The 144,179-nt window shown below is 41.7% G+C and overlaps 4 protein-coding genes across 4 annotated transcripts; 3 read left to right on the forward strand and 1 right to left on the reverse strand.

Moving 5' to 3' along the window:
* The first annotated feature begins 7,538 nt into the window (after nt 1-7,538).
* LOC139467003 (metal cation symporter ZIP14-like) lies at nt 7,539-32,357 on the forward strand. Its single transcript, XM_071248710.1, has 7 exons — nt 7,539-7,814; nt 19,959-20,136; nt 21,939-22,108; nt 22,765-22,887; nt 28,963-29,287; nt 31,504-31,691; nt 32,211-32,357. Exons 1-7 carry the CDS (start codon nt 7,539-7,541, stop codon nt 32,355-32,357), a joined length of 1,407 nt encoding a protein of 468 aa, XP_071104811.1.
* A 6,508-nt stretch (nt 32,358-38,865) lies between these two features.
* On the reverse strand, nt 38,866-64,420 carry LOC139467004 (actin-like protein 6A). Its single transcript, XM_071248711.1, has 14 exons — nt 64,319-64,420; nt 61,599-61,675; nt 59,844-60,015; nt 59,152-59,252; nt 58,576-58,673; nt 54,752-54,846; nt 52,562-52,668; nt 51,602-51,688; nt 49,210-49,271; nt 46,624-46,738; nt 41,643-41,723; nt 41,133-41,228; nt 40,188-40,274; nt 38,866-39,054 (listed from the first exon to the last, which is right to left on the reverse strand). The coding sequence occupies exons 1-14, from the start codon at nt 64,341-64,343 to the stop codon at nt 38,974-38,976; spliced, it is 1,284 nt and encodes a 427-aa protein (XP_071104812.1). The 5' UTR covers nt 64,344-64,420; the 3' UTR covers nt 38,866-38,973.
* A 36-nt stretch (nt 64,421-64,456) lies between these two features.
* Nucleotides 64,457-94,124, forward strand: LOC139467005 (glutamine amidotransferase-like class 1 domain-containing protein 1). The gene is made up of 7 exons (XM_071248712.1): nt 64,457-64,542; nt 74,799-74,875; nt 85,315-85,420; nt 89,411-89,518; nt 90,186-90,283; nt 92,308-92,401; nt 93,898-94,124. Exons 1-7 carry the CDS (start codon nt 64,488-64,490, stop codon nt 94,011-94,013), a joined length of 654 nt encoding a protein of 217 aa, XP_071104813.1. The 5' UTR covers nt 64,457-64,487; the 3' UTR covers nt 94,014-94,124.
* A 25,986-nt stretch (nt 94,125-120,110) lies between these two features.
* On the forward strand, nt 120,111-126,272 carry LOC139467110 (metal cation symporter ZIP14-like). The gene is made up of 7 exons (XM_071248828.1): nt 120,111-120,395; nt 123,729-123,915; nt 124,026-124,195; nt 124,349-124,477; nt 124,662-125,061; nt 125,760-125,947; nt 126,126-126,272. The coding sequence occupies exons 1-7, from the start codon at nt 120,111-120,113 to the stop codon at nt 126,270-126,272; spliced, it is 1,506 nt and encodes a 501-aa protein (XP_071104929.1).
* Nucleotides 126,273-144,179: the final 17,907 nt, after the last annotated feature.

Below are 144,179 nucleotides of genomic sequence, written 5' to 3' on the forward strand. Positions count from 1 at the left end.
ATATGGGTGTATGTCTTGTTGACGTGACATGATTCATGGACGACCGGCCCGTGGCAAGTCATGAGTGTTGCCCTGCTATAGATAACGTCTCTAAAGAGATGATATTGCGTTTCGATGAACATTAATATGTCTGGCGTTTTTGTGCCATTCCTGTTTGCACCATATTTACGTCTCGTAGACGTTGATTTTCAGCAAGCATTGCGTGTTTAGGGTTAAATATAACTCTTTAATGAGCACTTGGTAGCTAAACAATCAATCTGTGCTGTTCACATTAAACTAAACACGTGTAAGTATCATGCTCCCAACAAACACGCAAACATACAAATTGTGCGCTGTGCATGAACATGAATATGCAAGTTGTGAATCAGGACCTTAAAGTCGAGATGTCTTCAGGAATACATACACCTCGTCAAAAGTATCCCACCGCCAAATCTGAAGCGTAATTGTGAGTTCATTTTCAATGTAGAGATTTTCAAATGGCACACTGTTTGTTTCCTCGTCATCTGCCTGTAGATGGCAACCACCTTAACTGCCCAACCTTGTGGGTGCGTTTATGCGAACCGTAGGCACACTGCAGGGGTCTCTATAGATAAATTCATGTTTGATAAAAATATGTTCATGCGTCTTTACTGCTACTAATTTTGAATGAAGGTTCTGAAGTCTGTCTTGGGAACGATTGTAACTGAAATGCCTAAGTGTATTATCCCATAAAATCAAAGATGGCAAATCATTGGCATGCAACAAACTGGCATGACTGGTTGGACTATTGCCACCTCGTTGAACAATAATCATACTGTAATCAGTCGACTCATCAGAAAGAAGACATTGACTGGACATGTGAGGGACTAGCCGAGATCAGGACGTCCAGGTAAGACCAGGGCCAGAAAAGACAGGGACGCCAAGCTGCCTCGTCCTAATGGCCTACCCACAACAGAGTGTCCCTTAGCACCCTCAGGCGTCGACTGAATGCAGCAGGATTAGGGGCCAGAAGACCAATAAGACGTCCCCTCCTCTCACCCTAACACATGCGGAATACTTTAGCCTGGTGTCAGGTTCGAGCACAATGGAACTTAGGTCATGGAGGAGGATTCATTGATCTGACGAGAGTCGGTGTTGACTGCACGACACAGATGGTAGGACTCCTTGTCTGGAGGCATCCTATCATCTGTGCATGTGATGATGGTATGGGGATGTTGCTCCTTTCATTGTAAACTTGATTTGGTCACAGCTCAGAGGACATTAAATGGACAAGGTACCCAGATACCATAATTAGCGGTTTTGTTGTGCCTCATTTTGATAACCATGCATTTACCACACGTCCTATCTTCATGGATGACAATGCCCGACCCCGACGAGCACGAACTGTGACTGACAACGCCGTTGAGACTCTGCATTGGCCTTCTCGAAGCCCAGACCTTAATCCAATCGAGCATCTATGGAATAAGTTGGGACGTAGGGTTAGAGCCAGGGACCCTTCAGTACAGAATCTCCAAAACGTGACCCAGACTTTGCTTCAGGAATGGCAACACATCCCTCAGTTTAGGATCAGACGTCTGATTTTGAGCAAGAGGGAACGTGTGGCGGACCTGATCCGTTTACGGAGTGGCTACACCAGATATTGACTTACCATTCTTTTACAATGATTCCATCCATTACGAGATTTGATCAATTTAATGGTATCGTATTGCGAGAGATGAGATACTATCAGTTTTCTCAGGGCTCAACTTCACTTGCCAAGTTTTTGCCCAGTAGAGATTTCGATCAGATCACTGTTTAACGCTGAAGCTGCGATGGCTGAGTTTTTAACATAATTTTCAAGGACATATCGTCAGCAACAAGTCTAATATTGCTATTTATATTATCAACTACATCGTTGATGTAAATAAAGAACAGCAACCTGGCAAGTACAGACCCTTGTGGTACTCCAGCCAGTAGAATGTTTAATTTGGATTTGTTTTATATCCATCAAATAACTTTCAAACCCTGCGACCCGTGTCCGGGTGGCTACACCAGATAGTGACACTGTTGAATATTTAACTGTCACAAGCGTACAACTTTACTGAGAGGGGTACTTGTTGAAATTTCCATCCTATTCTTAACAGTTACCATACTTATGCTCCATTCATCCCCAGTTACAGTCCTTGTTGTCGCTTGGGAATAAAGTTTATTCTGTGCTAAAGTTCATTGTTCTTTTTATTCATCACATCTTATCTGACATTATGTTACACTTTTGATTGCCTTTGTGTTGCTTTCCTGCTTCTCCTTGCCCATCTCTTTTCTGATTATTAAAACAATCTTGGTTTAGCGATACTGTTATACATATTGAAAGAAGCATTATTTTATCCCAGACTAATGTTTCGTTTTTTAACTGTATATTGAGTGTAGTTACTGTTTCCGCTGGTATGTGGTTAAATCCATAAATTGGCAACTTCCATATTGTCGCTGGACAGTAAAAATTGTGATATTCACCCGAGCACATTAAGCATGATTTAGCTAAGATTTTATCAAATTTAATTAATATCGTGAACTAAACCTAACTTGCATCGTGCACTGAATGGGATTTATTAGGATTTGTATCAATGTGTAACCTTTGTCTGATGTATATTTTCTAAGATATTTAACAAAATACAAACTTACGAGTTGATGGTAGTTGGTTTAGTATTGACAAGATTGTTGCTTTTCTATGTGAGCTGACTGCCTGGGAAGATGTAGCTTGACAAAATCTTTTGGCTTACCATGGTCATACCAGCATGCATCATAGTATCAATCTCAAATGCTGCATTGTTGCGGAACCAAATATGCCAGTAAGAACGATTTGTCTAGCCACGCCGAGACGTGTAACAGAAAGTATAAGTATGCCTGGTTCAAGTGGTTAAGTCCGACATGAAGGTACAAACTGACAGCGCCCGCAACATGATGGTGTACCGATGTCCTCAGTGTATCCCAGGCTACAGGTGGCGGTCCTCCTTCAGATGACACTTTGAACATGGACATCTAAACTTATGCCCCTTACGTTGTCCTCTAAGGGCAGACAATCTTTTGTTATACTGCAGTTTTACCTTCCATGACATTATATATATTTTTGCCAAAAACAATGTTTTTTCGATATGTTTGTGTTACGTGCCAAACGTTGAACTGCAATGTTGAACTGTTTGCTTGGAGGTGATCACATCACTTTATGTCGTGTTTATTTTAGCACATGGATACAATTTGTGTTGGTTGTTACACAATTTGTACATATTTGTAGATTATGCATCAAACAAAGCATGTTATAATCGTAAAGTTCACTAGAATGTATCTAGAAGGGCATACATAGCATGCTACTATTTCTGTTATCTGCTTCTAACCTAATGCACTCTATCATGTACTCTTCAATTATTGGAGGAAATAAAGCATGTCTGCTGTCTGTCTGTCTGTAAGTTAGCCTAGTCTTAATTTGTGCAACACACGTATTGCTATTGAGTTATGAAAAGACATATACGACCTACCAGAAGAAAAGGGACTTTATAGGTGCAAGGATACAATTGCAATGTTAACGTTAACTTACTTCAGTGAAGATCGCCATGTGTGCAGGCTGTAAGCAAATATCTTATTTTTCTCTCGTTAGTTCATAATGTAATAAAAACATTATTTCAAAACTTTTCAGCATACATGTCTACTTTTAATTTATCAGACTTTAGGTCTGCAATTATTACATAAACAGCTATGAGCCCAAATGTTTGATGTCATGTATCGTTGTAATAATTAAATTTTCGTTGTTTTCATCGTAATTCCTGCATTCTGATTAGGTAAATTGGTCACATGTTAAAGGGGCACTGATCTAACGCCATTCCCCGGACTGGTTGTTGGCTTTGTTATTGTTTTTTCCCCCGTGAGTACCCGGATGATACGCAACGCAACTGAGCGTGACCAGAGACTGGGCTACCGTCTGCAAGGACAGCTAAATAAACTTGGAGGCTGGAGGCAATATTTGTTGTACACATTTTTGAATAAACACTTATTGGTTAAATGTGATCGGTAAAGATTCGACAAAGGGCGCATGTTAATTAATTTCTTCAGCCTAAACAAACAGACAAAAAGAACGGCGGAGCTCATCGGAAGTCGTCATTTGGAAATACCCCAGATGGTTATAGTTTAATACTAAAAAAAAGTATCTATGCAGTGAAAGCATTTTCGGATTTCGGATTGCGTCGATAATACGTTTACTACTCCCTTGTTGTCATCCACGTTTTCTCGTATAACCCTACGCTTGTGTATTTGTCGTCATTCACTTGATGCTCAGTTAATGAATTTATTACAGGTACAATTAGTGGTAGCACCACTTAGATTACCTGACAAAGGTTCTCATTTGGTATTTATTGTGTCTGGGGTAATTATTCAATCTAAATCCAGGTTTGAAGTGAGGTGAAATGTGTGTTATGTAATATGCACGTGGCAGCCCAGCAAGAGATGAATGATCAGTTGATTTACTTTTTTAGGTAAATCAACGGATCGTTCCTAGTCATCAAAGGATTAACAGAAAATACGTTGATTGATTAATCACTGTCATCTTGCACAGTGGATATGTCAAAAGTGAGTGTTTACATGTCTAGGTTTACTAAAACAAAGGGAATACACTCATATCATGGCGTGAAGTGCCGATGTAAAATCAACATACTTTGTTCAAAGGGTTAACTGATAATACGTTGATTGGTTGCTCATTGTTATCAAACTCAGTGGACTTTTTAGGAACCGTGGACGTAATGAAAATAGTTGTCACGTGGCCTTTCTCAGCCAACCCTTGAGACTTGACACCTATGTGAAACACCTGAAACAATCCAAGTGATCAGTTGAGAAACGAACACTGGTTATAATATCCCGAAACGATATATATCTTTTAGAATATTTGATAGTTACAGAGACACGTGACATCGAATAAGTTATTTTGTATAGCTGCAGATGAGTGGGACATTATTCCTTTGTGTGGATATTCACGGATACATTCCTCGAACAAGGAAGCTGCCTATTTATACACATAAATTTGGTAAGTTGTAATTATGTTATTTGCATTTTTTTTCCTTCATTTGAACCGATTCGTTCTTGTTTCTCTACGTCTTGGTTGGGAAATTCTTCAATGCGCGATAGACGTTGTTTTCACAGGTCATTTCCTTTGTAAGCGTGTATAGATTACCGTCAATTTGTAAAATGTGATTCTCTCAGGCAATTTATAAAATGTGTAAATATTTCAGTCATTTTGACTAAAAAATCTGTCCAGATTGATTAAGACGATCAAAAGGGCCTACAAACATCACAACAGATTAATATGTAGGATTAGAATCCAAACAACATAGAAATGTACTTTTCAACGTAACATTTTCAGTCTCTTGGTGATGACATTAAACATCAAAATGTTTGAAATTCGCGATCGTTATCATAATAATACAAATGGAAATGTTTTTCAGTCACTTTGTAAAATAACTGAATATTTATACGTTTAATAGATATGTTACACATTTTGACAGTAAAAAAATATACACACTATAAAAAGGCAATGCTCAGATGAAATATTTACTTTGTGTTGCAAGTCAAAATAGTGTAAACGAAAATCGCAAAATTACCATGCAAGTGACTTATCAAAACTTCGTCACCATTACCGATGCTACCCACAAAGATGCCTACATTTCCTTATTAACTCGAAAACTGTATTTCATTTTGTTGATCAATGTGACCACACGCTCTTATTACTACTGGTATCCATAAAAGTGACTAATGCGCTTACGAATGGCGCAACAGAGGTCGCGAGCTAGTCTAGATTTCTGCTCTACATCTGGGTACTCACTGGGAAAAAACAATAACAAAGGCAACAACCAGTCCCGGGGAATTGCGTTAGATCAGTGCCCCTTTAAGCCACGCCCACCGAAGCGGACTACTTTTATTAATACGGAATGTCGGGAAATCCCAATATTACAGCCGAGGTAATTCCCTTTTTGCTCATGTGTATCGTTATGCACAGGACATTTAGCGAAATTCATGCATATTCATTATCCAAACTACCCTTTGAGGCCGGAGGCCGAGAATGAATGAAACTGCAAACGTGCTGTTGTCGTTGTCGAATTTAATAATAAGGTGTTTTGAGATGGTAAATATCCTGTATAAGGACACAAAAAAGGTATTCGGCGAACCCTGGCGAGCTGAATACAAAGTGTTTTTTCCTAAAACAGGATTTACCATCCAAAAATCTCAAGCGCAATAACCATGGGCGGCCATTCGGGTAAAAATACATCAGTTGAAATAAAGGTACCTTTACCAGTACCGGTAGTACATAATAATAGTTAAATGTTTACGAATTAATAACTGGTATTTAATGTTACGAGATAGAGCGAGGAACATATAGTGAACATGCAGATATTTACATTTTCTATATAAATATGCATTTGTTGAGACAGTTAAACTAGTTGTGGACATTTTTTTTGCAAATTTAGCAATCCTACATAATAAAGGGACGTATTCAGACATTAGTAACTTCAAAAACTTTTCAAGGCTTGGATATGTGATGAAATAATTTGGAATGTACAAGACACGATCTTCGTTTAGAATAGGACAAACACACAAAACTTATACTAGTAACACACAGCTTTTAAATTACATAAATGACAGAGTCTATATACTATAGGAATAGTTTGCCAGCGACCAGTTTCTTTTGGGAATCTATGATTTGTAGTTCTTTTTTTTGTCAACTACTTTCGTAGATTAAAGGCTAAATGCAACAGATAGGGTTCAGTTTTCACATTTTCTTTATCCTGATAATATGTCTTTTTGAAAAAAATGAACTGAGTTAAGCCAGGGATGTCTAAATTGATCAATTAATTTTTACATTATTTTAAGCCAGTTTGCATTTTGAAAAATTGTGATTTGACCAGACGTAGGAAAAGCCAGTTTCATTTAAAATATTTGTTACATTTTAACATTCGTATCAGACGACAATATATACAAAGTGAAAAATAAAATATAAGACAACGTATCTACATCGGTAGGTAATATATTCGAGAAGTGTATAGCTCTCTCTCTCTCTCTCTCTCTCTCTCTCTCTCTCTCTCTCTCTCTCTCTCTCTCTCTCTCTCTCTCTCTCTCTCTCTCTCTCTCTCTCTCTCTCACACACACCTAGAAATCTGCATCGGTAGGTAATATACTCGAGAATTGAACATCTCTCTCTCTCTCTCTCTCTCTCTCTCTCTCTCTCTCTCTCTCTCTCTCTCTCACACACACACACACACACACACGCGCACACACCTAGAAATCTACATCGGTAGGTAATATACTCGAGAAGTGTACATCTCTCTCTCTCTCTCTCTCTCTCTCTCTCTCTGGGTTTACGATGACGTACACTGTACAATCTGAGGTTCTTTCACGTGCGTGACTTTTAATACATGCGTCAAGTAGTGTGACGATATGTTTGACACTTGCAAAAAGCCAGGACATGATTGGAATAAATGACTTCATTAAGAAGGCAGTGGGGAATTTGGAACCAGCAGAGTTGGACTTGCCACCTACAGGGCAACATGTGGAGGGAACACCTAGCTGTCTGCACCCTGTATCTACTGTGTGCAGCCTGCACAGCTGAAGACCGTCACAGGAGCGATGGGGAAATGAGCTCTCTCATGTACTTGGAGAACCTTATCTCTAAGTACACCTCCGACACTGCTCTCTCCAGGGGTGGGTTCTTGGCCATGTATGCTAGTCTCCAAGTGAAGGACCTGGCGCCAGATCATGTCGAACGCCACGATGAAGCGCAATGGTGCCAACAGATGTTTCTTAACTCCTCATGCACTGACAAGGTAGGAACACATACAAATGTGAACTATCTGCGCTCAGAAAAACTCGTTTTGTCTTATTGTGCTCTTTGGCTAAGATGCTTAACTTAAAGGGGCACTGATCTAACGCAATTCCCCGGGACTGGTTGTTGCCTTTGTTATTGTTTTTTCCCAGTGAGTACCCGGATGTAGAGCAGAAATCTAGACTAGCTCGCGACCACTGTTGCGCCATTCGTAAGCGCATTAGTCACTTTTATGGATACCGGTAGTAATAAGAGCGTATGGTCACATTGATCAACAAAATGAAATACAGTTTTCGAGATAATAAGGAAATGTAGGTATTTTTGTGGGTAGCATCGGTAATGGTGACGAAGTTTTGATAAGTCACTTGCTTGGTAATTTTGCGATTTTCGTTTACACTATTTTGACTTGCAACACAAAGTAAATATTTCATCTGAGCATTGCTTTTTTTATAGTGTGTATATTTTTTTACTGTCAAAATGTGTAACATATTTATTAAACGTATAAATATTCAGTTATTTTACAAAGTGACTGAAAAACATTTCCATCTGTATTATTATGATAACGAATTCCAAACATTTTGATGTTTAATGTCATCACCAAGAGACTGAAAATGTTACGTTGAAAAGTACATTTCTATGTTGTTTGGCTTCTAATCCTACATAATAATCTGTTGTGATGTTTGTAGGCCCTTTTGATCGTCTTAATCAATCTGGACAGATTTTTTAGTCAAAGTGACTGAAATATTTACACATTTTATAAATTGTCTGAGAGAATCACTGTTTACAAATTGACGGTAATCTATACACGCTTACAAAGGAAATGACCTGTGAAAACAACGTCTATCGCGCATTGAAGAATTTCCCAACCAAGACGTAGAGAAACAAGAACGAATCGGTTCAAATGAAGGAAAACAAAATGCAAATACCATAATTACAACTAACCAAATTTATGTGTATAAATAAGCAGCTTCCTTGTTCGAGGAATGTATCCGTGAATATCCACACAAAGGAATAATGTCCTACTCATCTGCAGCTATACAAAATAACTTATTCGATGTCACGTGTCTCTGTAACTATCAAATATTCTAAAAGATATATATTGTTTCGGGATATTATCACCAGTGTTCGTTTCTCAACTGATCACTTGGATTGTTTCAGGTGTTTCACATAGGTGTCAAGTCTCAAGGGTTGGCTGAGAAAGGCCACGTGACAACTATTTTCATTACGTCCACGGTTCCTAAAAAGTCCACTGAGTTTGATAACAATGAGCAACCAATCAACGTATTATCAGTTAACCCTTTGAACAAAGTATGTTGTTTTTACATCGGCACTTCACGCCATGATATGAGTGTATTCCCTTTGTTTTAGTAAACCTAGACATGTAAACACTCACTTTTGACATATCCACTGGTGCAAGATAACAGTGATTAATCAATCAACGTATTTTCTGTTAATCCTTTGATGACTAGGAACGATCCGTTGATTTACCTAAAAAAGTAAATCAACTGATCATTCATCTCTTGCTGGGCTGCCACGTGAATATTACATAACGCACATTTCACCTCACTTCAAACCTGGATTTAGATTGAATAATTACCCCAGACACAATAAATGCCAAATGAGAACCTTTGTCAGGTGATCTAAGTGGTGCTACCACTAATTGTACCTGTAATAAATTCATTAACTGAGCATCAAGTGAATGACGACAAATACACAAGTGTAGGTTTATACGAGAAAACGTGGATGACAACAAGGGAGTAGTAATCGTATTATCGACGCAATCCGAAATCCGAAAATGCTTTCACTGCATGGATACTTTTTTTTAGTATTACACTATAACCATCTGGGGTATTTCCAAATGACGACTTCCGATGAGCTCCGCCGTTCTTTTTGTCTGTTTGTTTAGGCTGAAGAAATTAATTAACATGCGCCCTTTGTCGAATCTTTATAGATCACATTTAACCAATCAGTGTTTATTCAAAAATGCGTAAAACAAATATTGCCTCCAGCCTCCAAGTTTATTTAGCTGTCCTTGCAGACGGTAGCCCAGTCTCTGGTCACGCTCAGTTGCGTTGCGTATCATCCGGGTACTCACGGGGGAAAAAACAATAACAAAGGCAACAACCAGTCCGGGAAATGGCGTTAGATCAGTGCCCCTTTAAGCTTAAGGTGTATTGATGATCTGATATCGTTCAATAACGGTAAAACCGCCAATTCCCTTTCACCGATGTACCCTGCCAGATTTATAAGAGACCTCATTTGTTTCATATTTAGGTATGTGCGTAAATATACGATGACAGTAAAACTTCCTCAAGACTGTACGATGGAGATGACTTCAACTTTCCAATAGCCAGCTCTCAATTTAGGGGCGGACCATTTGATTTCTAGGGGGGTGTTTGAAAAACAACAACAATAGCCCATAATACTGTGCAAATAAAACACTCCATCTGCTAAATAAAAATCGCTTCCTCAATAAAAAGTCTCTACCACAATATGGCCATCCTCATCAATACAAAATATGTCGTGAGAAATACCATAATCTTCGACATCGAGACAAGACGGACAGTATGCATGTAACATATATCTATTAATCATTATTAATCATAACAGCAATGTCAAGGATGTTACATATATTGTCAACAGACATGTAATATCAACATCGTTACAAGGAGTGCAGTGAATGAGAACAAAAACTATGATAGTGGAGGATGGCGTCAGCTGTTCAGTAATTGATCAACCATTAAGACTAAAATCAGCATATGAAACCCCATTTCACACTTCTGAATGTGACAACTGTCAGTCAGTACGATGTTTGCCCACCACGGGCATCAGTGCACGCCCCAATTTGGCGACGGGAAGAAGATGTTAGACGTTAGATGACAGGGATATGGATACCGCTTGACAGGGTTACAGATACCGCCTTGACAGGGATACAGATACCGCTTGACAGGGTTACAGATACCGCTTGACAGGGTTACAGATACCGCCTTGACAGGGATACAGATACCGCTTGAAAGGGTTACAGATACCGCCTTGACAAGGATACAGATACCGCCTTGACAGGGATATAGACACCGCTTGACAGGGTTACAGATACCGCCTTGACAGGGATACAGATACCGCTTGACAGGGATACAGATACCGCTTGACAGGGATACAGATACCGCTTGACAGGGATACAGATACCGCCTTGACAGGGATATAGATACCGCTTGACAGGGATATAGATACCGCTTGACAGGGTTACAGATACCGCCTTGACAGGGATACAGATACCGCTTGACAGGGTTACAGATACCGCTTGACAGGGTTACAGATACCGCCTTGACAGGGATACAGATACCGCTTGAAAGGGTTACAGATACCGCCTTGACAAGGATACAGATACCGCCTTGACAGGGATATAGATACCGCTTGACAGGGTTACAGATACCGCCTTGACAGGGATACAGATACCGCTTGACAGGGATACAGATACCGCTTGACAGGGATACAGATACCGCTTGACAGGGATACAGATACCGCCTTGACAGGGATATAGATACCGCTTGACAGGGATATAGATACCGCTTGACAGGGTTACAGATACCGCCTTGACAGGGATACAGATACCGCCTTGACAGGGATATAGATACCGCCTTGACAGGGATACAGATACCCCCTTTATAGGGATACAGATACCGCCTTGACAGGGATACAGATACTGCTTGACAGGGATACAGATACCGCTTGACAGGGATACAGATACCGCTTGACAGGGATACAGATACCGCTTGACAGGGATACAGATACCGCCTTGACAGGTCTAATGATACTGCCTTGACGGAGCTACAGATACCTCCTTGACAGAGCTACAGATACCGCCTTGACGGGTCTAAGATACCGCCTTGACAGGGCTACAGATACTACCTTGACAGGGCTAAAGATACCGCCTTGACAGGGCTACATATGCTACCTTGACAGGGCTACAGATACCGCCTTGACAGGTCTAAATATACCGCCTTGACAGGGCTACAGATGCTACCTTGACAGGTCTAAAGATACCGCCTTGACAGAGCTACAGATGCTATCTTGACAGGGCTATAGATACCGCATTGACTTAGTTACAGATACCGGTTCGACATCTTGAACGCAACAACGTCACGTGACACAAATTCTCCCATCTGCTTGGAAAAGCTGGAAATCTGCCCTCTCTTGTGAACGTTACTCTTTGCTAGTTCTCCCCACCGATGTTGGTGTTCCGGTGTCAGCGTTACGTCTCGTAGTGGTCTGCAAGCCCTGTCCAGCGACTGACTGAGGCCGTCACCGTGGTGGTGCGATTACTCAGATGGAGGATACCCATCTATTTTTTTCCAGGATATCGAATGAACTATCGTGTTCCTTTTATACGCATATCTTTGTGGGTTGTCATGTTGTAAGTGCAGTCAAAGTTTCACTTCAAAGCTCAAGTTCCACTGAGCTTCTGTAGCAGGTGTATTATTCAGCTCAACGTTTTGGTTGTGTTTGGTGATTGATTCTCAGTTAGCCATTTTGTAACACTACTCTGGGTTTGGATCCAACGTGTCCAAATTTCAGTTTCTTCGTCAGTTTACATCAAAGGTTATGCTATTTATATCCATCATCCACAATCTTAGTAATTGCAAAGTACATTCCTCGAGCAGTTGGGAGTACAAACACGTTAAGTTGACCAGTTTTCTGTCAATCTAAAGAAAACTGCACACTTTGCTCTTCGTACACATGGTGTTGTGAAATATGGTCTTTCATATTTTATCAATAGATATAATTTGAAATGTTACGTAAAACAATCTCAGCTCTCTTTTATGAAGCAAAAAAACATATCAGCCCCTAAAAATGAGAAAACAAACCATGACGCTTCCCAAACCACGCCCCCACCCTTAAATAGCAAATGGCCCGCCCCTTATGTCGAGCAATATTTGAGCAGCTCCAGCCTTTGGTGCCACCATTTCACAAACTTTTGGGGAACAATCGAACATGTTCTTTCTTCGAAGATTTCAAAGGACATCATACGACTCTTGATCAAAAGTTGTTAATCATGGACACAATATTCATGGCCTCAGTAAAACTTTCAAAAACTTTTATGTTATGCATGTGGATGACATTTTCAAATTTGACACAAAAGTGAATATTGAAACATCAACTCAGGGGTTTAATCAGTCTCCATTATCTGCCCAAGCAGATTCCATTGGGCGTAAAAGGCAAAATAGTTGTACAAATTATATGAATGGATCTCTAAAAAACAGCCATGACACAGGGTGTTCCCGAAAAGGGTAAGCATGTCCTGTTTTGACGCTAGCACACGCCACTTACAAAAACAAAACAAAAAACAATAATTCACTATTTTGTTATTTGGCTTTTTCAAGTGAACAATTGACTTGCCTTTTCATGTGTTTATGACAGTTACAAACGGTGAGACAGGGTACGACCACCTTTCGCGATCACCTTGTATCTTCTCCATTTCAACATGATTCAAAAACACATATTCGTCCCGGTACAATGAACTTGGATTTCTCATGATTATGAAAAGGCTTTGTCGCTATGATTGGTTTCTAGTTCCTACAACTTGCCTATCACTTACAAGTTTCAATGTTTGGTCTTCGCTACACACGTGGTCAAAGAATTCCAGAAGATTACGGAATCGTGGGTGTCCCCTACACAGTGTCGGCATTGATCACAGTTGAGAAGCGTTTGACTTTTTCACAGCAAGCACAATATCACATGGTATTTTATAGAAAGTATAGAAGACCTTATTTACAAAGTGAAACTCTGCTACATTTTTTAATTGTTAAAATTTCAAAGTTGTAACATAATGTTTGGTTCTACAAACCTTTTAATACATATTCTGGCACAGATCAATTACATACGATTATGTGTTTCTGAGTTAATTTCCCTGAGAGAAGAAATGCCAAGATGTGCAAATGTGGTGCACACAATGACGTTTTAAATTTCTCGATAAGAAATTGTCGATGGGAAAGTAGGTTAAGGAGGTACACAGACGAATAGTAGCTTGAGGAAGCATGCTTAAAGATACATGCTGGCTAAATGCCAAATGACGTTAGGCTATCATCTAATCTTTAGTTTGGACACAGTTGGGCGGTGGTCAAGGCTCTTGTAGACATTCGAGTACCACTTGACACTTGACATGACAGGGTTTTCAGGGGAGTGAGTCACATGTTTCACATTGACACGCCTCTTCAATAGTTATGCATTGACACAACACCAACAGAGCCATAGAAAGACTAAATCTGTCAGTGTGAAAAATGTACACGTACGTATCAGACTCCGTGGATAAAGAACATCAGACTACTATAGAGTTCCCCTAAGCAGACGCTGCCCATGAGATGCCCCAGGCTTGGAAGTAACAAAGCGTTCAGTCAGCACAACTTGATGACGTCATATACTGGACCAGCGCAACTGACCAACTGATCCGGTCAGAATTAATGTACCGACCACCCTAAGTCATGTGGTCACTTATCATGAGTCAGGTACCACATAAACAAGCCTACTTTTAAATTACCGGGCGTGACTTGATTTCTATTTGTAATGTTGATTTTGACGGTATCGGGTTGCAATAGATGTTGTCAAACGTCACACGGCTGCCTTAGACTGGTCAAAGAAGTCCTGTGTGTTGGGTCTGCATGCACACTGTCTGATCAGTTAAACCTGTCCTGTGTTCACCAATAGTGATTTTGAGAAATGAATGGGAAACAATCCAGATGATATCTGAGACTCATGGCGCGGCTGTCATTACTCCGGCAGTTCTGCAAAGCCGCTTTCTCGGATCCGTGAGATGGAAATGATACTTGTATCCATAAAGTTTCGGAACAGTTTAGACAGGAAATAACAGTACTTAAATAAAGACATGACCAGAGCCTTTATTTTGGCAACTTCAGGACACAAATATAAGTAAGGTATATTTAAACTTTGTTTTTGCATGATGCAACTAAATATATGCCAGAAAAAAATGATTTTTTTGCATATTAACAGTGTAATCTACATCAGTTCGTTACATACGTTGTTCGTTATATTCGGAAACGTCCGCCATCTTGGATAAAAGTAAAACACAATAAATCATAGCATTCAATGAATGGCATTTCATAATAATTAAATTTTCGTTATGTTCATGGAAATTCCTGCATTCTGATTAGCTGAATTGGTCATGTGTTATTGCATTCATTTCCCAATGAATGTAAAAAATTAAGCCACGACCACCACGGCGCACTACTTTTATTACTGCCGAATGTCGGGGAATCCCAATATTACAGTCGAGGGAATTCCCCCTCTGCTCACGTGTATCGTCATGCACAGGACATGTAATGAAATTCATGCATATTCATTATCCAAACTACCCTTTGAAACCGAAGGCCGAGAATGAATGAAACAGCAAACATGAAGGCTCGCTCGCCTGTTTTTTTCCCGCTCGCCTTGGTTTAACTTTCATGTCTTCGGGTTTCATTTATAACTAGCATTTCTGAACTGTGTTTTACAGTAATCAGGGAAGTATTGTTTGAATCACGCAGTAAATGACCATGTTATTTGAAACAGCCGCCTTCTCTCGGACATATTTCTTCCGGTTCGTTACAGTCTGACTGTTCCAGTTCTTTTCGCCTCTTGCCTTAATTGACAGGTCCAATGAACATAGTTTTAATCCCACTCTCCGTTGACTGGCTACTGACTGTGTAGGCGTGTCAAGTTATGTGCATAAATTAAACGATCACCTGATTCATGTCACGTCACTTTATGAACTCCTACACCTGAAATGTTTATCAATGTCGTCATTTTTGTCTGTTTTGATATATGCAACTGTTTTGGGTAGATAAAACATGTTTTACGTTGTCGAATTTAATTATAAGCATTGACTGTGTATTTTTTCGGTTCATTGAGGTATGAATCGAAAAACTGATATGCAACCGAAAATTTAATTATTTAAGGATTGACTGTGTATTTTTTTCGGTTGATTGAGGTATGCAAACTGTATGAATCTGCGTAGCGGATTCTTACAAAAGTTTGCACATCGGTTTTTCGATTCATACCTCAATGAACCGAAAAAATACACAGTCAATGCTTATAATTAAAATCGACAACTTGTGGAATACATAAAGTGGCGTGACATGAATCAGGTGATCGTTTAATTTATGCACATAACTTGACACGCCTACACAGTCAGTAGCCAGTCAACGGAGAGTGGGATTAAAACTATGTTCATTGGACCTGTCAATTAAAGGGGCACTGATCTAACGCAATTCCCCGGACTGGTTGTTGCCTTTGTTATTGTTTTTTCCCCCATGAGTACCCGGATGATACGCAACGCAACTGAGCGTGACCAGAGACTGGGCTACCGTCTGCAAGGACAGCTAAATAAACTTGGAGGCTGGAGGCAATATTTGTTTTACGCATTTTTGCATAAACACTGATTGGTTAACTGTGATCCATACAGATTTCGACAAAGGGCGCATGTTCATTAATTTCTTCAGCCTAAACAAACAGACAAAAAGAACGGCGGAGCTCATCAGATGTCGTCATTTGGAAATACCCCAGATGGTTATAGTGTAATACTAAAAAAAAGTATCTATGCAGTGAAAGCATTTTCGGATTTCGGATTGCGTCGATAATACGATTACTACTCCCTTGTTGTCATCCACGTTTTCTCGTATAACCCTACACTTGTGTATGTGTCGTCATTCACTTGATGCTCAGTTAATGAATTTATTACAGGTACAATTAGTGGTAGCACCACTTAGATTACCTGACAAAGGTTCCCATTTGGCATTTATTGTGTCTGGGGTAATTATTCAATCTAAATCCAGGTGTGAAGTGAGGTAAAATGTGTGTTATGTAATATGCACGTGGCAGACCAGCAAGAGGTGAATGATCAGTTGATTTACTTTTTTTGTAAATCAACGGATCGTTCCTAGTCATCAAAGGATTAACAGAAAATACGTTGATTGATTAATCACTGTTATCTTGCACAGTGGATATGTCAAAAGTGAGTGTTTACATGTCTAGGTTTACTAAAACAAAGGGAATACACTCATATCATGGCGTGAAGTGCCGATGTAAAAACAACATACTTTGTTCAAAGGGTTAACTGATAATACGTTGATTGATTGATCATTGTTATCTATCACTCAAAGGATTTTTTAGGAACCGTGGACGTTATGGAAATAGTTGCCACGTGGGCTTTCTCAGCCGACCCTTGAGAATTGACACCTATGTGAAACACCTGAAACAATCCAAGTGATCAGTTGAGAAACGAACGCAGGTTATGATATCCCGAAACGATATATATCTTTCAAAATATTTGATTGTTACAGAGACACGTGACATCGAATAAGTTTCTTTGTACAGCTGCAGACGAGTGGGATATATGTCCTTTGTGTGGATATTCACGGATACATTCCTCGAACAAACAAGGAAGCTGCCTAAAATTTATACACATAAATTTGGTAGGTTGCAATTATGGTTTTGCATTTTGTTTTCCTTCATTTGAACCGATTCGTTCTTGTTTCTCTACGTCTTGGTTGGGAAATTCTTCAATGCGCGATAGACGTTGTTTTCACGGGTCTTTTCCTTTGTAAGCGTGTATATATTGCCGTCAATTTGTAAAATGTGATTCTCTCAGGCAATTTATAAAATGTGTAAATATTTCAGTCATTTTGACAAAAAAAATCTGTCCAGATTGATAAACATGATAAAAAGGGCCTACAAACATCACAACAGATTATTATGTAGGATTAGAAGCCAAACAACATAGAAATGTACTTTTCAACGTAACATTTTCAGTCTCTTGGTGATGACATTAAACATCAAAATGTTTGGAATTCGTTATCATAATAATACATATGGAAATATTTTTCAGTCACTTTGTAAAATAACTGAATATTTATACGTTTAATAAATTTGAAAATGTTACACATTTTGACAGTAAAAAAATATACACACTATAAAGAAAGCAATGCTCAGGTGAAATATTTACTTTGTGTTGCAAGTCAAAATAGTGTAAACGAAAATCGCAAAATTACAAAGCAAGTGACTTGCTATCAAAACTTCGTCACCATTACCGATGCTACCCACAAAGATACCCACATTATCTTATTATCTCGAAAACTGTATTTCATTTTGTTGATCAATGTGACCATACGCCCTTATTACTACCAGAGACCATATAGATATATGGTCCCTGTTACTACCCATAAAAGTGACTGATGCGCTTACGAATTGCGCAGCAGAGGTCGCGAACTAGTCTAGATTACTGCTATACATCCGGGTACTCACTGGGGAAAAACAATAACAAAGGCAACAACCAGTCCCGGGGAATTGCGTTAGATCAGTGCCCCTTTAAGGCAAGAGGCGAAAAGAACTGCAACAGTCAGACTGTAACGAACCGGAAGAAATATGTCCGAGAGAAGGCGGCTGTTTCAAATAACATGCTTATAATTAAATTCGATCTAAATTTTATCTACAATAGTTTAACCAAAAACAGTTGCATATAGCAAAACAGACAAAAATGACGACATTGATAAACATTCCAGGTGTAGGAATACATACAGTGGCTTGACATGAATCAGGTGATCGTTTAATTTATGCACATAACTTGACACGCCTACACAATCAGCAGCCAATCAACGGAGAGTGGGATTAAAACAATGTTCACTGGACCTGTCAATTAAGGCAAGAGGCGAAAAGAACTGGAACAGTCAGACTGTAACAAACCGGAAGAAATATATCCGAGAGAAGGCGGCTGTTTCAAATAACATGGTCATTTACTGCGTGATTCAAACATTACTTCCCTGATTACGGTAAAACACAGTTCAGAAATGCTAGTTACAAATGAATAATCTTGGGATTCCCCGACATTCGGCAGTAATAAAAGTAGTGCGCCGTGGTGGGCGTGGCTTAATTTTTTACATTCATTGGGAAATGAATGCAATAACACATGACCAATTCAGCTAATCAGAATGCAGGAATTTCCATAAACACAACGAAAATGTATGAACGACACAATTTGACGTTCATACGTTTTTCACGAGACCGTGTTCTTGAAATGAGTAAACACTGACGGACTACTTCCACATTCCTGGGGAAACCCCTGGGATTTCCCTAGCACGAAAACATACATAAGCATTATATCTGATCATTTAGAACCTTTTATCTTGGTCTCAGCCTTTCAGTATACATTGAGAAACGTAAGAGAGCTTGACTGCATGATTGTTCACGAATTTCATCAATCTACGAATTTACCTTGGTGTCTGTTTGACGCATCTTTAATCACATTTCAATAATCGTTCAGTTAATTAATGATGACTAAGACATGTGACCCCCACAGGTTCATTAACAACTTCGGAAATCCTCCAGTCACGTTTATCGTGTCGGCCATTTTGATGTCTTGTATTTGATGTAAATGTATTACGACGCGCTGTCTTTGTGACTGACTTACTGAGGTAGTTCTGTACAGACCTTTCTCATCTAATGTGTTATTATTTGAACACATGCGCTGCGTAAGATGTTTCTGAAGAGCAAGTTGTGCATCCATACGCCCATGTCACCTCTCTTTTTGAGGAACTATTTTACTCCGCCATATATCTGGTTGTTGCATGGCTGTCAGTGTAAACATGAAGTCACATGTACTAAATAAAATTGTGTTTAGATCTTGGCCTACATCCTTTGAGGTAAGAAATTGTGATAAAAAAATTATAAGAATTGACTTTCACTTTGTGTGAGTTCATTGGAGTAAGAACCTTCATAGAGTGAGGGCCAAACATTGTTCATATAGTTTGAAGGTCAATTCTTAAATATTATTTTAATAACATTAAATTCATCACATTTTTGGAACATTATTCATGAAATATGTATGTAGCATTTTACGATCTACATACGGGAAGATATGTAGTCGGTGATTTTGCTCTGGCCTCGTTTTGCTGACTGCACTCGTGAAACTGCCACAACGAGATCATCCAAAGTATCGAATGATGTGTGTTTCTTTATTTCACTTTGCGGGTAGGTAGGGTAGCATAGTTGGTACAGCGTTGGCTCGTCACGCCAAAGACCTGGGTTCGAGTCTCCATGAGGGTACACTATGTGACCCCTGAAAAGAGTACAACTGATACGTGTTTATTGTCTCCTTCAGTGTGGCACTGGCGAAGATGTATTCACAACGTACGCAGTGGATTCTCACCTGAACGCGTCGATGCTGCTTGACGCACTTCCAGCAGTGGTCATGTCCCTGGAGGCGGACCACTGCAGACACATGGGCGTCCATGGTTTTGGGGAAGCCAAACATCGTAAGAAGCCATCGCGAAAGGAAGGTGAGAGCCGTCTGAATGATAAGTGTTTTTCCGTAGTTGTATGCTTCATCTATACACATTGTTTAGATTACGAGATGAGAACAGATAGACGGGCGCGCGGCAGGCCGGACGGACAGACTGACAGCTTGCTTTATCATTTATAACATTGATAAGGATATCTCCATGCCTCCGTTTTCAATAGTTTTAACAAATATTTCAATAAGTTGACCGAAAACAAACAATGGATATCGACCCGTTTCACCCAGAACAGCCTCATTTGAAACATATATTTACCTTCATCCATAGAACAAATGTACCTTTTCATGACGTCATAATCCTTCATTCCCCAAATTTCAGAACATACAATAAAATAAGTGCACTTTTACAGTTCACAAAAGTGAACAGGCTCTTGAAAACGTAATTTACATATTTTGCTAATATTTGCTGTTCACTTTTGTGACTGTAAACTTGTACTTTATGTTCTGAAATTTGGTGAATGAAGTATTTTGACGTCATGGAAAGGTATGTTTATAAAGAAATACACACACCCAGTACAAACCAACATCCAGCCCCTACTCTCCAACCCCCATTGCACACCAACGACCGGCCCCTACTCTCCAACCCCCAGTGCACACAAACATCCAGCCACTACTCTCCAACCTCCAGTGTACACCAACATCCAACCACTACTCTCCAATCCCCAGTACACACCACCATCCAGCCAATACTCTCCAACCCCCAGTGCACACCAACACCCGGCCAATACTCTCCAACCCCCAGTACACACCAACACCCGGCCAATACTCTCCAACCCCTAAGACACACCAACATCCAGCTACTACTCTCCAACCCCTAGTGCACACCAAAATGTAGCCACTTCTCCCCAACCCTTAGTGCACACTAACATCAATACATTACTCTCCAAACCCCCAGTACACACAAACATCCAGCCACTGCTCTCCAACCCCCAGTGCACACCGACATCCAGCCAATACTCTCCAACCCCAAGCACACATCAACACCAAGCCAATACTCTCTAACCTCCAGTGCACACCAATATCCAGCCACTACTACTCTCCAACCCCTAGTGCACACCAACATCCAGTCACTACCCTCCAACCCTTAGTGCACACCAACAATGAGACACTACTCTCCAACCCCTAGTTCACACAAACATCCAGCCACTACCCTCCAACACCAAGTGCACACCAACATCCAGTCACTTCTCTCCAACACCAAGTGCACACCAACATCCAGTCACTACTCTCCAACACCAAGTGCAAACCAACATCCAGTCACTACTCTCCAACCCCAATTGCGCACCAATCTCGAGCCACTATTTTCCAACCTCAAATACGCACCAACAAACAGCCACTACTCTCGAACACCTCAATTAAACTAAACGGTAGTATTTAAATCAAACCACAATCATTATAACTAAGAACGAACTACAACAACCAAGCAAACCTTTGGCAACCTCAATCCACCAAACACTTCACCCCAAAACACTACGATAACACCCTGTGTAACAATTTACTTACTATCTTAATACCATCTCATCAACACTTAAATGATTTTGTAGGGTGCTATGTTGCAATTTATCTTATTCTCGACTGTCAATATATTTTTACATTGGGCAGTCCTTGTACTAAAGCAATCGTGAACACTTAATACTTAAGGGAACTTTGAAATAGCAAATATTGTTCAGAATTGTACTCGAACCTTTGATTAATAATATCACAATTATACATATTGTGAAAGCAAACATATGAATTAGTATCACGAAACACATTCAGTTCACATAAAAACACATTTGTTTTTAGTTTGGGCATATGGTGTTGGCTTTGTGGTCCTCATCTGCTTTGTTTCCAACCTGGGTGCCTGCCTAGCTCCACTGATGAACTCCTCCTTCTTCAAAAAGTTGCTCATGTTCCTGGTGTCTACAGCAGTCGGCACGTTAGCCGCAACAGGGCTACTAGTCCTCATCCCAGAGGTTGGTATGTTAGCCGCAACAGGGCTACTAGTCCTCATCCCAGAGGTTGGTATGTTAGCCGCAACAGGGCTACTAGTCCTCATCCCAGAGGTTGGTATGTTAGCCGCAACAGGGCTACTAGTCCTCATCCCAGAGGTTGGTATGTTAGCCGCAACAGGGCTACTAGTCCTCATTCCAGAGGTTGGTATGTTAGCCGCAACAGGGCTACTAGTCCTCATCCCAGAGGTTGGTATGTTAGCCGCAACAGGGCTACTAGTCCTCATCCCAGAGGTTGGTATGTTAGCCGCAACAGGGCTACTAGTCCTCATTCCAGAGGTTGGTATGTTAGCCGCAACAGGGCTACTAGTCCTCATCCCAGAGGTTGGTATGTTAGCCGCAACAGGGCTACTAGTCCTCATCCCAGAGGTTGGCATGTTAGCCGCAACAGGGCTACTAGTCCTCATCCCAGAGGTTGGTATGTTAGCCGCAACAGGGCTACTAGTCCTCATCCCAGAGGTTGGTATGTTAGCCGCAACAGGGCTACTAGTCCTCATCCCAGGGGTAGGTCTGTTACCCGCAAGAAGTTTACTAATCATCATCCCAGATGTAGGTCTGTAAGAAGCATTGCCCTGCGCATCCTGTGCCCTGTGCTCATCTCAAGTGTTCTGTGTTCACAGGCTCTTGATCTGATGTCTATAGAAGAGACGGCCGATGACTACATCTGGAAAACATCTACAGTGTTAGGCGGACTTTTCTTCTTTTACATGTCTGAGCGGTTATTAAAAGTTGCATTTAAAAGAGTAAGTCCTTGCTCCATATAACATCAATATGTTGTATTATAGAGGTGATCTTGTAATGATGCCAGAATACGACTGCGCTAAGTACATTTGTATGTTTCTTTGTTGCTCGCCGTGAGTGACTGCGTGTCTGTGAGGGTCTCTGTGAGTGACTGCGTCTCCGTGTGCTTCTGTGAGTGTTTACGGGTCTGCATGGGTCTCTGTGAGTGACTGTGTGTCTCTGTGCGCATCTGTGAGTAACTGCGCGTCTGTGAGGGTCTCTGTGAGTGACTGTGGGTCCCTGTGTGCGTCTGTGAGTAATTGCGGGTCTGTGACTGTCTCTGTGAGTGACCGTGGGCCTGTGTAGATCTCTGTGAGTGACTGCGGGTCTGTGAGGGTCTCTGTGATGGTCTCTGTGAGTGACTGTGTGTCTCTGTGTGCCCCTGTGATTATTTTCGAGTCTGCGTGGGTCTCTGTGATTGACTGCTGGTCTGTGTGGGTCTCTGTTGGTGACTACTGGTCTGTGTGGGTCTATGTGAGTGCATGTGGGTCTGTGTGGGTCTCTGTGATTGACTGCTGGTCTGTGAGGGTCTCTGCGAGCGACTGCTGGTCTGTGTGGGTCTCTGTGTGCGTGACTGCTGGTCTGTGTGGGTCTATGTGAGTGACTGCTGGTCTGTTTAGTTATAGTGACTGTCTGTGGGTCTGTATAGGCCTCTGTGAGTGACTTCGGGTCTGTGTAGGTCTGTGTGAGTGACTGCAGGTCTGTGTAGGTTTCTGTGAATGACTTCGGATCTCTGTAGGTCTCTGTGAGTGACTGCTGGTCTTGGTGGGTCTATGTGAGTGCATGTGGGTCTGTGTGGGTCTCTGTGAGTGACTACTGTTATATTCGGGTCTCTGTGTGCGTGACTGCTTGTCTGCGTGGCTCTCTGTGAGTGACTGCTGGTCTGTTTAGCTATAGTGACTGTCTGTGGGTCTGTATAGGCCTTCCTGAGTGACTGCTGGTCTGTGTAGATCTGTGTGAGTGACTGCAGGTTTCTGAGTGTCTGCTGGTCTGGACGGGGCTCTGTGAGTGACTGCTGGTCTGTTTAGCTATAGTGAGTGTATGTGGTTCCGTGTTGGTCTCTGTGAGTGACTGCTGGTCTGTGTAGCTATAGTGAGTGACTCCTGGTCTGGGTGGGTCTCTGTGAGTGACTGCTAGTCTATGAAGCTATAGTGAGTGACTGCTGGTCTGTGTAGATCTGTGTGAGTGACTGCAGGTTTCTGAGTGTCTGCTGGTCTGGACGGGGCTCTGTGAGTGACTGCTGGTCTGTTTAGCTATAGTGAGTGCATGTGGTTCCGTGTTGGTCTATGTAAGTGACTGCTAGGCTGTATTGGTCTCTGTGAGTGACTGCTGGTCTGTTTAGCTATAGTGAGTGCATGTGGTTCCGTGTTGGTCTATGTAAGTGACTGCTGGTCTGTATTGGTCTCTGTGAGTGACTGCTGGCCTGTTTAGCTATAGTGAGTGTATGTGGTTCCGTGTTGGTCTCTGTAAGTGACTGCTGATCTGTGTTGGTCTCTGTGAGTGACTCCTGGTCTGGGTGGGTCTCTGTGGGTGACTGCAAGTCTATGAAGCTATAGTGAGTGACTACTGGTCTGGGTAGGTCTCTGTGAGTGACTGCTGGTCTGGACGGGTCTCTGTGAGTAACTGCTGGTCTGTTTAGCTATAGTGAGTGTATGTGGTTCCGTGTTGGTCTCTGTGAGTGACTGCTGGTCTGTGTTGGTCTCAGTGAGTGACTGCTGGTCTGTGTAGCTAAAGTGAGTGACTCCTGGTCTGTGTTGGTCTCTGTGAGTGACTGCTGGTCTGTGTAGTTATAGTGAGTGACTCCTGGTCTGGGTAGGTCTCTGTGAGTGACTGCTGGTCTGGATGGGTCTCTGTGAGTGACTGCTGGTCTGTGTAGCTATAGTGAGTGACTCCTGGTCTGTGTTGGTCTCTATTTAGTGAATACTAATCTATGAAGCTATAGTGAGTGACTGCTGGTCTGTGTTGGTCTCTGTGAGTGTCTGCTGGTCTGTGTAACTGAAGTGAGTGTCTGCTGGTCTGGACGGGTCTCTGTGAGTGACTGCTGGTCTGTGTAGCTAAGGTGAGTGACTCCTGGTCTGGGTAGGTCTCTGTCAGTGACTGCTAGTCTATGAAGCTATAGTGAGTGACTGCTGGTCTGGGTAGGTCTCTGTGAGTGACTGCTGGTCTGTTTAGCTATAGTGAGTGCATGTGGTTCCGTGTTGGTCTCTGTGAGTGACTGCTGGTCTGTGTTGGTCTCTGTGAGTGACTGCTGGTCTGTGTAGCTATAGTGAGTGACTCCTGGTCTGGGTGGGTCTCTGTGAGTGACTGCTAGTCTATGAAGCTATAGTGAGTGACTGCTGGTCTGGGTAGGTCTCTGTGAGTGACTGCTGGTCTGTTTAGCTATAGTGAGTGCATGTGGTTCCGTGTTGGTCTCTGTGAGTGACTGCTGGTCTGTGTTGGTCTCTGTGAGTGACTGCTGGTCTGTGTAGCTATAGTGAGTGACTCCTGGTCTGGGTGGGTCTCTGTGAGTGACTGCTAGTCTATGAAGCTATAGTGAGTGACTGCTGGTCTGGGTAGGTCTCTGTGAGTGACTGCTGGTCTGTGTAGGTCTCTGTGAGTGACTGCTGGTCTGTTTAGCTATAGTGAGTGTATGTGGTTCCGTGTTGGTCTCTGTGAGTGACTGCTGGTCTGTGTTGGTCTCTGCAAGTGACTGCTGGTCTGTGTAACTGTAGTGAGTGGCTGCTGGTCTGTTTTGGTCTCTGTGAGTGACTGCTGGTCTGTGTTGCTCTCTGCGAGTGACTGCTGGTCTGTGTAACTGTAGTGAGTGATTGCTGATCTGGGTAGGTCTCTGTGAGTGACTCCTGGTCTGTTTTGGTCTCTGTGATTGACTGCTGGTCTGTTTTGGTCTCTGTGAGTTACTGTTGATCTGGTTGGGTCTCTGTGAGTGACTGCTGGTCTGGGTGAGTCTCTGTGAGTGACTGCTGGTCTGGGTGGGTCTCTGTGAGTGACTGCTAGTCTATGAAGCTATAGTGAGTGACTGCTGGTCCGGGTGGGTCTATGTCAGTGACTGCTGGTCTGTGTAGCTATAGTGAGTGACTCCTGGTCTGAGTGGGTCTCTGTGAGTGACTGCTAGTCTATGAAGATATAGTGAGTGACTGCTGGTCTGTGTAGGTCTCTGTGAGTTACTGCTGATCTGGATGGGTCTCTGTGAGTGACTGCTGGTCTATGAAGCTATAGTGAGTGACTGCTGGTCTGTGTTGGTCTCTGCGAGTGACTGCTGGTCTGTGTAACTGTAGTGAGTGACTGCTGGTCTGGGTAGGTCTCTGTGAGTGACTGCTGGTCTGGGTAGGTCTCTGTGAGTTACTGCTGGTCTGTTTAGCTATAGTGAGTGTATGTGGTTCCGTGTTGGTCTCTGTGAGTGACTGCTGGTCTCTGTTGGTCTATGTGAGTGACTGCTGGTCTGTGTAGCTATAGTGAGTGACTCCTGGTCTGGGTGGGTCTCTATTTAGTGAATGCTAATCTATGAAGCTATAGTGAGTGACTGCTGGTCTGTGTTGGTCTCTGCGAGTGACTACTGGTCTTGGTGGGTCTCTGTGAGTGACTGCTGGTCTTGGTGGGTCTCTGTGAGTGACTGCTAGTCTGGGTGGGTCTCTGTGAGTGACTGCTGGTCTGTGTAACTGTACTGAGTGACTGCTGGTCAGGGTGGGTCTATCTGAGTGACTGCTGGTCTGTGTAGCTTTAGTGAGTGACTCCTCGTCTGGGTGGGTCTCTGTGAGTGACTGCTAGTCTATGAAGCTATAGTGAGTGACTGCTGTTCTGTGTTGGTCTCTGCCAGTGACTGCTGGTCTGTGTAACTGTAGTGATTGACTGCTGGTCTGGGTAGGTCTGTGTGAGTTACTGCTGATCTGGATAGGTCTCTGTGAGTGACTGCTGGTCTATGAAGCTATAGTGAGTGACTGCTGGTCTGTGTTGGTCTCTGCGAGTGACTGCTGGTCTGTGTAACTGTAGTGAGTGACTGCTGGTCGGGGTAGGTCTCTGTGAGTGACTGCTGGTCTGTTTTGGTCTCTGCGAGTGACTGCTGGTCTGTGTAGCTTTAGTGAGTGACTCCTCGTCTGGGTGGGTCTCTGTGAGTGACTGCTAGTCTTTGAAGCTATAGTGAGTGACTGCTGGTCTGTGTTGGTCTCTGCGAGTGACTGCTGGTCTGTGTAACTGTAGTGATTGACTGCTGGTCTGGATGGGTCTCTGTGAGTGACTGCTGGTCTATGAAGCTATAGTGAGTGACTGCTGGTCTGGGTAGGTCTCTGTGAGTGACTGCTGGTCTGGATGGGTCTCTGTGAGTGACTGCTGGTCTATGAAGCTGTAGTGAGTGACTGCTGGTCTGGGTAGGTCTCTGTCAGTGACTGCTGGTCTGTGTTGGTCTTTGCGAGTGACTGCTGGTCTGTGTAACTGTAGTGAGTGACTGCTGCTCTGTTTTGGTCTTTGCGAGTGACTGCTGGTCTGTGTAACTGTAGTGATTGACTGCTGGTCTGGGTAGGTCTCTGTGAGTTACTGCTGATCTGGATGGGTCTCTGTGAGTGACTGCTGGTCTATGAAGCTATAGTGAGTGACTGCTGGTCTGTGTTGGTCTCTGCGAGTGACTGCTGGTCTGTGTAACTGTAGTGAGTGACTGCTGGTCGGGGTAGGTCTCTGTGAGTGACTGCTGGTCTGTTTTGGTCTCTGTGAGTGACTGCTGGTCTGTGTAGCTTTAGTGAGAGACTCCTCGTCTGGGTGGGTCTCTGTGAGTGACTGCTGGTCTATGAAGCTGTAGTGAGTGACTGCTGGTCTGTTTTGGTCTCTGTGAGTGACTGCTGGTCTGTTTTGGTCTCTGTGAGTTACTGTTGATCTGGTTGGGTCTCTGTGAGTGACTGCTGGTCTGGGTGAGTCTCTGTGAGTGACTGCTGGTCTGTGTTGGTCTCTGTGAGTGACTGCTAGTCTATGAAGCTATAGTGAGTGACTGCTGGTCCGGGTGGGTCTATGTTAGTGACTGCTGGTCTGTGTAGCTATAGTGGGTGACTCCTGGTGTGGTGGGTCTCTGTGAGTGACTGCTAGTCTATGAAGATATAGTGAGTGACTGCTGGTCTGGGTGAGTCTCTGTGAGTGACTGCTGGTCTGTGTTGGTCTCTGCGAGTGACTGCTGGTCTGTGTAACTGTAGTGAGTGACTGCTGCTCTGTTTTGGTCTTTGCGAGTGACTGCTGGTCTGTGTAACTGTAGTGATTGACTGCTGGTCTGTGTAGGTCTCTGTGAGTGACTGCTGATCTGGATGGGTCTCTGTGAGTGACTGCTGGTCTATGAAGCTATAGTGAGTGACTGCTGGTCTGTGTTGGTCTCTGCGAGTGACTGCTGGTCTGTGTAACTGTAGTGAGTGACTGCTGGTCTGGGTAGGTCTCTGTGAGTGACTGCTGGTCTGTTTTGGTCTCTGTGAGTGACTGCTGGTCTGTTTTGGTCTCTGTGAGTTACTGTTGATCTGGTTGGGTCTCTGTGAGTGACTGCTGGTCTGGGTGAGTCTCTGTGAGTGACTGCTGGTCTGTGTTGGTCTCTGTGAGTGACTGCTAGTCTATGAAGCTATAGTGAGTGACTGCTGGTCCGGGTGGGTCTATGTCAGTGACTGCTGGTCTGTGTAGCTATAGTGGGTGACTCCTGGTGTGGTGGGTCTCTGTGAGTGACTGCTAGTCTATGAAGATATAGTGAGTGACTGCTGGTCTGTGTAGGTCTCTGTGAGTGACTGCTGGTCTGTGTAACTACAGTTAGTGCCTGTGGATCAAGGTCACATAGTAGCAGCACAAATACATTGGCACATGACCGATCTTTACTTTGTCATTTTGGGTTGGAATGAATATATTTTGAATGGAGAATAGCATGTATACGTTTTAGTTGTATTTTGAAATAATTCAAGGACTGATGCTGCTAACAGACAGTGTTCTATGAATGTCCAATGTTAACACTCACAACTCAATCCCATTACGATCAGATCAAAACCGATTCTATACCTCTCTCTGTTCAGTAAGATTAACTGTTTCAGTCTGGAAAAAAAGAGAATGTTGCTGCTAGTGAAGTGGTGGTGGAGGAGGGTGACCTAGGGACTGAGCTGACCACACTGCAACCTGCTGCTAATGGGACAAACGACATTGAAGACAAGCAATTACCACCACTCCCAAGTAATGAACCAGGTCCGATCAAGAAAGATAAGAAGCAAGTTCAGACAGTAGCATGGATAATGTTACTTGGAGATGGAATTCACAAGGCTGTAGATGGACTGGCCGTTGGTGCTGCCTACTCTAAAAGCATTAGAACCGGACTTAGTCTTTCCATTGCGATACTCTGTGAGGAGCTACCCCACGAACTGGGTAAGGCATTGGGCATGTGAATACATGTATACATGTCTGCATACAGTGTATGCCGTTGAAAATATTGTATTAGTAATTACGAACTCTTAAAGTTATTGAAGTGCTAACAAATGCTCTGCTTTCGAAAATCTGTCATTCTTCGTTGATGTGAAAGGCATAGGGACCCAGAGGCTGTGGTTGTTAGATTGCTAGACTAATACCTGCCTGCAGTGGGTGGCTGTAGCTTTACAACCTGTAGGTTAAGCAGGTCGCCTTCTTGTTGTGAAGAACCTGTGCCGGTGTAACGCCGACAGTGCACGTAACAGATCCCTTGATATACTCGAGTTGTACAAGAAGAACAACTGAGAATAAACAATGAACTGATGATGAGTGCATGCGGTAACTCCAGACTCTAAGTGGATGGTAGTGCCTCTAACTGGTTACTAGTGCCTCTAACTGGTTGCTTGTGCTTATAGCGGGTTGCTAGTGCCTCTAACTGGTTGCTAGTGCTTATAGCGGGTTGCTAGTGCCTCTATCTGGTTGCTACTGCCTCTATCTGGTTGCTACTGCCTCTAACTGGTTGCTTGTGCTTCTAACTGGTTGCTAGTGCCTCTAACTGGTTGCTAGTGCTTATAGCGGGTTGCTAGTGCCTCTATCTCGTTGCTACTGCCTCTAACTGGTTGCTTGTTCTTCTAACTGGTTGCTAGTGTCTCTAACTGGTTGCAAGAGTCTCTCATTGGTTGCTTGTGTCTCTAACTGGTTGCAAGTGTCTCTAACTGGTTGCTAGTATCTCTAACTGGTTGCTAGTGTCTCTAACTGTATCGTCGTGCCATCTGTACTATTGCCGCTGCAGTGCGTCAGAATGGACGGTCTCTAACGGAATGGTAGTTCCCCTAATTGGATGGTAGTGCCTCTAACTGGACGTTCGATTCCTGTAAATGTCATTCGAAACCAAATGCGATAGCGTTCTAAATTCAAACCTATAATAGAAACCACATAGGTTTTATCGCCTAATTCTACCATGCAATTGGGAAATACTCGATTGTGATTGGTCAGTCTGACGTTTTACAAGATATAGTCCCGTGGCACTGAGGGGGTTGCACATACTCTTGACAGGAAATGTGGATGGAATACACATGTATTTTGTGTAATTCTACAACGAATTTGAAAATTACTCGCGGTGATGAGGCCGTAAAATCTGAGATGTTTATTGTGAATCGATACGTCTGGCTGAAACACACTGTGTACCCTGTGTACGATCTGTGTGACACTATGTGTACACTGTGTATGATCTGCGTGACACTATTTGTACACTGTGTACGATCTGCGTGACACTGTGTGTACACTGTGTACGATCTGCGTGACACTGTGTGTACACTGTGTACGATCTGCGTGACACTGTGTGTACACTTTGTTCGATCTGCGTGACACTTTGTGTACACTGTGGACGATCTGTGTGACACTTTGTGTACACTGTGTACGATCTGTGTGACACTGTGTGTACACTGTAGGATCTGTGTGACACTTTGTGTACACTGTGTACGATCTGTGTGACACTGTGTGTACACTTTGTACGATCTGCGTGACACTGTGTGTACACTGTGTACGATCTGTGTGACACTGTGTGTACACTGTGGACGATCTGTGTGACACTGTGTGTACACTGTGTATGATCTGCGTGACACTTTGTGTACACTTTGGACGATCTGTGTGACACTGTGTGTACACTGTGTACGATCTGTGTGACACTGTGTGTACACTGTGGACGATCTGTGTGACACTGTGTGTACACTGTGTACGATCTGCGTGACACTTTGTGTACACTTTGGACGATCTGTGTGACACTTTGTGTACACTGTGTACGATCTGTGTGACACTGTGTGTACACTTTGTACGATCTGTGTGACACTGTGTGTACACTGTGGACGATCTGTGTGACACTGTATGTACACTTTGTTCGATCTGTGTGACACTAAAAAGAAACTGGTATTAGTACGATATTCCATACTGAGAGTTGGGTGAAGGAGGTATCCATATCGCTTTCTGTCTTCTCCTTGGGGGTTAGCTGGAACATTCCAATCAACCTCCACTCACTCGGAGCAATCCCGAAACCGTTCTGTATGTTGTCTGCGACAATGACCAAGGTTCTGTCTGTCTCACACGAGTAGGACAGACATACAGCAAATGTGGCCCAATATATTGTGACATGCGTCAAAAGCATAATTATATGTTTACAGGCGACATCGCCATCCTCTTGCACTCGGGAATGTCGATGAAGAAAGCCCTGTTTTACAACACGCTGTCAGCTGCTTGTGGAATTATTGGTCTTGTTGGTGGCATTTCCCTTGGAGAAAACCCGGCAGCAAACCAATGGATATTTGCTGTTGCAGGTGGAATATTTCTCTATGTACCACTTGTGGACATGGTAAGTTTGAAGTCAATGATTAATCCAATTACACATGGATTTGTGTCTTGGATAAAAGCCAGACCACGCTAGTGGGAAACACTGTAGATAATGAATAAATATTCTATTTCACATTGATACATGCATAACTAAAAATCCGAAATTCTGATTGTGGTCCAAACACATCAATCTGTATTTTTTAGGAAACGATCAGAAACAAAATAATCTCTTTATCATATACAAATACATCCACGGCATTCCACGAATCATACAAATGGTTGAGGGTGATAATTCTCAAGCACAAAGTGATGCTGACCTTAAACGTTTATCACTTTGTTAAACCCCACGGGCAAGGATATGGTGCTGAAAAACCTAAACGGGGATTCGAACGAACGACCATTTGTTTCTGGCGAGTTGAAAGCCCTCCACTGCAAACTGTGAGGACTTTAGATGACTGGGCCACTGGTGCCTCAATGTGTGAAGTGAGAGACCTCCTGTTAACACACTAATGTGATGTTGTTAACGTGTGCTATGTTACAGCTTCCCGAGATGAGTGAGGCGGCAGACAAGGCAATCAAGAATGGAGCGAGCGCGTTCGGTATCACACTGATTCAACTTCTTGGTTTGTGCACGGGATTTGGCATTATTCTAATAGTTGCCCTATATGCTGGTGACATACAGGTGTAGATGGACCAGACACACATACGATGGAATATTCAAAAACACATATATTTAGGACAATTACTTACATAGAATTTAACATTGGTTAGTGTGTATTTGTTCAGTGATGGTCCACTCAGTTATATGTTTATAGGTTACTTGTGAAATGAAGAGCTTAGAGCTAAAAGGGGCCAAAATGCTTATTATTGCATAAATAACATCTATGAGTTCTTGTCTACCTGTAGAAAGAAATAGAGTATGTTTTCATTGATGCGGTTTTTTTAAATATAGCTACTTAAAATTCTATAAAAGGGCCAAAGTCATGTTCCAAAAGGGCCAAAGTCACTTTGCTAGATTTTGGCCCTTTTTGTTCGCATTTCCGTGTGTGGTTGAAACTGGTTGTCTGAGAGAGATTTTGAAAGTTTAGACAACTTATGATTATATTTCAATTATTACAACAAGGTTGGCATTAGTTTAAATCATTCAAAAGTACTTCAATAGTATGTGTTTGTACGTTCAGTGGTAGTTTATCAATCTCACATGTTAAATCCCATGCAAATACCTGAGGGTCAAAAGGGTCAAAATACAGACATTGGCCCTTTCCACCCTTATACAAATTAAAAACGTAAGTTTATTTCCTTTTTAATGTTTTTTATAACAACATTTCTATCTCTGCTGTCGGAATGCTTTATTGTCTAGGAATTTATCATGAAAAAAAGAGAGTTCATTAACATGCATAATATTATGTTTTTCATCACTTTCCTCAAAACAAACTCCACATGACATTGGCCCTTATGGCTCCAAGCTCTTCATATGTTCATGCTTGTGTTGTTACTCGAGTTTATTGTGGGCCCACCTTTTAATATTCTGGGGAGGTGGCCTGGGGTTTTCTGGAAAATAGATCATCTGTTCCGGAAAATCCTTGGGACAATGATTAAAGCCATTCACAGAACATGCTGAAGGGAAATAATGTATTGATAGTGAAAAAATATGCCTGTCCCCTTTCAGAGAAAATACTTTGCAAGTCTGGAAATCCTGACAGACTTAAAAACTCCCCAGATATTAATTGGTCCGTACATACATTTACATTCATCAAATGTCACATCTTACAACCAGTTTGTCAGTCATGTTGTATCAAGTCTCATGTTATGATGATTCAGAGCAAGCAGTTCCCCAAACTGAATGTATAGTATCAATGTGACCAGAACATCAGATGCCATCAGTTTCCTTAGTCACGCTGGTCCTGAACTGCAGTTTAACTTGGAGGCGAGTGAATCGGAGAGTGTCAACAACCAAGTTTATCAAGTCGATTTATCAGTGAAAGAAGTTAAGTTCATAAAAACAGTTTCTTATTTGTGATGCCTCTAAAGACACCAACAATCTATCATGATCAATATGTGTGAAGATACTGAAGTACTTCTGGACTTAGCTAAGTCGTTACACCATACATATACTACGTGTAAGCTACTTCTATCTACAACAGAATATGTACAAGAAGCAATAAACAGAACTGCTTCATTTACTGGCTTTGTTCCTGAACTACAGTTATGCTTTCTCACCCACAGTTGTTCACCTCCAGTCATTTGCTCACAAGGTGTGGTAATGTCATTGGAAAATCCTGGACAAATGTTTACACAAAACCTGTAACCATGGTTGTCATGAGTCGTGTGATCTTGACATGGGTACAAGTTTATGTTCCACTCCCATTACAATGTCAGGTCAAAGGCATTCAGTATGGAGACAGTTATCGATAGTGCTGGGTAAAATATTGGGTAAAACAGTAAGACTGTCTTAGTGTGGCTTTCAAGCGTGCCAGTTAAAAGTCACAGCAATGTCGGTCTCAGATGTTTACCATTTTGGTGTACCCACAAGCACCGACATGGTGCTGACAAAGAATCATGATCAGGTCGAAACTGGAATTTGAACCAGTATAGTCATTGGATGCTGGCATGTCTTGGGGACATAACTCTGCACAACTAATTTCAGGCCACAAGTGACCCTTTGTGACTCGATTATTGTACAAAACACCAGAGGATAATGCATGAAGTGGTTAGCTACATCCAAATCAGAACTAAAACACCTTAAATCACACATACAGTACTAATATTCACACACCTTCCTGAAGATCAAACAGGACATTAAGCTAGGATATCACAAAGTGGTTATATCTTCCCCAGTGTGCTATATAGATATCCCCAGACAAACTACCATTAGAGGCATCTGCCCGCACAGAAGAGTGAACAAGGGCATCAATCTACAACTGACTGTTTCTAGTCACGAAAAACAAAATCATGGTCATTACATCCATATTTCTGCGATGCCAAAACAAAAGTCTCTTCAACCATGATGTGGCTTAGGGGATGCCGGACATTGGCTCTGTTTGCAATCATAGGACCATATTGATAAGCATGAGCAACAACCACACAGTTTGTGCCAAAATGTGCCAGGTCAAACATAGTAACGACCTGATCCTCCTCACAATGTCATGTCTGAGACAACCACACATAGCCCTGTTGGCTACACCATCCTTGGATCCCCACACAAACAAGCACATGGCCCTGTGAGCTACACCATCCTTGGATCCCCACACAAACAAGCACATGGCCCTGTGAGCTACACCATCCTTGGATCCCCACACAAACAAGCACATGGCCCTGTGAGCTACACCATCCTTGAATCCCCACACAAACAAGCACATGGCCCTGTGAGCTACACCATCCTTGGATCCCCACACAAACAAGCACATGGCCCTGTGAGCTACACCATCCTTGGATCCCCACACAAACAAGCACATGGCCCTGTGAGCTACACCATCCTTGGATCCCCACACAAACAAGCACAAGGCCCTGTGAGCTACACCATCCTTGGATCCCCACACAAACAAGCACATGGCCCTGTGAGCTACACCATCCTTGGATCCCCACACAAACAAGCACATGGCCCTGTGAGCTACACCATCCTTGGATCCCCACACAAACAAGCACATGGCCCTGTGAGCTACACCATCCTTGGATCCCCACACAAACAAGCACATGGACCTGTGGGCTACCCCATTCATGGATCCCCACACAGACAAGCACGTGGATCTGTGGGCTACCCCATTCATGGATCCCCACACAGACAAGCACATGGCCCTGTGGGCTACCCCATTCATGGATCCCCACACAGACTAGACTAACATCTAGTCTCTGAAATAAACATATCGTACCTAAAAAAACAGTTGTTCAGTTATCTTAATAAAAATATAATAAAAAGGATCCAAGTGACTCTTCATTTCCTGATACTGCAGTGATCTAGACTTGCCAAACATTATAGACTTGCATGGGCTGTATTTGATATATATTTGTATCAGGGTCTGTAAGACAGACTACACACAGACAAGCACATGGACCTGTGGGCTACCCCAATCATGGATCCCCACACAGACAAGCACATGGCCCTGTGGGCTACCCCGTCCTTGGCTCCCCACACAAACAAGCACATGGCCCTGTGGGCTACACCAGCATTCGATCCCAAAACAGAAAAGCACATGGCCCTGTGGGCTACACAAGCCTTTGATCCCCACACAGACAACCTCGTGGCCCTGTGGGCTACACCAGCCTTCGATCCCCACACAGACAAGCACATGGATCTGTGGGCTACACCAGCCTTTGATCACCACACAGACAAGCTCGTGGCTCTGTGGGCTACACCAGCAATTGATCCCCACACAAACAAGCACATGGCCCTGTGGGCTACACCAGCCTTTGATCACCACACAGACAAGCACGTGGCTCTGTGGGCTACACCGGCCTTTGATCCCCACACAGACAAGCTCGTGGATCTGTGGGCTACACCAGCCTTTGATCCCCACACAGACAACCTCGTGGATCTGTGGGCTACACCAGCAATTGATCCCCACACAAACAAGCACATGGCCCTGTGGGCTACACCAGCCTTTGATCCCCACACAGACAAGCTTGTGGCTCTGTGGGCTACACCAGCCTTTGATCCCCACACAGACAAGCACATGGCCCTGTGGGCTACACCAGCCTTTGATCCCCACACGGACAAGCACATGGATCTGTGGGCTACACCAGCCTTTGATCCCCACACAGACAACCTCGTGGCCCTGTGGGCTACACCAGCCTTCGATCCCCACACAGACAAGCACATGGCCCCGTGGGCTACACCAGCCTTTGATCCCCACACAGACAAGCACATGGATCTGTGGGCTACACCAGCCTTTGATCCCCACACAGACAAGCACATGGATCTGTGGGCTACACCAGCCTTTGATCCCCACACAGACAACCTCGTGGCCCTGTGGGCTACACCAGCCTTCGATCCCCACACAGACAAGCACATGGCCCCGTGGGCTACACCAGCCTTTGATCCCCACACAGACAAGCACATGGATCTGTGGGCTACACCAGCCTTTGATCCCCACACAGACAAGCACATGGATCTGTGGGCTACACCAGCCTTTGATCCCCACACAGACAACCTCGTGGCCCTGTGGGCTACACCAGCCTTTGATCCCCACACAGACAAGCTTGTGGCTCTGTGGGCTACACCAGCCTTTGATCCCCACACAGACAAGCACATGGATCTGTGGGCTACACCAGCCTTTGATCCCCACACAGACAACCTCGTGGCCCTGTGGGCTACACCAGCCTTTGATCCCCACACAGACAACCTCGTGGCCCTGTGGGCTACACCAGCCTTTGATCACCACACAGACAAGCACATGGATCTGTGGGCTACACCAGCCTTCGATCCCCACACAGACAAGCACATGGCCCTGTGGGCTACACCAGCCTTTGATCCCCACACAGACAAGCACATGGATCTGTGGGCTACACCAGCCTTTGATCCCCACACAGACAACCTCGTGGCCCTGTGGGCTACACCAGCCTTTGATCCCCACACAGACAACCTCGTGGCCCTGTGGGCTACACCAGCCTTTGATCCCTACACAGACAAGCACGTGGATCTGTGGGCTACCCCATTTACGGATCCCCACACAGACAAGCACATGGCCTGTGGGCTACATCGTCCTCGTATGAGGTATATGAATCTGTACTTTTGAATGTTTTGTTATGTCTGGCCACGAACCCTTTACACTTAGCCAAGACAAGCACAACAGGGTTGAGCTCACAGTGTCTGAACGTAAGACAATTTGACCGTGTTGCGCCAGCACATATGTCTTGTACTTTATTGGTTTCTTATTCAGCAGAATTTTCTCCATGAGTTGAACTTTCGTTTCAGCTGGTCTATGGTCGACAATGTCATATATTCCTGTATGGTCGCCTTCATACTACTTATGGTTTGGGCGACAGTATCTGATTCCTGGACGTTGTTTAAAATGGGCAATAGCTGATGTTCTAACCAGTCTGTGAACTCATCACCTGCTGTAACTTCCTTATGAAAATCACCAGGTTTTTTTTTCGCCTCGAAAACTAGCACACATCCACAAATAAGCCCCATACCATGGTTGGCGGCGTGCAATACAATGACACGATTACCTTTACCCGATGGTACCATTGGTGCTTTTTGTCCGTCTGCCGATAGCCACTGTAGTCAGTGGAATGATTCAACAAGGTAAAATATCTGGACGCCCTGACAGTAATAGTTATGAATGGTCCAGTGATAATGTGACCTCATAGACAAGATGGAATATTTTACCCTGAAAACTGCTGTATCAAAATCCTATCTCATGGACAGCAGTAGTTAGTGCAGTCAGGGAAACATTAATTGTATCTTTAATTTCCTCCCTAATTCTACTACAAGTCAGGGTTACCTTGTGCTTACAAAGCTTGTACACTATACGCCTAATCACCCTGTATCAAAGCTGTCTAATATCCTTTTACACCAGGTTTTTTTTATTTTAATACCACCCATATTCTTGTTTTGATGAGACTTGATGGTATGAATTGAAAACCCCATAGCTTGGGCAGTTCGGTAATTCACCCTATCTAAATTAATAAATAGTTTCCCTCTATCTCTCTAAAGTGTGAAGAACTTGTATACATTTCCCGACACAGACTCCATGTCGTGTACAATGGCTATGGCTATGCAAGAGAAATGAAACATGCATCATGGGAGCAGTGTTGACAAAACAAACACATTGTCATTTTGTCATTTTAGGTGATGCACGTGTAGAATTTTCTCCAAATGATTTTTGTGTGTGGAGTAGATGTTTTATGAACACTACATTATTATCATTATAACGGAGACACATGCACATATTTCTATGGTCCGTTTCAGACTGCGATCATTGGACATGGAATAAATGTTAACTTCCTGTTTTTTCGAATTTGTCTCATGTAAACTTGTTGATAGGACTCCTTGTGACTGAAATACTTCAAACCACAGGTAGTTCGATCGGTAGTTACTCGATAATTCAATAACAACAGTCTGTGAAAAATGCTATCCATTTTTAACAGGCAAAAAGCATTTTGCTAGCATTTCCGACAGTATTTTAGACACTCACTACAAAACTTCAATATTCCTTTCCAATTCTGCTGTCAGCAGGCAATTGAAAGACAACAACTTTGATGAGCTATTGTGTTTATTCAATGAGTAATGATACAATACTTGATGACAGTGGCTTATAACATGATGTGTTATGGTTTAGTTTCTTCAGTTCTTGTGGTTATAGCTAGGGACATTTCCGCTCCACACAACCTTTGCCCCCTTCATCATACTCTTGCTTGGAGATCCACATCTGCTGGAAGGAGCCCTGCAATGACACATGCTTAGATAATCATCAAAATACTGGACGTGAGGAATTAATTTGTGGATACACACTTTATTTCTTTGGAAAGTGGTTAACTTTCTTCCTAAATATACTTCCAGCAGAAAAAGTTTGATTGTGTTAAACCTTGGGCAAGGTTAACGCCCACATGCTGCATGCAGGCAACTGAAGTCATGACATGTAAGATTGAACACCCTTTGATCACCTGCCCCTGCTCAGTGGGAAAACAGTAGGTTACAATACCAAACATGCTATGTGAGGTTGCGGGTCATGAAATTTTCATGTGAAAAAAACTTGTTACTTTTTAACAACATTAGATGCATATCAAAATGCTACTTATACAATATTGTAAAAAAATGTTTTACTATTCAAATGTAAAACCTCTCAGCAGGTCTCACCTATGAGATAGCAAGATACCTACAATACTACATGCAAAAGTGGCAGTTTATAAGCACGTAACATGTCTATTACACAATGGCCAACGACAGCCACATGATTAGCCTGTCCCCCTCTGCTACATCTGGGCTTCAAGGTTGGACTATTGCAAGATGAGATAAATCACTGTTCTTAGAAGCAAGTCAAGTAGTTTCAATATTGTTTTGCCTGCAATCACATTAAAATCAGATCTAAGTTCTCAATACTGCAAAACAAAGACCTGAGGTCACGTCAGACAGGTTTTTGGGAACATTGACCATCCAATGAAATGATCAAAAAGGTGTCGACATTAGCCAGTAAGACAGCAGCTTTCTCAAGTCTTATGGCACTAGTTTCAAACTGGCAACTTCCATTCCAGACTACGCTTGAGAAATGTGTTGACAAAGTTCTCGATTAAAAATGTGGAAACTGAACAAAAGGACTTTCGCGAATGTTCGATAGAATCAGGGGTACAGACTGTAACTGTCATTTGGAATACCCTGTGTTCACCTTTTCGAGATTGTATGATTCGAAAACATATTCTGACTGTCACTTTCCTGATCTGGTAAGCGACGCTCTGATTGGTCGGATGAAAGGTAGTTCTGACATGACCTGTAATGGGATGTCCTCAGGTCATAGTTTAGCATAAGTGAGAACTAAGATCTGATTGTTTTGCCTGTGACTACAAAAAAAACTTGCCGTACCAGAGATGCTAATATTGATCCTCCAATCCAACTGCTAAACCTCCTCTCTGATGAACTGGATGCAGCAATGATCTTCAGACGCATGCTCTGTAAGGAAATATTTTCAATAAACAAAAGATATTGGTCTAAATGATTCACACACGTCTTTCATGGTCATAAACTTTATCTTAATGAAGTTGCTGAATTCTTATCGTGCACATATATCAAACTCAACCTAGCATTGTCTTTCCTTGTGTAAAATATGCACCATCCTTTTTCTGGGGAAACATTCTATCTTATTAAAGTGCACTCAAAATCCAGAAATACAGAGAACCCTTTTGATTACAAAATAGTGTGAAAACTGGACTTCAATAAGGATTTAATGACATGCTATATCCGGCGTTACATGCTATCAATGATGTTTTGGCTTTGGGAATAAAAGAAAAATCTCATGGTCAGCATGTATTATCTTAGCACCCCCTCTCCACAGTTGAAACTGTCTCTAAAGCTTGCATTTTAAACAAGAAAATACAGTACTCGTATGACAAGAGAGATTATATGTGTAAAACAAGACCCACAGGTCAGCATCCATCCATCTTATATCAGGCTACCCCACCTGGAACTGCTTGCAAGTCAAGTGACATACTGTAAATCTTGATATTAATGTGAGCGAGATACAAATGCATAAAATGCAAGCGGTCTTTGCTTGCATTAATTAAAATTTTGCAATTATATCTCCAAAATGAATCAACAATAAAAAACACATCACTGCACACTTTGTATAGCGGAAATACCGTTGCATGAAGGGTTGCATGAATATTTTGTCACATTTTTGGCTGGGGGTCAATAGTCGTGTTAATTTGGAGACACATTCATTTCAAGATGTACAGTGTATCTATTCATGCAACTTGAGGAACCCTTCAATGACAGTAAGGAAGGTGGAACTGTTGACTACTACTCTCTTACTGGTGGTGTCTTGGAGCTGAGGTCCCTGTTGAGCCTGTCTGTGAAACCTCCGACCAGGGTGTTACCTCCCACAACTATCACACTGCTGTACAGACTCTGCCAACACAAACACATGGTTCATCACAGGGCACATAGTTTTCAATGATGGATTCAATCATATAGAATTTAATTGTACAGTGGTGAACATAGTTGTGAAAATGGAAGCTTAGCTATAGGATTCTTATGGATCGTAAATGATATCTGACATGACCAGTACCAAAATAATTCCAAAGGACATGTTCTGATGGCAATAGTCTCCAGAGAGAACCTGCTGCATTCAAATTCTGACAAAACTCAAGATGAGTGACTTTCACAGGGTTTTTTAAACCTTTACAAGCTGAATCTATCACTTGTATTTATGACTGCAGATATGGCAATGTTTCACTTCATCAGTGTTAACACAATGATCCCTGGTGATATGATCTGTGATGGAGATAAAGTTTAGTTTTGGGACGACGGAGCAGCACGTACCGGCCTGATGTCGATGTCACACATGCCAACGCTAGTGGTGACCACGTGACCAACACCCAGCATAGTATTCCCCGGGACATCCTGCAACAACAGCAACAATATAACCTGTTCTTGTCAGATGGAGTGAAAACAAAACAAATCAAAACAGGTTTGTGTACTTAAATAACACTATTACTTGATTAATAATTACTAATTTCACTGAGATAGAAATAGATTAACAAAGGAATAAAATCTACATAATTTCCCCTTTGTCTGGGAATGTAATGATTGATGTGAAGTTTTGACAGACAATGAAAAATATACATATATAATCACCTGCAATAGTTAATATTATATGTCCCACTAGGTAGTGATCACTTCCCCATAAACATAACCATAGGAGATACAAACGTACCAATACAAACAGAAAATCAAGAACCAAAATTCCGTTATAACCAAGCTAACTGGGACCAATTTCAAGTGATCTGCAATCAGGCTAATTTAAACGAATTAGAAAATAATGATCAAGAAATATACTGTAAAAGCCTAACAGATAATATAATAAAAGCAGCCAAAACCTCCATCCCTTTTAAAACAACTAAAACAGGCAAAACCGTCAGTACCATGGTGGAACGAGGAAATAGAACAAACTAGACGTAAACGTATATCAGCCTTCAATAAAGCCAAACGCGACTATAAATATCTAAAAATGGCTCACGAACTAAACCACTAAGCTCAAAGTCTAGTCAAAATATCTAAAACCAGAAACTGGAAAAAATTCTGTGAAGAAATAAATAACCGTACAGACGCCAGAACTGTCTGGTGCAAAATCCACGTCATTAGAGGCTTAAAATGTCATAAAAAAACACCTAACATTAATAATTCAACAAACCCTGCCGAAAAGGCAAATAACCTCGCCAACCACTTTTTGGCTGTAAGCAGTAACAACAACTTTAGCCAAAAATTTCAAGATAAACTTAAAACAGAAAACAAATCCACCAAAGAACCAAATAATGACAACCTAGAAATAAACCACCCTTACACAATGGAGGAGCTACTCTACGTCATCCAAGAGGAAAAAGGGCACAGTCCCAGGATTGGACCTAACTTCCTACCAAATACTTAAAAACCTCCCTCCTAAACTACTCCAGGCACTACTTAAACTATACAATCTCATCTATCAAAACGGACAAGTACCTACTCCCTGGAAACAGGCCTTAGTCATACCAATCCCTAAACCTAATAAACCAGCTAATCAGGCTAACTCCTATAGACCAATTTCCTTAACTTCAAACTTATGTAAAGTAATGGAGTCTATGGCTAAAAACAGACTACAACATTACCTAACTCAAAATAACATCATAAACCCAGATCAAAGTGGTTTCACTCCAGGCCGCTCAACCTTAGATAACCTCGCCCGTTTAGAGCAGGACATTAAAACAGGACAACTCAGCAAACAATATACTACAGGCATCTTCTTAGACTTCTCCAAAGCTTTCGACATCGTGTGGTACGACGGGCTAATACAAAAACAACAAAAAATAGGACTCAAAGGTCAAATACAAACTACATCCAGGACTTCCTAAACAATCTTAAAATAACCGTGGGTATAGACCAAAGGCTATCGGACCAATGTCCTCTAGAAAATGGCACTCCCCAGGGCAGTATCCTTAGCCCCACACTCTTCAATATAATGATAAATGATCTATTCGAGGGCCTATCCCTTAAAATAAACACATCTAAATTCGCGGATGATGGAGCCCTCTGGATCCGCACAAAAAGCTTTAAAATGGCCCAAAACCTACTTCAAAAATCTCTAAACAAAATACAGCCATGGGCTGATAAATGGGGCTTCTCCCTTAACTCGGAGAAAACTACAGGAATAGTATTTAAACAAAAAAACATGAAACCCGCCTCCCCAAAACTCCAGCTAAAAAACAAACCAATCCAATTCCTAAAACAAACCAAATTCTTAGGACTAATTTTCGATAAACATCTCTCCTGGGACGCTCACATAAATGATCTACTAACTAAATGTAGCAAAGATCTAAATACGCTAAGATGCCTAACTGGCTCAAACTGGGGGGCCTCAAAAGACACCCTCCTCTCACTCTATATATCACTAATTAGATCTAAAATAGACTACCGATGAGCCATATACGACACCCTAAACCAATCCCTAAGCAAAAAACTAGACTCAATCCAATATCAGGCTCTAAACCTAATAACACGCACTCAACACTTCACTCCAGGCCTTAACAGGAGAAATGCAAATCTACAACAATTAACCCTAAATTTCTGGGCCACGTCTCAATCCAACCCCCTAATCCAAAACCTAATAAACAAAAATATCAGCCCCAAAAACCAAGCCCTGGCTTGAAAACACCCTCTACTTACTCCAATATCCCAAAGAATAACCAATTACTTAATGAAAACCAAATAAACAATCTTAAACAAAACTGTAAAAAATCAAATATCTTCACCCCAAAACTTAAAACACCCAAAATAGACATAACACTAGCTAGCACAATAAATAAACAAACCGACCCAAACAGCAAAAACCACCACACTAGCATACATACATGAAAATTGGCCAAATTGGTGTCACATTTACACAGACGGATCCTCATATCCGATCTCCAAACACACAAGTTTCGGAGTCCACATCACACAACCAACTAAAGCCACACAATCCCCTTCATAATCAACGATCCAAAAAACAACAAAAAATCCTAATACTTACCGACTGACTCGCTCAGTGGACTACAAGCCCTCCAACTAATAAATCAAATACTAAAAAGCTCAAACGATATAACTAAGGCAGGCAAACAAATAGTATTCATTTGGATCCCCGCCCATGTAGGAATATACGGCAATGAAAACGCCGATAAAGCAGCTAAACTATCCCTTAAAATCCCAGAAATAAGCTTAACCCTACCCATCTCCAAATCAGAAATTAAAAGTGTCAACAAACAAAAAATCACCAAAAAATGGCATAACCTATATCAAAACTCAAATAGCCAAATCAAAAAGGTTCTCAAAAAAAACCTAACCAAACCAAAAATTCTACATCCGTCCAAAAAAATTGAGTAATTACTAAACTCCAAACAGGGCATACCAACCTAAATAACCACCTCAAAATAATAAGAAAACACGCAACAGGAACCTGCCCACATTGCAAACAACAAGAAACCCCAGAACACACACTAATACACTGCACCCACTACCTAACACACCGAACTACACTACAAACCACCCTAAATCTAAATAAGGCTCTTACTCTAGCAGCAATCCTAAACCCACAAAATAAAATAGAAAAGCTATTGGCGTATACTTAATCAAAACAGGACTAATAAATCGCATTTGAAACCCCAATAAACTACCAAAACCAAACCATATAATCAAACTAATAAACTTCCATACTCAGGTCCCTTAGTTCGCCCCCCCAAACCTCTTGGCATTTTTTCCAAATCTCAAAATTTCCAAAATTCTATATAAGCAACCACTAAAACACCCCTACTGGATTGCCAAACAACTTTTTCCCCTTTTCGGAAACACATTAAATGGCTTGGCCGGGCCCGTGGGCGAAATACGCTGCAGTCGGAAAGCGCACGTAAAATCTCCAATATAAGTAAGTTAGTAAGTTAATATTTTCCATTCAGTTCCAGAAAGAACATACACATAAGTCAGATTAAAAGTAGAGGTACCTGTCACTCTCCAAGTTTGCCAAGTAATCTCCAAGGGAGATGATAATGCAACTATTACATTTCCATCCTCCACACCTCTCTACCAAGCACCCTGTGTCAGTGGCAAATGACTCAAACGCTCCTAAAGATCACATGCTGTAGTGACCAGATTGTAACAGGAAGTGTGATTTGCAGTTCCCCCGCCCCCCTTGTTTGTTGACCAACACAGTACTGCCAAATCGTTCCAGAAGTAATGCGATGTGACAGTTCGGAGAAGGCTGGCTGTATCTGTATACAAACAATCCCAGAGTGATTTTACAACTTGAGTTGCATTGTCTCTACTGTTCAGCTGGAATGCACTATTCCAGATTCAAGAATTGACCACATGCCTCTTTCAAGACTTTTGACAGTACCCTTACATTGGCCTGTTACTTGTTGCTGCTGCCACATATTGGACAAATTGTATTGCCTAATATAAGATTGCTACACGATAAATCGCAAAGAACATCTTCCCCATAGATGTAGCTGGGCAACGTAGATAAATGCAATGGCCAAATGATTGCATCCAAAGGTGGAATACATATGACAATCAGTATTGGGAAAAAGGTACAGATAATCAATGGGAAAATTGTGAAAATACACAGGAAATACCAAACGTAACCCTCCTGTTCATAAAATGGCTTGTCCAATATTGTTGGAGAGGCTGTACATAATGCTGAAATCTCATGTAAGAAATAAACGACTCTTTGTCGTTTTTTATAGTACTATAAAAGCCTACAGGGAGATAGAAAAATGCTCCTCATGGTTTATTCTCCCTGCAGGGTTTGATTGTACAATAAACAACAACCACGAGTGGTTAACTGATCACAAACCTAAAACTGCGTCTTTCAAAATAATTAATTAATTACTCATTGGTCTTGTGTGGTTTCACTGATTTCACAATCTAGTTCTGTACAAACTGATTTCTGGGGTAACCCTTCAAGTTCAGTTTGGAAATCACCTCATAACAATGTTTCACATATATTTTAATAAAATCACTTTGGAAGTAATATCTGATAATCAATTTATTGTAGCCTAAACTAGGCATTCACCTTCAACAAATATAATTAATAACTGATAGGCAGGTAACTTAAACTCAAATGGTCAGAAGCCAAAAGTCCATCATGACAATCTGGGATTCAAACCCACATCCATCGGATTCCAGCACAGCCAAAGGCAGCACCTTCCGCATCTGGGCTACGTGTGTCTGAAATGTGTTAAAGAGTGATTGATCCTATTTTATTTTGTTCAGTGCATACAATGCTTCTTTCTGCTACCTTTATAACTGAAGGGTCGAACAGTCCTTCACACACTCGGAATCTCTCTGCTCCAAAATCCTGGTTGTAGCCATTAGGAAACTCGTAGTGCATTGTTGGCATGCTCTCTGCAGTACTGGAAGAACATAGCAGTAGAATGGTAAAACACTGGATGAGAGTCTGGGTCATGGACATTTATTATTAATGTGTGTCTATATTTCCATATTATTAATATTTGCCTCCTGTTTCCTGGCATGTGAGCTAGTGAGTGAGCTGGTGCGTAAGAACTTAGTGAGTTGGGTGTAACGTTTTGATCAGTGTTCCAGTTATATTACAGCAGAGTAAGAACGTAAAATAAAATATGAGAGAGAACATATGCTATGCCCAAGCCCTAGTAGTCGTAGTGATATAAACTGGAAAAAAAATGAGCAAACTTGAGAAACACCCTTGTAGGATCATCCATATAGAAGGTTGTCCACACCATAAAGTCCAGGAATGGAGGGACAGCCAGCTGGATGCTGGTAAGAGGCAAGGAGAGCTTGACATGGGTGCACATACCTGTGGTGATGGGGTGTATCAGACGCCTGTACGTGTATAACAGACTCAACTTAATACCTGTGGTGATGGGGTGTATCAGACGCCTGTACGTGTATAACAGACTCAACTTAATACCTGTGGTGATGGGGTGTATCAGACGCCTGTACGTGTATAACAGACTGAACTTAAAGGGCAAGTTCACACGGAAATGAACCTTTTTTTCTTGTACTTTTTCCACATTAAAAGTGTTAACATAGACGTGTCATAGACAAAAATATAAAAACATCATATTTAATTAACATATTTTTTGCACTAAAACGATTTATATTTTTCACATTTACCAAGTGTTCTATTTCCATAACAAAAACACCATGGCTTATGTCCCTTGCAATATGACGTCATTGGTGCCAATTGATAAACATTATGACGTCATTATGCTTTGTTAGAGCCGCTTCACGTGGTGTAGGTATAGTTTTGTGATTCTAGCATCTCAGATGCCAGCCAGAATTGTGTTATGCTGAGTCACCACTGCGCCGGAGTGTGTCGTAGACCATGTTATTTTACCGCAAACTGGTCCTTGATATCTTTTGCGTTGAGAATAGACAGGGACCCAGTTGAATTGGCACCAATTACGTCATAATCTAAGGGGGATAACTCAGGCCTATTTCCCTAGTAAAACGGAGGCCTCATAACGGCATATCAATTTCACACTATTGTGAGCTTCCTACTTTCACTGTGAAAAAAAATGAGTGTATATTTTCAAACACAGATACTAACTAATTCTAAAATTGCGTTTTGTTTAGAAAAAGAAAGAAAGTGATTTTTGCGTGTACACTTCCCCTTTAATACCTGTGGTGATGGGGTGTATCAGACGCCTGTACGTGTATAACAGACTCAACTTAATACCTGTGGTGATGGGGTGTATCAGACGCCTGTACGTGTATAACAGACTCAACTTAATACCTGTGGTGATGGGGTGTATCAGACGCCTGTACGTGTATAACAGACTCAACTTAATACCTGTGGTGATGGGGTGTATCAGACGCCTGTACGTGTATAACAGACTCAACTTAATACCTGTGGTGATGGGGTGTATCAGACGCCTGTACGTGTATAACAGACTCAACTTAATACCTGTGGTGATGGGGTGTATCAGACGCCTGTACGTGTATAACAGACTCAACTTAATACCTGTGGTGATGGGGTGTATCAGACGCCTGTACGTGTATAACAGACTCAACTTAATACCTGTGGTGATGGGGTGTATCAGACGCCTGTACGTGTATAACAGACTCAACTTAATACCTGTGGTGATGGGATGTATGAGACACTTGTATAACAGACTGAACTTAATTCCTGTGGTGATTGGGTGTATGAGACACTTGTATAACAGACTGAACTTAATACCTGTGGTGATGGGGTGTATCAGATGCTTGTATAACAGACTGAACTTATTACCTGTGGTGATGGGGTGTATCAGATGCTTGTATAACAGACTGAACTTAATACCTGTGGTGATGGGGTGTATCAGATGCTTGTATAACAGACTGAACTTATTACCTGTGGTGATGGGGTGTATCAGATGCTTGTATAACAGATTGAACTTATTACCTGTGGTGATGGGGTGTATCAGATGCTTGTATAACAGATTGAACTTATTACCTGTGGTGATGGGGTGTATCAGATGCTTGTATAACAGACTGAACTTATTACCTGTGGTGATGGGGTGTATCAGATGCTTGTATAACAGACTGAACTTATTACCTGTGGTGATGGGGTGTATCAGATGCTTGTATAATAGACTGAACTTATTACCTGTGGTGATGGGGAGTATCAGATGCTTGTATAACAGACTGAACTTATTACCTGAGGTGATGCGGTGTATCAGATGCTTGTATAACAGACTGAACTTATTACCTGTGGTGATGGGGTGTATCAGATGCTTGTATAACAGACTGAACTTATTACCTGTGGTGATGGGGTGTATCAGATGCTTGTATAACAGACTGAACTTATTACCTGTGGTGATCGGGTGTATCAGATGCTTGTATAACAGACTGAACTTATTACCTGGTGTCATATGGTGTATCAGACACTTGTATAACTGATGCAGCAAAGTCCTGGAACACATCCTGGAATGAAAAACGCTAAGTCTTTTACGCAAACTAAAATGGGATTGGTGAATCTGTGTCAATGCCTTACCTAAGGCCTGGTGGTGTTACCAAAGGTGTTACATGTCTGTCCTGGTGGTGATAGATGTGTGGCCTGGTAGTGATAGATGTGTGTCCTTGTGGTGTTAGATGTACATCCTGGTGGTGATAGATGTGTGGCCTGGTAGTGACAGATGTGTGGCCTGGTGGTGTTACATGTGTGGCCTGGTGGTGATAGGTGTGCGTCCTGGTGGTGATAGATGTGTGGCCTGGTGGTGATAGATGTGTGTCCTGGTGGTGATAGATGTGTGTCCTGGTAGTGATAGATGTGTCACCTGGTAGTGATAGATGTATTTTCTGGTGGTGATAGATGTGTGGCCTGGTGGTGTAACCCCTTTGGCCTGGTAGTGTTATCCCTGTGGCCTGGTGGTGTTACACCTGTGGCTTGGTGGTGTTACCACTGTGGCTTGGTGGTGTTACCCCTGTGGCCTGGTGGTGTTACCCCTGTGGCTTGGTGTTACCCCTGTGGCCTGGTGGTGTTACCCCTGTGGCTTGGTGGTGTTACCCCTTTGGCTTGGTGGTGTTACCCCTGTGGCCTGGTGGTGTTACCCCTGTGGCTTGGTGTTACCCCTGTGGCCTGGTGGTGTTATCCCTGTGGCCTGGTGGTGTTACCCCTGTGGCTTGGTGGTGTTACTCCTGTGGCTTGGTGGTGTTACCCCTGTGGCCTGGTGGTGCTACAAGTGTGGCCTGTTGGTGTTATCCCTGTGGTCTGGTGGTGTTACCCCTTTGGCCTGGTGGTGTTACCCCTGTGGCCTGGTGGTGTTACCCCTGTGGCCTGGTGGTGTTATCCCTGTGGCTTGGTGGTGTTACCCCTGTGGCTTGGTGGTGTTACCACAGTGGCTTGGCGGTGTTACCCCTTCGGCTTGGTGGTGTTACCCCTGTGGCCTGGTGGTGTTACCCCTGTGGCCTGGTGTTACCCCTGTGGCCTGGTGGTGTTATCCCTGTGGCCTGGTGGTGTTACCCCTGTGGCTTGGTGGTGTTACTCCTGTGGCTTGGTGGTGTTACCCCTGTGGCCTGGTGGTGCTACAAGTGTGGCCTGGTGGTGTTACCCCTGTGGTCTGGTGGTGTTACCCCTGTGGCCTGGTGGTGTTACCCTGTGGCCTGGTGGTGTTATCCCTGTTGCCTGGTGGTGCTACCCCTTTGGCCTGGATGTGTTACACATGTGGCCTGGTGGTGTTATCCCTGTGGTCTGGGGGTGTTACCCCTGTGGTCTGGTGGTGTTACCCCTGTGTCCTGGTGGTGTTACACATGTGGCCTTGTGGTGTTATCCCTGTGGCCTGGTGGTGTTACATGTGTGGCTTGGTAGTGTTACACATGTGGCCTGGTGGTTTTACAACTGTGGTTTGGTGGTGTTACCCCTTTGGCCTGGGGCTGTTATCCCTGTTGCCTAGTGGTGTTACCACTTAGGCCTGGTGGTGTTACCCCTGTTGCCTAGTGGTGTTACCACTTAGGCCTGGTGGTGTTACCCCTGTGGCCTGGTGGTGTTATCCCTAAGGCCTGGTGGTGTTACACATGTGGCCTGGTGGTGCTACACGTGTGGCCTGGTGGTGCTACACATGTGGCCTGGTGGTGTTATCCCTGTTGCCTGGTGGTCTTACACATGTGGCCTGGTGGTGCTACACATGTGGCCTGGTGGTGTTATCCCTGTTGCCTGGTGGTCTTACACATGTGGCCTGGCGGTGCTACACATGTGGCCTGGTGGTGTTATCCCTGTTGCCGGGTGGTGTTACATGTGTGGCTTGGCGGTGCTGCACATGTGGCTTGGTGGTGTTACCCCTGTGGCCTGGTGGTGCTACAAGTGTGGCCTGTTGGTGTTATCCCTGTGGTCTGGTGGTGTTACCCCTTTGGCCTGGTGGTGTTACCCCTGTGGCCTGGTGGTGTTACCCCTGTGGCCTGGTGGTGTTACTCATGTAGCCTGGTGCTGTTATCCCTGTTGCCGGGTGGTGTTACCACTTAGGCCTGGTATTGTTACACATGTGGCCTGGTGGTGTTACCTTGAGCAGATGTTCATGCATACAGGAATAGACATGGCCACAAGTCTGAGACTGGTAATAATCTAGAGGGACTAGTTGTTTTACCCCAGTATCTAGTTACACTGCATTAACCTCTGGTCCGAAATGAGCTGCAGGCTGGCCAGGCACACATACAGTTTGGTCAAATTCAGAAACCAAATGCACTTGCGTGACATCAAGATGGAAATGAATGCCTTAATGGGCTGTTTGTTCCCATATTCCCCAGCCGACTTCACTCACCTTAACCATGTAGTTGTGAAAAGACTTGGTGACACTTGGCACTTCCCTTTTCTGCCAGTTAGCCTTACTCATCTCTTTCACTTCTTCCTGAAATGTCCACACCCGAACAGGTTTAGTAGGCAGAGATAATTTTGTACCACTGATGCCACATAAGGCCAAAAATATTGTAACTCATTGCCTGTTTCCAAACTGGGTTGAATGGATAGCTTGAAAAACAGGATTTCAAGAGTAAGTCTGAAACTGTTCTTGACTGAGGCCAACCTGAATTTCTGGATTAGGCAGCGATTTAAATCAAGTTAATTAAATGTAGATTAAGATTGAGAACATCTCTACATGTGTAAACCTCAACAATACAAGAGGGAGTAATGTGGACATGGCAAACAAGTGCTATTACCAACAGAAGAAGCCTAATGGCATAAAATAAAAAGTTTGAGTGAGTGAGTGAGTGATTGAGTATGCTTTTACGCCGCTTTTAGCAATATTCCAGCAATATCATGGCATGGGACACCAGAAATAGGTGTCACACATTCTACCCATATAGGGAATCAAACCGGGTCTTTGGCGTGACAAGTGAACGATTTAACCACTGGACTACCCACCAAAACTATGAACAGAAAATGTACCAGTTTTGCTACTCATACAAATAACATTTCCCTACATACAAATGCACAGTGTCATCCTCTCTATCGCCGCGTATCACATTTCGCAAACCTCCACTAATCCATGGATCCAGTCCCGTGGTTCTCACCATCTCAAATAACCCACAATTGATTTTCTTTAGAATTCTGGATTCTTTTTTTAAAATTTCTTTTCAAATCAGCATCCCGTTCATATTAATCCCAGTATTTTAGACTTTCATTTCAAAACATGCAAAGTTTAGAGTAGGCACATCTGTGAGAAACCAAGGAAAATCCCTTTCCTCGTTGAATAAAGCATACTAAAAAGTACGAGTCTTCTCACCTTTGACTTGATCATATAAGGGGGCACAACTTCAATGTCTAGTTCTTCCATTAGTTTCTTGCATTCTATTGTGATGAAGTCTCCTGCTAAGGGGGACTTTACTATACCTGAAAGAAATTAAAGCTAAGCATAAACTGATAACGTCAAGCCTTATTAATCAAAAACATTTGTTTTCCTTCACATGAAGAATGTAAGGCATAAATAATTATGATCCTAACTATGGGTCCCTTAAAATACTTTGCTTTTTAACAAATAAACGACTTGTGGTTGTTTATTGTATAATAAATCATTGCAGGGAGAATAACCACGAGGGGCACACTGTTCAATAAAACACTGCAGGGAGAATAAACCACAAGGGCACATTACGCAATATAACACTGCAGGGAGAATAAACCACGAGGGGCACACTGTTCAATAAAACACTGCAGGGAGAATAAACCACATGGGCACATTACGCAATAAAACACAGCAGGGAGATTAAACCACAAGGGCACATCACGCAATAAACACTGCATGGAGAATAAACCACAAGGGGCATACTGTGCAATAAAACACTGCAGGGAGATTAAACCACGAGGGCCATACTGTGCAATAAAACACTGCAGGGAGAATAAACCATGAGGGGCACACTGTGCAATAAAACACTGCAGGGAGATTAAACCACGAGGGCCATACTGTGCAATAAAACACTGCATGGAGATTAAACCATGAGGGGCACACTGTGCAATAAAACACTGCAGCGAGATTAAACCACGAGGGCCATACTGTGCAATAAAACACTGCAGGGAGATTAAACCATGAGGGGCACACTGTGCAATAAAACACTGCAGGGAGATTAAACCACGAGGGCCATACTGTGCAATAAAACACAGCAGGGAGATTAAACCACGGGGGCCATACTGTGCAATAAAACACTGCAGGGAGATTAAACGACGAGGGCCATACTGTGCAATAAAACACAGCAGGGAGATTAAACCACGAGGGGCATACTGTGCAATTAAACACTGCAGAGAGATTAAACCACGAGGGGCACACTGTGCAATAAAACACTGCAGGGAGATTAAACCACGAGGGGCACACTGTGCAATAAAACACTGCAGGGAGAATAAACCACAAGGGCACATCACGCAATAAAACACTGAAGGGAGATTAAACCACTGTAGGTTTAATCTCCCTGCAGTGTTTTATTTATGATAAACAACTGTCGTTTATTTCTTTTATGAAATATCAACACTATTTACTGCCTCTTTAAGGTTGGTAAAAAAAAGTACAAGTTTCAAATATATTTGCTGATATTTACTTAATGACTCCTCCCTGAAAACAATCCGTTCCCAGCAATTCATTTCATGAACAGGGGGGTTAGGTTTGGTATTTCATGAGTCAAGACATTTAACAGTAAAAAGAGAAAATGTGCCAAGTGGATAATTGACAGCCATTATATGTACCTTTTCTCCCATTATAGATAGCCATATCTCCCCCACTTTTGGATGCAATTGTTTGGTATAGTGTTTATCTGCGTTGCCCAGCTACATCTAAGGGGAACAACTCACTACCCTCTCAAAATAGCATCGTCCAGTTCACAAAATCAAGTTGTGAGCGTATGTATGAAGCTTAACAAATGATAGACAAGATGATAGAACAATGTTTAAAGTGAAATAACCCAAGTCTTGTTCTTCATTGTTCTTCGCAATTTAACAAGTATCTATCTGGTATATATATACATAGTAATAATAGTGCATAATAATCTTGGGACCCCCTTAATCATGGCTTTTTATATAAGGGTCATATTACAAAACCCTTTGACTCAGATACTTAATTTCAAACAATATCTAATAATGACACATTTAGAGGAGACCATGCAGAAATGGTAGATGGCTCAAACATGGCCTATATTTACATGTAACAAACATCTCTTCAACTTGAAAAGGCCATTATCGTTATGATGTAATTGAGTGATGTGACGTAGGTCTAACACATAAAACACTTAATCTGCCGATACAGATTAGAAAGGTTGTAGTGGCTATATATGACAATCAGAGCATATCAGGGATTCATTCCCACAATTACAGAACCCCTGCAACCCTAAGGGATGCAACTCTCCATCAAGGAATGCAGCATCTGAAACAACTGGGCACCCTGGCCCCTTCATGGATGCCCGATGGATGCTGTTATATCATAATCCCCACTCACCATGCTGCAGAACATATCCATCGTACACTGGAACTGCCGATGTGTGTGTGGCACCACTGTCCAGGATTAATGCAGTTGAACGACCATTGGCAAAACTGACACCAGATAAGGATTACAAAACTGACAGACAATTTAATAAAAGGTAAATAACTAAAACATATATTATTATTTTATCACATGGATGATCCTGAGCAACCCATGCTTGTTGTAAGAGGTGACATCGGGATCGGGTGGTCAGGCTTGGTGACATGGTTGATGCATGTCATCGTATCCCAATTGTGTAGATTGATGCTCATGATGTCAAACACTGGACTGTCTGTTCCAGATCTCTGTCATACAGCTGGCTGACGTATTAAACAACAAACAAACAAAACATTGATGAGGCTACCTTTGGCTGGACAAAACTTAGATATCCAGAATGCAATATGAACAGAATTTCACCACAACAATATTTGATATCGGTGAAGATGGAAGTGGATCTTGGGGGACAATGAAATTAAGCTCATATTGATGATATCAAGGCAAATTGACAAATTAAAGATTAGAGCATCATGATAGCAATCAGACATTCATCCTGTTGAATTAAAGATACTTCAATATCTGTTGCAACTATTGTTGAGAAAATACCCTGAAACAAAACTAAATTTAGTCTGAAATTGATAACAGTGACCTATCGGGCTGAAGGTGGAACCACTTGACATGGCTGACATTGATAATAGTGATCTATCGGGCTGAAGGTAGAACTACTTGACATGGCTGACATTGATAATAGTGATCTATTGAGGTGAAGGTGGAACTACTTGACATGGCTGACATTGATAATAGTGACCTATCGGGCTGAAGGTGGAACCACTTCACATGGTTGACATTGATAATAGTGACCTATCGGGCTGAAGGTGGAACCACTTGACATGGCTGACATTGATAATAGTGACCTATCAAAGTGAAGGTAGAACTACTTGACATGGCTGACATTGATAATAGTGACCTATTGGGCTGAAGGTAGAACTACTTGACATGGCTGACATTGATAATAGTGACCTATCAAAGTGAAGGTAGAACTACTTGACATGGCTGACATTGATAATAGTGACCTATTGGGCTGAAGGTAGAACTACTTGACATGGCTGACATTGATAATAGTGACCTATCAGGCTGAAGGTGGAACCACTTGACATGGCTGACATTGATAATAGTGACCTATCGAGCTGAAGGTGGAACTACTTGACATGGCTGACATTGATAATAGTGACCTAACAAAGTGAAGGTAGAACTACTTGACATGGCTGACATTGATAATAGTGATCTATCGGGCTGAAGGTGGAACTATTTGACATGGTTGACATTGATAATAGTGACCTATCAAAGTGAAGGTGGAACTACTTGACATGGCTGACATTGATAATAGTGATCTATCGGGCTGAAGGTGGAACTATTTGACATGGTTGACATTGATATTAGTGACCTATCAAAGTGAAGGTAGAACTACTTGACATGGCTGACATTGATAATAGTGACCTATCGGGCTGAAGGTAGAACTACTTGACATGGCTGACATTGATAATAGTGACCTATCAGGCTGAAGGTGGAACCACTTGACATGGCTGACATTGATAATAGTGATCTATCGGGCTGAAGGTGGAACTACTTGACATGGCTGACATTGATGATAGTGACCTATCAAAGTGAAGGTAGAACTACTTGACATGGCTGACATTGATAATAGTGACCTATCGGGCTGAAGGTGGAACTATTTGACATGGTTGACATTGATAATAGTGACCTATCAAAGTGAAGGTGGAACTACTTGACATGGCTGACATTGATAATAGTGATCTATCGGGCTGAAGGTGGAACTATTTGACATGGTTGACATTGATAATAGTGACCTATCAAGGTGAAGGTGGAACTACTTGACATGGCTGACATTGATAATAGTGTCCTATCAAAGTGAAGGTAGAACTACTTGACATGGCTGACATTGATAATAGTGACCTATCGGGCTGAAGGTGGAACTACTTGACATGGCTGACATTGATAATAGTGACCTATTGAGGTGAAGGTGGAACTACTTGACATGGCTGACATTGATAATAGTGACCTATCGGGCTGAAGGTGGAACCACTTCACATGGCTGACATTGATAATAGTGACCTATCAAAGTGAAGGTAGAACTACTTGACATGGCTGACATTGATAATAGTGACCTATCGGGCTGAAGGTGGAACTACTTGACATGGCTGACATTGATAATAGTGATCTATCGAGGTGAAGGTGGAACCACTTGACATGGCTGACATTGATAATAGTGACCTATCGGGCTGAAGGTAGAACTACTTGACATGGCTGATACTGATAATAGTGACCTATCAGGCTAAAGGTAGAACTACTTGACATAGCTGACATTGATAATAGTGACCTATCAAAGTGAAGGTAGAACTACTTGACATGGCTGACAAATTCAGTTTTGTGCAGTTAAATCTACAGGCTACTTACTTCTACATTGGAAACACGTGCAGTATGTTTATCTCCATTCTACCATAACAAAATTAAATGCAAACTTTATGGCGATGCCAAGATATTGAGTGAAGTGGCATGGGTTGATTTCAATGTTTTGCATGGGTTTTCATTCTGAATAAGGGAACACTGATACATATCTATCAACAAGGTATGGAGCTGTATTTGTTCAAAGTTTATTCATGTATATTTCAGGCAGTGAAATGTGTAGCATAGCTATTTCGTAAGCTAACATAAAGTTGGTGCTCCTTGAGAAAACGAATCAAGCCTTGCAGGGTTTAGTTCTACACTGAATGTCATTAAGATGTCACATCGCTCACTGAGTCGCAAAGGATATTATGTGACAGCTGGTTGTAGAAAGGTGCCACAATATTATTCATGTTAGCCTATCACTTTGAAACAAATGTTAAATCCATGCATCTTTAGGCCTTCATCCAAACACCAACAGCACTTGTATAGTTTACCTTTAAACCTGCTTTTCATGTTGGTTACGTCTATGTTTTAAATGTAAATTTGTATTTGTTTAATCCCTTCTATGCATTATGCTTTGTGTAACATTTGTGATGCTCTGATGTAAAAAGAATTCTCTCACAGGCTCACAAAGTATTATCTTATATCAATTTCAAGCTCATTGATGTCCTGAAATCTTGAAATACACACTCTCTCTGTTTACTGCCCAACATCTATCTCTGAACATGGTACAACTCTGCATTTTGTAACCATTACTGTACATTTAATAACCTTAAAATGCCCTACCGACAATCACTGACAAAGAAGTACATCTAAAAATATATTAGCTTCCACTATGATGCTGCCATCAAATAGGCTTTGGTTATAGCGATTTGATACATCTGATGTGACCAATCAGAATCAAGCAATTTCCAAACTCATGGTAGAATTGGGTTTGTACTTGATTTGTTCAAAAGTCATTAATAGTTTTCATAATTATCATCTGGAAAAGTTTAAGATATTTTGAATAGTCACTGTCATGTGTCCACTGCTGGATCTAATAAACAGCAATCTCAACCTGTATGTTATAATCCAAAATCAGTCCCAAACCAATAGAAATTACTGTCATCTCAACCTCAGCCTGCTAATACTGACCAAAGCTGCTTAAATGATAGGCTGTCTAATTTCACAGTTGGTCCAAATCCATCCTGACAAACCAGATCATATAAAGTTATTCTCCTGTAACCAAGATAACATAGTGAGACAGACAACAGATACTGCATCAGTGTACACGATATACTTGACTTTAACCAAAGTGGCTGAAAGTCTATAACATGAGGGTGGCACAGAAAGGATACGCTGATAAGACTGAATTTTTACACAGGAAAAACGCAGGGAGGTTGTACTTCTCAAACATCAATTCTGTCAATTTTTCTCGCTTTGCCTTGCTGTTCCACTGAAATGAAATACTACAACCAGTCATAAACCCAAACATGCAAAATGACACAAAGCATTGTAAACCAGGTTCTAGAATCTTAAATGAGTTTTACCACTTGTCTTCATGCCTTGTGAATAGAGTTACAGTACTGCCTTCATTACCTTGTCAAAATACCACAACATGTTTTCATAGCTTGTCATCTTTGGAGGAATCAGTCTGAATAACTGAGACCTGAAGATCACAAAGGATAGAAACTTGAGTCTGTACTTGTATCACAAGGAAAACTTTATGAATAATGACCAAACAGAGAAAACCAATGATAACTGGTCAACAAAAGAGTCAATGCAATGACTTAAGTTTCAGTGAACATACATGATCACTTGTCTGAAAATACGATGCAGATATTAACTTCTTCACACCTGTGCAGTTACAGGTGTAATGCCTGACACCAGCTTCTGGCACTGATGGGACTATGGTTATTATGTCAACTGCTTACCGCTGGCTCAGACATCATCACTGGATGGTAGTGGGACTCGGTCTTTATGTGTTTTGTATAGGCGTAGTCAACAACTTTTTCAAAAACGTCCCAATTATCAACTGAAAACAAATATGAAAACATCACATCACAAGGCTCTGGAAAACAAAGAATTATCATGACAATAGTTCAATATTTTGAAAAAAAAAAAGACTAAAAAAAGATCATGCCAACATTAGACACCATTTGAAGGATCATCCATGCCAAAATTTCAGTTCCATGTCAATGAGTTCTAGTAAAGTGGTTTCCAAGATGTATACAAACACTGACCATGGTGACCATGTGAGTTATGAAGGCCAGGTCACTACGATAGTTCCCCACTGTGACTACAACAGGCCACCCATCTTTCCCCAGCTAGGGAATGAAGATAAACCCCTGGCATAACATAGGCAAATGCAGAGGGGGTTGGTACCTGGAGCTCAGCACTAAGGGGCTAAAACAAGGACTGGTCAGCTCGGAGTTAGTATACTGTGTATGCTAAACTGTGGCATGGTATCTCAGTGAGCTAGCACTATAAAACTTGACATTAGTCCGAACTAGTACACGCAGCCACACACACATGCATGCACCTCGCTAATGAAGCACAAATTTAGAACATAGATTTTCTCTCACTGACAAATTAGTTTTCCCATGAATTGTCCTGAGATACTTACTCATTCCATCTTTCAGGAAGCTGACCATGTCCATGCCCTTGCGGGCCACCTTAAGGTTGACTGTGTCTATGTAATGTTTCTTATCAGCAATGCTGGGCTTGGAATCTTCCGTCTCCATTGAAGCCACAGCCTCCACTTCCTCAATGAGGCCAACATGGCTCGGGATCTCCGCCTGGTCAAACACAAATTGATTATCTGTCACTTAAATTATTTTCACATTCATTAAAAAGGAATTATATTTGTGAATAACTTACCATAACTTATTTCACATCATCAGGGATTTATCTAGGACTCCAAACAAGTGCTCCGGCAGACAAATTGCAAAAATACCATAATATGGAATGTCATGGCTCAATCATAGTGTCAACAGAGGCTATTATGAGTCATGTCCCTTTTATGTCCCATCTATTGACCAATCAGATTACACCTCTCACATCACTCGCATTTCTGTCAAACAAAATGATGGCACCCAGTCAAGACGATCTGACAAATAATCCAGATCTATATTGTCATAATATGTGTCTTACCTCCGGCTCGCAAAGTGCATCAAATCACTTGAGCACCTTGATTAAAAGCATGAAAAGATTTGGAAAACATTTGTCTACACCTAGTTGATTGTACACGTGTTCTGCAAATCTTACAATCAACCAAAATCTGCACAGCAGGCACCATGTCGTTTATGAACTGGATGTTGAAATCATCATGCAATTTTGATTGGACTAAGCAAAGACTTGTTAGTGCAGCCAAAATTTAACTTCAAAATACCCGGCAGGTTCGGCAAGGGTGGATACTGACTTTTAATAGTCTGTTAACTCCCTTGCCTCAGAAAGATGTTGTTTTCATAGTTCAAGGATATTTTCATATTTCATTCAAAGCAAAATGTAAAACTAAAAGTTAAACCCTCTTCCTTTTCACCATGTTTACAGGTCCTGTTATCAGTGAAATACCAGCCACCTCTGCAAAATAATACTATTAGTTATTACTATAATAACACGACTTGGGAAATATCTAATTCAAATTTGGGAATTTGTACTAACGTTTTTGTCAGACTTGGGGTCGAATATCAGCCTCTGAGCAGGTCTTGGTAAGTCCCTGATCACATAAACAAGGTCTGCACCATTTAGATGATTATAAGAATATGTGTTCAAAGAGTGAAGGAGTTGGTGGGTGTAACGCCGCTTTTAATAGTAATCCAGTAATATCACAGCCGGTCAGCTTAATGTGGGAGGAAAGCCCAAAGTGATGCAGGTCTCGGACGTTTACCACTTTGTTGAAACCCACGAGAACGGGTATGGTGCTGACAAACCTTGAAACATAATCAGGGTGAACAAGGATTCGAACCACCAATCATAGGTTGCACACTAAATCACAGCGCCTTAGGAGGTCTAAGTGAAATAGAACTTCACGACTTGTCACCCCTCTTTCACAGGATTGGCCAGGATAATGAAAAAGGAGGGGGTGGGTGTGCGTGCACATAATACCCAATCAGTCGGTATACCATGTAAGGTGTCTGAAACACAGGGGCACGTGCACTCTGCAACCCCTATCTCAATCTGCCAGTGGAGTGAGTTAGTGAGTGAGTTGGGCTTTATGCCTCTTTCAGCAATACCACAGTGGGGGAAGCCAGAAATAGGCTTCACACATTGTATTCATGTTGGGAATGGAATGTGGGCCTTCGATGTAACACGCGAACTCTTTAACCACTAGCTAGGCTGCGCAGCCCCCCAACCAGTGGAGATTGTATTACACATATACCTTTGGTGTGTCTTCACCAGCAAAGCCGGCTCGTATAGAATAAGATCCGACATCAAACACCAAAGCTCCCACCTCATCTGAAAGACAACAGTCACATTTGACAAAAGAAATTTCTATTAGTCTATCAGTCACTATAATTTACTAATTATGTGTACTGTTGCTTGGTATGTGTACTATTGCTTGTAATGTGTACTATATCTTGGCATGTGAACTATATCTTGGCATGTGTACTATATCTTGGCATGTGTACTATTGCTTGGCATGTGTACTATTGCTTGGCATGTGAACTATATCTTGGCATGTGAACTATATCTTGGCATGTGTACTATTGCTTGGCATGTGTACTATTGCTTGGCATGTGTAGTATTTCTTGGTATGTGAACTATATCTTGGCATGTGAACTATATCTTGGCATGTGTACTATTGCTTGGCATGTGTACTATTGCTTGGCATGTGTAGTATTTCTTGGCATGTGAACTATATCTTGGCATGTGTACTATTGCTTGGCATGTGTACTATTGCTTGTAATGTGTACTTTTGCTTGGCACGTGTACTATTGCTTGGCATGTGTACTATTTCTTGGCATGTGTACTATATCTTGGCATGTGTACTATTGCTTGGCATGTGTACTATATCTTGGCATGTGTAGTATTTCTTGGCATGTGTACTATATCTTGGCATGTGTACTATTGCTTGTAATGTGTACTATTGCTTGTAATGTGTACTATTGCTTGGCATGTGTAGTATTTCTTGGCATGTGTACTATTGCTTGGCATGTGTAGTATTGCTTGGCATGTGTAGTATTGCTTGGCATGTGTACTATTGCTGGGCATGTGTACTATTGCTTGATATGTGTACTATTGCTTGATATATATACTATTGCTTGTAATGTGTACTATATCTTGGCATGAGTAAGCACATCCATTCCACAATGCTGGTTAGGATGTGGAAACCACCCAAATCTGCAAAGGAACTGGTTCTGTCAGTTGTAGAATGAGGTGACCTGTCTCCACTGCCATATATCGCCAAGAAAGGTATACAGTCAAGTCCCGTTAATCGGACATTGCTGGTTGCATATGATTATGTAGATTAACGAGTATGTCAGATAAACGAAATTAGGTAGTATAAACGTTTGTGATCGAAAATTGGATAACTACACGATAGATAACGATACGAACACGTAGGAAACGGAAAAATATAATATTCATATTGTTGTGTTACATTGTCAGCGGAATATGTTTTCTAATCATGCAACCACTAAAGTTTAACACAAAACTACTGTTACCAACTGTATGACTGATTTTAAAGCATAGTCTGGAAAGGAAGTCGCTAATTTAAAACTTGCACCCCAATGCTTAAGAAAGCTTAAGTGGCTAAGGTCGACGTCCTGTTAGTAATTTCATTGGTCGTTCAAAGTTCGCGAAAGTCGTTCTGACGTGACCTGTAATGGGATATCCGGTAGCGGGAACTTGTATCCGATTTTAATGAGATTGAGGTAATCTAGGCATGTGATTAATCCTGTTTTGTTTATTAAAAGCAGTAATTGTTTATTGTTAAGCAAGTTTATCTCTGCAGCCGTTGAAATATGCAGCTACTCGCCGACTCGTCTCACATCCAAACACTGGGCTGTGTACTCGCTGGCAGATGACCACGGAGTATGCATGCTGATCAGTGTGTCGGATTAACGAGACTGATTAATGAGTGATTTCAGCAATTCGTTGCAAATTAGGTGTGTCGGAGACAGAGTGCGAGACTGTCGGATTAACGGGTCTAAATAGCACTGATTAAATCGGTTCCCATCATTTGTGTCGGATAAAGCCGATTGTCGGATTAACGAGACTTGACTGTATATAATGTGTCTTCAGACAATGGAGGGGTAGAGTTGACAGAGGGCTGTAGATGAACTGGTAACCCAAATAATTCATAACCATGGAGAATTTGTAGACACATCATCTTGTAGACACAATTCTACATGGACTCGTAGACAAAACAGAAGTGGTGTCTGCATGGCCACAGCTAGTTTCTATCACTGTATGATAAAATAAGTTTACAAATTCATTCCAGTTTTTCAACAAATTCACTGTAAATTGTTTCTATGAATTCACTGCATTCCATACAGAATACTCAGGAAATCATGAGAAAATAATAAAAGTATTTTCTTCAAATCAATCACTCACACGACAAAAGTTGTTTCAGACAAGGAAATCCCCATAGATCTATAAATAAGCATAAGGCTACACCAGTACTTTATGCATTTGTTGTTTGGACAGTGGCCACCCTGGGCCACAATTTTTGTGTCTGACACATGGAAAACATCATCTCCGAAACTTCATAAGACTCATAAATGAAATTAATCCTGAAAATTCGAGTACAAATCCCGACTGAACCCATTTCGCGGCATTTTCAAAACGTAGGCTAAATTAGAAAATGTGAGAGAGATATCTGGGCCAATTTGAAGCATACACACCGAAATACTTATTCAGGAAAATGGGGCTTATACTATTGTACAGCGAAATGAAATGTAATCCTTCGATTGACTCATCACACCGTGAGTGCATGGTATGCCTGACCTGTAGCCTACAATACAACAATTGTTTTTGTCTGTGAATACAGATAGGACATAGGCCTATCTGTCTCTGGCCAATACGACTGGGCCTACATACAAGGGAATTCCGTCTTTATCTTTTCACTAACTAGTGTCCAAAGTATAAAATGCGTACCTCCCCCGTACACTCCACCGCTCATATCAAAGATCCGGATGCCGCTTCAACTTCTTTGAGATAAATAATAATATAGTGTGCTCGCGTGTGGCTTTGAATAATAAACTTCCGGTCTTCTAAAATACGCAGTAGAGTTATCCCCCTTGGACTGAACACATAGCCCTCAAACATGTCAGCGCCCACTCGGCCAAACTTATTGATGATCGTGAGTTCGGCAGTAGAAGGTATGCCGTATATTTATTTTGTTGTAATGTTTAGACTGAAGCCCCCTTTCAGTCAGACCAATAAGTCTTCAGAAAATGCCCCGGTGTCTGGCATTACTCCTCTCCGTGCGACGACAGCGTAGACTGCCGGACACAGATCCAGTAAAATGAAAAGGGGCGTGGCAAATATAACACATTACCCAATGTCCATGTACTTTAGTCAGATGACTTGTACTTAAAATGATAATATCGGGACACAGGCCACATACTGTATCTAGTGTATGTAGTGGAATGTTGTTCCACCATATATTTACAGAAAGTATAAAAGCAATACAAAATTCCAATTTTACGTATGGAAATAATCGTTAAAAGGCGTTAGCATTTTTGGCTTGTATAAGTCCTAAAAGAAATGAATAAAATTCAGCTTACCCAACCAAACTTGTCATGAGGTCCCGACTTTGAAGTATTCCCACTGGTACTCAGTATTCATGGTAAAACGAAGAGCATGCATGAAATTTACCCCAGCATGACTTTACAGTAGACTTTCTCCAACCTAGTGAAAGGGTTTTAAGAGAGCAAAAGGGGAATATTAAGCTTATGTAAATTCCCTTTTATTAAATGTAATTTAGGATTTAGACTGACAACATTATGTTTATAAGCTTAAACTGCATATGTCTATAACCATATAGCAGTTAAGATGATACATTTTATTGATTTGTATTCTATTTTCTTTATGTCTATGGTTCATGCGCTCAGGAAAGACAACGGGAAAACAGTCCCAAAAGTGACTGATTTTAATTTTATTTTTCACTACCAAAATATTGTAACAAGAAAACATTTCTCAAGTGATTTATTGATTATCATCCTCTTTAGTTATTGATCAGGCCAAAATACATATATATATCTCACAACCAGACACCCTGCACCTCATCAATTTATTGACCCCAAGTACCTACAGTGTTCCCTTGTTTCTTTACTTGATGAGGTACACCATATACATTGTCTTTTAAAGCATAATGATAACAGTCATGTTTCATGTGAATCACATACAGTGACAGTTAATGTACAATGATGCATTGAAAGTTAATATGAAAAAATATTAAAAGTAACATTCTTCAGGCAGCACATTGTGACACATTTGAAGGAAAATGTAATTATTGATGCAATGTGGCCTCAACCACAAAGACAGTGAAAACATACATGCATAGAAAGCAATATGATTTGCATATCAGTTTCTGGTTGTTATAATCTTTAATTGTATTGTCACACAAAAAGGTTCTTTTAGTACCATATTCAAATATAAACCTGATGACCTATATGGCATCAGCCAGCCCACATATTGCCACAACCCACTGCTTTTGGTCAGCTCTAACTGCCTTGGTGTTTTCTGTAATGATAAGGCAGCATATGTGTACACTGTTACTATATACAGGTCGACATTTACAAGAAGCACTATGTATCTGGTCAGTACATAATTGTTGTGGTGTTGGTGCCCCAGAGCACCTAGCCGGCCCTAGATAGGGATAGGGTGAGACCTTCCTCCCTCTGTGTCACAGTCAAGGCCACATGACAAGTATTATGTCTTTAGTATTGTCATGATCAGGAGCTGAGTGTTTGGACGAGGTGTGTTACGAGGGCCATTCAATATATAACCAGCCTAACCTATTTGCCAATGCTCCCCACTTCTTCTTTTTCCACATAACCACCATTGAGGTCTATGCACCTTGTCCAGCGATGTGTGAGAGCTACAAGCCCATTGTGATACTGTGGTAACCCCATACTACATACAATCATATAATGAACAAGACAACCCGGTATTAGAGGGATAGTCAAGATGTACATGTATTTAATCTTCTTGAGTGTTTACGTTCATGGCGGAAGCAGCCAGAGCGAGGTTCCCAGAATTCCCTGCTAAGGGAGCAGTTATTACGCTTAAGTGGAAATCACGGGGAGTGGTTTATTGTTTAAACTGTTACTCTATGACTCTCCTCCCCCATAGTTTTGTTGCACTTTAAACATAATAACCAAAATGAATCTACACATTTTGAAAGAAATGACAATTGCTCCAGAAGATGTCATTAAAATGTCTCTTCACCTATCTCATGTCACACAATAACTGGAACACTTTAACTGGATATGCATCTGCTTATGTCTGAATAAGGGAACCAATAACAAGATCCAAAACTATCAATCACTGATGGTTCACTTAGGTGACAAATAGTGTGAAATACATCACATTCTCATTACAGTTCATAACTCAGCAGCAATCTTTAGATTAAGTCTATCTGGCGCCTTCCGGATTCTGGAAGAACGACGAAATTCTTGCGCACCACAAGAATCTGACTGAGTAGGAGATAGTGTCTCTGGTAAGACCTGCTGTGGCTCGGGCCTTGTAGAAGTAACTTCATCATGCAGTTGAGGGGTACCCGGAAGTACTGGAATGTTGCCAAGTTCAGGCAACATAGGTAACTTGTTGGGTAGTTCTGGTAGAACTGATTGTTCATGTGTTGATGGAACTGTTTATCATGTTGGCTTTCATGCGTCAGAACATGGTGCAAACGCAGGTGATCAATATGGCGCTTGACAACACCACCATTGTCAAGATGAACATGGAACGACACTGGACCGGTTCTCTCTGTTATGATTCCTGACAATCATTTGTCACCAGGACGAAAGTTTAACACATACACAAGATCTCCAACTTGCAAGTGACGGTCCTTTGCATGTGCATCATGTACTGACTTTTGCTGTTCTTTTTTGTTCCTAACTTTACAATTCATATCTGGATGAAGAAGATTGAGATGAGACTTCGGTCTTCTTCGAAGAAGTAATTCTGCTGGAGATAACCCCATTGTAGTCTGCAGGGTAAGTCTGTATCTGAACAAAAACTGTGCAAGTTTTGTGTCCAATGTGCCCCCTGTCATACGTTTAATGCCATATTTAAAGGTTTGTACAGCTCGTTCTGCTAACCCATAAGAGGCAGGGTGATACGGTGCCACACATGTATGAGTGATGCCATTATATGTATCATAAAAACAGAGAATTCCTCACTTGTAAAACAAGTGCCATTGTCAGTGACCACTTGGTCTGGCAGTCCATGAGTTGCAAACATATGTCTGAGACAATCAATTGTAGCAGTCGATGTGGCACTGTTCACTGGAAACACGTCCAACCATTTAGAATGTGCGTCAATACACACAAGGAACATTTTACCCAGGAAAGGTCTGGCATAGTCTAAATGCAAACGACTCCATGGATGTTCAGACCATTCCCAAAAGTGAAGCGAAGCCTCGGCTTGTACTGGACGAGACTGTTGACACAGAACAGGTTTTCACCTTGAGTTCCAATTCATCATCCATCTTTGGCCACCATACGAATCCACTCGCTACAGACTTCATGCGCGAGATACCTGGATGAGCTTCATGCAACATGTTCACAACAATCTCTCGACCTTGTGGCGGCACAACAATACGATTGCCCCACAAAACACAGCCATCAAGGACACTCAATTCATGTTTCCTTTTCACAAAAGGAGTGAAAGACTCCTCTAGATTTATGCTTGGCCATCCAGAAAGAAGGAAATTTCTAACTCTGGAAAGGGTTGGATCTCTGTCTGTCCATTGTTTAATTTGCCATGATTTCACAGGAGAAGCATCCATTGCTTCCAGTAAGAGGATTGTGTCCCCAGGTAGAGGTGGATTTGGTGGTGTGTATGGTAAGGGAAGACAACTGCAGTCGGCATTCGCAAGGGAAGTACCTTTTCTGTACTCAATTGTTCATTTATATGCAGAGATGGTTAATGCCCAACGTTAAATTCTGCTCGATGCCATCTGTGAAATGCCCTTGTCCCGACTGAAGATGCTCTCGAGGGGTTTGTGATCTGACAACAGAATAAAAGGAACGCCCATAGATATACTGATGGAACTTCTTAGTTCCGAAGATAATTGCTAGAGCTTCACGATCCAATTGAGAGTAATTCTTTTCTGCTTGCGACAGAGACCTGGATGCGAATGCTATTGGTATCTCTACACCATCATCAGACTGATGTGAGAGGACGGCACCTACCCCATAGGGAGATGCATCACATGCCAATACAAGTTTCTTATGGGAATCATAATGCGTCAAGAGATCGCAAGAAGACAAATGTCCTTTCACCATTTTGAAAGCTTTTTCCTGTTGAGCTCCCCATGACAAAGTAACTTCTTTCCTGAGAAGCCGATGCAAGGGTGCCAAGGTAGTGGTGAGATTAGGCAAGAAACGCTGATAATACTGCACGTGTCCAAGGAAGGATTTAAGTTCAGCAACACTGCGTGGAGCTGGAGCCGACACTATAGCCTTCACCTTTTCATCAAGGGGATGCAAACCCTGCACATCTATTTTGTGACCCAAATACTCTACTGAGCCGACCATGAATTTGCACTTCTGTGCGTTCAATCTGAGACCAGCCTTGCTAAGTCTGGATAGGACTTCCTTCATGTTTTCCAAATGTTCCTGTTCAGAGGCCCCGGTGACAAGAATATCATCCAAGTAGACACAGACATTGGGAGTGTCTTTGAGCAAGCACTCCATAGTTCGCTGGAATACAGCTGGAGCTGCCGAAATGCCAAAGGGTAAGCGCTGGTACTGATAGAGGCCATGATGAGTGTTTATAGTCGTGAGCTTTTGCGACTCCTCGTCAAGGGTTAACTGTTGGGAGGCTTGACTTAAATCCAGTTTCGTGAAAGTCTTTCCACCTGACAAAGATGCGAACAGATCTTCGATCCGTGGAATGGGGTAAAAATTAGTACGAGCGACCTTGTTGACAGTTAATTTGTAGTCTCCGCAAATTTGTATGTTCCCATTGGATTTAACCACTGGTACGATTGGAGCAGCCCAATCAGAATACTGCACTGGCTTGATAATACCCTGTTTTTCAAGGCGTTCAAGTTCATCGTCAACTTTCTGACGAAGAGCATAAGCAACATTCCTGTGCTTATAAAATCTTGGCACATTTGAGGTGATCTCAATAGTGACCTTTTGATCATTGAATGCCCCTATATCATCTTGGAACACATCAGAATAAGAGTTCAAAATGTCTTGTAACCCTTCATTTCTCACATTCAAAATTTTCCCCCAATCTAGTCTGATGGCCTGAAGCCAATCTCTGCCAAGCAAGTTCTCGCCATCACCTTCCACCACTGTCAGCGGGAGAGTAGCCAACTGATTTCCATAATTTACTTGAACGTCTGTAGTGCCTATTATCAGTATTCTCTCTCGGTTGTAGGACCAAAGAATAGCATTGGTCTCACTTAACTTGGGCCTGTCATCACCCTCCTTCCACACTGAATGGAAAGTACTTGAACTGATCACGAAAGTTGCTGCGCCAGTGTCTATCTCCATGGTTAGCTTTTTACCATTAACTAACACTTCAATGAGATAGGGCTCCACTCTGTGTCGCTTACCACTCAATCCGTTTTGAGCATGTTGAGTTTCTACCTTAAAAAGTCCATATTCATTGTTCTCGTCTTCCTGAGATACATCGTCAATACGATTAGCATGATTAGTGGAAGATCTGTTGTCCTTGTAATGGGTACCACGACCATGACCACGGCACCTGTCGCGACCACGACTATGGCTGTGACCACGACCTGAAGATCTATCATTCATGGCGCTGCGAGAGCGACAAGCACGCTGGATATGACCAACCTTATTACAATTGTTACACACAGCGTTTTTGTAATAGCACTGACTACTGACATGATTTGAGCCCCCACAGTGATCACACTTCCTGCCTGCATTATTTCTCCTGTTATCCTCTCTAATCTTGTGCACTGGCCTTGGCATCTGATCTCCCCCTTTAATATCATGCACTTCCTTAGCAGCCTTTTCAATTCCTAAACACAAGCAGTAAGCCTTAGCAAAGTCCAATGTTTTCTCAGTTAACAGTCTTTTTTGCATTGCTTCATTGTTGATACCACACACTAGACGATCCCTTAACTGAGTCTCTAAATCAGTGTCTTCATATGTCGATGCCAAACGACGTAGCTCAGCCACATATGCCGATACAGTTTCATTAGGCTGTCTATCATGCATATTGTACCTTCTCCTTTCCATCATAATAGTAGGTTTTGGGTGTAAATGTGACTTCATCAGGTGTACTAACGCATCATAAGAATGATCGCCAGGTTTCTGTTGCATAGACAAGTTCCGTATTAACTTGTATGACTTCGCACCAATCACACTCAATAGAATAGCACGCTTCCTACCCTCATCTGTGATTTTCGTTTGCTTCGAAATAATGTCCAAGTCTCTCGACATATTCATTCCAGTCATCAGTCTGAGAATCATATTCATCTATTTTGCCGAAGGTAGCCATGTTGTTTTGAATACCGGGCGAACGCATGTGGTCTGACCAAGATCGTTGTTACTACTCGCCGACACGACAAACACACAAAATTGACCTCGTCGCCAATATATGTGGTAACCCCATACTACATACAATCATATAATGAACAAGACAACCCGGTATTAGAGGGATAGTCAAGATGTACATGTATTTACTCTTCTTGAGTGTTTACATTCATGGCGGAAGCAGCCCGAGCGAGGTTCCCAGAATTCCCTGCTAAGGGAGCAGTTATTACGCTTAAGTGGAAATCACGGGGAGTGGTTTATTGTTTAAACTCTTACTCTGAGATAGAAACCGTGACAGATAGAAACCATGGGGTTGTTCTTGTAACCACCCCTCCACTGCTGTCATGAGTTCATCAGTGGCCTGGAAATGACGTCCACGCAGTTCTTTCTTCAAGTTCGGGAAGAGAAAGTAGTCGCTTGGTGCCAGGTCTGGTGAGTAAGGTGGATGAGGCAATACTTTGAACCCGTTCCGCTTCACTGCGGCAACCGCAAGTCGACAGGTGTGCACTCTGGCATTATCATGTTGGAGCAGCACACCTTTTGTGATCTTTCCACGATGTTTGGCAATAATAGCAGTCCGCAAACGGTCGAGGAGATCGGAGTAGTACTCTCCAGTAATAGTCAAGCCATGTGGCAAGTAGACAATGAGCAAGACCCCTTTGGTATCCCAAAAGATGGTTGCCATGACTTTGCCAGCCGATGGTTGAGTCTTAAACTTTTTGGGACGGGGTGAAGCAAAGCCAGTCCACTGCTTACTCTGTTCTTTGGTTTCTGGGTCATAGTGGTGTACCCAGGTTTCATCACCAGTAACAGTTCTCTCCAGAAAGTTGTCTGCATCCCGACTGCATTGCGTCAAAAGTGCCTGACACATTGACACGCGTACAGCCTTCTGATCATCACTCAGGCATTTCGGGACCCATCGGGCAGACAGCTTCCTCATACCGAGACAATCATGTAAAAATGGTATGGACACTTCCCTCTGAAATGTCCAAGGCCTTGACCATTTCTGACACCTTCATTCGCCTGTCTTTGACAACCAGTTGTCTCACAGCTTCACTGGTTTGGTCATTGGTCACCTCTACAGGCTTGCCAGGGCGTGGCTCATCTTCCAGGTTCACCCGACCCCTCTTAAATTCTGCAACCAAGAATTTGACCTGTGCATACGAAGGTGCACTGTCACCATAAACATCTGACAATTCATCATGTATCTCCTTTCCCAGTTAGCCTTTACTTAGGTAGAGGTACCTAATAACAGCCCTGTATTCAACCTTTGACAAAAATTTGACAGAATCTACCCTTGCTATCTTTATAGATCACGTGTGTGACTTCAAATACAATTTCCCAAGTGAAACTTTGTCTATGCACATGACATACATTGGTGCACAGCACATGACAAGCATGCAACCGTTAAGATCTGATAAATAGCTTAGGCTGGTAATATATTGAATGGCCCTCGTAGAATCGGGTAGGCAGGCGGCAGTGTGGTGGTGATGGGCAGACAGATAGCATGCACATGCATCCTTCGTGCTATGTTCAATGCATCTCATATGCATCAGTATGCCATCATCAGGCCAGGAGGATGTTAGCACAGACCATATTCTTCTGTTAAAGGATGGACGTGTAATCCAGTAGTAGGCGATGGTATATCAATAATCTGCTAGCCAGTTGATCTACTGCAATGATATGTCTAACCCATTATAGTACAGGTAGGCATCAGCTGGGAATTGCTGTTGCTAGTGTCCCTTTCCTGGAGTCTGCTCGGAATAGAGCTGGTTGTGTTTGGGACTGAAGCCTTGTTGCCGGGCCCAGTCTTAACAGGCTCAGTGTTGAGGGGGTCAGTGTTGAGAGGGCCAATGTTGAGAGGGCCAGTGTTCAGGAGGTCAGTGTTGAGAGGGCCAGTGTTGAGAGGGCCAGCGTTGAAAGGGCCAGCGTTGAGAGAGCCAGTGTTGAGAGAGCCAGCGTTGAGAGAGCCAGCGTTGAGAGGGCCAGTGTTGAGAGTGCCAGCGTTGAGAGGGCCAGTGTTGAGAGGGCCAGCATTGAGAGGGTCAGCGTTGAGAGGGTCAGCGTTGAGAGCGCCAGGGTTGAGAGGGCCAGTGTTGAGAGAGCCAGCGTTGAGAGGGTCAGCGTTGAGAGGGTCAGCTTTGAGAGGGACAGCGTTGAGAGAGCCAGCGTTGAGAGGGCGAGTGTTGAGAGGGCCAGCGTTGAGAGGGCCAGCGTTGAGAGGGCCAGTGTTGAGAGGGCAAGTGTTGAGAGGGCCAGCGTTGAGAGGGCCAGTGTTGAGAGGGCCAGTGTTCAGGTGGTCAATTTTGAGAGAGCCAGTGTTGAGAGGGCCAGTGTTGAGAGAGCCAGCGTTGAGAGGGCCAGTGTTGAGAGGGCCAGCATTCAGGGGCTCAGTGTTCAAGGGGCCAGCGTTCAGGGGGTCAATGTGGAGGGGAGTCAGTATTTAGAAGGTCAGTGTTGAGGGGGGTCAGGTTTAAGGGGGTAGTTTTGAGGGGTGTGTGTGTGTGTGTGTTGTGCTGCAGGGATTAGTGTAGAGGGGGGTCAGTGTTGAGTGGGGTACTTTTAAGGGGGATCAGTGTTGATGGGGGGGGGGGGGGGGGAAGGGCAGTGTTGAGGGGGTTAGCTACTTGGTAATTTGCCTTTTGAATATCATATTACTTCAGATAATGCTTGTCATGAACAGGTCACTGATGCAGATAGTGGTTGTCATGAACATGTCACTGATGCAGATAATGCTTGTCATGAACATGTCACTGTGCGGCAGATAATGCTTGTCATGAACAGGACACTGCGATGCAGATAATGGTTGTCATGAACAGGACACTGCGATGCAGATAATGGTTGTCATGTACAGGACACTGCGATGCAGATAATGGTTATCATGAACATGTCACTGTGCGGCAGATAATGGTTGTCATGAACAGGACACTGCGATGCAGATAATGGTTGTCATGAACATGTCACTGTGCGGCAGATAATGGTTGTCATGAACAGGACACTGCGATGCAGATAATGGTTGTCATGAGCAGGTCAATGTGCTGCAGATAATGGTTGTCATGAGCAGGTCAATGTGCTGCAGATAATGGTTGTCATGAACAGGACACCGCGATGCAGATAATGGTTATCATGAACATGTCACTGTGCGGCAGATAATGGTTGTCATGAACAGGACACTGCGATGCAGATAATGGTTGTCATGAGCAGGTCAATGTGCTGCAGATAATGGTTGTCATGAGCAGGTCAGTGTGCTGCAGATAATGGTTGTCATGAACAGGTCAATGTGCTGCAGATAATGGTTGTGATGAACATGTCACTATGATGTAGATAATGGTTGTCATGAACAGGACACTGCGATGCAGATAATGGTTGTCATGAACAGGACACTGCGATGCAGATAATGGTTGTCATGAACAGGACACTGCGATGCAGATAATGGTTGTCATGAACAGGACACTGCGATGCAGATAATGGTTGTCATGAACATGTCACTGTGTGGCAGATAATGGTTGTCATGAACAGGACACTGCGATGCAGATAATGGTTGTCATGAGCAGGTCAATGTGCTGCAGATAATGGTTGTCATGAGCAGGTCAATGTGCTGCAGATAATGGTTGTCATGAACAGGTCAGTGTGAGGCAGATAGTTGTTGTCATGAGCAGGTCACTGTGATGCAGATAATGGTTGTCGTGAGCACGTCACTGTGATGCACGTCAGGCCTGAGTACACTGACATGAGTATATTGATTTCATGAGATGAAAATGAAGAAGAAAATGAAATCAATCCTATGGTTTCAGAAATCTGTGGATGTCCATGGAATATTTGTGATGATTTGCACAATTTTACCAAATGATTCCATGTAAAGATCTGCATTCTCTCCTTTGTTTCAGGTGTGTCTGCACAGTCATTTGTCCAAGCATACAATTTGGCTATTCCTACCTTCACCATACAGTTGGCTTCTCCTAATGTAAGTCTGTCTTGAGCTAAGGTTGTACACTGGTCTGCATTAAGAGTAGATTCTTTAAAATTTGATATATTGATAATTAGGTATTATCATGATCTAAATGATTTACTTTTCATTATTGATTCTTTTGCATAAGGTGTTCTTATTAACTACCACTTTAAATTCACTCCTTACTGAAGAGTCATATAGGGAACTCATTCATCTTGTTAACTGTTTTGCCCTCAAGGACAACAAATAGTATCTGTGGTTATTCAACATACAGTTTTTATTGATAGAAAACCCATCATAATTTATGTTAGTGTGATTTTTAGCAAACAGAAAGAAATGTCCACATTTTCATATTTCCCTCAATTTGTTATATGCAGCAACATTGTACTGATAATGTCATGCATCAAGGTTACAATGCAGTGCTGTGATGAAATGCATCAAGCTTACAATGCAGTGCTGTGATCTCATGCATCAAGGTTACAATGCAGTGCCGTGATGTCATGCATCAAGGTTACAATGCAGTGCCGTGATGTCACATAACATGGTTACAATACAGTGCTGTGATATCATGCATCAAGGTTACAATGCAGTGCTGTGATGTCATGCATCAAGGTTACAATACAGTGCTGTGATGTCACATAACAAGGTTACAATGCAGTGCTGTGATGTAACATAACAAGGTTACAATGCAGTGCTGTGATGTCACATAACATGGTTACAATACAGTGCTGTGATATCATGTAACAAGGTTACAATGCAGTGCTGTGATGTAACATAACAAGGTTACAATGCAGTGCTGTGATGTCACATAACAAGGTTACAATACAGTGCTGTGATATCATGCATCAAGGTTACAATGCAGTGCTGTGATATCATGTAACAAGGTTACAATGCAGTGCTGTGATGTAACATAACAAGGTTACAATGCAGTGCTGTGATGTCACATAACAAGGTTACAATACAGTGCTGTGATATCATGCATCAAGGTTACAATGCAGTGCTGTGATATTATGTAACAAGGTTACAATACAGTGCTGGGATGTCACGTAACATGGTTACAATGCAGTGCTGTGATCTCATGCATCAAGGTAACAATGCAGTGCCGTGATGTCACATAACATGGTTACAATACAGTGCTGTGATATCATGCATCAAGGTTACAATGCAGTGCTGTGATATCATGTAACAAGGTTACAATGCAGTGCCGTGATATCATGTAACAAGGTTACAATGCAGTGCTGTGATCTCATGCATCAAGGTAACAATGCAGTGCCGTGATGTCACATAACATGGTTACAATACAGTGCTGTGATCTCATGCATCAAGGTAACAATGCAGTGCTGTGATGTCACATAACATGGTTACAATACAGTGCTGTGATGTCACATAACAAGGTTACAATGCAGTGCTGTGATGTAACATAACAAGGTTACAATGCAGTGCTGTGATGTCACATAACATGGTTACAATGCAGTGCTGTGATGTCATGCATCAAGGTTACAATGCAGTGCTGTGATGTCATGCATCAAGGTTACAATGCAGTGCTGTGATGTAACATAACAAGGTTACAATGCAGTGCTGTGATATCATGCATCAAGGTTACAATACAGTGCCGTGATGTCATGCATCAAGGTTACAATGCAGTGCTGTGATGTCACATAACAAGGTTACAATGCAGTGCTGTGATGTCACATAACAAGGTTACAATGCAGTGCTGTGATGTCACATAACATGGTTACAATGCAGTGCTGTGATATCATGCATCAAGGTTACAATGCAGTGCTGTGATGTCACATAACAAGGTTACAATGCAGTGCTGTGATGTCACATAACAAGGTTACAATGCAGTGCAGTGATGTCATGTAACAAGGTTACAATGCAGTGCTGTGATGTCACATAACAAGGTTACAATACAGTGCTGTGATGTCACATAACAAGGTTACAATACAGTGCTGTGATATCATGCATCAAGGTTACAATACAGTGCTGTGATGTCATGCATCAAGGTTACAATACAGTGCTGTGATGTCATGCATCAAGGTTACAATACAGTGCTGTGATGTCACATAACAAGGTTACAATGCAGTGCTGTGATATCACGTAACATGGTTACAATGCAGTGCTGTGATATCATGCATCAAGGTTACAATGCAGTGCTGTGATCTCATGCATCAAGGTTACAATGCAGTGCCGTGATGTCACATAACATGGTTACAATACAGTGCTGTGATGTAACATAACAAGATTACAATGCAGTGGTGTGATGTCATGCATCAAGGTTACAATACAGTGCTGTGATATCATCCATCAAGGTTACAATACAGTGCTGTGATGTCATCCATCAAGGTTACAATACAGTGCTGTGATGTCACATAACATGGTTACAATGCAGTGCTGTGATGTCATGCATCAAGGTTACAATACAGTGCTATGATATCATGTAACAAGGTTAAAATACAGTGCTGTGATGTCACGTAACATGGTTACAATGCAGTGCTGTGATATCATGCATCAAGGTTTCAATGCAGTGCTGTGATGTCATGCATCAAGGTTACAATACAGTGCTGTGATATCATGTAACAAGGTTAAAATACAGTGCTGTGATGTCACGTAACATGGTTACAATGCAGTGCTGTGATATCATGCATCAAGGTTACAATGCAGTGCTGTGATATCATGTAACAAGGTTACAATACAGTGCTGTGATGTCACGTAACATGGTTACAATACAGTGCTGTGATGTCATGCATCAAGGTTACAATGCAGTGCTGTGACCTCATGCATCAAGGTTACAATGCAGTGCCGTGATGTCACATAACATGGTTACAATGCAGTGCTGTGATGTAACATAACAAGGTTACAATACAGTGCTGTGATGTAACATAACAAGGTTACAATGCAGTGCTGTGATGACAAGTAACAAGGTTACAATACAGTGCTGTGATGTCATGCATCAATATTACAATGGAGTGCTATGATGTCACATAACAAGGTTACAATGCAGTGCCGTGATGTCATGCATCAAGGTAACAATGCCGTGCTGTGATGTCATGCATCAAGGTAACAATGCAGTGCCGTGATGTCATGCATCAAGGTAACAATGCAGTGCTGTGATGTCATGCATCAAGGTAACAATGCAGTGCTGTGATGTCATGCATCAAGGTTACAATACAGTGCTGTGATGTCATGCATAAAGGCAACAATGGAGTGCTGTGATGTCATGCATCAAGGTTACAATGCAGTGCTTTGATATCTTGCATCAAGGTTACAATACAGTGCTGGGATGTCACGCATCAAGATTACAATGGACATCCACAGATTTCTGTAAAGATAGGATTGATTTCATTTCCTTCCTAATTTTCATCTCATGAAATCAATATATTCATGTTCCTGACTTGCATCACAGTGACCTGTTCATGACAACCACTATCTGCATCACAGTGACCTTTTCATGACAACCACTATCTGCATCACAGTGACCTGTTCATTACAACCACTATCTGCATCATAGCGCCCTTTTCATGACAACCACTATCTGCATCACAGTGCTCTGTTCATGACAACCACTATCTGCATCACAGTGACCTTTTCATGACAACCACTATCTGCATCACAGTGACCTTTTCATGACAACCACTGTCTGCATCACAGTGCTCTGTTCATGACAACGACCATCTGCATCACAGTGCTCTGTTCATGACAACCACTATCTGCATCACAGTGCTCTGTTCATGACAACCACTATCTGCATCACAGCAACCTTTTCATGACAACCACTATCTGCATCACAGTGCTGTGTTTATGACAACCACTATCTGCATCACAGTGACCTTTTCATGACAACCATTATCTGACGCACAGTGACATGTTCATGACAACCACTATCTGCATCACAGTGACCTTTTCATGACAACCACTATCTGCATCACAGTGACCTTTTCATGACAACCACTATCTGCATCACAGTGACCTTTTCATGACAACCACTATCTGCATCACAGTGACCTGTTCATGACAACCACTATCTGCATCACAGTGACCTTTTCATGACAACCACTATCTGCATCACAGTGACCTTTTCATGACAACCACTATCTGCATCACACTTACCTGTTCATGACAACCACTATCTGCATCACAGTGCTCTGTTCATGACAACCACTATCTGCATCACAGTGACCTTTTCATGACAACCACTATCTGCATCACAGTGCTCTGTTCATGACAACCACTATCTGCATCACAGTGACCTTTTCATGACAACCATTGTCTGACGCACAGTGACCTGTTCATGACAACCACTATCTGCATCACAGTGACCTTTTCATGACAACCACTATCTGCACCCCAATGCTCTGTTCATGACAACCACTATCTGCATCACAGTGCTCTGTTCATGACAACCACTATCTGCACCACAGTGTCCTGTTCATGACAACCACTATCTGCATCACAGTGACCTTTTCATGACAACCACTATCTGCATCACAGTGCTCTGTTCATGACAACCATTATCTGCATCACAGTGACCTTTTCATGACAACCATTATCTGACGCACAATGCTCTGTTCATGACAACCACTATCTGCATCACAGTGACCTGTTCATGACAACCACTATCTGCATCACAGTGCTCTGTTCATGACAACCACTATCTGCATCACAGTGACCTTTTCATGACAACCATTATCTGACGCACAGTGACCTGTTCATGACAACCACTATCTGCATCACAGTGACCTTTTCATGACAACCACTATCTGCATCATAGTGACCTTTTCATGACAACCACTATCTGCATCAAAGTGACCTGTTCATGACAACCACTATCTGCATCACAGTGCTCTGTTCATGACAACCACTATCTGCATCACAGTGACCTTTTCATGACAACCACTATCTGCATCACAGTGCTCTGTTCATGACAACCACTATCTGCATCACAGTGCTCTGTTCATGACAACCACTATCTGCATCACAGTGACATTTTCATGACAACCACTATCTGCATCACAGTGCTCTGTTCATGACAACCACTATCTGCATCACAGTGACCTTTTCATGACAACCATTATCTGCATCACAGTGACCTTTTCATGACAACCACTATCTGCATCACAGTGACCTTTTCATGACAACCACTATCTGCATCACAGTGCTCTGTTCATGACATTCACTATCTGCATCACAGTGCTCTGTTCATGACAACCACTATCTGCATCACAGTGCTCTGTTCATGACAACCACTATCTGCATCACAGTGACCTGTTCATGACAACCATTATCTGCATCACAGTGCTCTGTTCATGACAGCCACTATCTGCATCACAGTGACCTGTTCATGACAACCATTATCTGCATCACACTGACCTGTTCATGACAACCACTATGTGCACCACAGTGACCTGTTCATGACAACCATTATCTGCATCACAGTGTCCTGTTCATGACAACCATTATCTGCATCACAGTGACCTTTTCATGACAACCACTATCTGCATCACAGTGACCTGTTCATGACAACCACTATCTGCATCACAGTGCTCTGTTCATGACAACCACTATCTGCATCACAGTGACCTTTTCATGACAACCACTATCTGCATCACAGTGCTCTGTTCATGACAACCACTATCTGCATCACAGTGACCTTTTCATGACAACCATTGTCTGACGCACAGTGACCTGTTCATGACAACCACTATCTGCATCACAGTGACCTTTTCATGACAACCACTATCTGCACCCCAATGCTCTGTTCATGACAACCACTATCTGCATCACAGTGCTCTATTCATGACAACCACTATCTGCATCACAGTGACCTGTTCATGACAACCACTATCTGCATCACAGTGACCTTTTCATGACAACCACTATCTGCATCACAGTGCTCTGTTCATGACAACCATTATCTGCATCACAGTGACCTTTTCATGACAACCATTATCTGACGCACAATGATCTGTTCATGACAACCTTTATCTGCATCACAGTGACCTGTTCATGACAACCATTATCTGCATCACAGTGACCTTTTCATGACAACCATTATCTGACGCACAATGCTCTGTTCATGACAACCTTTATCTGCATCACAGTGACCTGTTCATGACAACCACTATCTGCATCACAGTGCTCTGTTCATGACAACCACTATCTGCATCACAGTGACCTTTTCATGACAACCATTATCTGACGCACAGTGACCTGTTCATGACAACCACTATCTGCATCACAGTGACCTTTTTCATGACAACCACTATCTGCATCATAGTGACCTTTTCATGACAACCGCTATCTGCATCACAGTGCTCTGTTCATGACAACCACTATCTGCATCACAGTGACCTTTTCATGACAACCATTATCTGCATCACAGTGACCTTTTCATGACAACCACTATCTGCATCACAGTGACCTTTTCATGACAACCACTATCTGCATCACAGTGCTCTGTTCATGACATTCACTATCTGCATCACAGTGCTCTGTTCATGACAACCACTATCTGCATCACAGTGCTCTGTTCATGACAACCACTATCTGCATCACAGTGACCTGTTCATGACAACCATTATCTGCATCACAGTGCTCTGTTCATGACAACCACTATCTGCATCACAGTGACCTGTTCATGACAACCACTATGTGCACCACAGTGACCTGTTCATGACAACCATTATCTGCATCACAGTGTCCTGTTCATGACAACCATTATCTGCATCACAGTGACCTGTTCATGACAACTACTATCTGCATCATAGTGACCTTTTCATGACAACCATTATCTGATGCACAGTGACCTGTTCATGACAGCCATTATCTGCATCACAGTGACCTGTTCATGACAACCATTAACAGTCAACGGTTAAGAGGATGACATTCAACCACTATCTGCATCATAGTGACCTGTTCTTGACAACCATTCAACAACAGACACATCCCTGTCAACAGGATCACATTCAACCATACACACACCCCTGGCAACAGCAGCACATTCAGCCACACACACATCCCTGTCAACAGGATCACATTCATACACACACAAATCACTGTCCACAGCAGCACATTCAACCACACACACAACCCTGTCAACAGGATCACATTCAACCACACACACATCCCTGTCAACAGCAGCACATTCAACCACACACACATTCCTGTCAACAGGATCATATTCAACCACACACACATCCCTCTCAACAGCAGCGCATTCAACCACACACACATCCCTGTCAACAGCAGGAAATTCAACCACATACACATTCCTGTCAACAGGATCACATTCAACCACAGACACATCCCTGTCAACAGCAGCACATTCAACCATTCACACATCCCTGTCAACAGGAGCACATTCAACTACAGACCTATCCCTGTCAACAGGAGCACATTCAACCACATACACATTCCTGTCAACAGGATCACATTCAACCACATACACATTCCTGTCAACAGGATCACATTCAACCACATACACCCACATACACATTCCTGTCAACAGCAGCACATTCAACCATACACACATCCCTGTCAACAGCAGCACATTCAACCACATACTCATCCCTGTCAACAGCAGCACATTCAACCATACACATGTAAGACCTGTGAAATCACCACAGTTGTGTAACGATTTCATCTCACGGAAAAGGGATGGGCAAGTGTGCTTACTGCGCGAAATACTCCAGTCAAAGATGACACAACACAAAAAGACAGTACTAATAGTGTATTATGAAGTAAGAAAGTTACAGGGTGCAAGTCCTGGCCGCACAGACTGGAAAACACCTAAAACACAATGAACAGGGCTAGCTGACGATGTTGGTGTCCAGGCAGTGCAGGCAGAAAGAGGAGGCGGTTGAAATATATTTAAAAGAATCAACAATAATCCAACTGATATTCAGGATGTGATGATAATACTTATAAGAGAAAATGACAATGTTAAGGACTATGCAAACGCATTATTGATACAAAAAGGCATATGTGCATAAATGAATACACAACGACAATGATTGTTTACGGAAATGACATTAACCAATAATCCCCCAATATAATCATCACATCCTTTCTACCATATAGGATACATATAAGATCCCACCTGACGTGAGGTGAAGTCACTTTAACAGCGGCCAATAGAGATTTTGAAAACATACATTTAAACCCAAAGTGAGGGAATATTTATCCCAGCGCATTTGGAATATGATATGCATGTATAAATAACCGGTTTAAACACGTAAGCCTAATAACCACGAAAGGACACCTGGCCTGTACTAGAATTGTGGCTAAGAGGAGTGGGGTATGACTGCCTGTTGGATGATCATACCAGTCCATATGGGGCTAGCTCCAACAGTATGACAATACACCCAGTAGGTAAGCCACGTGAGGCTACCCAGAATGAATGCCGAATTTAAGCAAATGTATTAAAAATGAATGTAGTAAATAGATATTACATAATACATATTTCTCAGATTGCAGGCAAATTGTTGGCCATATAATATAATACATTATATTATTATTGAATACAAGGTGACTTCACTATCACATCAAGTGGGAAAACGCCGTGAAATATACTTTATAACACCAATCCGACAATGTAGAAATATTACATATTTAATAGGACAGGATTGGTATTTAATAAACAGGGTATTTCCATATTTAGAAGTTGGTTACTGCTAAGCCAGCTGTCATCATATGGGATTGCGTAACGCCAGACGCCAAGAGGACAAGAAAATTATCATCTGCAGGAATGTACACTAATCTTAAATTGCCTGATACTTATGCCATATATGTGAACTGGTATGTGTTACCATTACTTTGCAGACATTAGGATAGGATGACATTAATGTATGGTAGGCCAAACTGTGTTAAGGTAAACATGAAGCAGACGACGGAGCCATGCCTTGTTTACATCCGGTGCGGCCATTTTGTGATGCCACCGGAAGAGAGCCAGAGAATGCCGAGGATAGCCGAAGATAATGTGTGCTGCCCAGCGCACAGGTCAAGAGCTGTCAGTGAGGGGTCAGCCACTTGTTACTTTAAAATAAACTTGCAACAGAGTTCTGTTGTTGTCAGCAACAAGTGCATTTATCAGAGGAAAGAATTTGGAATAAATGGAACTTTGAATTTAGCAAAGAGCTAGTTTCAATTTTGACTGGCCGATCCAATTAGCAAAATTACTTCCAAACACAAAAGGTATTTTACTACAGCTATTTTCAAACGAGAAAATAGTGCAAAAAATAAATGTCATTCATTATTGCCATTGAGTGCACCTTTGGACAGTCACAGATGAGCGACGTTTGCCAGTTTGGCACAGCAAGAATGACTTGGACAATGGCCAAACACTTGTTTTGAATTTTGCTTGACTTTATGAAAATAAATGCAGCACATGATTCCTAATCCTGTAAATGTTATAACTATGCACTGGACCATACAATAATTGCCTACAATAGACCTATAGATGCCGTACAGAGAAACTGGTGCTCTTACCTAAAACAAAATGAACAGGGCTAGCTGGCGATGTTGGGTGTCCAGGCAGTGCAGGCAGAAAGAGGCGGTTAAAAAGTTTTGAGGTCACACGGGGGCACTGGCCCCTGTCATGTGACCCCATAGTCCCAGGCTATTGGCTAAGAGCTGTTGCTATGGGACCCCTGAGACCAGTGCCGTGAACCCCAAACCCTATTCTAAAATTAGTAAATTGGCCGGATATTTTGGTAACTGTTGTAAGGAACTTGGGCAAAATATCCCGCCTTTACACACACATTCCTGTCAACAGCAGCACATTCAACCACAGACACATCCCTGTCAACAGCAGCACATTCAACCATAACACACATCCCTGTCAACAGCAGCACATTCAACCACAGACACATCCCTGTCAACAGCAGCACATTCAACCATACACACATCCCTGTCAACAGCAGCACATTCAACCATACACACATTCCTGTCAACAGCAGCAAATTCAACCACATACACATCCCTGACAACAGGATCACATTCAACCACAGACACATCCCTGTCAACAGGATCACATTCAACCACAGACACATCCTTGTCAACAGCAGCATATTCAACCACATACACATCCCTGTCAACAGCAGCACATTCAACCACATACACATCCCTGTCAACAGGATTCAAATTCAACCACAGACACATCCCTGTCAACAGGATCACATACAACCACATACACATCCTTGTCAACAGCAGCACATTCAACGACATACACATCCTTGTCAACAGGATCACATTCAACCACATACACATCCCTGTCAACAGGATCACATTCAACCACATACACATCCCTGTCAACAGCAGCACATTCAACCACATACACATCCCTGTCAACAGGATCACATTCAACCACATACACATCCCTGTCAACAGCAACACATTCAACCACATACACATTCCTGTCAATGGGTCTATAAGAGATATATGTCTTCATGTTTCAGGGTCGTCAGATTGAATATGTACATCAAGATGATTCCAACAGACGCTGGTTTAATGAATTCAGATCAAAAGCTAACTCCATGCCTATTTCTCTTGAATCTATTGATGGTAAGATATAGTCTGGTTCAAAATTATTGAGAATTTTAATGTCATATTCAAGGAAGCATACATAAAATATCAATATTGACACGTGTTTAAATTGAGGTATGGTCAAAGGGAAGCAACTCTTCTTCAATTTTAGAAGTTGCAAATTAGAGTTATCTCCCTTGACAACCTTTCCTGATATATGTCATAAATGATTGCGGAGGAGAAAAGAAGGTTGATTCTACAGCTCCATGATGAAGACATCACTGCTGCTGCTACATTAGCAAAGAGCACAGACACTTCTCTTTCTATATTGTATAGAATTAAGAAGAATATTAAGAATGGTTCAGGAATTGAGCACAGAAAAGGAGCGGGGAGACCTCGAAAACTGGTGTTTGGTGACCGTGTGAGACTGGGTATTTTGGCTTCTAAAAACAGAAGGGCGAGTATCTCAAATATCCAACATGAAATGGTAAATAGAGGGACAGTAAATGTATCCAAATCTACAGTAAGAAGAAATTTGATTAAACGTGGATGGGAAAAAAAGAAAGGAATTGCCTCTCTGCTCTTGAAACAAGAACACAAGGATAGACGTGTAGAGTGGTGTTTGGCGCATGAAAACTTTGACTGGAACAGTGTTATTTTCACAGATGAGAGCTCTGTATGGGTGTATCCTAACAATGTTAAAATGTGGACCAAATGTCATTCCGTTCCATTGTACCAGAGACCAAAGTACAGTCTGAAGTTTCATGTTTGGGGAGGGATATGTTCACTTGGAACGACGCCCATGTGTGTCTTTGAGGGTAATTTAACCAATGAAAGGTATACAGACATTTTGGAAGCTCACCTGATCCCAAATGCAGATGTTTTTTTATGGAAATACTTGGATTTTGCAACAGGATAATGACCCCCAAACACACCTCAGTGGTTTGTGGACAACAATGTGACCGTTTTGGACTGGCTTAGCTACAGCCCGGACTTAAATCCTATAGAAAATGTGTGGGGACTCATGAAGGAGTCGGTGAACCAAAAGGGATTGACAAAAGTTGATGACATGAAGCGCGAGGTGCTGCGATATTGTGACTCTCTCACCCACGAGACTCTAACTTCTCTCATAGGAAGTATGCCTAGTCGTATAAAACTGTGTTTGGAAGCAAATGGTGGTCTGATAAAATATTGATGTTACTGTGGTGTGATTAAAGAAGGTTTGTGCTCACTTAAAATATGTTTTATTTTTGGGGGGGAAATTTTCATATTTACAATTTTAAAGATTTTTCAATTCTCAATAATTATGACTCATAGCTGCAAGATTGTGATAAAGCTGAACATTTAGGATGGCTTGGATTCCCAAATTAGAAAAACAATTAACAGATGCTTGGGGTAAAATAGATCGCCAATGAACTTATTTGGAAAATCAAAACAAAAATCAATTTTCAGCGCACCTCCACCTTTTGAGTGACCGTATGCCTGTAATCCATTCCTCTATATCAATCCAGTGAAATCTGTTTGACGTAACTGCAGTACACTATTACAGTCCGTTTGACTCCAAATGAGAACGATGAATTGCAAAATAACTCGAAATCAGGAAAAGTGTATGAAACATCGATACGGTACTTGACCATGAATACCCTGTACCCAACAAAATCTGAATTTTGTTTATTTTAAGACCCATGACGGATGAAGTTCTTTATGAAACTATCATGTAATTTTGTATAGAAATGTGTACATAACACGTAGGGGGACAAACCATGGAAGGAACAGCGCAAGCACGGTCTGCACGTGCTACACAGTGACCGTGTTCATTCAATGACAAGATGCGCTACTCAGCAGATGTTAAACAGTTGATTTTGAATGTGTATGATTTCTTTAGAAGTGAAGCAGAAAGAGCAAAGCCTTTTTATGCAATTAATAAATTCTTGAAACGTGCTTCAAAAGCTCTTGGTATGTCCCCTCAGAAACTTAAAAATGTTGTTAGTCGATGGGATACAAAGAGTCAGGCCAAGGAGGTAGGGAACATGTCAAAACCATGCAAGGCTGATAAATTAGACAGTTTTCAGAGGGATCAAGTCAGACGTGCAATTGTTAAACTGCACTCAGAAAATAAGAACCTGTCCCTAAGAATTTTGAAGAAACACTTTGAAACTGACCATGATTTATGTGTTACAAAGTACAAATTATGGCAGCTGTTGCATACTTTTGGTTACAAATGCAAAAAGATAACTGGAGAAAATAGGGCTGTGTTGTGTGAACGGTCTGACATTGTTCGTCTCCGAAATCATTACCTTCGTACCATCAAGCAGAAACGTGAAGATGATAAGAGCCCGTCTCCTTAGATGAGACATGGGTAAATGCGTCACACACAGCCAGCAGTCAGTGGGTATCCAGTGGTGACTGTAAGGAGTCTGGTAGAAAGTTATCAATGGGAAAGGGTGAAAGACTCATAGTTCTCCATGCTGGTTCTGCTAGTCAGGGTTTTCTCCCAGACTGTGACCTCGTCTTTAGAGCCAAGGCCAAAGACAACAGGGACTACAACACAGATATGAACGGCAATGTATTTCTGGAGTGGGTGAAAGATAAATTCGTCCCTGCTTTGCCTACCAAGTCTCTCATTTTCATTGACAATGCACCGTATCATAGTGTGCAGGATCCAGAAAGCAAGACTCCAACCTCTAATAACGGTAAAGGAGACATGGTTACTTGGCTGCAACGGAGGAACATTACCTTTCTTTCTCGAGCGACGAAACCACAGCTCTATGAAATCATCAAAACTATTAAACCTGATCCTGTGTATAAAGTTGACAGTTACATCAAGGGTCAAGGTCACGCTGTCTTACGACTGCCACCTTATCACTGCGACCTGAATCCAATCGAGTTGGTATGGGGCATCGTCAATGGTGACGTTGGAAGATCGAACACAACGTTCAAATTACGAAACGTTGAACAACTCGTAAAAGAATCCCTTGGTCGGGTAACAGTAGAAACCTGGAGGCGTTGTGTGGCCACAGTCCTTGACGAGATAGAGCCACGTTATTGGTCATGAGATGGACTACGGCCAGCAACAGTCCAACCTATAATAGTGGCAGTCGGTTCAGGCACCAGCAGTTCCGACGACGAGATCTATGGCATGAGCGAGTCAGATTGCGACTGAAATTATCATGAGAAGGCCCCTCTAATGCGCTGTCATTTCCCCTACCACAGAACGTGCAGTGCATGCGTGCTTGCGCTGTGCCTTCCACGGTTTGTCCCCCCTACGTGTCATGTACACATTTCTATACAAAATTACATGATAGTTTCTTAAAGAACTTCATCCGTCATGGGTCTTAAAATAAACAAAATTCAGATTTTGTTGGGTACAGGGTATTCATGGTCAAGTACCGTATTGATGTTTCATACACTTTTCTGGATTTTGAGTTATTTTGCAATTCATCGTTCTCATTTGGAGTCAAACGGACTGTACATGGATAGACTGAAGGTCCAAGTGAGGCCCATCTGGCAGTTGTCTGTTACTGCTACACACTGTTTCCATCGTCATCATCCATCAATATCTTCACCACAGACAGATTGTTTGGAAGATCCCTGCACTGATGTTATAACAAGTTGCTCTCAGAAGTTCTGATTTCATTATTTTTACTTTACATGTCCTTACCACACTTTGTCACTCACTCACTTACTCCCCCAACCACTCACTCACTTACTCACTCACTCACTCACTTACTCCCCCATCCACACACTCACTCACTCCCCCATCCACTAACTCACTTACTCCCCTACCCACTCACTCACTCACTCCCCCATCAACCCACCTACCCACCCACTCACTCCCCAAACCAACCACCCAACGTCCCACTAACTCACTCAGTCACTTACTCTTCCAACCACCCACCTTCTCACTCACTTACTCCCCCCCCTACCCACCAATTGCCCACCTACCCACCCACCCACTCACTCACTTACTCCCCCACTCACTCACTCCCCCACTCACTCACTCACTCACTCACTGTGATATCCTTGTAGCCAACAGATACTCAGCGATGTTGATACCGGCTGCTCCAGGTGCACTCCATGACCTGTTCTCCAGTAAAGACCTAGCTCAGATTGTCATCCATTTTGTCAAAGAAAAAAGTAAGTGATGTACGTTGTACGTGTGTTCACACAATGAAGGCTGACTGTGTCTGCGTTAAATGAAATAGTTTGGACACAGTCTCAAATACACTCTGATTGTAAAAATGTATATACCACATCATATTAGACAATGAATACGAGTCTTTAAGTATGTATTTAATACCTTATGTAGCAAAAGAAGGTGGTCAGAGCAAGGGTGACCACTGCTTTTGAACAACACCTATTAGATATAGAGGCCAGCAAGTTTACCAATGTATCTTGATGTTGAAAGGTAAATGTGTCTGCTGAAAGATGCACACCTGGACAAACTGTGATGATCTCAATACAACATCATTCTCTCAATATTCTCTCATTATTCTCTCTCTTGGGAGCATGGCACGGAATTCCATACAGCGGAGAGTAGTGTCACATGCCAGTACCTGATGACCGTGGTGTACCAGATGGAATGACCGGATAATGATTCCTGGTTTTAGCTACCCGTACCTGGTCTCATGGGTTCTACCGTGTTGGACATCTAAGACTGCATCACTTTGAGCTTTCCTCCCTCATCAAGCTGACACCTCTTGATAAACTTGTATACTGTTCAATGTTAAACCCAACTCACTTACTATTGTCTCTCACACACTCCATGTGCACAGCTTCCTGCAGCCCTGCTCTTGTGTTGTAGAAGCTATCTGTGCTGTTGGGGACGGTGTGGCAGGTCTGTGTGGTGCCCGGCTCCAGGACAACAAAGAATGGTGCTTCCAAGACTACAGCATCACAGCAGTAAGTAGCTCTCACCCATTTGTGTACATCATAAACACTGTGGCTACCATCCCCCTGTGTAGTCAACCAACATGGTGGACGCTGTGGCAAACATCCCCTCTGTGTAGTCATCCAACATGGTGGACACTGTGTCTACCATTCCCTCTGTGCCGTCATTCAACATGGTGGCCACTGTGTCTACCATCCCCTCTATCATAGTCAACCAACATGGTGGACGCTGTGGCAAACATCCCCTCTGTGTAGTCAACCAACATGGTGGACGCTGTGGCAAACATCCCCTCTGTGTAGTCAACCAACATGGTGGACGCTGTGGCAAACATCCCCTCTGTGTAGTCATCCAACATGGTAGACACTGTGGCTACCATCCCCCTGTGTAGTCATCCAACATGGTGGCCACTGTGTCTACCATCCCCTCTATCATAGTCAACCAACATGGTGGACGCTGTGGCTACCATCCCCTCTGTGTAGTCAACCAACATGGTGGACGCTGTGGCTACCATCCAATCTGTGTAGTCATCCAACATGGTAGACACTGTGGCTACCATCCCCCTGTGTAGTCATCCAACATGGTGGACGCTGTGGCTACCATTCCCTCTGTGTAGTCAACCAACATGGTGGACGCTGTGGCTACCATCCCATCTGTGTAGTTATCCAACATGGTAGACACCGTGGCTACCATCCCCCTGTGTAGGCAACCAACATGGTGGACGCTGTGGCTACCATTCCCTCTGTGTAGTCAACCAACATGGTGGATGCTGTGGCTACCATCCGCTCTGTGTAGTCAACCAACATGGTGGACGCTGTGGCTACCATCCCCTCTGTGTAGTCAACCAACATGGTGGACACTGTGTCTACCATTCCCTCTGTGCCGTCATCCAACATGGTGGACGCTGTGGCTACCATCCCCTCTGTGTAGGCAACCAACATGGTGGACGCTGTGGCTACCATCCCCTCTGTGTAGTCAACCAACATGGTGGACACTGTGTCTACCATTCCCTCTGTGCTGTCATCCAACATGTAGAACGCTGTGGCTACCATCCCCTCTGTGTAGTCATCCAACATGGTGGACGCTGTGGCTACCATCCCCTCTGTGTAGCCAACCAACATTAAGAGACCCTGTGGCTACCATTCCTTCTGTGTAGTCAACCAACATGGTGGACGCTGTGGCTACCATCCCCCCTGTGTAGTCATCCAACATGGTGTACGCTGTGTCTACCATCCCCTCTGTGCCGTCATCCAACATGGTGGACACTGTGGCTACCATCCCCTCTGTGTAGCCAACCAACATTAAGAGACCCTGTGGCTACCATTCCTTCTTTGTAGTCAACCAACATGGTGGACACTGTGGCTACCATCCCCCCTGTGTAGTCATCCAACATGGTGGACGCTGTTGCTACCATCCCCTCTATCAAAGTCAACCAACATGGTGGAAGCTGTGGCTACCATCCCCTCTGTGTAGTCAACTAACATGGTGGACGCTGTGGCTACCATACCATCGCAATAAGTTTTAGATTTGAAACTGAGTGTAAAGAAACTGGCAACAATGTTATGCAATATTATAATTAAAATCATTGAAGATTAAAAAGCACTGTTGGAATGTTGTTACCTGTTTCCTAATTGTTAGTGATTACCTCGCTATCCAGACATGATAGCAATGTAGTGGCTGCCTTACTGTGTAGACAGACGAAGCTGTTGACTCTGTAGCCAGGCACAGTTTTCAGATGAAAAATTTGGTTACATACTATCTTGAACCCCAGCCCCACCCCCCCACCCCTCCCCCCACCCCACCCCACCCCCACCCCCACCCCCACCCCCAAATACTAAGACCCGCCTGCCCAATAATTTCAAAAGCCACTGCCTGAGAACCAATTCTATTATTTTTTTAAGCCTTAATGGTAGCCACATTCTATTACGATCCAAATTGGTCTGAGTTCATTCTCTGTGGGGACTCGTCCCAGACGATGACTGCTGTAACACAGATCTCAGTTCCATCAATATCTGAAAGATTTCTGGTTTTCTTTCAGACGTCTCTTAACGAGGCTGCAAGGGAGTCACACTTCACTTCCCTACCAGTACTTTTGGAGGATTTTGTCAAGGATCATGGAGGCAATTATAATCGTAAGCCATTTTTCTCTTGTACTGGCACTTTTAAGGATATAGAGTATTTATGGAGTATCAATTCAAGTTGTAGGGAGTAACTAGTGTGCATCTCATAATGTCTGGTCTCAAGATGAAGGGGGTGGCCATTAGATTTATGACTTAGATTGGGAAAGGAGATGCGGGGTAGTATTTTATCCTGTAACCACCCTAGAGAGATAACAGCAGTCACTTAATGCTGATTGTCTGTTTTAGAAATCCTGTATTATCATTGGTTAATGACACATTGCGAGAACTGCTTTTCCCCATTCATCATGTTCATTAATCTTTTTCCACAAACAAATTTCTTTCAATCGAGACTTGTCATTTACAAGAAAAAGGATTCTACAAAATATAATTTTTATCAATCTAAATGAAAGATTTTACACACGTGTGGTTTAAAATTATGGACTACTCAAAACAAAAAGACTGTTTAAGATTTGTAACCATTAAATTTTATAATTTGAATAAATCCTCTGCTTATTGCATTTATTCACCAATGTCTACATTCCTATCCCCGGTAAAAGTGAATGAATGATCTTGTGAAGCTTGACATAAATGTGCTGAAAGAATAGTGAACATAACATATAGCCACTGAATAGTTTTATCTGATGGAACACTGTCAACATGCGTTTGTATTAACAATATATATTTATCGTCAAAATTCATTATATTGCTTCAATTGTTAAAGAATTGATGCTGTTCAAACAAACTATATCGCATTTTAATACGGAAGCCTTGTGTTGAGTTTAGACTGTTTGTGATCTGGTAAAATTCCATGAATTCAATGTTGTAAAATGTGACTTTGCCTGTTATAAGAGTCAACAGTTTTTTGTTTTTTTTGTAGCTTCTTGTTTTAAAACTTGATCATGGGTCATGAGAACAATAGACTACTTGTGACGAGAAATGATGGATTATCTGTCCATCGCGTTAATGTTGAAAGTCCCTCACCAAGGGACAGATGGTCCGTTTTTCATCTCTCGTAAATTGTTGTCTATGTGTTCCTTACCTGAGTACTTGTGCAAGGTAAAAACGTGTTCTACAGGAAGTGTCTCGTTAAGTCGGGGATCAAGAGGAGTTAAATGGCCATGCACCTGAATTAAGCATTTCCTGGTGTGGATTTGAAAATTAATGTTTTTTTAATGTTAGTTTGTTTTGCTTGTTTGTTAGTCTGGAACAGACAATATGTTTATTTGCCTCTTTATGACATAGTCAATATTTGGCATAGTCAACAATGTCTATCAGCGTGGTTCATGTTGAAGCTTGTATTTAAGTATAGACCAAACTGTGAACATCCTATACAAATACTACACACAAATGTGTAAGCCTATAGGAAAGTGCTTTTGAGCGTTTGAAGGTCAAAGTTATTGAATAATGATTTTGTGACATATTGGTTGAAAGGGATAGTAGGCTTCATTCGTTTCTACCTGTAGCACAGAAACAGCATTCTAACTTCTTCTTTTGTGTTATTGTTTCAGGTAGCAAGGCTGATGCAATTCATGTAGTGATAGATCGGCATGTAATAACGGGCCAGAACATACAATCAACACTCACAGCAGTGCAGAACCTCATTCTCATGTGTTCCCAGAAGTAGTGTCTACACAAGGGTGTCTTCAAGTGGGCGACCAGGGTCTCAGAGGGGGGATCAAGACAGGGTTATGGGGGGACGGCAGTATACAAACAAGAGTGTATGCAGCAAGTCTTATGTTGTTTTGTTTGGAAATACAAATAGATTGCATATAAAGTGTGTGTCTTTTGTTCATGATCCTACATATTCATCATCTCACATCATTCCACTGCCCACCGCTGATGGAGGTCACGGTGATTGTGAGGAGATAATATTCACGTCCCAAAATCGGGACAAGAAAGGGTGTCAGTATGTTGTCCCGATAGTACTGTCCAGTGAACTTTCTTGCCCAATATGGCTTGGGGTTCGCTCAGGCATAGTGATGCCACCCCACACATCTGCCGTGAGGTCTCTGGTTGGCTTGATGTTCATTTTGACGTCACTGTACACGAACACACCTAAGAAGGAAGTGCAAAGTGATTTGGGACTCATATGAAAACATGACACATGACCAGGGATGATTACCACAGTTTTGATGATACGAGTGTACACACCATTGATGTCTGTGGGCAATAAGAAGGTTTGTAAGGGGCGGCACAATACATGACTGTCGAGCATGGGGATGAGCAGCATTTGGCGATTTCTTATCACCTGACCAGTAACTCTAACTACAGTAACTTGATGAAAGTTTGAAGAACTTGATTCGCTTTTTGAGCCCGATTTCATAGAACCCTGGTTTCAGATCAATGAAGTCTGTACTATTGTCGGGGTCGATCATCAGTATTTTGGGTTCGTTGGTACTTTTGTTTGGTGTGTTACCAGGGCATGTGGTTGACCTTGTGACCATAGTAGGCCGTCCCACACTGGCAGAAAGTATGCAGACACTATGCAAGTGGCGAGCCGATCTTGTCTCAAAATCATGTATCGTTTCAGCTGTTGACTGATGCAAGATACTATCTTGACTACCTTGTGTGGACTCAGTGTCTGATTGCTTGAGAATCCATAAGTTCCATGGGATCCTAGCTAGCCCTCTAGTCCCTTTCATGTGTTATTTTGCATTATCAAGCTTGCATAGCTGTTCATATAGGTTTTCCAATGAGGACACACAGATTGACGACCCAATTGATCGTCAACTTCTCATAGAATCTGATCTTGTGTTGGTAACTCTATTGTATGCATCCTTCATGTCCAGCTTGCATATGTGAGAGAGAGGCTTTCCATCTTGAAATGTTCATAAGAAACACATTTACTTTCTTCAGATTTATTATAACATATGTCACAAGAACTGCAATAGGGAAGCCATCAGATTAATACCCTGAAATATCTTCTCTATCGCCAATTTCAGCAAATTGTTTTTAATCTTCCTGTTTAAGACAGCTAGATTCTACTGAATTAGACTTACTTGTGGAGGGGGGTTGATCTGAGTTGGGTCTTGCATTAATTCTGTCTGAAAACCCTTTATAGTCTGAAAAATGCAATGTTCCTGTGTATTTTTTACCAATTTCTATACCTTCAGACTTTCTATTACTATTTCCACTAACATATGGTTTGGCTGTCCAAGATGAACGATATTCAGAATCATGTTTTCTTGAAATTCTATGTCAGAATTAGCAACACCTGAGTCTATCTAGTCTAATCTAGACCTACCAGGACTGACTCCCCAAGTCTCTTTTTATTTGGAAGTTGTATGAGCATCTTGCCAAGAATTTCCCTGGCTTTCCCTTTGTGTTTCACCTCAGTGAGGAGTGTGTCCGAAATGTTTCACCTGAGTATCAGCAAATCTCTCATCATGCTCTTATAGCATCTTGTTTTGCTTTTTAAGGGTCTTTAGAGCCTGTGAAAATTTATGGACACATTGGCCTATCCAACAAGGCAAACTGACCTTTCCACCATTTCTTTGTGTCTTGCAATTCATGTATACTAGGAATATATTGAAGGGAACACCCAAATTTATTCAGAAATGATGTGAAAAGAAATAACATTGTGGAGATCATTCTTCATATTGAAGTCAATATCTGGTCTATGCCCCGTGAGCATTGATGCAGGCACAACATCTTCTTGACATATCATACTGGATATCAAATGCCGGATTGTCTCCCCTGTATCCTTCACCATTCTTCTTGTAAGGTCTGCCCAAGCTGTTGCCAATTCCGGGAATGCTGAGCTCGCTTGCAAGCCCTTTGGCCCAGAACAAAGGTGTTTAATCTATGACCAGTCTGGATATTTGGCTGGCCAGTGCAATGTTGTGACACCTTGCTGACTCAGACAATCGACCGCAACACAAGCTCTTTAAGGACGTACGTTGTCATCCTGGAGCTCAAAGTTCTGACTTACGTCCTGGGCAAATGGACTGACCACTGGACATAACATTTGGTCCTCATAACATTGACCAGTCATGTTCCCTTGCATGGTCATCAGATCCTTCCAGTTGTTGTATGTGATGCCAAGCAAGACCATGATCTGTCCTGCTCTGGGACTGCTGCCGGACAGCATGTCTTTCCACTCCATCTCTAAACACGTTGTCTGTCATTGGTAAAGCATAAACAGAACCTCAATTCATAAAAAAACTTGATTTCAGCCCTGCAGTTTTCAAACTGTTTTGTATCATTGATGTCGAAAGTCGGATTCCTGTTGACGCCCTGAAGCTGTCCCTCAGTTAGGATGCAGAAATGAATCTGTTCCTTAACGCAGTGGAGCAATGGAGTACTCTTTCTTGACCTTCATCTACCCACCCTAATCTTAACCCCACCCGTTTGCCCCTATCATTCCATCAGTCGGGATATCATACTGTTAGATTTACCAAAGTGTCTGGCAACTGCATTCAGTGATTGGCCAGTTACAGTCATGCCAATTGTGTCCCATTATTCATTTTTTGTCATGTACACTTTTGGACGCATTTTCCTTCTTTTTAACCGATCAACGAACAGTATGGTTGTGACGTTTATTGGCACACGCCAGTTACCAGGATGTGTCTCTGTGGATGGCATGCTATACATGTGCAATGTGCAAAGCCTAAGCAAGTTAGCCATCAGCTATATTCTACTCATGCAACGAATATAGCTGTAATAACAGGGGTTCCCTTAAATATTATTCCTAGAATATATCCGGATCTGGCAGAGCCTTTCTGCGTCCGTGTCTCTATCTCACCATAGACAAGGGACACATGACATTCAAACATGCACTAAATGAATTGCTTTGAGAATTCATGTTTCTACTTGAATGAATTTTCTTTGGCCTCAAAAAGGTCATGTAAGTACCCTTTTCATTCGTGAGTGTCCAAACAATGCCCATTAGGCAAAATATTATCATATACCATGTTTTCATTTAACACATTTTCTGTAGTAAGAACTGAATGTGCAAGTTTTTAGCTAAATTATGTGGTTAAGCCCATGCATCTGGTATCTGATCTGTATCTTGTTTGCAGGTTGAAAACAGGACGTAATCTTGTTTGATCTATCTCGTTTTGAACTACATCAAAAACTGTTTCTCGTAAATGTTTTACTCAGAGAAATATTCACTTATTTGTTAAGGTTAAACCCGGATATCATAATTTTGTTTCAAGCAAGAACCCTTAGCTATAAAAACTCTTGATTAGCTGATAAATATATTTTTACCAACACTGTCATGATGAACAAGGGTTTATGGGTAATTTAATCTCGTTCTTGTTCACAGTCAAGACCATAACCTTTCAACTTGACCTATTTTTAGCATGAGCAGATGAATACATAACTTTCACATCTACAAGTGTATTTGTGCTGTGCAATTATTATAATTGTCATCTTATACCTCTTACAGTTTGTATCTCTTTAGAAATTGCTTCAGAATGAAATATCAATCTCAAGTTTGAATTACATTTTTTGAGAGTAAACGGTATCCGTTGTTTTGTTTTTTTGTCTGGAATAGCCCAGTCATTTCTGTAGTCAAGATTTTTGTTCAAATTGGTTTCTAAAATATTATGCTCAGTAGGAGATGTACCCAGAGAAGTGTCATCTGCAAACAATCTTGTTGCACAGTCAAAATAATCTGCAAACAATTACTCCTTATCAAGAACATAATTAGACATATGTACTGAACAACAAAAGTTCCTGTGACATTGAATAAGATTTGATGCAAAGTTATGTTTTTTTACCAAATCTGAAACAATTTCGGTTTGCAACAGATAAAACACTCCTGTAATTGTTCAAATGGTTTAATTTGCCATACTGACTTCAGAAAATGCGTGATTTCATTAAAAAAACCATGAACAAGCCAAAATATCAATTTACAAATCAATAGCGTGTGTGTCCACCTCTGGTTGCGATCACATCTTCATCTATTGGAATGGACCAGGCAACACGCAAAGTCCTGTGGGATATCTGTCCATATCTGCTGGAGCATGTTTCGAAGTTCCTGGAGTGTCTGTGGAACACATGGTTGACGTCGAAGGTGCTGATCCATCTCATCCCACATGTGCTCGATTGGTGAGAGATCAGGGGAGTAGGCCGGTCAGGAGATGACATTCACGTTGTTTTGTTGAAGGGAATCCTGAACCAGTCGAGCAATATGAGGCCGGGCGTTGAAAGGTAATGCCTGGGCCATGACGACGCAAAAACGGTAGAACAACAGGGCCGATGATCTCGTTGTGGTAGCGCTGTCCATTGAGATTTCCCTCCACCACTATCAAAAAGGTCCTCTGACTTGCTGTAATCCCACCCCATACCATAACGCTGCCGCCTCAAACCGATCTTCTTCCAAGACACAATGATTGATGTAACGTTCACCTCGACGTCGGTACACTCGAATCCGTCTATCGCTGTGGCTGAGATGAAAACGAGACTCGTCTGTGAGTAGAACTTGTCCCCACTGCATAACCATCCAGTGTAGACGCTGTCTGCACCAGTGTAGACGTGCGTGACGGTGGTTTCATGTCAAACTGGGACCTCTTGTGGGTCTTCTGGTGACAATCCCTGCACATCTGGTTTGTGAAGATATTCGTCGAAGGCCAGGGATGCTTCTTGCAGTCACTGTTGCTGGCTGAAATTGATTTCGTAGGTGTGTTGTTCGAATCCAGTTGTCTTGTCAATTATTGGTTACGTGTGGCCTGCCACTCCAAGGATGGTCTCTGACTGCATTCGTCTGTTGCCAACTTTGCCAGAAACACCAAATGGTGTTTCTGTGGACCTTAAATTGTCTCAATCCTGCTTCAAGCATACCAATGGCTCGCAGACGCTCATTTTTGGACAGGCGTGGCATTTCGTGATGTTGAATAATTGTGTAATTTTTTTGTTTTTCTGAATGGTTGTTGTCAGCAAGATGCTCAACAATGCATGTGGAATTCCGTTAATGCACATGTATTTAAACCCATTCTTGGATAGTGAAAAGATTGGTGCTTGCATAAAAGTCAACTTTTGCATGGAATGCATACTTTTCTGTAGCAGTGGCGTTTTTGTGACTTGATTCCATACATGTACTACAATATTGAAAACCAAACTTTACTTGTTTGAAAAATACACTAAAATATTGGTGTCACAGGAACTTTTGTTGTTGAGTATACTTTAAAATTACACTTTTAAACATATTAAACTAATTAGCGATATTGGTTCAAGCATTTTGTTACTTTTCTTGTAAAGCCGCATGTGCCTCCTTTCACATGTAGGGATACAGACTAGTAAAGAAAAGACAAAGTGGTTTTCTAATCGAATCTGCCATTTCTTTCAATAAATTGTGGCTTATTCTGTGTCATGTTGAATAGTACCACAAGTAGTGTTACATTGTACTTCCAGTTGGTCTTCCGTGATGGTTGCAAAGAACCTAACATACGTATCAGGGTCCGATTGAATCTCATTCCATTTCCCTTTGGGTGGTAAGGTTTGGGTCTTACCCTTGTCTTTTCCATCAAGCTCCACACTTTCTTAATCAGGTGACTGTCAAAGTTGTAACCTTGATCTGCACGTAGTCTTTGAAGAAAACCATAGTATACAAAGATGTTGTTTCATAGAACTTCAGTGGGTCTTCACAGTCATGTTCCAAGTAGGGTATGCTTGAGTATTTCTCGTGAAATGATCTATCAGAACAAGAATATGCTGATGTCCTCCCTTTGACATCTCCAATGAAAAGAAGTCGATGCACACTACTCAAGAGGCTGACTGATATTGATGGATGACCTCTGCCTTCTGTTCTTCCCTAGCATCTATCACAGCACTTGATCCACCGGTCCATATTATCCATTTCAGGTAAAATCTATTCTCTCTTCTGAGCTTTCCTAACGCACTCTTAATGAACTCTGCTGAGAAAAAAACGCTACTTCCTTTCTGCTACGTCTTTGACTAATTCTGTACATCAGAACTAATTATGAAGTTGGATGTGACTGTCTTATTTGATAAGACCTGTAGGAATGAATACACTGTCTGTAATCTGTGGGGTTCTGGATTCCTGTCATGTGTTTTCGTCTAATCCCTTAGAGTGAAACTGGCTTGTACCTGTGTTCATGGCCATCTTTCAGTTGCTCGGAGGCTTCCTTTTCTTACTCCCTTTTGCTTGGAGCAACTGCCTGTGATAGAGGCCAAGCTGTATTGGAAAAGATATTTACATATCTCCTGTAGTATCCAGCAAATACAAGGAATTGGCGAACCTTGGAGTTGGACGGTTCAGTACCTTCTTAATCTTTTATGTGGCAGTCTGAACGTCTTCTGCTTAGACCATGTGACCAACAAACAATAGTTTGTTCTTGAAAGAAGTCTTTCCTTGGATACCAAGTTAAATCCACTTTCTCTCAGGGATTGGAGAAGCCTCTCTACTCGAATAAAAGATGCTCTTCCAAAGTATGCGAAAACGCAATGAGTTAATCCAAATATATCATTCAGATTTTCAAATGAAGATCTCCTAACATATATTACACCTGACACTGATTTATAGCTGGGGCCTATCCGAGTCTAAATGGCAAGCTACTGTATTTTTAAGACCCAAGAGGTCCAACTGTAAAGGGTGTTCTGCTTTGTGATTTTCCTCCATCTCACCTACAATGCTTCATGTCCACATAGTCTGTCAAATATTTCTTCAACACGTGATAATGCATAGGCGTCTTTAACAGTGCAGTGGCTCCAAGCAAAAGGGAGTAAGAAAAGGAAGCCTCCTACTCAGCCAAAAATAGCCACCACTCCAGCATATAAGGACAGCATAAGACGTCCATGAGCTATAAAAATGGCTTATGATTCCCCAATATAGTGACTGTTGGAGATGGTGCTTCACTTCCTGAAACATAGCCCGTAGGATGTGTAGGCTCTGATGTTTCACATCAGTGTAGTGGCCAACATCTAAGTCTCTGGAGAAAACACATCACTGTACATCTTAAATTGCTCTTCACCCAAATTGTTCTGTACGAAATATCTTCACTTTGTCCAGTTGGGTGCTGGTTTGCTTAAGTGGCAATCTGTTCCAAGTTGATAGGTGCCTCTTTCATAATCTGGGCAGTCTGTTTCTGGAAAGTGATGGCCCTAGGGGAGACAACTCCTGTTTAATCACTGTCTCGGATGACTAACAATGACGAAAGTACTATCGGAAATGCTTGTTGCCTGTTAAAAAAAGGATATAATTTTTCACAGACTGTTGTTATTGAAATATCGAGTAACTACCGATCCCCCTACCTGTGGTTTGAAGTATTTTGGTCACAAGGAGGCCAATCGACAAGTTTACAGGAGACAAATTCGAACGAAAACAGGAGGTTCACATTAATTCTAATGACAGTCTAAAACGGACTATAGAAATATGCGCACGTGACTCCGTTACAATGATAATAATGTAGTCTTCATAAAACATCTAATCCACTCATAAAATTATTTGGAGAAATTTCTAGATGTGCATCTTCTGAAATGGCAAAATGACGCTGCGCTTTTTTTTTTTTTTGCTTTGTTAACATTGCTCCCATGATGCATGTTACATTACACTTGCATAGCCATAGCCATTGTACACGATATGGAGTCTGTACTGGGAAATGTATACAAGTTTTTCACACTTTAGAGAGATAGGGGGAAACCATTTATTAATTTAGATAGGGTGAATTACCGAACTGCCCAAGCTATGGTGTTTTCAATTCATACCATCAAGATGGGATTTCGATACACTGCGCGTGGCGATGACCGAGCAGTTTTCAGGGTAAAATATTCCATCCTGTCTATGAGGTCACATTATCTCCGGGTAATTCATAACTATCCCTGTCAGGGCGTCCAGATAATCTACCTTGATGAATCATTCCACTGACTACATGTGGCTATCGGCAATGGACAAAGAGCACCATCGTAAAGGTGAAGGTAATCGTGTCATTGTCCTGCACGCTGCAACCCCTGATATGGGACTTATTGATGGATGTGTGCTAGTGTTCGAGGCGAAAACGAAAACTGGTGATCAAGGAAATTACAGGAGGTGATGTGTTCATAGACTGGTTGGAGCTTCAGCTGCAGCCCATTTTAAACAACGTCAGCGTCAGTGTCATGGATAACGCCAGTTAATATAACGTCCGGGAATCAGATACCGTCGCCCAAACCATGAGTAGTCAGAAGGCAACCATACAGGAATATATGACATTGTCGACTTCAGACCATCTGAAACGAAAGTTCAACTCATGGAGAAAATTCGGCGGAATAAGAACCCTGTAAAGTACAAGACATGTGCTTGAGGCACAACACGGTCACGTTGTCTTACGTACGCCAGTCAGACATTGTGAGTTCAACCCTGTTGTGCCCATCTTGGCTGAGTGTAACGGGTTCGAAGCAAGACAAAACACAACAGTCATAAGTACAGATTCATATACGTCATCAGCGGAGATAAATGCTACCTCAAGAAACCATCTGAAGAACAACAAATACTTCTAGATTCCAAAACCGGAACCTTCCAATACTCATCCCGTTTCATAGCTCTTAACTATTTCATCATGTTTCCAAGCAAATATAATACTGTACATATCCTAAATTGCTTCCCATCAACGCATGTCAATTAAGTACAATAACAGCAATATTTTTACCAGCCCGAACACGGTGACATTTGCACCTGGGAGAATGCACGGGACGGTGTGAGGTCATCACCTCGGGACAGGTGTTAGGTAATTACCTCAGGTTACAGGCCATTTCATACATGCCTGACAACACACGAATATTTTCCTGTAAAAGTACATTTTAAGGGTAATAACAATGTCAGTTAGGACAGGCTAGATTAGGTCAACTCGCGTTAATTTGATATATGTTCATTTTAGAGTCCTATGACTCATATTTATTACATGAAACCAGAAAAGCAGTTTTCTAGTATTTCCGGCAGTACTTTAACAATAAATAATTACCTTTGAGAACTGGAGATCATTTCATTTGGAACTTCAATATACCCCACATAAGAATATGCTTCAACCATGGCACATTCAGTACGAATTAAATCACCTAAGGCCTTAATTTTGACAATGACAATAAACTCTCCTTGTGAAAACCTTTTGCATTAGTTTGTGGTGCTGTTTCTAAGAGCGGTCTTACCAATGATGATGATAGTCGGTCCTCTCCTATTTAAAGCTCAAGGTATCAGTGTACTGTGACTATAGACTCCAGGCTTTAGTTCAAAACAATGTGGTAGTTGTGCTGGGCTGCTTTGGAAATTACGTGGTTGTGCCCCAAATTAGGAAGAAGTGGTCTGACACATCCTTGCCTCCATAGTTTCAATCTTGGAAGACAGCTTGTCCACTACTCCCATCAACATTGCTACGTTACGTGTTGATTGAAATTGGGCCATGACCTTGGCAGGGGCAGATTTCTTCTGTACTCCCAGTTTCCTCTGTTCTTTGTGGTAATGTGCCCTCCTAATAGCGACTTGGAGCTGGTCGAAAGGCTGTATAGTGTCACATTTGTGACCTATTGAGTCCTCCAGTACTTGCAATTGTCTGAGCCCTGACTTGACAGTCCTGAGATCAGAGTCTGATGGACATCATGACTGATGGACTGAGTATACTCTTCAGTATTACGAACTGACATGAGTGAAGCAGTGTGGCCTAATCTCAATACGCCACGGGCAGCTTCACCCGTAAGGGATCTCCTAGGCAACTCTCCTAGGTTTCCTGCAAACGAAGCCTTCAAATTGGTATTGCCACACATCAAATGAAGTTTCGTCTTTAGTAGTGTGGTCACCAGAAATACAAGAAAAACGATGTGCTTGTTTGAAACTAAGAGTACTGGGCAACCTTAGGGTTGTGGAATTGCGTTGTACACTGGCTTCTCAGATGTAAACCGTGTAAACTGTAGGTGCCTGCAACTCCTGTATGGCTACAATACCTGCTACCCCATCCCTGACTTCACCCTCAGTCTTACTCTTTGGTGTAACACCCAACGTCTCAAATCCCTCAAGAAAAGAGGCCAATTCAACAGATGGTAATTGGGGCGTGAGAACAATGCAATGACACACTGACGAATGAGTAACAAGTAAAGGTAACAGCGGTACAAAGCACCAGCTTATGTAGCCTTGCCCAACATATATACTGATGGAAACAAGAGCCGAACAATATGTGTAACACTTTCAAGACCATCAGGAGAAACAATGCATAATTAAAATATAAGTAATGCAGTATGCAACTAAAGGTTTAAGGGTTTAGAGTTTAAGTTTTTCTTATTCAAGTACTGGTATCCAGTTTACGTTGGGTTTTTTAGTGTGTAACAAAATTAGTTTATTTCAATGTGTGGGTCAGTTAACTTCACCTGCCCACCCACATCATACTATTCCAAATGGCACACAAGACCACACATAAGACACAAGTCACAGTCGTGCAGAAGTAGTGCAAGCCCACTGTACCCATGTATATTAATGGTAAGATTACGTTAAATACTAAGGAGTATTGTGAGCACAACCTAACTTAACTGAATATATATTAGTATATGCCAAGACACAGTCTAAATCATACCACTACCTAATAGTAGAATCAACATTTTTATTCTTTTACAAAATACGTTGAATAATTAAACTAAATAATGAATTACTTAATTAGACTAGTCTAATTAAGAAAAGAAGACTCGTCAGAAAAGAAAACTAAGTAAACTAAACTTACTGATATTGACTAAATCAAGAGCCCTAAATACTAACTATTTACAGCAGCATGAAAGCACAAAAAGCATATCCAGTCTCAAACTGTCGTTAACAATATGGATGAAGAAAAAAACCTTATTATACAATAATGGCACTAAAGAATTATGAAAATATTAAATACAGCTGTAAATGTATAGTGGAGTGCAGTATCAATTGTCTAAATGCAGATGCAAGTGTCTCTGTTTACGTGTGACTTAAGTTAATGTAAACATATTTGCACATTTTCACACTGGGTCAGAAATGACTTCATACACTGTCAACGCAGAGTTTTTCGACGATGTTCCTCTCAGTCTCCTTGCTGACAAAAGCAAGCAGGGCCAGAGACAAGAACTGGGACTACCAAGGCTGACTATAGAAATGAGCTTACCAATGAGTTGTGTTTGTTTGTTAGCTGTTTAACGCCACAATCAGCAATATTCAACTTATATGTCGGCAGTCTGTAAATAATTGAGGCGAGATCAGACAATCCAGGGATTGATATCATGAGAATCAATCCACGCAATTGGGAAACCATGTGCAAGTGAAAATGTTAACACATTCACGTATTTAAAGAAATAAATGATAAATATTTTGATCTAGATTACTAGGGGGTGTATACAGGTGTAAATGTAGTGGGTGTAAACCGGTGTAAAGGTAGTAGGTGTATACATGTGTAAAGGTAGAGTGTGTATACAGGTGTAAATGTAGTGGGTGTAAACGGTGAAAAGGTAGTGATTGTATACAGGTGTAAAGGTAGTGGGTGTATACAGGTGTAAAGGTAGTGGGTGTATACAGGTGTAAATGTAGTTGGTGTAAACCGGTGTAAAGATAGTGATTGTATACAGGTGTAAAGGTAGTGGGTGTATACATGTGTAAAAGTAGTGGGTGTAAACCGGTAAAAAGGTAGTGTGTGTATACATGTGTAAAGGTAGTGGGTGTATATATGTGTAAAGGTAGTGGGTGTATACATGTGTAAAGGTAGTGGGTGTATACATGTGTAAAGGTAGTGGGTGTATACATGTGTAAAGATAATGGGTGTATACAGGTGTAAAGGTAGTGGATGTATACAGGTGTAAAGGTAGTGTGTGTATACATGTGTAAAGGTAGTGGGTGTATACATGTGTAAAGATAGTGGGTGTATACATGTGTAAAGGTAGTGGGTGTATACATGTGTAAAGATAATGGGTGTATACAGGTGTAAAGGTAGTGGATGCATACAGGTGTAAAGGTAGTGGGTGTATACAGGTGTAAAGGTAGTGGGTGTATACACGTGTAAAGGTAGTGTGTGTATACAGGTGTAAATGTAGTGGGTGTAATCCGGTGTAAATGTAGAGAGTGTATACAGGTGTTAAGGTAGTGGGTGTATACACGTGTAAAGGTAGAGTGTGTATACAGGTGTAAATGTAGTGGGTGTAAACCGGTGTAAATGTAGAGAATGTATACAGATGTTAAGGTAGTGGGTGCATACACGTGTAAAGGTAGAGAGTGTATACAGGTGTATATGTAGTGGGTGTAAACCGGTGTAAATGTAGAGAATGTATACAGATGTTAAGGTAGTGGGTGTATACACGTATAAAGGTAGAGAGTGTATACAGGTGTAAATGTAGTGGGTGTAAACCGGTGTAAATGTAGAGAATGTATACAGGTGTTAAGGTAGTGGGTGTATGCAGGTCCCGTAAGTGTAGTGAGTGTATGCAGGTGTAAAGGTAGAGATTATATAAAGATGTATAGTATCTGTATACAGGTGTAAAGGTAGAGATTATATAAAGGTGTGTAATGTGTATACAGGTGTAAAGGTAGAGATTGTATAAAGGTGTATTTTATGTGTATCCAGGTGTAAAGGTAGTGGGTGTATGCAGGTGTAAAGGTAGAGATTGTATAAAGGTGTATTGTATGTGTATCCAGATGTAAAGGTAGTGCATGTATACAGGTGTAAAGGTAGTGGTGTGTATACAGGTGTAAGTGTAGTGAGTGTATGCAGGTGTAAAGGAAGAGATTGTATAAAGGTGTATTGTATGTGTATCCAGATGTAAAGGTAGTGGGTGTATGCAGGTTTCGTAAGTGTATACAGGCGTAAAGGGGGTGAATGTGTAAAGGTGTATTGTATGTGTATCCAGGTGTAAAGGTAGTGGGTGTATACAGGCGTAAAGGGGTGAATGTGTAAAGGTGTATTGTATGTGTATCCAGGAGTAAAGGTAGTGGGTGTATACAGGCGTAAAGGTAGTGATTGTATAAAGGTGTATTGTATGTGTATCCAGGTGTAAAGGTAGTGGATGTATGGAGGTCTCGTGAGTGTACATAGGTGTAAAGGCAGTGGATGTATGGAGGTCTCGTGAGTATATACAGGTGTAAAGGCAGTGGGTGTATGCAGGTCTCGTGAGTGTATATAGGTGTAAAGGTCGTGGATGTATGGAGGTCTCGTGAGTATATACAGGTGTAAAGGCAGTGGGTGTATGCAGGTCTCGTGAGTGTATATAGGTGTAAAGGTCGTGGATGTATGCAGGTCTCGTGAGTGTATATAGGTGTAAAGGCAGTGGGTGTATGCAGGTCTCGTGAGTGTATATAGGTGTAAAGGCAGTGGATGTATGCAGGTCTCGTGAGTGTATATAGGTGTAAAGGCAGTGGATGTATGGAGGTCTCGTGAGTATATATAGGTGTAAAGGCAGTGGGTGTATGCAGGTCTCGTGAGTGTATATAGGTGTAAAGGCAGTGGATGTATGCAGGTCTCGTGGGTGTATATAGGTGTAAAGGCAGTGGATGTATGCAGGTCTCGTGAGTATATATAGGTGTAAAGGCAGTGGATGTATGGAGGTCTCGTGAGTGTATATAGGTGTAAAGGCAGTGGATGTATGGAGGTCTCGTGAGTATATATAGGTGTAAAGGCAGTGTGTGTATGCAGGTCTCGTGAGTGTATATAGGTGTAAAGGTCGTGGATGTATGCAGGTCTCGTGAGTGTATATAGGTGTAAAGGCAGTGGGTGTATGCAGGTCTCGTGAGTGTATATAGGTGTAAAGGTCGTGGATGTATGCAGGTCTCGTGAGTGTATATAGGTGTAAAGGCAGTGGATGTATGGAGGTCTCGTGAGTATATATAGGTGTAAAGGCAGTGGATGTATGGAGGTCTCGTGAGTGTATATAAGTGTAAAGGCAGTGGATGTATGCAGGTCTCGTGAGTATATATAGGTGTAAAGGCAGTGGGTGTATGCAGGTCTCGTGAGTGTATATAGGTGTAAAGGCAGTGGGTATATGCAGGTCTCGTGAGTGTATATAGGTGTAAAGGCAGTGGGTGTATGCAGGTCTCGTGAGTGTATATAGGTGTAAAGGCAGTGGATGTATGGAGGTCTCGTGAGTATATATAGGTGTAAAGGCAGTGGGTGTATGCAGGTCTCGTGAGTGTATATAGGTGTAAAGGCAGTGGGTGTATGCAGGTCTCGTGAGTGTATATAGGTGTAAAGGCAGTGGATGTATGGAGGTCTCGTGAGTGTATATAGGTGTAAAGGCAGTGGATGTATGCAGGTCTCGTGAGTGTATATAGGTGTAAAGGCAGTGGATGTATGGAGGTCTCGTGAGTGTATATAGGTGTAAAGGCAGTGAGTGTATGCAGGTCTCGTGAGTGTATATAGGTGTAAAGGCAGTGGGTGTATGCAGGTCTCGTGAGTATATATAGGTGTAAAGGTCGTGGATGTATGCAGGTCTCGTGAGTGTATATAGGTGTAAAGGCAGTGGGTGTATGCAGGTCTCTTGAGTGTATATAGGTGTAAAGGCAGTGGATGTATGCAGGTCTCGTGAGTGTATATAGGTGTAATGGCAGTTGATGTATGGAGGTCTCGTGAGTATATATAGGTGTAAAGGCAGTGGGTGTATGCAGGTCTCGTGAGTGTATATAGATGTAAAGGCAGTGGATGTATGCAGGTCTCGTGAGTGTATATAGGTGTAAAGGCAGTGGATGTATGGAGGTCTCGTGAGTATATATAGGTGTAAAGGCAGTGGGTGTATGCAGGTCTCGTGAGTGTATATAGGTGTAAAGGTCGTGGATGTATGCAGGTCTCGTGAGTGTATATAGGTGTAAAGGCAGTGGATGTATGGAGGTCTCGTGAGTATATATAGGTGTAAAGGCAGTGGATGTATGGAGGTCTCGTGAGTGTATATAAGTGTAAAGGCAGTGGATGTATGGAGGTCTCGTGAGTATATATAGGTGTAAAGGCAGTGGGTGTATGCAGGTCTCGTGAGTGTATATAGGTGTAAAGGCAGTGGGTATATGCAGGTCTCGTGAGTGTATATAGGTGTAAAGGCAGTGGGTGTATGCAGGTCTCGTGAGTGTATATAGGTGTAAAGGCAGTGGATGTATGGAGGTCTCGTGAGTATATATAGGTGTAAAGGCAGTGGGTGTATGCAGGTCTCGTGAGTGTATATAGGTGTAAAGGCAGTGGGTGTATGCAGGTCTCGTGAGTGTATATAGGTGTAAAGGCAGTGGATGTATGGAGGTCTCGTGAGTGTATATAGGTGTAAAGGCAGTGGATGTATGCAGGTCTCGTGAGTGTATATAGGTGTAAAGGCAGTGGATGTATGGAGGTCTCGTGAGTGTATATAGGTGTAAAGGCAGTGAATGTATGCAGGTCTCGTGAGTGTATATAGGTGTAAAGGCAGTGGGTGTATGCAGGTCTCGTGAGTATATATAGGTGTAAAGGTCGTGGATGTATGCAGGTCTCGTGAGTGTATATAGGTGTAAAGGCAGTGGGTGTATGCAGGTCTCTTGAGTGTATATAGGTGTAAAGGCAGTGGATGTATGCAGGTCTCGTGAGTGTATATAGGTGTAATGGCAGTTGATGTATGGAGGTCTCGTGAGTATATATAGGTGTAAAGGCAGTGGGTGTATGCAGGTCTCGTGAGTGTATATAGGTGTAAAGGCAGTGGATGTATGGAGGTCTCGTGAGTATATATAGGTGTAAAGGCAGTGGGTGTATGCAGGTCTCGTGAGTGTATATAGGTGTAAAGGTCGTGGATGTATGCAGGTCTCGTGAGTGTATATAGGTGTAAAGGCAGTGGGTGTATGCAGGTCTCGTGAGTGTATATAGGTGTAAAGGTCGTGGATGTATGCAGGTCTCGTTAGTATATACAGGTGTAAAGGTAGTGGGTGTATTCAGGTGCAGACTGTATGTGCAGGGCTGTAGTGTTATGTAATGACAGTGTGTTTATACGGGTGAAGGCTCAGGTGTAGTGATGGTGGGTGTATACTGGTGCTGGCACGAGTTGGAGTGGAAGGGACGCTGTGGTGCAGAAACGGGAGGAGTGGGTGACATATATGTAGATATAAAGCAACTGATGTGACATCTTGCAGAGTCGGGAATTTAAGATGATGCAATGCCGCCGAGTCATGACCCTCCTCACAGGACCGCGACTCATCTTATTCGAGTGTGTGAGCGACCTCGCTGAAGTTCACTTTACTCATTTTTCGTCTTTGTACTCACAGAGCGTGGTGGTGTCGGACAGAGCTACTCAACTGTCTCACAATGAATTATCATCTAGTGCCTTTAGGCTAATTGCATCATGCATCTGAACTATCAATCCAGATAATCTGTTATGTGTAACTGCACTCATTGGAGAGGTCAAGAACGGCGATTAGAAAACATGTATACAGATATCCTTTCAGTAACAAGTAAGAGTTCCAAATATGAAAATTAGAAATAACAAAGATTTGTTTTGGTTAGAGTCATTTAATCAAGATGCTGAAGTTAGCGTAAATAGCACACTTACTAACGCCGGATAAGTTTGGTGTCCTCCAATGTTGACTCTGGAACACAACCAGTAAACCAACTGTGCAGTCTAATGTGTATGACGTGGTATATACCGCCATGTTTTAGCCGATCTTGAGATGTTTTAACTCTGCAAAAATAACAAGTGAATTTTGGTTATTTGGAGACAAACAAAGACGTATAATTGTCGACTTTTGTGGGAGGGACTGGAATAAGCACATGGTCAGTGACAGATAGTTGATAGCAGATTGTGTGGAATTCGTTTTAAACTGTGAATCCAACAACTGTATCTATAACACAAAAGCTAATTGAACATTCTTGTATTCATTACAACAGTGAATTAGAAGACAAACAAACTGCGTGTTGAATGTAGAGCTATGTGACATGTAGATGCAACTGCGCGGTAAAGTTGACCCGAGGGAACCCAGCTGTAGATGGCAAACTCAGTGCATTCATTACCATTCTACCATGACACTACAGAACGAGAACTTTCTGGGGCTAGCGAAGAAGTCCAGTTTGTTTAGTGATCCCATATTTAATGCAAAATAATATGTTGTTCTGTTAAATGTTCATCTATTATTTTCTGCTTTTTTGTACTCTTCTTTATGGAGGAATGAAAGGTTATATATTCTAATCCGGATCTTCATGGGTGAGCTATCAACGTTGCATGCAACTCGTATATCACGGGATTATCACACATTGCACACTGAGAACGCACCTCTCGAAAAAAAAGAAAATGCTCAGCAAGGACTATTATGGCGTCATACCGTTCATTGTGAGACGTTACAGTCGTTACCGGAATGCGCCAAACCTCAAGCTGGCCCCAACACTGGAACTACTTTAGGTGAGGTGAGGTGAAATTTGGTTTAACGTCGCGTTCAAGATTATCCCACTTATATAGCGACGAGTGTGTGTGTGTGTGTGTGTGTGTGTGTGTGTGTGTGGCCGCTTGTACTCGTCGGTGACACAAACAAACTGTAGCCAATACGAAATCAGCGACACCGTTCAGCGCATAAATGCAACACAAGCCCCGCCCATTCTATTATCAACAAATCATGTAACAATAGTTCTTAAAGGGGCGTGGCCTAATTTTCCGTTTTTGGAAACGTAAACGCAAACGCAATGCTGAGTTTGCCATTAAATTGTCCCGCACTTGCGATTTATTTAGATTCTCTGAAACCCCGTACATGTGCCAAACATTTGCATAGCATGCAAATTTACATGCATGTAAAAATATTTAGGAATGTAAAGAGTACAATCCGTACATGCGACATTTTTCAGGGAGTGCATAAATAATAAATGCATTATACATGATTCCAAGACGGTCAAAGTTCGCCTTCTGAGAAGGGCGGAGACACTGATAGGAGGAGAAACAGATATTTTCCTTACCTGCAGTCCGTTTTCGTGATTCTTGGACATGGTGAAGAGAAGATGGTGCATCAAAGAGAGAAAGTGAATATATTGTATTGAAAATTTGTAATGAAATTCAGTGGTGGAAATTCTTGTCTGTATGAAGAAGGAAACATTTGATTACATCTGCATGGAACTGCAAGCCATCTTACAAACACAAACACATACTCATGAATCACGAGATGTGTGTCACAAATAAATATATTCACAACCCATCGTGACAAAATACTTCCTTTAATGTTCCTTTAAGTGCCAACGAAAATGTACGTACATGTGCCCGAAATATGGTGATAGTAAAATTACACATGTGCAAAAAAACAAAACATTTGCACTACCTCTAAACTTTCTTACCCTGCAAATTTGTCTAACCATGCATTTGCGAACATGCGCCCCTTTTTCACACCTGTGAGAAAAAGAATTAAGAGTAATTATACATATATGTGAATTTAGTGGCGCGTTAGGTGGCTTTAGTTGATTACTATCGTGGTTTTTGTACGAAATGTATTGCGACACTTACTTAGAATATTGTAGTAACTGCAACTCTACATTTTGCAACTTATACTTATACATTTAATTATTGACAAATACCTACTGACAGTGACTGAGAAAATCCTCATTAGGTGAGGCGGCAGTACAATTGGCTGTTTCAATAATAAGTGGTTATTGTGATTTTATACTTCTGATTGGCGAATCAGAATTGGGTAATGTCAAAAATAATTCATTGTAGACAATATTACCTGTCAAGTGTATGTACCTGGTTTGGCTTCGACTCGGAAAAGTTCGGTATGTTCACAATGTTTTTTAAAAGCAGTTTACATCGTTCATATTGGACGAAATACGGATATGCCACTGGTTCATTATTGAATGCACATTAAAGTCCTGAATAATTTCATATAAACCGTTTGCATTGTTTGTTTGTTTTATGAAAATCCGACTTGTTTCAGAAATATCTGGTGATCGTCACTATTACACTATTTCGATTTCCAGGTAAACCCCAGGTGCACTGTCTGAGCCTCGTCCATGTTGATAGATTAACACTCAGCCAGAATATCATATAGTACACCAAGGAACATTGATGACAGCACTTCTTAACTTAATCGACCTATGTTAAGCATCCCCTTAATGTCTGTTGTTAGTGTAACGAGGAGGACTATACAGGGGTCAGCAGGGCGTCTACAGTTGAGACATGCCACATGGGGTTGTTACACGCGACTTTGGTAAGATGAACATAATACTGGTAGTAATTGGTCGTAATCCAAGTTCCAATGATTTAACACCTTAACAAACCCAGACCAACTGAATTTAAAGAACCTTTGACATGTAGAAGTTTTGACATGTAAAAGTTTAAGTCTGTAGAAGTTTAAGTCTGTTGGAGTTTTGGCATGTACAAGTTTTAGTCTGTAGAGGTTTTGACCTATAGAAGTTTTAGTCTGTTGAAGTTTTAGCATGAAGAAGTTTTAGTCTGTTGACGCTTTAACATGAAGAAGTTTTAGTCTGTAGAATTTTTAACATGTAGAAGTTTAAGTGTGTTGAAGTTTTAACATGTAGAAGTTTTAGTCTGTAGAAGTTTTAATATGTAGAAGTTTTAGTCTGTTGAAGTTTTAGTCTCTTAAAGTCTGTAGAAATTTTAATTTGTAGAAGTTTAAGTGTGTTGAAGTTTTAACATGTAGAAGTTTTAGTCTGTAGAAGTTTTAATATGTAGAAGTTTTAGTCTCTTGAAGTCTTAGTCTCTTAAAGTCTGTAGAAATTTTAATTTGTAGAAGTTTAAGTCTGTTGACGCTTTGACATGTCGAAAATTTTGTCTGAAGAAGTTTTAAAATGTAGATGTTTTAGTCTGTTGAAGATTTGACATGTAGAAGTTTTGACATGTAGAAGTTGTAGTCTCTTGAAGTTTTAATTTGTAGACGTTTTAGTCCGTAGAAGTTTTAACATGTAGAAGTTTTAGTCTGCAGACGTTTTAGTCTGTAGAAGTGTTAGTCTCACAAGTTTTAGTCTGTAAAAGTTTTAGTTTGAAGACGTTTTAACATGTAGAAGTTTTAATCTCTTGAAATTTTAACGTGTAGAAGCTTTAGACTGCAGAAGTTTTAGTCTGTTGAAGTTTTAGTCTTACACGTTTTAATCTGTAGAAGTTTTCGTCTGTTGAAGTTTTAACATGTAGAAGTATTAGTGTCTTGAAGTTTTAATATGTAGACGTTTTAATCTGTAAAAAATTTAACATGTAGACGTTTTAACATGCAGAAGTTTTAGTCTGTAGAAGTTTTAACACGTAGAAGTTTTTGTCTTTTGACGTTTTAGTCTCTTGAAGTTTTAACATGTAGAAGTTTTAGTCTGTAGAAGTTTTAGTCTATAGAAGTTTCAGAATGTTGACGTTTTAGTCTGTTGAAGTTTTAGTCTGTAAAAGTTTTAACATGAAGAAGTTTTAGTCTGTTGAAGTTTTAGTTTGTTGAAGTTTTAGTCCGATGAAGTTTTAGTCCGATGAAGTTTTTTGACGTTTTAGTCTCTTGGAGTTTTAACATGTAGACGTTTTAACATGTAGAAGTTTTAGTCTGTTGAAGTTTTAGTCTCCTAACTTTTAACATGTAGAAGTTTTAGACTGTAAAAGTTTTAACATGTAGAGGTTTATGTCTCTTGAAGATTTAGTCTCTTAAAGTTTTAACATGTAGAAGTTTTAGTCTGTTGAAGTTTTAACATGTAGAAGTTTCAACATGTAGAAGTTTTAGTCTCTTGAAGTTTTAGTCTCCTAACTTTTAACATGTAGAAGTTTTAGACTGTAAAAGTTTTAACATGTAGAGGTTTATGTCTCTTGAAGATTTAGTCTCTTGAAGTTTTAACATGTAGAAGTTTTAGTCTGTTGAAGTTTTAACTTGTCGAAGTTTTAACATGTAGACGTTTTAACAGGTATAAGTCTTAGTCTGTAGAAACTCTAACAAGTAGAAGTTTTAGCCTGTTGAAGTTTTAGTCTGCAGAAATATTGACAAGGTTGGAAGCAAATACTACACTGCCAGCGCTAGGGGATATGATCAACACTCCTGACAACAAAATGTTGAGCCGGAATCTGAAATTTATCCATCCGAGGGGAACCCGACAAGTGACACTGCACAGAGACAGGGAGTTCTCGCCATTCGTGTCTGGGACTGATGTTCATTTCAGACTGCTCATTTGCACTATTGGCTTTGCTGTACACCTCTCTGCATCCATCGCCCTACTCAACCATTTCCAGAAATGAACTTTGATCGGTATTTTTCAAAAGAAAATAGCTCTTTCTGTGTATCATGTGACGTCACTGCGATGGACTATGACCCAGTTGTGTCAAATTACCACGCCTGGCTTGCACGTTAGGTGTCGTCACGGTGTCGACGTGCTGCCCGTGGGGGGTATCATAGAGATCATGTTGTGTTCGAAGGACTATAACACTAACCCGGGAACAATCTCTCTACAAGAAGTAAGAGATGCTATCTTGTCGGAGCTACGCGTCTTCAAGTCCGAATTAAGGTCGCAAAGCACATCTTTAAACAGTGAAGTGAACGCAATCAGCTCTAAAAGTGATCAACTTGAGGTATAAGTAACATTTATCAAATCTGATATTCACAACTTGAAACATAATCATGACATCATGTGTACTGACATTCAGGCTGTTTTATGATAAAATATTGAAACTTTCGTAGAACGTCATTATCAAAGATTGATGACGATATTGACAAACTGGATTCCTTTAGCGGAAATGATAATGTCATTCTCCATGGTGTTCGCAAAGTAAAAGGAGAGAAATCGATGGCTAGCAAGGAAGCGGTGATGTCAGTTTCTAATAAACACTTTACGTTTAAAACGTGACACTCAACTGACGTTATCCGTGCCCGTCGTCTTGGAATAGAACGCCGAAAAGCGGAGAAAACACGCCCTGTAATTGCCAAACTTCTGATGTCAGACGAGCACTGTAAGCTTGACGCGTGCTTAAGAAAAACGGGCTTGGAATTTCAAGCGACTTTACCACACGCCAACTAAATGCCGGTCATTTTGGTTACTTTAAGAACGGCAAACTTTTAACAAAACCTCGTAATACTCACTCAAGCTGAAATTGAAACATCGTCGAATAGGCAACTTCCATATATCACATGGATGTAATAAAACAGACACCGGTAACACGATCGATTTTATGAGCTTTATTGTGAGTGAAAGTAAAGAACTTACTTACTTGTGTTGCAATGTGAATGGATTGAGTAAACAAGTGGATGGCGGCGACCTCTGACCTAAGCAAATTCCAAAAAGTGTGTCTTGTAGAAACATTTACATGTCAGACATTAATTGGTTAGATGGTTATAATGTCTTCTACAACACCGTAATTAAATTATGGTCGTCTCTCAGGGGCTTTTGCATATGTATCCATCATTAAATTAGTACGTTTTACAGGTTAATAACATCAGACATTGATAACCTTTTGGGCATTAAACTAGCGAAAAGTTGTTCTCGGCTGACAGAAACAAAATTTTGATATGTTCTTTATTCCCACTGCCTGGGTCGCCATATTATAACAATAGTAACTCGAAATGTAACATTCAACTGCTTCATGAGTTCTTATTAGAAAACCTTTCAGAAATTAGTGATATTTACACAGTTATTTGTGGTGGTATGAATGCACGTACAAATCCTGCTGTGGGAAATATAAATCTGACTTATGTAAATTTAGGCTATCAAAACTCAGTCATACTATCCAAACAAATACGTTCACGTGAAAAACAATCAGACAGAAAAGATAGTTTCTCAAAGTGCTGAGTGGTTAATTCATTTTATAAAAGTTTTTTTTTTTTCAAATGACACTGTGTTCAACACTGACAGTGATGTGTTTGACATTATTCTTGATGTTTCCTCTTCATGGTAACTGGGAGCGGTCGGGTAGCCTAGTGGTAAAAGCGTTCACGCGTCACGCCGAAGACCCGGGTTCGATTCCCGACATGGGTACAATGTGTGAAGCCCATTTCTGGTGTCCCCCGCTGTGATATTGCTGGAATATTGCTAAAAGCGGCGTAAAAACATTCTCAGTCCCTCCCGTTATACTGATGTTGACAAACTTATTTTAGAAACACCCATATCACAGGATGTAATTCTGGACGCCCATAATGCGCCTATAAAGTGGACAAACGTGTTGGTCATGACCATATTGTGGTTGAAATGATAAAATGTTCCAAATTTGAGATGATGCCTTTTCTTCACAAATATTTCAATTGGATGATTGACAGTGGTATATTGCCCAGTAGCTGCTCGCTTTTGGTAATTATCTCAATACTTAAGAAATGAGTTTTTAACAACCCAGACAACTATAGGGGATCATCCTTAATGAGTATTCTTGGGAAGACTTTTACATCGGTACTTGAGTCCAGGATGACGAACTGGGCTAACATGCGGGATAAGATTCCTGAAACTCAAGCTGGTTTTAGAAAGATTAACTCAACCTCAGATCATATTTTCACATTTCATGCAACAATCCAAAAATGTCCATCACGTCGTAAACACAAAGTGTACGTAGTCTTTGTCGCTTTTTAAAAGGCTTTTGACTCCGTTGATCATTATAAACTATAAGGCAGTGTTTAAGAACTACTCGTCTGCCTGGAAAAGTATATTCTGTATTAAAAGCTTTGTATTCAAATATCAGATCATGTGTACGATGTGGTGACAATGTAATCGATTTCTTGAATGTACTTTTGGCTTACGACAGGGATATATTTTGAGACCGACATTGTTCTCATTTTGTTTTAGAGAATTGTATTATGAAAGTATGGCTAACATTCAACATGGTATTCAAATGTTCCCAGATGTGATAGAAATTTTTATGCTTCTTTTGCCGATGATGTCATTTTATTTGTCATATTCTGTTACTTGACTACAAAAAAAATAACTTAACTGTTTAGAATGTTACACCAAAGAGTGGAAATTTTCAGGTAATTACGATAAAACAAACATTGTTATTTTCAGAAGAGGGGGTCAGGTGGTATGGAATGAAAGATATTTTTTCGTTTGTAAATGTGTTAATGTTCTGAATCATTATATTTAACTTGGTGTAATGTTTACCAATACAATGAACTTCAGGAAAAGTGTTTCAGATTTAACATCACGTGCAAAGAAGGCCTCAAATCAACTAATGTATTTCTCGCAGAAAGTTGGACCTTTTACACCGAATATATATTTTTATTTGTTTGATGCCCAAATCCAACAAATCCTGTTATAAGGATCAGAAGTATGGGGATTTCATCGATACGATTGTCTCAAAAAGCTACATCTGTAAAAAATATCTTATCCGTTGGCCCATAAACTCCCAATTGTATGTCATATATCAGCTCCCAAATTAGATGCTTAAAATATTGGTTTCATATTCCTGTAATGCATGAACGCCGAATCTCCAAACTTTCTTATAATATGCTTGTACATTTAGACGACATGGGCAAAGTAACATCGGCATCACGTATTAAAAACTTTTTGTTCTCTCAAGGCTACGGCTTCGTGTGGTTAACCAAACAACTCTTTTTGAAACAAATTCGTGAACGATCTATAAATATATTTTACCAAGAATGGCATATCATTCTAGAAAAACAGTTAAAGGTATGACTTGTGTTAGAACTTTTAAGCGTCTTATTCAACCAGAAAAGTGCTATTCTGTATAAACATCAAGATCCCTAAGACGTTAATGTTTTCAGTTTAGGCATAGATTGGTCGATCTAATGATAAATGAAGGACGAAAAATGTCCACTGAAAAATCGAAGAGGTTTCATTTTACTTTATGTGTCCTTATTATTGTGATCTAAGAAACACGTTTATACCAGAATTCATATATATATATATATATATATATATATATATATATATATATATATATATATATATATATATATATATATATATATATGTATCCGAATATGTAATATGTATACTTCACATGTAGAAGTATTAGTCTGTAGACATTTTGACATGTAGAATGTTTGATACGTAGAAATTTTGACATGTAGACATTTTGACATGTAAAATTTTAAGTTTTCGGAGGTTATGTCATGTAGAAGTTTTGATACGTAAAAGTTTTCGTCTGTTGTAGTTTAGACATATAAAAGTTAAAGTCTTTGGAAGTTTTGACATGTAGAAGGTTTGGGGTGATACTGCTCAAACGAACTCTCACTTCAGACAGTAACCTCATTCTGTAGTATCAACTGTCTACATCGCACAACGCTTAACTATAACTCCCAACAGTTAACACTTTGCTTATTATTTATTAAAAAAACTCACCATATTCATAAAAAATCTCTGCTAAAAGCATAATCGATTGTACGTATCCCACTCTACCAACTGCTTAATATTATATGCACCTGTACATGAGGGCCAGCAAAACACACGCCTGTCAACTTATATATTTGTATTAACTCTGAAGTGAGTGTATGTCCTGGATTGAAGAAGGGTCCTACACTATGTGATTATAATCTGTTGTATAATGAAGGTTAAATAACACCAATTACCAGTTTGAAGTTTTCATTCACTTTGAAGATTGATTTCATTGTGACTAGAAATTCCAGCAGTGTGTCAGTGTGTCGATGGGGTTTTGGTGTGGCGCTGTCAGGGTGAAGTGATGACAGTGTAAGCAAATCAGGCTACAACAACAAGTAGGGAATAAATCATCTCCGTGTCCACTGTGGTATCTGAGTGCGGGGAGATACCATGTAGAAGGCAGGTGATTGGACAAACCATGAATGCGCAGGCTTTAAATTTGTACTGCAGTCGCAAACGTCATGTCTCATCATAAAGAAGTTGCTGGTATTAAAGTAGCTGTCACACTCGGCTGTACGTAGTTAGCGGGTTGTCGTCGCAGTGAACAGTCGCACTACCAACACGCTGTGCCCCCACTCCTCCCTCCAGCTAGCAGTATGATGTCGTTGTTGCTGCTCCTCCTTGTTGTCCCTGCGGCATCGTCGACGGCGTTGGTTGGTGGCTTCTCACCCTTGTTGAATGCAGACACTCTCATCTCCAAGTACTCCTCCAGTAGCTCCTTAACTAGGGACGAGTTCCACGCTCTGTTCAGTAGTCTCAAGTTGCACGTGAAGCAGAATTTGGACACGGATGGAATCCTGGGGTCGGAGGATGAGGCTCTCAGGGATGCTGATTGGTGCAACACAGTTCTAAACAACACCGCAAACACCACCTGCGGACAGGTAAGTCAAACAACTCCTACATGTCTATTAGGTTCTCCGCGAAGTCTCTTTTGAGGTGAGGTTTGACTAACATGACGAAACCTGGGAACAAATGCGAATGGGCTCTATTGCGCTCCACGTACAATAGTACATGCTTAAAGTAACACTGCAGATGAATACTTTCAATTACTTATTTCGAAAACTAAGATAGGAAATGAACAAATATATCTGTTCATGAAACTAACAGCATGTGCATAATCTGTATAGTGTACGTTTCTCTCATAGTGAGTATGAAAGTTGGCTTGGGCATGTAAGGCTCGCAATTCCTTGTGAAGAGTTGCGTTCCTTAGGCGTACCAGAATCCTATAAATTTGGGTTAGAATCCCAAATTAACTCTAATTATTGGTTCTTTGATCAGAACCACGCTCGTATTTATGGGTCTCACCAAACTTGTAAACGTCTAATGATTGCATCACTTCGGACTTTCTTCCTACACTAAGCTGGCAGGACTTTATTATTGTTAAAAGCGAAGTAAATCCGAATGCACTGACCTTCTTGTATACTTTTAGTATATTAAAAGGGTTTATTAATTTTGAATAGCTACACAGGTTCATATACCATGAATGTATAAAGTTAAACTGATACAAAACACTGAACAGTAAATTGTAAATGTTTCATTTTCCACGGTCAGCTTGAAGACATACTCAATCCAAGACTACATGGCTGTTGTGCATTTACACTGTACTAAGTAACAGACATAGTCATGTAAAATGCATTCACAGTAGACGGCAGACCTAGTGCAAACTGGTGGTAAATGGAATATATGTATTATGGTCTTTGACCGGAAAAGCACTTATCAACAATGCTGATATTATTTTATTTTTCGACTACCATATACCATTGTAATCTATAGTCAGGATTGGTGTGTAGGCGTGTTTGTGCAGCACGACTCAAACAATGGCATTAGGCTGTATATGTGCGCCTTACGTAAACACGCAGTACTCATGAAATTCGGGAATAGAAAGTTCCAAACAGATATATCAATACCATCTCGGTGACCATGACCTTAGAGTGTCAAGATGTCATGAGCTGGAGGCATGTCCTTTTGATGCATTATGGGTATAACCTCCAGGATGACCTAGCTCTCTTGTATTCTCCACTCATGCTTAGGGTTATGAATATGCAAGACGACCGATGCACAAACATGCTACATAATACACGTCATATCTGAAACAATTCCCCTGTTGTACTCTTATAACCACGCCCCCTCTACTCCTAACTCTGTGTGGACCACCTTCCAATGTTTCCTCACCCATGTTTCGGTTTCCATATTTTTGTTCATGCACAAACATCTTAACCCTGTTAGGAAATTATCTTTCTTTTTTTCCGAAAACACACAATATTTTTCTCTTGTATTCTGGCATGTGTTGAACTCTCTGCACTGACTGCATGGACATGGTACACGTAATATAATGGATACTGATAGCTTATTTACGAAATGTGATGAAACGTCATTCAAGATTTAAAATGGTTGTGTGTTCTTCCAGCGTAGCGAGTATCTAAAGGTGGTCACCAGTGCCGTAGCCAGCCGGGGTGGGGGCAGGGGGAGGAGGGATGGATTTTCTTTAGAAAACAGTTTTATTTGAATCATGCAAATACAAGTTGGAGACACTTGATACTTGTACAAATATTCACCCCCCACACACCCACCACACACACCCACCACCCCACACACCCTGTCAAAACAAAAGTTAACAACGGTGGTCTTGGTCACCAGTACGTGCAGTTTGAAACAGAGAAAAGAATACATGTAACCTAATTGCATAGTTAGATTTATATACAGATTAATATGCATGTCTATTCGCGAGCCAGAAAACACGGCAATAGTTGGATTCACAGGTTCCTTGTTCGTAAGAAGGTTTACAACTCTTCTGTCAGGAGTTTGACAAGTAGAAAACGTGTACGTTCAGTGCTCACCTCGCCTGCCAGGACTGAGCTAGGACACGTGCAGAGCGAGGACATATGTGACGTCATACCTACTGTTATTTAATAGATGGCTACTACCTTAACGTAGTAAAACGCAGATTAATGTCACCTGGAACAGGAAGAACACATCACAGAGCCGTCTCGTGTGGCATTATTTCACAATAACCCAGACTTTACCATTTTTCCAGTGCGAACAATATTTCAACCTTCATATAGCACATTATAGAGCTAGAACATTTTTTGCATACATTAATTCAGCTATTAAATGCGATGTCCCCCTTTTCTCCCACTGTAACCTATTTCCTTTACTTCATTTTGTTAAATACTTTTTTGGTTTACTGTAACGGTCGCTAAACTAAGAATTAAATAATGTGGATAGGTGTAGTTACGAATAGCATATGAACATGCACATATGAACGAATAGCATATGATCGTGCACATATGAACGAATAGCATATGATCGTGCACAAATGAACGAATAGCATATGATCGTGCACATATGAACGAATAGCGTATGAACATGCACATATGAACGAATAGCATATGATCGTGCACATAACGAATAAATTACATATGCGAGTAAAATGTTGATTTTGAAAATGTTATGTTGGAACGAGACGCTACAGTCGGGCCTCTCCAAATATTTGGATGTTTCCTTTTCTTCACGTCCACTTCACCGTGTCTCACCAAGCTGACGAATCGCCACAATTATACCGCCAGACCTTAATCTTCCTTCACATGTTACTACCTTCCACCACTAAGACCAAAAGCTATTGTTGTTGATAGAATATAGGCACCACTTCGGGAATTCCTACCCCATCAACCAAACACGCCGTGATATAACTGAAATACTATTCAAAGCGGCATTAAGCCCAACTAACTAGCTCACTCACATACACTGAAATATCGAATGACGTCATAACATCAAGTTTAGTTTCCGCTTTGAGGGTACTAGTCTCAACCTTAATCGGGATCATGTAAAATGATGCCATAACATAAAGTTGATTAATCAACACAAGAGTTATTACAGAAAGTGAAACAGATTGCATTTTAACAAGTTAGTGTCTATCAGCCACTATATATATATGCACACCAGTCCCTATACCAGTCCCTATTCCCTTCTTCTGTAACTACTGAACCAGAACGTGTGGAATGTTATTTTTAATTATTCATCATTTATACAACAACGACACGGTGACGGTGAACGTGAAACGTCATTGGTCTAAACTGAACATAGCACGTTTTGGTATAGACATCAGGGGATAAACTGTCATGGAACAATTTGGGTTTCCTAGTTTAGTTATGACAATCGAGTTCCTACCCAACTGTGATATTCACGAATAACATGCCATCCGTCCTTTAATATAGGTGGAGTGTGTTCGCAGTGAAGATGTGTTCAACACATACGCCTTGGATGCCCGTATTAACTCATCGTCCCTGCTACACGCGCTGCCGGCTATTGTCATTGCCTTAGAGGAAGACCACTGCCGCGCTTTACAGCTCGCCGACTCCGCACCAGAAGACGAAGGACCTCGCAAACCTACAGATGCAGAAGGTACAAAAAGTAAACGTAAAGATACCGCTAAGTCAGTCAGTATTTATGATTCTTGGATGTGAAGTTGTGCTCTGTGTGTATCTCACCTCTGATGTTATTTGTCCACACAGCATGGGGTTACGGCCTTGGCGTGGTGCTCACTGTCTGTCTCATCTCCAACCTCGGGGCTTTCCTCACGCCACTGATGAACTCCAGCTTCTTCCAGAAACTGCTCATGTTCCTTGTGGCAATTGCTATAGGCACACAGGCTGGAGCCGGCATAGTCGTACTCATACCGGAGGTAGGTCTTCCCGAGTTACTTGAAACCAGTAGAAATCTGGAACCATCAGGACAAAAATGTGTTAAATACCATTTATTTACCCACATAATTTGAAGGTATGGAGTCAATTCTACTTTGCGCTAATGTCGCTGATGAGTGTGTGTTGTGTTATAGTCCATGCACCTGATGTACATAGAGGAGACCAAGGACACGTACCTGTGGAAGGCCTGCTCCGTGCTCGCGGGGATCATCTTTGTTCTTCTGCTCGAGCGAATACTGAAGATATCATTTCACCAAATAAAGGTAGGAATGCCAACGCCAAGAACGCCTATACCTAGTGTATCACACAAACTACAAGTCTGGCTTTCATGAAAACAAATCATTCAAATCATTGATCCTGCTGCATACCGAAACAATATTTAAAGTAGCATAAATTCTTGTGTTCATTCATTGACTTCATCTAGTCGATTCACATTGTGTTCTTCAGTCTGCTAAAGAGAGGACAGTGGCGGAGATCTCGGTGGAGGTTGGGAGCACAGTCACCATGAGCACGACATCGTCCAGCGAGGACACGGACTCCAACTCAAGTGACCTACCTGTTGCTGTAACCACTACCGTGATAGGGAACGGGAAAAGCAACGGCAGCACACACGACGGCACACACGACAGCAGCAACGGGGTTAAAAGCAGGAAGACGAGCGATGTTGAAGCAGACTCCGAGAAAGTGACACAGCAGATAGCTACCGTGGCGTGGATGGTTCTCCTAGGGGATGCTATACACAAATTCGTGGACGGTTTGTCTGTCGGCGCAGCTTTCACGGAAAACATCACCACTGGTCTCAGTTTAGCTATCTCCGTGCTGTGTGAAGAACTACCTCATGAGCTAGGTATGTCCTTATATGTCACGGTCTGCTTCATCTTGATATCCATGGCAGGAATGTCCACTGTCAGGATGTCCTTTATCAAAATGTCCTTTATCAGGATGTCTACTATCACAAAAGATCAGGTTTATCAGAGGGAGTGGGCATGGATGGCCAGTTGTCTAAGGCAGGCAATTCGCTGTGCAGAGTTGCGTGCGGTGGGTTCGAATCTCGGTTCGCCCTGATTATTTTTCTAGGCTTGTCAGAACCAGACCCGTGGGTAAATGTCTAAGACCTGTAAGACTTCGGTCTTTCCTCCCGCATTAACTTGCCGGACCATAATGTAACTGAAACACTCTTCAAAGCTGCGTTAAACCCATTTCACTCACTCATGTACAGCTACTTTCTAGAAGGGAGATGTAGAGCATCTAGACATGAGTGCATCATTAACACATTCTACAACCTGTTGTAGACATACATAGCCCAAATGTACAGATTCATCAATGTTTTGGAATATATTTCCTATTAACCCAGTCTACTGATATCCTTGATCGCATGACTTTCTTTTCATTTGGACTTGTTTGGCGTGGTTTGTTAAGGTTTCTACCAAGTGAGTTCTTTCATTATCTCAGATTTAAAGCAAAGAATTCTCCAGTAATCAAAACCTGCAATTTCAACAAATATCTAACTATGTGCACGGACTAACATGTACTGTATAACGGCAGGCGATGTGTCGATCCTACTGCACTCGGGGATGACGATGAAGCAGGCCTTAACATACAACACTTTGTCAGCCGCCATGGGGATCCCAGGTCTCATTGTGGGCATCTTTGTAGGCGAGACGACGTCTGCAAACCAGTGGATATTTGCAATAGCAGGAGGCATATTCATTTATGTTCCTCTTGCTGACATGGTACGAGCGTGAGCAATCTATATACATCGTAGAGAACAAACAATTCGCCAATACATAATAGCCCAACAAGTTTCAAAATATGTCAACCCTATGTGGTCATTAAAATTCATTTGAAGATGATTCATAAGCACTTTGAATTGGTTCCATAAATAATGTTGATTGTCTTTCTCCTCCACAGATTCCAGAAATGGGCCATGCTGTTGACAAGGCACTGAAAGAGGGGACGGGGGCCATCTTTTTATCGTTTCTACAGCTTCTTGGTTTGATGATAGGCTTTGGCATCATCATCCTTGTAGCAGCATATGCAGGGGAAATCCAGGTGTGATACTATGTTGATTGTAAACTGTCTACCTACGGTTGTTGAGTTGGACCTTCGTCTGAATACAAACTATATACCATTCTTCTTATTCAGAGACAATACAACTACCACCATTCTCCAACCGTATTTCACATACGAAACAATGCAATATGAGTTGGACATGCACCTTTCTTCTATATAGTTGCCGCTTCTCTCTTTGTTTAATACAAAACAAATGCATATAGAACAAGACAGGGAATTATATGTGTAAAGGATTTTACGAGAATTAATTTTCCTACACGATATGTTAAAAAAAGATGAAAGGATGTATTTTTCAAAAGCCATCAGTGCTACCTTGAGTAATCGAACATCGCTGTAGGGACAGAAGTATTCCTATATTGACACAAAAGAGGCTGACCCTGGATTGTATATACCCTGTGGGTTGAAGTCAGTTACATCAATGGGGGAATGTAAACCAATGACTCGAATGGTCAACGTTTGATAAGGTTTAGTTCACAGGTCAATTAGTGGAGTAGAAGGAACGGCCGGGTCTGATTACATGGTAGTTGTTGTTTCTATAGATAAGAAGTGTGGAGCGTGCACCCGTAAACACATTCTAGATTAGGAATAATGAAATGAGCACACATGTGATTAGTGTTTTCCACGTCTACGACGGAGCATTCCGTGGGTGAAGATTTGCAGGACTTGAAGATTTGAAGACTTGCAATATTACTGTTTGTCCTTTGCTCTGTGATAATGAATAATAGTATCTTGTGTGTATTTGAGGTGTTGTGTGAAGCTGTAGCTACACAATAAACTATATTCCATAACACACTCGTCTTATGATTCCTTAGTCACTGACTGACACCACGTCCATCTTGGAGATATTGATGGTGATGCAGCTTTAGCTGTTCACATGCTTCAAGGTACAGTTTGACTCCCAACAATACATGTCTTACTTATTACTGATCAGTTAGTAAAACCTAAAGTACGTACACAAAATATATATTGAAAATATCAAAACAATAGAAAACGTACGTAGAAGACAAATTGAGTAACGTAATCGCGCTCATTCTACAATTACCAGATACCGCCAACAATGTCCCCAATATCAGTAAAACCAATACCAGATACACTGTACTGATATACTGACCCCAATAACCCTGATCCCAAAACAGTGAAACCAATACGATATACCCTGTAACCCTTTAACCCTGACCCCAATACCAATAGAACCAAAACAATATACCCTGTAACTCTGCAATCCTTAAACCCTGACCTCAGTACCAGTAGAACCAAAACAAGATACCATGTAATCCTGACCTCAGTACCAATAGAACCAAAACAAGATACCATGTAACCCTGACCCCAAACAATTACCAACACAAGATACACTGTAACCCCGACCTCAGTACCAGTAGAACAAGTACAAGAAACACTGTAACCCTGACCTCAGTACAAATAGAACAAGTATAGGATACACTGTAACCCTGACCTCAGTGCTAACAGAACAAGTATAGGATACACTGAAACCCTGACCACAGTGCTAAAAGAACAAGTAGAGGATACACTGTAATCCTGACCTCAGTGCTAGCAGAAACAAGTATAGGATACCCTGTAACCCTGATCTCAGTACCAACAGAACAAGTATAGGGTACACTGTAACCCTGACCTCAGTGCCAACAGAACAAGTACAGGGAACACTGTGACCCTGACCTCAGTACTAAAAGAACAAGTATAGGATACAATGTAACCCTGACCTCAATGCTAGCAGAACAAGTATAAGATACACTGTAACCCTCGCCTCAGTACCAACAGAACAAGCAGAGGATACACTGTAATCCTGACCTCAGTACTAACAGAACAAGTATAGGATACACTGTAACCCTGACCTCAGTACTAACAGAACAAGTATAGGATACACTGTAACCCTGACCTCAGTACCAACAGAACAAGTATAGGATACACTCTAACCCTGACCTCAGTACCAACAGAACAAGTATAGGATACACTGTAACCCTGACCTCAGTACCAATAGAACAAACATAGGATGATGCACTGTAACCCTGACCTCAGTGCCAACAAAACAAGCATAGGATACACTGTAACCCTGACCTCAGTACCAACAGAACAAGTATAGGATTCACTGTAACCCTGACCTCAGTACCAACAGAACAAGTATAGGGAACACTGTGACCCTGATCTCAGTACTAACAGAACAAGTATACGATACACTGTAACCCTGACCTCTGCACCAATAGAACAAGTATAGGGAACACTGTGACCCTGACCCTGACACTGTAATCCTGACCTTAGTATCAACAGAACAAGCAGAGGATACACTGTAACCCTGATCTCTGTACTAACAAAACAAGTATAGGATACACTGTAACCCTCACCTCAGTGCCAACAGAACAAGTACAGGGAACACTGTGACCCTGACCCTGACACTGTAATCCTGACCTCAGTATCAACAGAACAAGCAGAGGATACACTGTAACCCTGATCTCTGTACTAACAAAACAAGTATAGGATACACTGTAACCCTGACCTCAGTACCAACAGAACAAGTATAGGGAACACTGTGACCCTGATCTCAGTACTAACAGAACAAGTATACGATACACTGTAACCCTGACCTCTGCACCAACAGAACAAGTATAGGATACACTGTAACCCTCACCTCAGTGCCAACAGAACAAGTACAGGGAACACTGTGACCCTGACCCTGACACTGTAATCCTGACCTCAGTATCAACAGAACAAGCAGAGGATACACTGTAACCCTGATCTCTGTACCAACAGAACAAGTATAGGGAACACTGTGACCCTGACCTCAGTACCAACAGAACAAGTATAGGATACACTGTAAACCTGACCTCAGTACCAACAGAACAAGTATACGATACACTGTAACCCTGACCTCAGTACCAACAGAATACGTATAAGCTACACTGTAACCCTGACCTCAGTACCAATAGAACCAATACAAGATGTCATGTAACCCTGACCTAAATATGAGTATATACTAATTTACTCAAATTAAAATTCATAAAAAATATACCATGTCAGCGAACCTGTTATTCTATGCCGCTCTCCGGCTGCTACCTTGCGAAGAACTGCTTATTTCGGGATTTATGAACTGATCTCGTTGCGCTAATACATATCCTACCAAAATGTCACCCATGAAGCTGCTTAAACATGTTTCATGATGATTTTAATGAGTTCCCTTCATCAAAAGAATTAAATTCCATTTTATATCTCAACAAAATCTCAGTGACATCATGGCTCTAGTTTCAGCTCTCTGGTTGCCAAGGGTATAGAACAACACAACTGACCCTATGTTACATTTTGTGATGATTTTAACAAATAGATGATGATGGCCACATCTCGAATACAGTAACAATTCCTTTAATCCAGACTGAACTGCAATATTGTCCATATCCAATATTGTTCATTTGCTAATAGGGGCGATGGGATAGCCTAGTGGTTAAAGCGTTCGCTCGTCACGCCGAAGACCCGGGTTCGATTTCCAACATGGGTACAATGTGTGAAGCCCATTTCTGGTGTCCCTCGCTGTGATATTCCTAAAAGCGGCGTAAAAACATACACACTCATTCACTCACTAAATCCATAGCTTATATAATGGTCAATGAGTCTGTTCTACGAAGCTACTTGCATATTCACCCAGAATTCAACAAAAAGACACGTTGACGATGGCATGGTAACATATAGACGCCGAAGCCCCTGTTCTGTTAGTTCTGTCCACATGGTCAGAGGGTATGCTTGAGACGGCCCCTGTGACAGCTGTTAAACTGTCAACTGCGTCATCTGCCGAGCTACAACAGGATACGACGGTGACAGACGCAGGCTGTTAGACTTTATGCCTCATGGCTGTTTATGCAGTCAAGACATGTGCCTCGTCCTGTCACTTTCACTTGCAGGGAGTCCTCTCTTACAATAGCAAACAGCTTTGTACAATAACCAATATACTTCCAATTTCATTAAGTGTCAATTATGACGACTTGTAAATGGAAACAAGTGAGCTCAATAATTTCATTAACTTATTTTGTAGCCAAACATGTGCAGTTACAGAGGCATTTTAAGGCCATTTGCTATTTCATTTTTTCTTGAAATTTCAAGATACTGTTAAGTTGACATTTTGTCACCACTACTGCGTGCCAGAACAATTTATAAATTTAAAAATTATATCAATGCATTAATGTTTATATACGGAAGCAAATTCCTGTGCACATAACAAATTACATACAAAAATAAGTGCAATGGATTTTTCAGAATTATGCATGATTTTTGCTAGGCTAGACAATGACTTCTGACAAATGACCTCATGCCTGGCGTGACGTTTACAGAGGACATGTAGTATTTCCCAAGATGGTCAGTGATGTACAAGAGATTTTTCCCGCTAGTATACTTATAACATTCATCAGATATCAATTAGACACTTCAGCAAATAAATACAGTTTGAAACACTGGCTACAGCCACCTGCCATCACATCCAGGCCACCCTTCTGAACACCATAGAAATGCAATTATCGGAACAATGCCGTTTTCAGGGAGGTGTGTGTGTGTGTGTGTGTGTGAGTGTGTGTGTGTGTGTGTGTGTGTGTGTGTGTGTGTGTGTGTGTGTGTGTGTGTGTGTGTGTGTGTGTGTGTGTGTGTGTGTGTGTGTTGTTTTAACATATACTGAACCGCAAAAGAAACGTCACCATGGATAGATATATGAGAAAACTTACTTGTCCAAACACTGTAAACATACTTTAAGATGAAACTTGGCAAAACTAGTCTCTGAGAAAATGGCATCACAAGACAGTATCTCGTGTGGCCGCCATGTGCATTGATGACTGCCGTGCAACGTCGATGCATGGAATGGATGAGGCAGTTGATGAAGGCAATAGGCACTTGAGCCCACACACTGAGGAACGCCTGATGCAGTTCAGCTGCAGTTGTCGGCCTTGGTCAAACGTCATTGACCCGTCTTTGAATCTCGTCCCACAAGTGCTTAGTGGGATTTAAATCGGGACTGAGGGCAGGCCACTGCATGGTTCTGATGCCATTCTGCTGTAGGAGTCTCTTGTTGCTCTCGCAGTGTGGGCACGAGCGTTATGGTGCTAAAACTCGTGGTTGCGGCGACGTGCCAAATGAGGTACGGCGTGTGGTCTCAAGACTTGATCAATGTACTGAGCTGCTGTGACACCATTGCCTCTCCATGCACCATGATGCTCGGACCACCCAACTAGTCTCTCTCAACAACACAAGCATCCGAATAACGTTCCCCAGGGCGTCGCCAGACTCTCTCTGATGTGGGTTTTAATCAGAAAAGAGAGCTGAGATTTTTCCAGTCACATTTCAAATTATACATATGGATGGAATGTTGAAATAGTCTCACTATCTACTTGAACATACTTTAACAGTACAGACGTAGGGGCGTTTATAACAATCCACGGATTTCTGCGTAAAAAAAGAATTTGGTTGATTTTTGGCCCTATTTAAAAGTTTTATTGGATCCCCCGTCCCCAGGCCAAGTTATCAAAACAAACAGAAAATAACACTGCTCATTAGCTCTGAGTAGAGTACTTCCTAAAAAACAATAGTGTTTTCCTAAAGACAACACTTAGATTATATCCATGTTTATTTTGTTTGCGGAGTAGATGCCATCAAAGTGGAAGTCCTCACCCAAGAAATGGTAACACTACCGAATGTCCATTATGTCCATTTCTAGTTTTTGGATGACATATTGTTCTCAGTAACCGTAATGTGGAAATAGATAGTTGATCGGTTTTATATTCAAGTTGGTATTTCCGCTATGCAAAGTGTGCAGTGAGGCCGTTTTATCAACAGTCATTTCCGAGACATACATGTAAATGCAAAAAATAATTAATTAAGGCTACTCTCATTTTTTGTATTTATAATTAACTCTAACGTTAATTTCAAGATTTACAGTACATACTATTCAAAAGAAATTTAAAAACACCCGATTCTTTCATATGACTATGGTTAGTCATTAGAGAAAGCGATAGAGCGAGAAAGCGAGAAAGCGATAGAGCGAGAAAGCGAGAAAGCGAGAAAGCGATAGAGCGAGATAGCGATATTTCCCATAATGCCGGACATTAAAACGGTTATTGCTGATATTCAGTGATCCATTCCTCACCGCTAATATGCCTCTTATAATTAGATTTCTTTAACATCTTGTAGTAGATAAATATGTTACGAATATACTCGATAACAAAAGTTCCTGTGACACCAATATTTCAGTGTATTTTTCAAACAAGTAAAGTTCGGTTTTCAATATTGTAGTACATGTATGGAATCAAGTCACAAAAACGCAACTGCTACAGAAAAGCATGCATTCCATGCAAAAGTTGACTTTTATGCAAGCCCCATGCATTTCACTACCCATGAATGGATATAAAAAACATGTTAACGGAATTCCATATGCATAGTTTAGCATCGTGCTGACAACACCCAGTCAGAAAAACAACAAAATTACACAATTATTCAACATTACGAAATGCCACGACTGTCCGAAAATGAGCGTCTGCGAGCCATTGGTATGCTTGAAGCAGGATCGAGTCAACGTGATGTTGCAAGACAATTTAATGTCCACAGAAACAACATTTTGGTGTTTATGGCAACAGACGAATGTAGTCAGATACCAATAATCGACAAGACAACTGGATTCGAACAACACACCAACAAATCGATTCCATCCAACAACAGTGACTGCAAGAAGCACCCCTGGCCTTCGACGAATATCTTCACAAACCGCAGGGATTGTCGCCAGAAGACCCGCCAGAAGACCCGCCAGAAGACGTCCCATTTTGACAGAAAACCTCCGCCAAACAGGTCTTCAGTGGTGCAGACAGCGTCTACGCTGGACGGCCATGCAGTGGGGACAAGTTCTACTCACAGACGAGTCTCGTTTTCATCTCAGCCACAGCGATGGACGGATTCGAGTGTACCGACGTCGAGGTGAACGTTACGTCAATCATTGTGTCGTGGAAGAAGATCGGTTCGCGGGCGGCAGCGTTATGGTATGGGGTGGGATTACAGCAAGACAGAGGACCCGTTTGATAGTGGTAGAGGGAAATCTCAATGGACAGCGCTACCGCGTCGAGATCATCGGCCCTGTTGTTCTACCGTTTTTTGCGACGTCAAGGCCAAGGCATTAACTTTCAACATGACAACGCCCGGCCTCATATTGCTCGACTGGTTCAGGATTCCCTTCAACAAAACAACGTGAATGTCCTCCACTGGCAGGCTCGCTCCCCTGATCTCTCACCAATCGAGCACATGTGGGATGAGATGGATCGGCGCCGTCGACGTCAACCATGTGTTCCACAGACACTCCAGGAACTTCGAAACATGCTCCAGCAGATATGGACAGATATCCAACAGGACTTTGCGCGACGCCTGGTCCATTCCATGAGACGAAGATGTGTTGCTTGCATCGCATCCAGAGGTGGACACACACGCTATAGATTTGTAAATCGACATTTTGCCATGTTCATGGGTTTTTTTTAATGAAATCACGCATTTTCTGAAGTCAGTATGGCAAATTAAACCATTTGAACAGGAGTCTTTTATCTGTTGCAAACCGAAATTGTTTCAGATTTGGTAAAAAACATAACTTTGCATTAAATCTTATTCAAAGTCACAGGAACTTTGGTTGTTCAGTATACATACAAAATTTCTTCTCGTTTAGTTTGTATATACACACGTGTCTATTTTCTTGTAGTGTACCAAACAAGCAAGATTCACAGACTACAACAGAATAGTCACTGTTCGTATTTTCATTTTGTTCATATTATGTCTCTCCATATGTGTAGTTTACACAAGTACTCATATCAACTGTGGTAACGCCACAGCGATGGGGCCAGTGGGGTAGCCTAGTGGTTAAAGGGTTCGCTCGTCAAGCCGAAGACCCAGTTCGAATACCCACATGGATACAATGTGTGAAGCCCATTTCTGGTGTTCCCCGCCGTGATATTAATGGATTATTGTTAAAAGCGACGTGAAACCATTCTCACTCACTTACTCACAGCGGTGTTTATCAAATTACTATATGCAAGTACATATACTTGTAGATTTGCACAAGAAAAGAAACATAATTAAAATTAAACATACATCAAATGTCAAAGAAAATATTTACGGACAATAGTATGACACACTGTAATATGATATACTACCGAAAACAAGTTTTAGAACACCCACAATTATAAGATTGTATTTTTGAAAAAAACAATCAGCCATGACTAATTAATAATAGTCTTCTTAACTTCTTTTGAAAAGTATATATTCAGATTTTAACCTGATTTATTTAGAGCGTATTGCCATGATCCGCCACGCGCTTTCGGCGTGATAGTCACATACAACTGAATAGGGCCGTAAATCAATCAATTACGTTTTACGCAAAACTCACAATTGTGGATTGTTTTAAACGCACCTACGTCTGTAATTAAATTATGTTTTAAGTAAATAGTGAGAAAAGTTCAACATTCGCTCCCAATTGCAGCAAATATCACATGCGGACCCTATAGTGGTCAAGAGGGGATATTGCATAACCGCGAGAAAGAGAGAATGCGAGCGAGCGAGAAAGCGAGAATGCGATAGAGCGAGAAAGCGAGAATGCGAGAAAGCGATGTCCCCTCTCGGCCACCATAAAACTCGCCCCCACCCTCGCCCCTGAAAGTCCCACAGATTCCATGAATATTCCCCAGGGCAAACGGATCCTTATCTCTAGTACGTGAAAGTCACACACCTAACTGGGTCAGCGTTCTCTAACCTACATGTTAGAGACCATTGTGTAATGGAGTCAGAGGCTAAAATAGTACCAAACTCTATTACGCTGTAAATCTAGTCATGACACTTTTTCACTTGCTAAGCTATAATGCTGCAGTACAAAATTGATTCGTAAATATACATGTGTACCAAAGAACTCGCATGGGTATTTATTCTAGCAAGGTTACATACACACGGACTGCACAGCGAGCGTTTGGCCCTGTTATCACATGACGTTAAGCACATGCACCTATCGCACATATATCTATTGTTGTTTTACATATGAAGGCACTGATATACAGAGTAATGTGTTGGGAACTGTTAAAACGAAGGGGGGTGTGGTCATGTGTCGGCGTTATGGTTTCAGAACGTTAACTCAAATTAAACATCAAATTATTCCTGCTACACAGAAAGACAAAGACGTTGTGGGGTTCCATTGACAGGAAGACCTGCAGCAAGACATTTAATTTGATAATTGATACATATTTGCCATATGGGTGGGCTGGTGCAGGGCAGACACAATGAGGGTAACGAGGCAGTGATAAAATAGTTGGTAAGAAATCCGAGGTAAATACATCGTCATGAAATATAAAAAGCCACTCTAACTATGTAACACAGCCCTCCATGAGTAGGACGGTTGAAGGAGAAACACTCACAGTTGAACTCAAGTTGAACATTTTGTGTTTCAGGATTTTGTATAAACAAAAACACATTGACATATAAATGTTAGTTTGTGACTGAGTGCTGTCAACGCTGTGCGCGCGCACCTTTCACAAAACAAGTGTTTCTGCCATATCTGACTGTCGCCGTAAGCCCGTACCTTTCACAATACAAGTGTTTTTGTCATTTGTGACTGTCGCCGCCCGCCCGTACCTTTCACAATACAAGTAATTATGTCATATCCGACTGTTGATGTGCGCGCGCACGTTTCACAATACAAGTGTTTCAGTCATGTCACGGCTGGCAGTGTTTATATGGACATTGTCATTCCAAAATGGAGATACACTCTAGTAGATAAAATCAACTGATAATACCATAAATATCCTGCAAATTTGTAAACTTTATCTCATGTTTGTTTGTTGGTTAACGCCGCACTCAGCAATGTTACAACTATATGACGGCGGTCTGTAAAACATGGTGTCAGGAGGAGACAATCCAGTGATTGACATCATGAGCATCGATCTACTCATATGGGATACAACATGCATCAACGAAGTCACCGACCTGACCACCCGACCCCGTTAGTCACCTCTAACGACTAACAGCGGCTGGGAAGACCAACCCTAACCCGGATCTTCCCGGGACAATTTTATCTCATCCATGAATTTAGTTTTCTACTTATGTGTAACAAAAACATTTTATGGATAAGAGAAATATACGCAAGATCAATCACACACAAATATGCCGTCCTTTGATTCTATATTTGTGTCTGATGGTGAAACGCAATACCAACTTGCCCTTTCCATCTCGGGGTCAGTGGAGGTATGTTCGTTACGCCGGTAGCCAGTATATAACGTCATGTCCTAGGTTTCAACTGTGAGCATCTTGCTGGGGAAAGGTAACTCATGGGTCGAGTCACCTACGTAATCATGCGACTACACCTGACATGTCCAGTCCGTAAGCCTCGTTATCCATACGTGTAGGTCTTGACCCGTAGTAATGTCAACAAAATAGATGGTACGTTCTGAAATGTGATTCCTGCTCTCTACTCTCCTCCCGGCAAGAGTTACTGGAGTATGAGAGACAATGTTGAATTGGGTCATGTCGTATACGGTTGATTGAACATCTGAAACATTACTGTGGTGTCCTCTTACCTAGGATAGTAGGTTGTTACGCACAACTCATGACAGCACATCTTCAGATGTTTCCTTACAATCTATCTTTGACAATTCTTACATATTTAAGACTTATTTAAATCTGAGGATTGTTTCTCGTCTGTGTACTTGTAAGTTGTGCGATATATCTTGAGAACATCTCAGACAGCGACTGCATCTCTTTCTTCAGTTTGCATACATGGCCCACAGAGCAGGTATCGTGGCCGTGAAATTAAAGGTTATATCAGGAACATGGTGTTAGACATAATCAGTCCTCCAGCTAGCAAATGTACACATTGAAGTAGGATCATCTAGGAGTAAACACGACCTTGGGATTCTCTTTGATATCTTACAACAGTTGCTAGCAAATGACAAAAACATATTTCTAACGCTGTAAAACGAATATTCTTAGTGTTATAAACAAGGTCGAGTACATGTACAGATTGTAATGTAATGTTTCATAAAATGTGATGTAATAAAAGTGGTCTTGAGATACATCTTATGGTACTGTTATAGGGCACGTGACAGGTTATATGTAGACATGGGGAGGATATGATTGATTCAACTAAGTGACTCCAAGGATGGCAACAAAAATGTCAACTTTCAGATACACCTGTTCAATGTCTTTTTTTCACAGAGAGGATGTTAACAGACACAGACAAAGCAGGTCATGAGCAGACGTTGAACCACGGTCCATGCCATGTACTAAGGATGCCTTCGGGCGGTGGGACAGCCAACGAGACAGCTTTACGCTGCTTTTAGTATGTACCACGATTAACTAGAAAACGGCTTGGCAGGCTACGACCACCTCGTCACAGACACCTTAACACCTGGTGCCATCACTGATTTACAGTGGCTATTGATATAATGTTCTCAGCTAGTATGCCCTTTAGGCCAAAAGGAATCGGCGGATAATCTAGAGGGGATTTTCACTGGCATTGACAATTTATATTTTGTCATTCGACGACACAACCATGATATCTACCGAGACAGTTTGAGTCTTTCGATTAGCATATCTTTGATTTAAAAATATTCAGGGGACTGGCTACATTTAAATCAACTTATCACATCACAGCAGAGCGATGCCATTGTTTCTGCACATGTGCGGTACTACTCTCCACAAACTTGGAAGTGAGAAAAACATGGCCACATCGTCAAATATATCCTATATTCCTGCAACGTGAAATGATGTCACTTCAGCAGAGTGGGTTATCATCAGAATATATCAGAGATAAGGCATGTTATAAATAAAAACGTCCTTTTATATTGCCAACCACCATGTTTATGTGTGTCACTAAGTGAGTCAGAATAGTGAATATATACGATCACATGAGCAGCTGTGTTCACGCACAAACACGCAATATAGCAGCGCATGCGTGTGGTCATCATTCGCCAGTTCATCTCATGTCCTGGTCAAGCGCTTCCATCGATCGACATGAATTTGAGTGTATAGAATAATGCAATGGTGGATTACATCAGACGGTTTATCTGCATATGGGACTGACACCCAATAAAACCTGTTGTAACATTGTTTTAAAACACTGTAGCTCTTTATCACGCCCAGCGTACACACGACGTCGGATCTGATGAATGGCATAAGACACGATACTAATCAGCGGATTATTTACACAGATCAATACACAACAAGTCCCCGCAACGGCATTTTTCCTCCAAATATTTTTTCAGCGTCGTGAACCTATATACTATCAGTGAAGTACGCAGTGAGGTACCAAGATACACATCTTGAAGTCAAACAGTCATTGTGGTACTCAGATACATGACATGAATTCGAACAGTCATTGTGGTACAAAGATACGTGACATGAAGTCATACAGTCAGTGTGGTACAAAGGTACAAAACAGGAAGTCATACAGTCAGTGTGGTACAAAGATACACAACAGGAAGTCATACAGTCAGTGTGGTACTGAGATACATGACATGAATTCATACAGTCAATGTGGTACTCAGATACATGACATGAATTCATAAAGTCAATGTGGTACTTAGATACATGACATGAATTCATACAGTCAGTGTGGTACTCAGATACATGACATGAATTCATAAAGTCAATGTGGTACTCGGATACATGACATGAATTCATACAGTCAATGTGGTACTTAGATACATGACATGAATTCATACAGTCAGTGTGGTACTCAGATACATGACATGAATTCATAAAGTAAGTGAGGTACTCAGATACATGACATGAATTCATACAGTCAGTGTGGTACTCAGATACATGACATGAATTCATACAGTCGGTGAGGTACTCAGATACATGACATGAATTCATACAGTCAGTGAGGTACTCAGATACATGACATGAATTCATACAGTCGGTGAGGTACTCAGATACATGACATGAATTCATAAAGTCAGTGAGGTACTCAGATACATGACATGAATTCATACAGTCGGTGAGGTACTCAGATACATGACATGAATTCATACAGTCGGTGAGGTACTCAGATACATGACATGAATTCATAAAGTCAGTGAGGTACTCAGATACATGACATGAATTCATACAGTCGGTGAGGTACTCAGATACATGACATGAATTCATACAGTCGGTGAGGTACTCAGATACATGACATGAATTCATACAGTCGGTGTGGTACTCAGATACATGACATGATTTCATACAGTCAGTGAGGTACTCAGATACATGACATGAATTCATACAGTCGACAAGGTACTTAGATACATGACATGAATTCATACAGTCAGTGTGGTACTGAGATACATGACATGATTTCATACAGTCAGTGAGGTACTCAGATACATGACATGAATTCATACAGTCAGTGTGGTACTGAGATAAAAGACATGAATTCATACAGTCAGTGTGGTACTGAGATACATGACATGAAGTCATACAGTCAGTGTGGTACTCAGATACATGACATGAATTCATACAGTCAGTGTGGTACTCAGATACATGACATTAATTCATACAGTCAGTGTGGTACTGAGATACATTACATGAATTCATAAAGTAAGTGAGGTACTCAGATACATTACATGAATTCATAAAGTCAATGTGGTACTGAGATACGCGACATGAAGCCATACAGTCGGTGAGGTACTCAGATACATCACATGAATTCATAAAGTCAGTGTGCTACTCAGATACATGACATGAATTCATACAGTCAGTGTGGTACTGAGATACATGACATGAATTCATACAGTCAGTGTGGTACTGAGATACGTGACATGATTTCATACAGTCAGTGTGGTACAAAGATAAACAACAGGAAGTCATGCATCAGTAATGTACTCAGATACATCACATGAAGCCACACAGTCAGTTTGGTACTGAGATGCATGACATGAATTCATACATTCAGTGAGGTACTCAGATACATGACATGAATTCATACAGTGATAGAGATACTCAGATACATGACATGATTTCATACAGTCAGCGTGATACTGAGATACGTGACATGAATTCATACAGTCAGTGTGGTACTGAGATACGTGACATGAATTCATACAGTCAGTGTGGTACTGAGATACGTGACATGAAGCCATACAGTCAGTGTGGTACTGAAATACATGACAGGAATTTATAAAGTCAGTGTGGTACTGAGATACGTGACATGAATTCATACAGTCAGTGTGGTACTGAGATACGTGACATGAATTCATACAGTCAGTGTGGTACTGAGATACGTGACATGAAGCCATACAGTCAGTGTGGTACTGAAATACATGACAGGAATTTATAAAGTCAGTGTGGTACTGAGATACGTGACATGAATTCATACAGTCAGTGTGGTACTGAGATACGTGACATGAAGCCATACAGTCAGTGTGGTACTGAAATACATGACATGAATTTATAAAGTCAGTGTGGTACTGAGATACATGACATGAATTCATACAGTCAGTGTGGTACTGAGATACGTGACATGAAGCCATACAGTCAGTGTGGTACTGAGATACGTGACATGAATTCATACAGTCAGTGTGGTACTCAGATACATGACATGAATTCATACAGTCAGTGTGGTACTCATATACATGACATGAATTCATACAGTCAGTGTGGTACTGAGATACATGACATGAAGCCATACAGTCAGTGGGGTACTCAGATACATCACATGAATTCATACAGTCAGTGTGGTACAAAGATACACAACAGGAAGTCATGCATCAGTAATGTACTCAGATACATGACATGAATTCATAGAGTCTGTGAGGTACTGAGATACGTGACATGAATTCATACAGTCAGTGTGGTACTGAGATACATGACATGAATTCATACAGTGAGTGAGGTACTGAGATACGTGAAATGATTTCATACAGTCAGTGTGGTACAAAGATACACAACAGGAAGTCATGCATCAGTAATGTACTCAGATACATTACATGAATTCACACAGTCAGTGTGGTGCAAAGATACATGACATAATTTCATACAGTCAGTGTGGTACTGAGATACATGACATGAATTCATACAGTCAGTGTGGTACAAAGATACACAACAGGAAGTCATGCATCAGTAATGTACTCAGATACATGACATGATTTCATACAGTCAGTGTGGTACTGAGATACATTACATGAATTCACACAGTCAGTGTGGTACAAAGATACATGACATGAATTCATATAGTCAGTGTGGTACTGAGATACATGACATGAATTCATACAGTCATTGAGGTACTCAGATACATGACATGAATTCATACAGTGAGTGAGGTACTGAGATACGTGACATGAATTCATAAAGTCAGTGAGGTACTTAGATACATGGCATGAATTCATACAGTCAGTGTGGTACTCAGATACACAACATGAAGTCATACAGTCAGTGTGGCACAAAGATGCACAACAGGAAGTCATGCATCAGTAATGTACTCAGATACATGACATGAATTCATACAGTCCGTGAGGTACTGAGATACATGACATGAAGCCATACAGTCAGTGATGTACAGAGAATTTAGCGGAACTGAGTCAAAATTGCTGACACATACAGACGTGTTCCTCGTACGGTCAAGCGAGTAAAGATCCGAGTTAGAATTGGTCTTCCCATGCTTTTCATAACTTAAAAGGCGAATAACAGGAACGGATGGTTCATACGGCGGACTTGGTTGATGATTTGGTCCTCGTATCCCAGGAGAGTGTGATATGGTGTACAGTGTGTTCCCCACTACCCTCTGTTCCCTATCTACGTGGGATACTGGTGTACAATGTGTTCCCCACTACCTTCTGTTCCCTATCTACGTGGGATACTGGTGTACAATGTGTTCCCCACTACCTTCTGTTTCATATCTACGTGGGATACTGGTGTACAATGTGTTCCCCACTACCCTCTGTTCCCTATCTACGTGGGATACTGGTGTACAATGTGTTCCCCACTACCTTCTGTTTCATATCTACGTGGGATACTGGTGTACAATGTGTTCCCCACTACCCTCTGTTCCCTATGTACGTGGGATACTGGTGTACAATGTGTTCCCCACTACCTTCTGTTCCCTATCTACGTGGGATACTGGTGTACAATGTGTTCCCCACTACCCTCTGTTCCCTATGTACGTGGGATACTGGTGTACAATGTGTTCCCCACTACCCTCTGTTCCCTATGTACGTGGGATACTGGTGTACAATGTGTTCCCCACTACCCTCTGTTCCCTATCTACGTGGGATACTGGTGTACAATGTGTTCCCCACTACCTTCTGTTTCATATCTACGTGGGATACTGGTGTACAATGTGTTCCCCACTACCTTCTGTTCCCTATCTACGTGGGATACTGGTGTACAATGTGTTCCCCACTACCCTCTGTTCCCTATCTACGTGGGATACTGGTGTACAATGTGTTCCCCACTACCTTCTGTTTCATATCTACGTGGGATACTGGTGTACAATGTGTTCCCCACTACCTTCTGTTCCCTATCTACGTGGGATACTGGTGTACAATGTGTTCCCCACTACCTTCTGTTTCATATCTACGTGGGATACTGGTGTACAATGTGTTCCCCACTACCTTCTGTTCCCTATCTACGTGGGATACTGGTGTACAATGTGTTCCCCACTACCTTCTGTTTCATATCTACGTGGGATACTGGTGTACAATGTGTTCCCCACTACCTTCTGTTCCCTATCTACGTGGGATACTGGTGTACAATGTGTTCCCCACTACCTTCTGTTTCATATCTACGTGGGATACTGGTGTACAATGTGTTCCCCACTACCTTCTGTTCCCTATCTACGTGGGATACTGGTGTACAATGTGTTCCCCACTACCTTCTGTTTCATATCTACGTGGGATACTGGTGTACAATGTGTTCCCCACTACCTTCTGTTCCCTATCTACGTGGGATACTGGTGTACAATGTGTTCCCCACTACCCTCTGTTTCCTATCTACGTGGGATACTGGTGTACAATGTGTTCCCCACTACCTTCTGTTTCATATCTACGTGGGATACTGGTGTACAATGTGTTCCCCACTACCATCTGTTTCATATCTACGTGGGATACTGGTGTACAATGTGTTCCCCACTACCTTCTGTTTCATATCTACGTGGGATACTGGTGTACAATGTGTCCCGCACTACCCTCTCTTCTCTATGTACGTGGGATACTGGTGTACAATGTGTTCCCCACTACCTTCTGTTTCATATCTACGTGAGATACTGGTGTACAATGTGTCCCGCACTACCCTCTGTTCCCTATGTACGTGGGATACTGGTGCACAATGTATTACATACAACCCACTGTTCCCTATGTACGTGGGATACTGGTGTACAGTGTATTACATGCAACCCACTGTTTCCTGTGTACGTTGGATACTGGTGTACAGTGTATTACATACAACCCACTGTTTCCTGTGTACGTTGGATACTGGTGTACAGTGTATTACATGCAACCCACTGTTTCCTGTGTACGTTGGATACTGGTGTACAGTGTATTACATGCAACCCACTGTTTCCTGTGTACGTTGGATACTGGTGTACAGTGTATTACATGCAACCCACTGTTTCCTGTGTACGTTGGATACAGGTGTACAATGTATCACATACAACCCACTGTTTCCTGTGTACGTTGCATACTGGTGTACAGTGTATTACATGCAACCCACTGTTTCCTGTGTACGTTGGATACTGGTGTACAATGTATTACATGCAACCCACTGTTTCCTGTGTACGTTGGATACTGGTGTACAGTGTATTACATGCAACCCACTGTTTCCTGTGTACGTTGCATACTGGTGTACAATGTATTACATGCAACCCACTGTTTCCTGTGTACGTTGGATACAGGTGTACAATGTATCACATACAACCCACTG

Source organism: Haliotis cracherodii, unplaced genomic scaffold, assembly GCF_022045235.1.
Source record: "Haliotis cracherodii isolate W230 unplaced genomic scaffold, xgHalCrac1.p SCAF_19, whole genome shotgun sequence".
Taxonomy (NCBI): Eukaryota; Metazoa; Mollusca; class Gastropoda; order Lepetellida; family Haliotidae; genus Haliotis; species Haliotis cracherodii.

Coding starts and splice junctions, on each gene's coding strand:
- LOC139467003 (XM_071248710.1), top strand. CDS start 7,539: ATGTGGAGGGAACACCTAGCTGTCTGCACCCTGTATCTACTGTGTGCA. Junction 20,137..21,938: donor GAAGCCATCGCGAAAGGAAG/GTGAGAGCCGTC, acceptor ATTTGTTTTTAG/TTTGGGCATATGGTGTTGGC. Junction 29,288..31,503: donor GGAGCTACCCCACGAACTGG/GTAAGGCATTGG, acceptor ATATGTTTACAG/GCGACATCGCCATCCTCTTG.
- LOC139467004 (XM_071248711.1), bottom strand. CDS start 64,343: ATGAGCGGTGGAGTGTACGGGGGAG. Junction 61,676..64,318: donor CGGTGGAGTGTACGGGGGAG/GTACGCATTTTA, acceptor GTTGTCTTTCAG/ATGAGGTGGGAGCTTTGGTG. Junction 54,847..58,575: donor AAAAATTCAGTCTTATCAGC/GTATCCTTTCTG, acceptor ATCTGGTGTCAG/TTTTGCCAATGGTCGTTCAA.
- LOC139467005 (XM_071248712.1), top strand. CDS start 64,488: ATGTCAGCGCCCACTCGGCCAAACTTATTGATGATCGTGAGTTCGGCA. Junction 89,519..90,185: donor CCATTTTGTCAAAGAAAAAA/GTAAGTGATGTA, acceptor CTTGTGTTGTAG/AAGCTATCTGTGCTGTTGGG. Junction 92,402..93,897: donor TCATGGAGGCAATTATAATC/GTAAGCCATTTT, acceptor TTATTGTTTCAG/GTAGCAAGGCTGATGCAATT.
- LOC139467110 (XM_071248828.1), top strand. CDS start 120,111: ATGATGTCGTTGTTGCTGCTCCTCCTTGTTGTCCCTGCGGCATCGTCG. Junction 124,196..124,348: donor TAGTCGTACTCATACCGGAG/GTAGGTCTTCCC, acceptor GTTGTGTTATAG/TCCATGCACCTGATGTACAT. Junction 125,948..126,125: donor ATGTTCCTCTTGCTGACATG/GTACGAGCGTGA, acceptor TCTCCTCCACAG/ATTCCAGAAATGGGCCATGC.